This window comes from Episyrphus balteatus, chromosome 1 (assembly GCF_945859705.1).
Source record: "Episyrphus balteatus chromosome 1, idEpiBalt1.1, whole genome shotgun sequence".
NCBI classification, from domain to species: Eukaryota; Metazoa; Arthropoda; class Insecta; order Diptera; family Syrphidae; genus Episyrphus; species Episyrphus balteatus.
The window spans coordinates 54,120,857-54,262,857 of NC_079134.1; the positions used below are offsets into that span (position 1 = coordinate 54,120,857).

Sequence of the window (142,001 nt, forward strand, 5' to 3'; positions counted from 1 at the left end):
GTTTTGTTGGGGAAAATATTTTGTGTCTACTAGTGATATTCCTCTTGAAATAATTAAAATAAAAAACTAATTGGAAGAGAAGATGTAAATAAATACATTTTTTATTCGTCGTTTAAAAAATATTTCGTGTCTGCCAGTTATATTCCTGTTCGGCTAAAAAATGTGAATACATTATATTTGGAAATGAAGAATGAAAATAATCAAATATTTTATACATTATATAGGAGTGAAGTTAGTTGCGCTTGAAAAAATATTAATTCATTATCGTTTTATGTAGTCGCTCTTTGTCGCGACTATCGTTTGTCGTGGCTATGGTTGTTTTGCCGTTCGTTTCGTGTTATGTAATAGGCCCCTAGGTGATGATACTCATTATGTAGAAATGTAAGTATCTTGTGATTGATTTAGTTGGTCAGGTTTAGTTTTTTTCGTTTTGTGTAAAATTGTATTAAATTGATATTTAAGTGAAATTTGTTATAGGTACATATTAATGTTTTTTGAAAAATGTCACATCTTTAAAACCTTCCTATCGATTTTTTGCCTAACATTTGTTTTTCATTAATGCTCCTTAGGTCCTATATGATCACCATTTTTCAACCGTTACGGCTGTCGACCGGTAACAATAGCCAGATCAATATTAGCTTCGATATAATGCATCATCATCAGTATGTTCCCTCAGAATCTCCTCACACCTATTTTCACAATCGATATTGGAATTGGCTTCGGCTTTGGTCTAATCTATCTACGAGCCATTGTCAGTGTTACGATGTATTTTGAGAAATAATATCGATCTCTGGCAACCGGTATTGCTGTGTGCAGTTCTGGATTCGTCTTCTATGCTCAAAATATGCGGAATAGTCCTTAATTGCATAATTTTCGCTGCAATGTTTCGACCAATCGAACCACCTAAAATTGATTGAAGGAGAAAGTGCTGAAATGGCTGAACTTGCACCGCTTAATTCAAGAAAATCGGATCAGTTCCTACAAATACCCCGAAGTGATACGAATCTTTCACGACGGTATAGTGGTGGTCATGATTTTGGTTACGAATTCCATGTAAGTGCTTTTATTGATTTTTATTTGTCTTACTGTTCAATTCTATTTCAATCCCCATAAAAAATCCTCATCAATATAGACAACAAATCAAAATGGTAAATTATCCATTCCGACGATCAGTAGCAATAATAACATCCGTTCTGCAACTAGCCAACCACACCTTAATGATGAGGGCCAACAGGAACCGGTTCAAGGGTCCCAAAAGAAATTTGGCAAAGGGATGATGTATCGAAAAGATATCCTTTATCAGGTGAGTGTTTTTGAATACCTAAGCATGGAGTGAATGATAACTTTTTTTTTTTAATTTAATGTTTTTTTTTAGGGTTCCCTACGTGAATTGATATGGCTCGTTGAAACACAGCATACACAAAGTAGACTCAACTCAGGTAAGATAAAGAAATTTTGATGAAAAAATATGTAATCTGTAATATAAATCTTCTGAATATTTGCTTAGCTTATAACCTACTAATCGTGTTTAGTTTTTTTTTCAAAACTGTTTAACGTATGATAAAAAAAAATCTGGCATCAGTTGGATCCGGCTAGAGGTTGTTGACATTTTAGCACCTGAGAATTGAATGTTCAATGTTTACATAGACAACACGTTTCCTCGTATCTTATTAGGGAAATAAGATTTTTCACTAGCAGTGTTTACAAAATTTATAGGATTTGTAAAAGTCGTAAATTATTTTAAAAAACAGCTCTAAAGATTTTGAAAATATATTTTTATAAATTTCTTATTTTTTTTTTTGCTTGAATTTTATTTTTTTTCATATAAAATTTAAATAGGTATAAAAATTTCTATATAAAAACTCTTACGAATTTTAGACACTTGAACCCTAAGAGCAAGTGCGTTTTATTTATTGCATGTTTCTTTTTCGCAGTGAATTTCTTCATTTTCATCATATAAGTCATCATGCGATAGACATATATTGTGCATAATACATGCACTCATTATTATTTTTGTAACCACTTAAATCCGTTTGTTCTGTGAACTTTAAAAGTCTTCGGAATCGTCCTTTAATTAATCCAAATGTGTTTTCTACGACAATCCTCGTTGACGAATGGCTATAGTTGAATCGCCTTTGAGCATCGGTAAGATTTCCAGTATCTTTAAATGGTGGTACTAGCCAACTTTTTGAAGGGTACGCCGAATCACCCAAAAAAAAGTAACTGTTAGGAAACAGTTCAATATAATCTGTTTCTGCCCTTGAGTACAATTCAGATCTCCGTAAAACCCTGCTGTCGTGAAGGGAACCTGGTTCACCAACAGTTATGTCGATGAACTTTTTCTCAGCATCCACAACTGCTTGAATAACTAGGCTATAGTTTTGCTTTCTATCAAAATAGCAATGCTTATTGTAAGTAGGTGCTTTTATTGCAATATGGGTGCAGTCAATCGCACCAATTATATCTGGTATCTATTTTTTGCTTTCAAATTTCCGCTCTACTTCGTCTGAAAAAGAACCTTGTGGCCACTGGACGTACTCGCTTCCAATCGAAATTACAAAGCCAGCAACGCGGTTTACAGACAGCCATGTTGATAACTTTGCAATGCCGAACTGATTTCCAAGTTGCCGAAATGTGTCCGTGTTGCAAACATACCAGATATAGACATAAATTGCTTTCTTATTGCCAATTCTAGGTCTTCCACCTCCAATTTCATCTACCGAATAGCTTGATTGCGAAAATCTCGCTGCAAAATATATTATTCATGAAATTACCTATTACAATTTATACTTTTTCATTACAATATTACTGCTTACATATAAGATAATCGACCGTAGGTCGCTTAAGCCTCATATGAGATTTAAAATCATCTTCACTGAAAAGGTCAATTGTATCAGCAAAGTTGACACATTTCGGATGATCCTCCGTATCGAAATCGGAATCATCTGAACTTGAATCATTCTCATGATTTGATATTAAGGTCAGCATCGACAAAACATCATCAATTTCTTGATCTTGCTGTTGCCGGCGAAGGCTTTGCCGTGATGCGTCCTCCAACTATAATGCATAGACCTAAAAGTTCACCAAATTAAAAAGTTTTAAGTTTATTTGTATTGAAATTACTTCTCTTACTGAATTTTCCATTTTTTTTTTTAATTTATCAAATTTTGAATTTGTACGTTATTTTTGTATTTCAAGGACTACTTCGTTATACTTTTAAATTTAGTTTTTTTTTATTAACAATAAATTCAAATTGAAAAAAAGTACACTAGATGGTGAACTGATTTTTGACCTATCAAGTTCGTCGCTTGTGGATAGATTTCTTTTTGTTTTGAAAAAAAAAAAAAAATAAATAAATGGCAGAGCAAATTAAAAGGTAAGTCGATATTTATTTCACTTTTACCCAAAAATCCAAAAAAAAAAATTTGATAAACGATCGCAAAAAGTGGTCCAAAACAGAAGTTCTTGGGCTGCTTAGGATTTATGGTGCCAGAAAGGAGGAAATTAACAATTTTAGAAAACAAAACGAAGCATATAAGCATGTTCTGGAGGACATGATCTACCAAAATGTAAGTCAGTAAAATTAAAGTTTTTTTATAGGTAAAGGTAACTAGAAATTATTTTCCTTTTTTCAGGACTCTTCTACAACAGTAGAGGGAATCCCGAAACAAAATGAAGTCTTTTGAATGCTTACAAGACGGCTAAAGACAATCAGAGGAGGACGGGTGCTGCTCCAGTCGTGATCCCATACATGACGGAGTTGGAAGAATTATTTGGCGATAAACCCAATGTGTCCAACAACCATACTTTGCAATTAGGAGTGGCAGAAATAAACGAAACGGTAGAAGCAGATTATTTGGACATAGAGGTTTTGGACGAAGAGCTGCCAGCTTCAAATTCAAACCCAACAGTCACCGATAGACCCCAAGTTTTAGCAGCCGCACACTGGGGATTTTGCGGAAAAAAGTCCAAAATTTTAGGTACCTCGGAGAACATTTTCTATAGTATTTCTAAATTCTAGAATAAAATCTGAATCAAAATCAGAAAGAATTACTAAAATCGGACTTGTAGTTTACTTTTTAGAGCTTTATGAAGGGACAAGTTGTTGAAAGTATAAAAAACGAGGTGAAAATACCCTGAAATTAAAGCTGTGTATTTTTTTTTTGCTTGAGCCAAATCATAGACTTTTATTTTTCCGTAAAGATTCCATCATTTATCTATTGAAAATTGAAGATATTATTAATTTTAAAGATGTAAATTATTTTATATAATTATTTAAAGAAAAGAGAAAAAAATGGCTTAATTTTTTCATATTTTTGTATATATAATTTTAGCTACACTTGCCTACAGTTAGAGACTATTAAAAGCTTTTTCCTTATGAAATTACCTTTCGATGAAGACCAAATTTGGGTGCCACCAGGTGCCACTGCGTTTTTTATTGGCAATTGAAAACCTCATTTGGTCGCAAAAATCATTTTCTTAAAAATTACTTAAAATAACAAAAGAAATATTAAAAATCAATGGTAACACTTACAGTTATAAATTATACCTTTTTTAAAAGCCAAAATATTAGGCTTAATTTGAGTTTTTAAATAAAGTTCTTTAAGTGAATTGTTTTTGAAATAATAGATTTCAAAGTCAAAATTTTGAAAAAAAAAATTAAAAAAAACACATCCAATACTATTTTTGACAAGGCTGGTGATTCGAATTCAAATTAAATGATGAAGAAAAATGCCTAAATTAATTCCTTACCAAACACTGAAAACCATATGTTTCTATGCCTTCTAGTTTTCGAGAAAATTGAAAAGTAAAAAATCTCCTTTTTGTCAGATTTTTGTTTTTTTGGCTGCAAGCTTGAAATTCTTATCCGAAAAGACAAATAGAGAAAATAAAATTAATTCGTAACACATTTTTTTACAAATCTACTACAATAAAATTACATTTGATTTTTTGACCTTGGCTCAGAAAAATTAATTTTCGTTATATGTAACTGAAATGTATTTACATAATATATTGAAAACTATTCAAATTAAAAACGAGTGAAAAGGGATTATGCGTTTTATTATTATACATTTTATTAATAATGGGAATTTTAAGCATTTCATGCGAAGATCTAAGCAGAAAGCTAATGGAATGTCTCAAGATTTAAATTGAAATTATTATTGAAAAATACAGATCATCTGACCCCTTCCTTTATTAAGAAGAATCAGAGTCATTCAATTAAGGAAAAAATGGCTCTCTTAAAAGAATAAACTTTTGAAAAATTTGTATAAAATATGAAAAAAGTGTTTTTTTGTTTTTAATAATTTTTAACTGTAATTTGGGTTTTTTATTTTGCGTGGACGTGGACCTCGACAACAGTACCTACTATGAGTTATTCTTTTCCATTTAATGTATTTATAATCGGTAAGGTGGTTCCAATAATACAAAAAAATTTAAAAAAATGCTATAAGTACAAGTAAATTGAGAATCGGAATTCTTTATTACTCTCACAAATTTGTTTAAAAGGGCGTGGCAGTAGGCGGAAATGAAGAATAATAATTTGTTACGACGTAAACTGTCATTCCTGAAAATGTCATCCAAATCTATTCAGTGGTTCAGTTTTTATTGAATTTTTTCCGCACTCCCATACAAATTTCCCCAGTGTGAGCCGCCGAAGCTGGAACAAATTTATCAGGCACCAGAAAGAGGAAAACATTTAGGGAGAAGTACTTCGAAGAAAAATTAAATATTAAAAGACAAGCTATGGAAACAGAAAAAGGACAGAGGGCTGAATTTTTAAACTTTGTAAAGGAAGAGCTAAAAAATAAATTGAAAAAGCAAGAGGAAGAAAATAAAATCCGAATGGACCTGCTAAAAGATCAGCACAAAACTCTCTCTAAATAAATTACGATCCTGTCTTTGGACTTTTTTTATTTCTTTGTTAATTTTTGATTTTTTTTTCAACAAGAAGTTATTTATGTTATGTTTCATGTTTCTGTTATTTCTTTTTATGATTCTGTTATTTTTTTTTTTTTTTCAAAATACAATTATTATGTTATGTTTCATGTTTCTGTTATTTCTTTTTATGATTCTGTTTTTTTTTTTTCTTTTTTCAAAATACACATTAATAAAATTTATCATTCGTCCCAAGTGGGCCTTATTCGAATAAGCCTTAATCTCACTTTTCAGTACATTTTCTTGTGATCTACATATCTCAAGAAAATGAAATAGATCTCAAGAAAATGTACTAAAAAGTGAGAAGAGCTTGAGCTCATTTTTATTGCATACGACACAGTGTCTTAAAACTCATTGGTAAATGCTATTCAGAAATGATTGAGTAACAAATTGATATAGACATAGTGGTCCGGAAACTTTTTTCCTGAAAATGTTTAAGGCTGTGAAGTGAAAATTTTCTATCGATTTGGTGCACATTATTTTTGTTGAAACAAATAAAAAATAAGTAATATTAAGTCAAAGACGTTTTTTTGTATAGCAAACTCTTGCCATATTATTTTGTAAACTGTGCAAGTATTGGCTAACAAAATAAAATACTGTTGTAGTCCTTTAAATTATATACAATTATTATTATAATTTTAAGAAAGCATCATTCCATAAAAAAAATTTCCCAAGTCGAATAATAATTCTCAGTGAGAGGGGTTGTTTTCATTGTATTTCAAGGACTACTTCGTTATACTTTTAAATTTAGTTTTTTTTTATTAACAATAAATTCAAATTGAAAAAAAGTACACTAGATGGTGTACTGATTTTTGACCTATCAAATTCGTCGCTTGTGGATAGATTTCTTTTTGTTTTGAAAAAAAAAAAAAAATAAATAAATAAATAAATGGCAGAGCAAATTAAAAGGTAAGTCGATATTTATTTCACTTTTACCCAAAAATCCAAAAAAACAATTTGATAAACGATCGCAAAAAGTGGTCCAAAACAGAAGTTCTTGGGCTGCTTAGGATTTATGGTGCCAGAAAGGAGGAATTTAACAATTTTAGAAAACAAAACGAAGCATATAAGCATGTTCTGGAGGACATGATCTACCAAAATGTTAGTCAGTAAAATTAAAATTTTTTTATAGGTAAAGGTAACTAGAAATTATTTTCCTTTTTTCAGGACTCTTCTACAACAGTAGAGGGAATCCCGAAACAAAATGAAGACTCTTTTGAATGCTTACAAGACGGCTAAAGACAATCAGAGGAGGACGGGTGCTGCTCCAGTCGTGATCCCATACATGACGGAGTTGGAAGAATTATTTGGCGATAAACCCATTGTGTCAAACAACCATACTTTGCAATTAGGAGTGGCAGAAATAAACGAAACGGTAGAAGCAGATTATTTGGACATAGAGGTTTTGGACGAAGAGCTGCCAGCTACTTCGTCAGCTTCAAATTCAAACCCAACAGTCACCGATAGACCCCAAGTTTTAGCAGCCGCGCCGAAGCTGGAACAAATTTATCAGGCACCAGAAAGAGGAAAACATTTAGGGAGAAGTACTTCGAAGAAAAATTAAATATTAAAAGACAAGCTATGGAAACAGAAAAAGGACAGAGGGCTGAATTTTTAAACTTTGTAAAGGAAGAGCTAAAAAATAAATTGAAAAAGCAAGAGGAAGAAAATAAAATCCGAATGGACCTGCTAAAAGATCAGCACAAAACTCTCTCTAAATAAAGATAATTGGGTAGAACGGTGCTGCGGGCTTTCTGCATTACTGTGAGTAGATTATCCCCGAAAAGGCGCTCAATTTCGTTTGTTAAGTTATAATCTTTGAACAACAACAACATCTTGAAGGTGCTACCACCAAGTGTTTATGGCTAGAGTTCAGAGGCCAGTACACTACGCACTGCGCCACCTCACCACATGATTTAGCTTCACCCAATTGTAGTTTTTATCATTTTTCACTTTGAATGAATAGACTTAGCATTTTTACTAGCTCCTTCAAGTATGATTCGTCGATGGTGGTGTTGAAATTGGGCCTGGTCTTGTGAGCTTTGTTGGCCCTGTCTTCACTGGCATGGTTTTAGCTGGGGTCCTTGTTTGCTGTTGTTTTGGCTTCTGCTGGATCTGTTTTTTAGAGCCTGATGGTTTTGGTGCTGTTGTTGCTTTCGCCTTTTTTAAATCCTCGTCCTTTAACGGCTTTTACTGCATAGCTTATTGCTAGACAGGTCAGCTCACAGGCTGAATTAGAAGCAAACTCTTGCGGAGCCTTTTTCTTTCATGGTGTTTCTCCCTGTAAGCTTAACCTTTAGTGTTGGGCATCCCCTAAAGCTGGCTGGATGTCCTTCCTTTAGAAAATTCTGGTTATATTATGAATGCGGTTTTACTATGCGGCTTTACTTACATTTGGTATTGTTTTATTTTGATTTGGCTCCTTAAACTTCTGTAGGCAAACCTCTTTTTTGTGAAGTTTTAGGCACACGGTAGCGAATTTGGCTTCTACTTTTTCATTTCGCTACAGCTCTTTTGTCTCATATTTTATAGAGAATACGCTTATGAAATAGAATTTTGCGAGGAATTTTTATTTTTTTATATTTGTCGTGCCAAATTCGCACGAGAGATCATTAGTGATAAATGGCATTTAATTATCCTTTTTTTTAACTATTGTGACTTGGGAAATAGCTTTCCACGACATCTACCACTTGTAGCGACAACCCGAAAATGATATACATAGATTTTTTTTTCGATTTGCAGTTCAATGTAGTTTCCATAAGAAAAAAACAAAAAAGACCTCGAAAGACATTTATTTTACGAATTAATTTTATATGAACGAGTATAAATTTTATGATAGTAAAATGATAATATGTGTTTATATCTAAATCAGGTTTAAAATATATCAAAAAAAATAATAATTCCTATTTAATTTGTCTCCAAAAAGGCAAGCAAATCTCAGGAAAACAACAACAAATACTACAAAAATATAGAAACTATTTTGGTTTAATTTTCTTTCAAAATTGTTGGAAATAAAAAAAAAATGCTTACCTACTATTATTTGTGAAAAAGTAAAACAAATAAAAAAATAATTTAATAATGTCTATATTTTTTATAGTATTTTTTGTTGTTTTCAGGCAATTCGCTTGCACTTTTTAAATACAAATTACACAGGTATTATTATACTTTTTGATATATTTTAAACCTGATTTGGATATAAACACATATTATTATCATTTTACAATCATAATATTGATACTCGTACATATAAAATTAATTCGTAAAATAAATGTTTTTCGAGGACTTTTTTATTTTTTGCTTATGGAAATAACATTGAGCGGCAAATCGGAAAATAATCTATATAACTTTCGGGTTTTCGTCGCTATCCACCAGGTGCCGTGATGCCAAGTGTCAATAGCATCACTTAAAGAGTGCCTAGAGTTCTCCTCCTTATCTCTTTATCTTTTCTTAAAGTTCTTTCATACCCGAAAAGTGTTGCGGAGTCTCGGCCTAATAACAAGTTGTACAAAAACTAACAAAAACCACATATGCATAAATAAACATAACTTTATTACCTTTCCTTAATTCTTACATAATTCAATAAAGAAGCTTGTTTTTTATAAGGCACATACAATTCTTTTGTATGCCAAGACACTGGTATTTTTGGGCACCGGAATATATTCGTTCCTAATGGTACTGTACTGATTACCCTCGTTGGCAATAAAAATCCCAAAAATCTTCTTAACTCTTTGTGAGTTGAGTGTTCAGAGTACCTCACTGAAATCGAATTCACTTCGTGTCCAAATTCTGGATTTAAACTTTCCGAGCCTTTTGGTTTAATTGAAAGTACCATGTCAAATGTATCACTAAATTTACGAAAGTATTCATCTAATTGCTTGTATCCAGCCACAGCGTGAGATAAAACATGAAGGTCAGCCTCATTTGCATTTGATACAATTTTTTTTAGAATCTCTTTATTCCCGATTATTGACATGGCTTTTTTTCTTTTCCCATCCGACCACACTTTTAAGTCGAAAGCTTGTGCAATTGACCACCAGAAATTTTCTTTCCCTATAAGATCAGTGCAAACGACAAAAAGAATTTTTTTGTTTTTGTTGCATTTTTTTAATTCTCTAATACAATGTATGGCTTTGGTTATGCACTCCTCTTGAGAACCAATAATGTGTTTATCCGAAATGTGGGTTGTGTCTAAATATACAAGTTCGATTTTTTGTGTTTGATGGCTAAGATCAATTTCCATTTTGGGAGACCATCGAAAATCTCCTGTATGAAGAATACGTTTTCCACAGGGTAGTTGGAACAATATCATTATTGCTCCAGGACAATGATTCGCATCAATGGCAGTGACAAGAACACCGTCAATTTGCTGTGTCTTATTTAAAACTAGAATATTTAACAGCTTCTCATCTACCGAAATAAACCCGCGTATTAGGTTAATGGTTATCTCAGAGGCGTATATTGGCATCGAAAATTTTTTTGTAAGTCCAACATAGTGATCTGTATGAAAATGTGTCAGAAAGTAAACTGAAACATTTTTTATACAACCAAAATTAAAAGCATCTACAGCAAAAGATGTTCCTTCAATTACTTTGTATGGCGGGCATTGATTTTTTTCCGATTCAACTGTACCGGGTCTTTTTTTTCGACGCAGTGATTCTTCTTCAAATCTTTTTTTGTCATCATCCGAACAACTCTCTTCTGATTTCCTTTTTTTACTCGAATTTAGTTTATTTTGACTTGTATAACCCTCTGTTTTTTTTTAATTTAATTTATTTTTCGGTGTGTTTTGTGAAAATTCAAAATTCGAATTTTCAAAAATAGTTGATGAATCTAGGCACAGATCAACTACTTCTCGGTTCTTTGCAGAATGAGTTTTCTCTTTATTGCAATCTTTTAAGCTTTTAGTTAAACAATTTTTATCGGAATGTAAACATAAGTTAATCTCTTCTTCGTTCAACTGATGTTTTGGGTTTGTTTCCAACAGTTTGCACTTGATTTGTTTTTTATCTTTCCTTTTTGCACTTTTATTATTTTCCAAAACCGAATCAGTACATAAATCAATTTCTTGTTTCATGCGGGGCTTTTGTTCTTTTTCCTCGCAATCATTTTTAGAAATTGATTTTCGTCTACTTCTCGATAGCCTCTTGGAAGAAGTACAGACAAAATTTAAATGTGTTTGTTTTAATGTTTTTCTTAATTCTGTTGGACAACTTGAGGGATCATTTTGTGCCTTGGAAGTGAATACTTTATGTCTGTTGGTAGTAAGAGTTTTTCTTTGGATTTTGTCTTCTATGGGGGAATTATATTCATCTTTTGTGAGATCAATCAAACATTCTTGGTCAGTTTTAAAATTTAAAGGCGAACACAAAGAATTGAAATTTTCTTTTATAAAATTAGCAGGATACTTTAAGCCAGGATTTGATAACGATTGGAGTTCATTAGTACCATTGTTTTCAATTTTATTATATGAACTCATGACGTTAGTTCTACCTGAAAAAAAAGTAATATTTAACTATAAACACATGTATAGTCTTGAAAGGAGAATAGGGTATCCTAGTGATAATAATAATAATAAAAATGGTATTGAAGTCAGATCTGATTTAGAAATTGCGAACGAGTTTCACAAATTTTTCATTGAAAGTGTGAGGGTTATAAATAGAAGCATTCCCATTCTTCCATATTCTGACAACATACAAATATATGAAACAGAGTTTAATTTTCAGTTGATTGATATGGAACTGTTAGAAGAAACAATAAAATCAATAAATAAGAAAAATGATTGCTACGGTTTAAATTGTAAAATATTACTTGACTGTAAGGATATAATTTTAACTCCTATGCTTAAAATTATAAACCTATCTCTAACTGAAGGTGTTTTTCCTGATAGCTAGAAAAATTCTGATGTTATCCCGGTAGAGAAAGTTAAAAACGCCAAAAATGCAGAACAATGGAGACCCATCAATATGTTGCCAACATATGAAAAGATATTGGAGGTGATTGTTTGCAACCAACTTACTGGTTATGTGGAGCGAGAGAAAATAATTTGTATGGAACAATCCGGTTTTAGGCATGGTCACTCTTGTGAGACTTCTTTGAGTTGGGTCATAAATGAATGGAAGAAAGAACTTGAGACTGGAAATATCGTTTTAGCAGTTTTCTTGGACTTGCAACGAGCATTTGAGACCATAAATAGATCAATTTTAATTAGAAAACTCTATAAATATGGAATTCGAAGTAAAGAACTAGAATGGTTTGAAAGCTATCTTTCGCAAAGAACTCAAAGAGTTAAAATAAATGAAACTTTTTCCAGACCACTAGATGTGCGTATTGGTGTGCCGCAAGGATCAGTGTTGGGAGTTTTGCTTTTCTTACTCTATATAAACGATTGTGGAAAAGCCTTATCTATCTGCAAGATTTGCTTATTTGCTGATGACACCCTCATCTATGTCAGTGGCAAGGATATTCTTGCTCTTTAAACCCAGCTTCAAACAGACGTGAATTCAATATACGGATGGTTGTGCAAAAATAAATTAAAAATAAATACATCAAAAACGAAAAGTATGTGCATCAATGGTAATGATGCAAATATAAATATGTATATCGATAGATGGCAATCTCATTGAATGTGTGAAGGAAAGAAAATATCTTGGTGTCTACATTGACAATAAAATAAAGTTTGACTCCCATTTAAATAAACTCTGTGCAAAAATATCAAAAAAGTTAGGTTTTCTTAGAAGAATCAGAAGATGTGTTCCAATGAGTTGTGCGGTAACAATTTACAACACAACTGTACTGCCTCATTTTAATTACTGCTCTTCTATAATATATATGAGTACAATGGAAAATCAAACAAAGCTGCAAGTCCTACAAAATAGAGGGATGAGAATTATTTTAAAACGCGATAGGTATACTCCGATAGCAGATATGCTACACTCGTTAGGCTGGTTAAATGTAATCCAGCGTTTAAAATATAATGCATTAATCATGATATTCAAAATTTAACAAAATTTATATCCCGTTTATTTACAGAATAATGTGGAATACATTACAAATCAGCGATATGCATTAAGAAATGCTGGAGACTTTCGTTTACCTCTGTACAGGCGAGCACAAACTCAAAACCACCTGCTCTACAAAGGGCTTCAACTTTTCAACGGACTCCCGAATGAAGTGAAAAATTTAACAAACTTAAATTTATTCAAATCTAAAACTAACTTCATATTAAAAAACAATCTTTTGTAAATTTTTTGTTAAGATAAATAAGAGTTTTTTTAAACTAATAAAAACTATGAAAAAAAAAAAATAATACCGATACTAGTAAGTACTCAAATGAGTTTCAGTTCATTTCTTCACCTATGTAAATACTAGGTCCTAATACTGTCAATTTAGTACGATTACTACTTAGGACTCGGTCCCGGTTAGTTCCTCAAACTCAGCTAATACATGGTTTTTATACCAACCGTAAGTACTCAAATCGGTACCAAGTGATTTCTTCTCAATAAAACTAAGCCATAGTACCGTCAATTTGGTACCAAGTATTATTTAGAATTCGTTTATTAGCTAGAACCTAATTTTTAGCGACATTAAAGGTATGACCACACCGAAAAGTGGGGTTGGGGTTAAAAATCTGCCGGGGTCAAAATTCTTTTGTCAAAATTCTGCTTCTTAAAATTCTGTTTTTCAAAATTCTGCCTTTCATAATTCTGTTTTACAAAATTCTGCCAAAAATTAAAAAAGGGTTTGGAAATGTTAAAAAGCGCAAACTTGCTTCTTGAAAAATCATCTTCTAGCTAATTTTCCTGCCTGTTTGAGATTACTTACTTACAGTACTTTGTCGAATTTTTCGCAATATTCATATTTTTTTGATAAATCTATTGTAAAAATATTGAGAAAAGGTTTTTAATGATAAATATCTTCGAAAAATAATAATTGAACATTATTTAATTAGTTCAATAAAAATTGATATTGAAAACATTAAATAAGAAAAGGAATATACTTTATCACACAACATCGTTTCTATAATTAGTTTTCAACGGTATACTCGTATAAATGTGAGTTATAAGAAAGTCAGTACTCTACGCAATTTGAAAATTTATTTGTGATGGTTTAACAGCAAGCATTTAAGAAAATATACCAACCTAAAAAACAATAATGAGGTGTATTTTGGTATAGTAAACGCATATTATGCTATTAAAAAAAGCAGAATTGTAAGAATTTTTTTTGGTGGCAGAATTTTGAAAGACAATAGAAAAAAGCATAATTTTGAAAAACAGAATTTTCTTGAAAAAAGCAGAATTTTGTAAATCAGAATTTTGAAGTCAGAATTTTGAAGTCAGAATTTTGACCTGCTCCCCGAAAAGTGTATGTGGTAGCGGTAAGAGTGAAAGAAATTCCAAACCACTACTTCAAAATACAGATGTGGAACTTTTTTCATAAAATTACCCGTACCGCTACCGCGGTGTGGGAAGAGCTTGACTCAGAGCAATGGAACTCTTTATTTTTAAAATATAATGCATGTTGCATGATAATGTTTTTTCCCCCATTTCCAAGATTTGAACATTGTAACTCTATACACAAACCTCTTCCAAAATTTTAAATTAATTTATCAACCCGTTTTCAAAAAAATAATAAAAAAGATTTTTTATAAATATAAAAATGAATTATGCAAAATTTTAAAGGATTTAGTAAAATGCTAAAGGCATTTTAGTAATTTACTAAAAGTCAAAAGCAGACTAATTTTTAACTTAGTAAATAACTAAAATGGCTTTAGAATTTTAATAAATCGTTTAAAATTTTGCGCCAATGTTTTGAAAATGTTTAGACATTTTAATATTACGGCTACTTAGATGCTTTTATAAAAAAATTTCATTTTAAGCATTCCCTATCATCGTTACGATATTTTTGATTGTTATCTCGAGTTAAATTTTTTTACGAATCCTAAACTCTCTCTATAAACCTATATCGCAAGTAAAAAAATCTATAGTTGTACCCTATACAAGTCTAACGTTAACTTTCATCAATGAAGATCATGTTTCGGTATTTACGGACGGGTCCAAAACAGACTTAGTGGTAAGGCCAGGTATCTTTTCAGGCTACCTTCCCATTAACAGGTCAATAAAACTCCCGGACTTTTGTAGTGTCTTTCAGACAGAAATTTTTGCAGTTTGTGAATGCGCAAAATATAATATCTCCGCATGTGAATTCAATGAAAAGAATATTTATATTGGCAGCGCCAATTGAAGCTATTTTCTCGATTGTAACAAGTCCAAACTAGTTGATTGATGTCGCAATAAATTTAAAGATTTAAGCACAACGAACACAGTTACCCTTCGCTGGGTCCCAGGGCACCCTAAGAGGAATGAAAGGGCAAATGCACTGACAAATACCGATACACTCGAATCAAACCAAACTGTATCTTAGGTACTCATGCCACTGGAATACGAAAAAAGTAGACTACAACCAAATTTTTTGAAATGACATATATGGTAAGCACTTGAAATCTGTCGAAATTCAACGAATCTTTGGCCTCAGTTGTCCCTTTTGATTTGATTTGACGAAGACGTAGAAGAGAGCTCATATCCTGTCCGCTGGTCTTATTATAAACAGTTTTCATTACCTCGACACCGAAATCATAACAGTGTCCAGCGAAAATAATAATACGATCTATGAATATCTTAGATAAGATTTTAGTTTTGGAGTCAATAAATAAGAAAAGGAATTCTACATAAATATGTCACAAATCTATTTTATAAGCTTTTATTTACCTGCTTAAAAAATTAACTTATGAACAAACAAAAACAATATGTACATACTTTCATCAAAACAAACAGTACCATCATAAACCAAAAATACCAAGACTGGAAACCATAAACAAAAAATACCAAGACTGGAAACTCGGCGGTCAACTAACGTTTGCCTACAACCCTTCAAGCAAGAAAACGGAGTCCAGAAAAGACAGTCCGACCTCCGACCGAGAAAAGCGGGGTTGCACTCACACACTTGCAACTTTTTGTGTATGAACACAAAGTCTAAGAGAATCGTGGTGAAAACTGAGAAAAGGAAAAAAAGTAGACAGACATAGCCAACAAGAGCAAAAGCGTCATTTTGTTATTTTTTGTTGAAGTGTTTAGTCGCGTCGTGTCTCGTCTCGTTGTTAATAAAATATAAGTATAATTATAAACAATTATATCAAACTATTTACAATATGGAAACAAAAAAAAGGTATGTTGTATATATCGCTCAAAGTGTTTGGATTAAAGTGATGTGTTTCTGTTTGTGTTGTAGATGTAATCTCTAATGATGAAGAAAAAGGCAGAAGGTAAAACATGCGATTGGGCATCTAAAGAAACACCAACAACAGCAGCAACAACAAATAAAATAAAATGAAAAAAATGTATTCTATTTTATATTGTATATTTTGTGAAAATTTCGTTTGCCAAAATTAAATTAAAAAAAACAGTTTCAGTGAAAAAAAAAATCTACTTCTTTTTTTGGTCGCAAATGCGAAACGTCATCCCTTTTTTATTCCTCTTTCTGGCAGGTTTTCGCTGCTCCGACTCAGGTCCGCCTTCGGCTCCGTTTTCTCGGAATGGAGATTTTCACCACACCAATACATATGCAATCGACTTCGCGGTGATTATAATTTCCATACTAATTTGGCCGCCTTCGGACCAGTTTCTGATCCGAAGTCGGACTCAGCTCCGCCTCAGGCGGAGCGGATTCGGACCGAGGTCGGACCTGTTTGCTTGAAGGGAAGCTGCAAGGTGTGGTGAATGTCGTGAATGTGGTGGCTTTCACATATATTCACAGACAACATTGTTCACAAAAGGGTTTTGGGGGGTAAGACGTACGAAAGTTTCCAGTCTTGGTATTGTTTGTCGAGATTGGGTTCGATATCCCGCTTTTTATATTCCCGTTTTTTAAAATCCCGCTTTTAAAATCCCGTTTTTCAGTATCCCGCCTTTTATAATTCCGCTTTTTAAAATCCCGATTTTTATAATCCCGTTTTTTATCATCCCGATTTTGCAAGCAAAACTAGTTGTTTTAATTTAAAAAATCGCGCGATTTTTAAAAATAAAACAACTAGTTTTGCTTGCAAAATCGGAGATTGTTCTAAACGCATTTAATTAAACCCTTTAACAAAAAATATAATAATATATAAAAATATATAATAATATAATCATGCCTATTACCGAAGACGCAGATGCACTGCGGCGGGAGTGAGAGTCACTTTCACAAGATTTCTCATTACTGAAGCCGCCGGTGCGGAAGTGATAGAATGACATTTGGCTATGTAAGCCCTTCAAGCAAGAAAACGGAGTCCAGAAAAGACAGTCCGACCTCCGACCGAGAAAAGCGGGGTTGCACTCACACACTTGCAACTTTTTGTGTATGAACACAAAGTCTAAGAGAATCGTGGTGAAAACTGAGAAAAGGAAAAATAAGTAGACAGACATAAGCCGTTTTTTATTATCACTTGATCCATATAGATCATTACTTAAAATGCATTACAACAACTACATGAGATCTTGCTTTTCATCAGGATCACGAATCGTGATCTTGCTTTTCATCTGGATCACGAATCGAAATCTTGCAAGATCTCATTTAGTTGTTGTAATACATTTTAATTAATGATCTATATGGATCAAGTGATAATAAAAAACGGCTATAGCTAACAAGAGCAAAAGCGTCATTTTGTTATTTTTTGTTGAAGTGTTTAGTCGCGTCGTGTCGTTGTTAATAAAATATAAGTATAATTATAAACAATTATATCAAACTATTAACAATATGGAAACAAAAAAAGGTATGTTGTATATATCGCTCAAAGTGTTTGGATTAAAATGATGTGTTTCTGTTTGTGTTGTAGATGTAATCTCTAATTATGAAGAAAAAGGCAGAAGGTGAAACATGCGATTGGGCATCTAAAGAAACACCAACAACAGCAGCAACAACAAATAAAATAAAATGAAAAAATGTATTCTATTTTATATTGTATATATTGTGAAAATTTCGTTTGCCAAAATTAAATAAAAAAAAACAGTTTCAGTGAAAAAAAAAATCTAGTTCTTTTTTTGGTCGCAAATGCGAAACGTCATCCCTTTTTTATTCCTCTTTTTGGTAGGTTTTCGCTGCTCCGACTCAGGTCCGCCTTCGGCTCCATTTTCTCGGAATGAAGATTTTCACCACACCAATACATATGCAATCGACTTCGCGGTGATTATAATTTCCATACTAATTTGAGCCGCCTTCGGACCAGTTTCTGATCCGAAGTCGGACTCAAATCCGCCTCAGGCGGATCGGATTCGGACCGAGGTCGGACCTGTTTGCTTGAAGGGAGTGTCACCAATGACATATGTCGGTAAGCAGTTTAGTGTGTTTTCGTGGATCGATAATACAGTTCATCCCGGGGAGTTCACAGATTAAAATTTGATTCGGTTGCGGATCGAGAAGATTCCCGGGGACTGAGTCACTGCGTCTTCTGTAATAGGCATGAATATATAAAAAAAAAATAGGAGAAAGTAAGGAATGTGATACTTAAAAGAAATCAATTAACAAACTAATATTTACTTTAAAGTTTCAGAAGAACAATCAAATCGTGATAATCCCATAGATTAATAATAACATGAAATGATTACAACACCTCAAATTAAGTACACACTTACATAATCAAAAGAAATTTCATTTAAATATATTTCAACTTATATTTAAATGCATTTCAACAATTTTGATATTTACTTAAGTGAAATTTCTTTTACTAATGAACTCAATTTAAGGCTTTAACCATTTTATGTTTTTATAAAAGAAATTCATAATGTGTTGAAGGTACATATTGTGTGGGCTTTACAACGCAAAAAAAAAAACAGTTTTACTAATTTTTTGTCTATTTCTCATGATTTTTTTATTGATTTTAAAAAGCGGGATTCCGATACGCTCCCGTTTGTCGATGCCTACAAGCTGCGAGGTGTGGTGAATGTCGTCAATTTATCGTTGTGTTTGTGTTGGATGTGTGGTGAATGTCGTGATTTATAAAATAAATGTGTGCGTGTTAACGTCATTTACCAACGTGGTGGCTTTCACATATATTCACAGACAACACTGTACACAAAAGGGTTTTGGGGGGTAAGACGTACGAAAGTTTCCAGTCTTGGTATAGTTTATCGATGCTTACAGTCTTGGTATAGTTTGTCGATGGTAAATACCTACGAATATAGGTCTTTAAATTGAACAACATGTCAAACGTCAAAGTAAATTCATTTCAATAAACAAAAACTTTACAAATTGTTTTAAAAGTTAAACAATGGCGGGTGCTCCTGGAGTTGATGAAACCTTCGAGGCTGCAGATGTAATTTAAATCAAAACAAATTTATATACATACATATTGTCCCACAAGCACTATATTGAAAAATATTCATATTACAGTTTGATGAAGATGAATTGGGCGAAGAACAGTTCGTGACCACATCAGCCGGTCGAAAAAGATTATTTAGCAAGGAACTAAGATGCATGATGTATGGTTTCGGAGATGATAAAAATCCTTATACAGAAAGTGTAGATTTACTCGAAGACTTGGTCATAGAATTCATAACCGAAACAACACACAAGGCTATGGAAATTGGACGCACTGGTCGTGTTCAAGTTGAGGACATTATATTTTTAGTTCGTAAAGATCCACGAAAGTATGCACGAGTGAAAGATCTTCTCACAATGAATGAAGAACTGAAGAAGGCTCGAAAAGCTTTTGATGAAATCAAATATGTTGGTATGTATTTGGTATATTGGACAATGGCATTTATTTGATATTTTATATTTTTAGGGAACGAGGCTAAAATCAAGTAAAACGGTGATTAAAAGCTTGCAGAATATTATTTTTTTTTTTGTAATTGAATTCGCTAAATATAATAAACTTACATATTAACAAAAATGCTATTGCTGTCATATTTTCAAATTTGAAATCGCCGTTTGAATTCTTGTCTCCTTTACATAAATTCAATGAAGGAAATTTGACCATTTATGTTTCGTTTTTTGGGACCTGAATTTACTAATTACTTTTTGAGTTCGGGTCTTTACATGTCCAACTGCGATTTTAGTTTAATCTAATTAAATTCAATGACTTACAGCAATTGATCTAGTTTACAGTTCAGTCCTTAGAATTTTGCTAAAATTAAACGCGATAGACGTACTTACATTAGGCTTATGCAGAAAACTTAAAACCGATTTAAATTTTCAACAACTGCAACCAAATAATACTCCTTTAGGCCGAATGCTATTTTCCCCGTACAAATCCAGGGAAATCAAAAGCGTTAGCAATCTTTCGAAAAGTACTTGGTGTTTTAACAGTGCCTCCTGTGGTCCGTTCTTTTATTGAACAATGTTAACTATTGTTGTTATGTCAAAAAAATCGTTGTATTTGTTTTTGTTAGATTTTGTTACAAAATGTCAACTTTGATTTAGGAACGACTAAATGTTACATTTTGTTGATCTGTCAAAAGAAAAATTTTGAGATTAATTTTATGAATGAATAAACAAGAAAAAATTAATTTCGTACTGAAATAATTCTTTTTAATTGAATTCTAAGCAAATTGAAACAAAAATATGCATTCAATAATTTCAAATACGGAAACAAACAAGAAATTCTCTTCTCACATCATCCCCTCTCTTCCCCATTTAGTTGTGTTTGACAGACTAACATTGAAACTCAAGTCCAGGAGCTGAGTTGAAAAAAGTAACAAAATGTAACTATTTGACACTTCAACACTGGATTTAGGAACGATGTTGTGACGTCACGATGTTACACTTTGTAACTTTTTTCTCATTTAGGAACGATGAAAGTTAACTATTGTTAACAATAGTTAACATTGTCGAATAAAAGAACGCATCACTGTGGTTCTCGCACAAAATCCAAAAAAAAAAATGCATTAAAATATACTTTGTAACTTTTTTCTCATTTAGGAACGATGAAAGTTAACTATTGTTAACAATAGTTAACATTGTCGAATAAAAGAACGCATCACTGTGGTTCTCGCACAAAATCCAAAAAAAAAAATGCATTAAAATATTCTCGGCAGTTAAAAGGATTTCCTTAGATAGTACTCTAAAAACTGTAGGGCCCTGTGGTATTAATCACACCTATCAACCTGAATACCTTTATGAGAAGTTTTGGAATTATTGGTATTCTTTACCTTTTCTTAAAAAAATTGGAAACATGAATATCTTCAAAAAAAAAAAAACTTCATTCACTTTTGACTCTTTACGTCCTTCTTTTCTTTAATTATTTCATTTAGTTTTGCTTCGTTTAACTCGTAATAATATTTTATTTTGCTTCGTATTCTTTTTCAAAAGTTTCTCTTTCAAAGGATAATGGACACATTTGTATGGAACGTGAACATTTCGGAATGATTTTGTAATCTTTTTATTAAATTAGGGCTCAATTATAGCTATGTATCAGTAAAATCCATCAGTAAAAATTCTGTTTTTCTATTTTGAATACTTTGAGATTCTAATTGAAATATTGATAAAATAAATTAAAAACACATTTTCACTAACTTTTTGAAAAAGAAGAAATGTATTTGGTGTTATATTTTAGTCACAAATTCATTTTATAAATTTTACTGATGAAATTTCATTTTACTGAACAGAAAAATTTATAAAATGGAAAAATTTAATAAGCTCCTAACTTATTTTATCAATATTTTGCTCAAAACAAAAGTTTAAAGTATTCAAAATAGCGAAACAAAATTTTCACTGATGGATTTTACTGATAGCTATAACAGAGCCCTTAGGTCTACATATGAGTAAATGGTGCAGAAGTTTTATCTTTGTGACGTACTTTACAAACGGATAAAATGCATTAACACTTTATATAGATTTTTTGAAAATTATAACAGCTCAGTAAAATTTTACACGGTAAACAACAACAAAAGAAAATTGAAATTAGACAACTTTGAGTGAAGAAAAAAATCACAAGATGAAAAAAAAATCTTCAAGTTGAATTCGACTTATAGTGAAGAAAATAATTCTAAATTCGAACATTTATTTCAACTATTGAGTTGAAGTGGGGGTCTTCAACTTCAGAGCTTTCTCCAAGTTGAGCAATAGTGAACAAAATGGTCCTGAAAGGTTATTGGTTATTGCTATCTAGTTTAAAAATAAACGAAAACTTGAAAATGTTTGTTTGCCAACCATCAGTAAACAAAATATTTTATAGTTACGTCAACAAATTCATTTATTTTAAAATAAAAGTACAATATTGTTGAATCAGAAAGTCTGGTATGTAATTTGTACATTATATCTGTTATGTATCAAAATTCTATATGTATCTTAAAAGCATTCAGTAGTCATTAAAAAAAAAGAACAAATTAGTTATGATTTCCATAAATATACTAGCGTCGGAAGCCACCACCTCCACCACCACGTCCTCGGCCTCCTCCACCACCACCACCTCGTCCGAAACCACCACCTCCGCCACTGCGATTGAATCCACCTCCACCGCCTCCACGGCCACCCCCACCTCCGCGACCACCTCCGCCGCCGCCACCACCTCTTCCGAAACCACGACCGCCACCACCACCACCTCCTCTTCCACGACCGCCGCCGCCACCACGTCCGCCACCAAAGCCTCCACCGGCACCCTTTTTCTTTGCACCTTTTGGCTGAGGAGGTTGTGGCAGGAACCTTTTGATGGGCAGCAATTTTTGCGGGTCAATAAAGAGTTTCTCAAGAGGTTTGAAACTGCTTGCTCTCATGTTTTCGGAAAGTTTTACTGTAATTGAATAGTCTTTCACTGTTCCAAATATTTCATCTACTTTCCCAATTTGTTCTTTGTTTTCCAGGTATACAGGAGCATTGAAGTATGGCACATCATCTATGTCAACTTTACACACAAGATCATCCTGGCATGGATAACTGAAGTGTCCCAAAGCAGTCACATGATCTGGTGGGCCGGTGTCAAAATTTCCTCTTCCACCACCGAATCCACCACCACGCCCACCACGACCTCCGCGGAAGCCTCCTCCACCGCCGCCACCACCACCGCCGCCGCCTCCAAAGCCACCGCCACCTTGACAAGACAAATTCATTTACAACAAACTTTTATTTTAAATAATTTATATTTACCTCGTCGTCCACCACCTCCGCCACCGCCACGTCCTCGAAATGACATTTTTTTAACTTTATATTTGTTTTAAACAAATAAATATGATAAATTTAAAAATTTTTGAAACCGAACTTGAAAACGGTTCCTTTACGGAATTATCCACGAGGTTATTTTGGAAACAAACTACACATTTGACAAACACGTGCGTTTCTGTCAAAATATGACAACTTGCACTGTATTATCATGAGATATGCGTTCTTTTATGCACCAATAGCCGATTGCCTTGTTTATAAGAAGGTTTGAATCCGAATTGAATCAGGATTTCGGTCTATGTAAACTAGGATAAAATTTAATCGAATTACTATAATATAATAGGTGTGTTTTTTATTACAACCGGTCTTAACTGGACAAAAAAAACGCAGTCTGGGCTAAGCAATTTACATGTTAAATACAACAACACCTTAGCCCCTTGGGCTTAGTTGTTTAGCCCGGAGATTTCTCTGGGCTTAACTTTTTGAAGAGTTTTAAATCTGTGCTACCAAACAAATTTTTCATAAATTGTTTAGAATTTGTTTAAAAACGTAAAAACTCACGTTTGGAAGGACAAAATGTATTAAAATAGTTTTGCTAGCATACATTTTTGTATCTCTTTGTAAAACATACATAGAAAATACAAGAAAATGACGAAAGCGAAAGATATGACTACTCTAAATTTTTGTTGTGTCAGCTGTTTTCGGAACATTCAATATACAGTGCTGCCAAGATTTCAGGTTAAGCCCCGAGGCGTTTTTTTTGTCCAGTTAAGACCGGTGGTAATAAAAAACACACCTATTAGTTGTTCCATCCACTTCCATTTTTTTCGGGGAGTACTTCCACTTCCGCTGGGGGGAACATTTTTAATTTCTTTATAAAACTTGTCCCGTAGGGTCCTCTATCTATTCTTTAATTTTGTTGCTATCAAATTAAGAAAAACAATTATTTTAATTAATGGAAGCTGGAAGCTAAACACGTGCAAAGGAACTAGGTAGCGAAATTAAATCACACTAGTTATAAAGGAAAGCAAAAATATGGAAATGAAAGGTCAATTGAATGTTTTTATGTTTGCTATTGGATTGGAAAATGAAAAATTCTTATTAGCAAACGGAAACGGAATTTCGAAAACTGTTAAATTTAGAGACGAAACTTAAATTAATTTTGGATTAGAAATAAACTAGATTAGTTGGATTAGAAATAAATGGAAAACAAAAAGATACAAAATATGAATGAAAAGTCGTTTTGATTCAAACTCAAAAGAAAATCTCCCCGACACAGGGTAAAATATAAAAAAAAAAAACAATACACTAGAATTCCTCACAGCATTAACTGGTTTCAAAAAGAATCCTGGCAATCCGCTAATTTTAAAGCAGTCGAACTATGTAGCTTCGTCGAGAAATGAAGAAACATTTAATAGACCATCAGATTTTATAATATTTCTGCAAAAATAAAAGAATCGGAGGCAGATCAAATCACTGTAAAAAGACTAAAACAAATCATTACCTGGAATGTTCAGCTTTGAAGCCAGTTCTTCAAATTTTTTGTCCCTTAAAAATATATTTTTGTATGACGAATTCGTTTTATCATACAACATTTTATTTTGTTTTACAAATTCAAAACGAATAAGTTGTTCCTCCATTTTTTTAATTTTCAAACTAACGTTCAATTGATTTTTAAAATTTATTAGGTGTGTTTTTTATTACAACCGGTCTTAACTAGACAAAAAAAACGCAGTCTGGGCTAAGCAATTTACATGTTAAATACAACAACACCTTAGCCCCCTGGGCTTAGTTGTTTAGCCCGGAGATTTCTCTGGGCTTAACTTTTTGAAGAGTTTTAAATCTGTGCTACCAAACTAATTTTTTCATAAATTGTTTAGAATTTGTTTAAAAACGTGAAAACTCACGTTTGGAAGGACAAAATGTATTAAAATAGTTTTGCTAGCATACATTTTTGTATCTCTTTGTAAAACATACATAAAAAATACAAACAAATGACGAAAGCGAAAAATATGACAATTCTAAATTTTTGTTGTGTCTGCTGTTTTCGGAACATTCAATATACAGTGCTGCCAAGATATCAGGTTAAGCCCCGAGGCGTTTTTTTTGTCCAGTTAAGACCGGTGGTAATAAAAAACACACCTAATATTTTAAATTTTGTGATCGGAAAACTGTCACAAAATGATTTTGAAAATTTTCTCTTTTTGACTTTTTACAAAAAGTGGCCGTTGAAGTTATACCTTTATTCTAAATCTCGGATTGAAAGTAGGTGAAAATGTTAGGGTAGCTGAACCCAAATCTGAGATTTAGCGAAGTAGATTTAAAATAAATCTCGAGATTTATTCTAATACTATGTTTCCACCTACGCTTATCTCAGATTTAGGTTCAGTGACCCTAAATCTAAGATTTTCACATACTTTCAATCCGAGATTTAGAATAAAACTCGAGATTTATGCTAAATCTACTTAGCTAAATCTCGGATTTAGCTTAGGTGGAAACGTAGTATAATACTATGTTTCCACCTACGCTAAATCCGAGATTTAGCTAAGTAGATTTAGAATAAATCTCGAGATTTATTTTAAATCTACATCGCTAAATCTCAGATTTGGGTTCAGCTACGCTAAATCTAAGATATTCATCTACTTTCAATCCGAGATTTAGAATAAAACTCGAGATTTATGCTAAATCTACTTAGCTAAATCTCGGATTTAGCGTAGGTGGAAACGTAGTATAAATCTATTTAGCTAAATCTCGGATTTAGCACAGGTGGAAACATAGTATTAAATCTAGATTTAGGTGTAAGTGGAAATGGGGCATAAACCTCGCATCAGAAGGATAAAAGTTTTCAGATTTGTGATATTGAACGCACATAAATGGATCTACCTTACCGATGCTATGCTAATGCAGATTTCTTGACAACCGTTCGTAAAAATTATCTAACCTTATATTTCTCTTATTCAATAAAAAGGAAAAATTTGTATTAAGTTTTACAATGTTGTCTTTTTCAAGAAGTTTGTCATCAACTATTTCACAATTCTCTTTTAAAATTCAAAATCAAACACCATCATTAAACTATGGTCGACAATTTTCATTAACAATATTGCGTCATTGCACATCTAGTGAAAAACCTGCAGATGAACCCATCTCTCAATCGAGGGAAGACGTCGAATTGACTGCTGAAGAATTAAGAAAACAAAGTTTAGATCGCACTAAAGTGATCCCTGTGGAAACAAGCTTAAGATACTTAAAAAGTGCCGCTTATCAAGAATCGTATGGTAATTACTTGGTCTGGCAACAATACCGGTGAGTTGAATCATGTCGGTGTAAAAGTATTCAATGTTTTTAGGTTTCGCTTGCAATCAAAAGAATCGATATTAAATAATATCGTTTTTCATTTTCTTGGAAGATTGTGTAAAATATTCAAATATGGAACCTTATAAAACCTTATAGAAAAAAAATATTCAGACAAGTGTGAATCTGAAGATAGTGTGTGAAAGTGCGTGTGCATGGAGTTGTGAATCTTGAAGAAAAATCCAGAGTCATGTCGTTTTCTATTGACGAATAAGATTTGTGAATCTGACAACTGAAGGAGGGGGTGAAGATGGGAAAATATCAGATTTCATGATCCATTTGCGGCTTGAGATTCAAAAAAATGAATCCGAGATTCAAAAATCTGAATCTGGATTTTTATGAAGATTCACGCATGTGCGTGTGCTTGTATTTTCACACACACTCCTCTGTTTTACATTTCGTCGCCGTAAATCAAAATTGTTCTAAAGGCCCCAACCCATAGAATCCGTTGCGTCCGTTCCGTCAATCAGTCCGTTGAAGTTGAAGGATGGGACAGAAAGAGACGACCCATAGAATACGTCGTATGACGGATTACTTTTTGACAGTTCACTTCAAATTCTGGTGTGTTCGATATTTTATCGCTGAATGTGCACTAAGAAAGTTCTGATGCAAGAAATTGTTAACTATTTATCGTTGTTTTTTTTTTTAATAAAATAAAATGTGCGACTAGATTTCATGTAGGCACTTGCTCTTTAACGCAATTCACACACGGCTTAAAACAAAATATGATGGGACTTAGAACAATCAAAAATACTCGAGCTCATTTTCAAAAGGCTACTTTCATGTTTTTATTGTTCTATGTCCCATTAAATTACATTATCTGCGGAATAAATTTTTTTTTACTAAAGGGCCAATTTTTCAATAGTCAGTTAAACAGTCAGTTAGTGCTTATTCCCCTGATAGAGAAAAAATCATTTTTTTCAACAAGCAGATATAGCTTATTCCTAGGAATAAAACTATCTGCTTCTTTCAGAGACGAATAAAAATTATTCTAAGGAAAAATTTAAATAAAGATATTTTGTAAATTATCACAGCTGCTGAACACAAGAAAACAAAAACAATTATGAATAAAAATGACGTTTAATTTTGAATATTTTTGAATTTGACAATTTTTTTTTTTTATTCTGTAGAATAAATTATTCTTGATTGAAAAATTCAATGTTGTTATCTGATTGTTTATGAGCCTAATAACTTTACTCGTCGAACAGTTAACTGACTGTTTGTTAGAAGATTGAAAAATCGGCTCTAAAACAGTTTTCAAATTCGGAAAGAGCACCCTCAAATTAGTAAAACTGCATCATTAACTCATTAAAAGTGGATTAGAACAATTTTGCTTTACGCCGACGCCTGGACATTTGTTGTTGTTTTATTTTAAAATTAAATTTTTTTTTAAGGCACAGATTTCGCACACAATATGCAATTAATTTTAATTCTTTTTTTTACTATTCAATGCAGTGGTAACAAAAACACAAAGCCAACCAATGACATTCGCAATCATTAAAGGAACAAATTGATAGTAGAACTGCCTAGAAATCAAAATTTAAAAAAATATTTAATCGAAGAATTTTTCAATTGTTGGCTATTAATTTTTGAAAATTTATTGTGTCGCTCATTAGATTCAAAAATAAATTATATATTTTTGTTTTTTTTTTTTTTTTTCCAGCCGAAACCATAAAGGAATATTCGCTCCCAAAAAAACTCGCAAAACCTGCATACGACAAGGAAAAATATCATGCGGAAATCCATGTCCAATATGTCGCGATGAATACTTAGTCCTCGATCACAGAAATATTGAACTCTTGAAACAATTCATATCTCCACAAACCGGCCAAGTTTTGAGCTATTCCAAGACTGGGCTTTGCCAAAAGAGGCATTTTGAATTACTTGTGGCTGTTGAACGTGCCATGGACTATGGACTTTTAACTTTTGATGTTCCATTCAGACAATTCGATTATTCTGAATATTATTCACATCTTAAGGAAAAAACATTAAAAGCATAAATAAAAAAATTAACTTAAAAATGACAACTCAAAGCGCACAATTGGAGGCAGCAACTTTTATCATCGTAGGTGGCGGAATTGCCGGAGTAACATGTGCTGAAACCTTGTCATTTCTGTGTCCCACAGAGAGTATTGTCCTTCTGACAGAAACTTCTCTAATCAAAGCTGTCACAAATTTAGTACCACTAGCAAAACACATTCTTAAATTTGAAGTCGAAGAGAAAGAAGCATTTAATTCTGTAAAAGATCAAATCAACGTAATTGTAGATCAGTTAAAATTTATAAATTCGGAAGAGAAATATATAATAACGAACTCTAATCGTAAAATTTCATATAAACTACTTTGCTTATGTACCGGTGCTCGACCCAAACTTATAGAAAATCAAAACAAATATGTAATTGGCATACGAGACACAGACTCTATTTTAGATTTTCAAAAGCGAATAAAATCTTCAAGACGTTTAGTATTAGTTGGTAATGGAGGAATTGCTTCAGAAATTGCATATGAAGTGAAAAATATCGAAATCCATTGGGTAATCAAGGACTCTCATATATCGTCGACTTTTGTCGATCCAGGAGCGGCACACTTTTTTGAAATGAGTCGTCTCCAGGCTAGCGAAACAAGAAAATCGAGTATTGTTAAAAGAATGCGGTACTCCGAGGCAGATAATATCTGCTCTGAGAAAGGTCAACAAGGAGCAGCACTCGGTCCGGATTGGCATCAGAAGATCGATGTTAATGGTACGCAGTTAGATATTAAGGAACCCGTGAAGATCCACCAACAATCCGAGGTGTTATCTATCAAAGAAACTCCATCACTTGAATATCCTATCCTTGTCACTTTGACTAACGGTAAAGTCATAAGTGCTGATTTTGTGGTTTCCGCGACAGGGGTTGAACCTCGTAGGAACTTCGAGTCTGATGCCAACTTCAAACTTGGCGAGGAGGGAGGAATAACAGTCAATGATATGATGGAAACTAGTATTCCCTATATTTATGCCGCTGGAGATGTTTGTCATGCTGGCTGGAATCTCGCCGATCATTGGTTCCAAATGCGACTTTGGACGCAAGCACGACAAATGGGTGGTATGGCTGGACGAAGTATGGCCGCAAAAATGTGCGGTGATGAGGTCTATCAAGATTTTTGTTTTGAACTTTTTACCCACGTTACTTCATTATTTGGATATCAAATTGTACTTCTCGGCAAGTATAATGCTCAAGGCTTGGGTACAAATTATGAAATATTACTTAGAATGACACCTGGAAAGGAGTATATTAAATTTGTTTTGCAAAACGGGATATTGCAAGGAGCTATTTTGATTGGGGACACAGGGTTGGAAGAAACATGTGAAAATCTTATATTAAATCAAATTGATTTGACACCTTTCGGCGACGATATTTTAAATCCAGATATTGATATAGAAGATTATTTTGATTAATTGTATGCTGCAATCAATTGTGTTGTAAAATAAATGTAAAGGATATTATAAGCCAAGACATTGTATTTATTGAAATCGGTATTCTGTATCGACCATGCGACTCAACTGTTTAGTCAAGCCACGCAGTTCGAGATAAATTTTAGCTCCCAAAAATTTTAGCCGAGCTAAAATCGATCCCATACAAATTATCGATAACTTGTATGGGAATTTCACCTAGGCTAAAAATTAGCGAAACGAAAAGTTTTGAAGTCTCCAAAGTCAACAGCGCTCATGTTAACAAAAAAATACCATCGGGTATTATAGCAAAGTAAAAATTATGAAAATACAAATACAAAAATTCAAGAAAAAAAAATCAGAAAATAAGTTTAAAAGCAAAAACATGACAAATTTAATTTCGTTCAAGATTTCGTTAACGAAATTTTCTATGGAAAATTTCGTTTCGCATCAGCAGCGTACTAGGCCTTAAGGTTTAAAACTACATGTAGATGTAAGTAAATTTGAATAAAAAAAATATAAGTCCATAGTATTCACTACTTAAATCATAATATGTATTTTAATTAATGTCGTTTTCTTTCACTCTATTAATGAGTACTCTAAATTTTTACTCCTTTTTCTGGAGTGAAAGAACATAATAGGTCTGTTTGGGTACTGCCTAAAACAGAAATATTTCAACTTTTTTCAACATTTTCAGCCCAATTCCTGTTTGGGTACTCTGGGGCCCTATTTTGTAAAACGATTATCGTTGAAACTACTTCGTTTTCGTTGAAACGCGACTATGTATTACGATAATCGTTTTACTTCAACGATACTCGTTAATCTTTACGACTGCCATTTACCTATCGTTTAACTTTCGTTCTTGTTTATTTGTCATAATATTATTACGTTTGCTGGTAGAATTCATGTGAGACTAAAAAAAATATATTTTTCAGTTTAGTTTGGCCAAACGACTTTCTCGTTTTACATAGTCGCTCTTTGTCGTGACTATCGTTTACTTCACTATCGTTGACTTGCCGCTCGTTTCGTATTACGTAATAGACCCCCTGAAATTGTGCATTTTTTTCACAAAAAAGATGGCCGCGAGAGAGAAAAAAATTTCCCCTTGCGAATTTCTGCCCAAAAAATTTCTTCGGACAAAAATCTGAAATCTGTCAAAGGTAGTGCTTTAAAGCCTTAAGGCTTGGCCACACCGGAGGGTACGCGGTAGAGGTACAGGTAACGGTACGGGTATTTGTATGGAAAAAATTCCAAACTGACACATCAACGTTCGGGTGTGGAATTTTTTTAATACAAATATCGTTGCCGCTACCCGTACCGCTACCGCGTACCCTCCGGTGTGGCCAAGCCTTTAAGGCTTGGCCACACCGAAGGGTATATGCAGTAGCGGTACGGGTAATTGTATGAATAAATTTCCACAGCTGAATTTTGATGTTACAGTTTGGAATTTTTTTTCATACAATTACCAGTACCGCTACCGCATGTACCATTCGGTGTGACCAAGCCTTTATGCTTCTGATCGTTTTTTTCACCCTAATTGACACATACCCTTAGTTCGATTTTATAAATTGTAAATAAAAATATCCCATCAACGCAGAAAAAATGGGATTTTTTTGTTATATGGCACAGGATTTTTTTTTATTGATGAAGAACACTGGCTGAAAAGCGAAGAATTAACGAAAAATGGAAGAAATATATGTGGTGGAATATAATACAGTAGAAAATATATTCATAATGGTTGTTTTTTTAATAACAAAAGAGTTTGAAAGAAAAACTTTTCGCATTTTTCAATTTTCAAACAAAATTTTAAAATGTCAAACTTCAAATTCATAAGTGTGTGTGCAAGTCCGTGTGCAAATCGGTGTAAATCTGACTAAAAATGTGGAGTAAATCCGGGGTACTCCGTAGTACTAAAATTGCTCCGGAGTACCTAAACACTTTTGTGGCGTCAAAGAACACAAAACCTTCAAAAGTGCAAAAATAAGTACTAAAAGGGTACTCTCATTGGAGTGAAAGAAAACGACATAAGATAAATGAAAAAAATAATAATGAAATACATCCACAAAATGATATACCTAATCTAACGAAAATTGTTAAACCAACAAAAACGGGAAAATGAGAAAAACTGAAAAATAAAGTGAATAATATGGCCGTAAGCGAAGCGGACTTTTAAGACAAGTTAATAGAATACTCAAACGAAGATATTTATGTCGTTTTCGATTGGTCGTCCGGAATGCTTCCGGATGCTATGCTTCTAAAAGAAGAGAATTTCTCTTCTGATTTTGAAATCAGAATCCAGAATAAGATGTACTCACAAATTTAAACCTTTAAACGTCAAATTTGTCAAACTTATTTTTTTTTGTTTTTCATTCAATGGTTTTGCAAAATATAAAATTTAATTAAACAAACTCTTGAAAACTTCCACAAAATGAATATTAACTATTCCTCTTTCATTGGAGGTGGTAGTCTACAAGAAAAAAAAAAAACTATATATATTTTTTTCAGGAAAGTTTGATTGTCTTGGTTTTAGTTCCATGAGATGGAGAATCGAAAAATACCCTAAGATAATGTGCAATAAGCTGAGGTTGATTTTTAAATTACGTTTTCAGTTTAGTTTTTGTTAAAATGCACATGATATTGAATGGTTCTTTGATTTGGATGTACAAGATTCGAAATTCTTGAAAATCCTGGTGAAGCAACTCCAAAATGATGTTCATCAACAATGTAGTTTTTTAAATAATGATGATACCTAGAAAAAAACATTTCCACAGTATTGATTTTGACCAAAAACAATCTAAAGGCTTAACTACATACACCACTTTTTGAAAAAGTACAAAAGTGAAAAGATTTTTTTTTTTGGCTATCGCAATTGTTTTGTGATAAAGAGTATTCAAATTGTTTTTTAGACCAAAAAATAAGCTTTCTGCATCATTTGTTTTAATTGTTCATTCCAAAAAACTATACAAAAATGCGTTTGAAAATTTTCACTTTTGTACTTTTTCACTTTTTGAGCCAATGTAGTTAAGCCTTAACAATGTCATATCAACCCTAGCTTATGACACAATGATCTTAGGGTTTTTTTTTTAACTTAAACCAAGACATTCGGACATTCCTGAAAAAAGTTTTGGGTGAAAAGCACTTCATAATTTGAAAATGGTAAGTTCCGGGGACTGCTTATTTTTTATTCATATTTGTTATCTACTATTGATGCCCTTTCAAGCCATATCGCCATATACATAGGTCTCATTTGTATCGATTCTGGGGTTTTTTTTTGGGCAATCTCCTTTTTGAAAGAATTTTAAATGGGAGCTAAAATTTAGCTCGATCTAGGTTTTTGATGAAAATTGTCTGATCGTGTAAACGCAAAAAATCATACAACCAAATGACAGTCGGTCTGTCCGCTAAGTTTGTCAGTGTGAACTATTCAGCCCTATTCTGCTGTTCCCGTGAATCACAGATCCGATTCACACATTCGGTTCACTTTAACTCTACCTTGCCATCCTGCTATCCATCGGGTAAACTGCATTATCATCCCTCAATTTGACGTCCAGGTGAACGTCAAATTAAAAAAAAAATGGCGACGAAGTAAATTGAAAGGAAAAAAAAATTTTTTGTTTGTGTTTATTTGCATAGAAAAAATTAAAGCAGCCGATTAAATGTTAAGAAATAATTAAAAATTTATGAAAAGTGGCATTTTGCTTAATTTCAACGATGGTGAATTTATTTTTACAAACAAAAGTGACAGATCCGCAACATTTTTTATGCGGATTGCAAATGTATGGAGCAAGTTCATTCACGTGATTAGCATTGTATATATATTTCTATAGTACTATCATGAAGTCGAATTTAGTATTAGTTGATGTCGCCACTTTTTTGAGGTGGCGCTCAGTGTGGTTTTTTCATACAAATTCTGCTTTTTCAAGTCACCACTAGAGTTCCTAGGATCGTTTTACTTCATGATAGTACTATGGAAATATATATACAATGGTGATTAGTGGAATACTGAACAACATTACCGATATTACCGACGTGAGTTTGGATTCCCCCCGATGAATAGCAGAATGGTAATTGGTGAATATTTAGCCATTTTTACCCCCCGATGGATAGCAGAATAGGGCTGATTGTGTCAACTATTTTCCGCCAGAGTACATGTTTTAGTTGTCAGTCCGTAGTTTTTCACCCCTGAAGTCATACGTCAAAATCAACTGTCAATCCGAACTTGAGACAGAACGAGGGACATCCCCATTTAGATTACGTGTTGTTTGGTAAATTCGTGTACCTTGTTTTATCTCGGAAAAAATATTCTAGAATCCAGTTTAAAGCATTTTCGTGGCAATAAATTGCTTAATTAATTGAAAATACACAAAGAAACATTTTCACTCGTACCCAGCAGTATACAGAAATAATTCAATATGGAAGAACTACTCAATGATATCGTCTCCGCAGCTGAGTTAGAAGTAACATCATAATTTTTATTTTCTTGCCTTGCAGGAACTTTGACTATTTTTCTTTTTCTAGAAATTTGAAAAGAAATACACAGAGGCAGAAAACGCTTCCAACGAAAATACATTCGAGTACGCTTTTTGTCTTGTGCGCAGTGCATATACCAATGACATTCGCAAGGTAGAGTTTAGAAATCCCCCCCTAATATTAATATACCTAATTAATATTACTCATCCATTTATAGGGAATCCATTTGTTGGAACAATTAGCTAATAGTGATCCAGGTAACAAAAGGGACTACATTTATTATCTAGCACTGGGAAATACTAGAATTAAGCAATACATAGAAGGCATGAACTACTGCAAAGCCTTCCTTGAAATCGAACCAAATAATGAGCAAGTTCTCTCCCTAAAAGTGAGTCACAAAATTACTAAAATCGACATTTTAACAACTTAATATTTTTTTGTAGAAATACATTAAAGAGCAACAGGATAAAGACATGATGAAGGGAGTCGCAGTAGCTGGTGGAGCGGCGTTAGTCTTGGGTGGATTAGTTGGACTCGGAGTGGCCTTAGCAAAGAAGTAGAATCCTTTATTGTATATATTTAGTTTGAGCAATTTTTTAATGAATCTATTATTTAAACATTTGACATTTTCTTTTTTCTATAGTAGACGTACAACACACGACAAACAATAAACACTGCACAATTATTAGGCAATTATGTTTTCGTTGTGTAAATTGGTTAAGATTCGACCCTGTTGATGTAAATATATGATGAAATTTGGATTTGTAAAATGTAAATACTATTAAAATAATTATTATTTATGTATGTTTAATTTCTGTTTATTATAAATCTACATATCGTTGAAAGCAGAATAGAGGCATTTTCTTGTTTTTTGTTTCGAGATCAAGATCAATTTGTCGCAAGACAAATTGCACTCAGTTTTCCTGGCTCATTTTGACGTCTCTTTGTTGCTTTCACATCTTATAGAAAAAGAAATAGCAAAGGCAAACTATCTGGGTCTCAACTTAAGTCGCTGCCTGAAAATTAAAGGATTGTATATCTGCAGATTTAAAAGGAAAACAAAATACAACCTTTGATTCTCAACCAGCGGCGGTGTGTGTAATAAGATTCAATAGCCATTGCAAAGTTTCTAACATCTAGACCCTTGAAGCGATGTTCCACTTTGATATCGATGGATGAACAACTGCAGTATAGAGCTTCCTTTCAGTTTAGGGGGTATTTTTCGATCATAGAAGATGGCAGAGTTCTCTGGACACTTCATCCACCCAACACTTATGAATTGGTTGATCTTCATAAGAATGCTTCACTCATAGATCTTAAGGCCATTTATAATAGGCATATGCGCGCATGGGCTTATGTCAAAATGGCATGAGTGAGTTGTCGAACATACACAATTCTTATGGGATAGCCATAATGCGCATATGCGCGCTTCGTAAACTTTCGTTAAGCATATGCCGTGCGCTCTGAACCTAACGGCATGAGTAAATTTCTCCGAATAAAATGTAAACAACATGGATGCAAGGGGGATGGAAAAATTAAATTAATACTTAACAAAAATGTGATAAACGAATTGTGAATTGAATAAAAACAGTTTTAAAAATATTTTTGTGAATTCAACGGGTTTTTTTTTTACATGAGGCTACTCCTCATGTTTTCAGAAACAGGACGAAGCAGTTCGTTCGATTTTTACATAAGCCCATGCGCGCATATGCCTATTATAGTTGGGCCTTTAGACATTTGAATTTTTTGCAATTGGGAAGCACTACTTCATTCAAGTAAATGTCCGGAATAGGGTCTCCCGGGTCAGAAAATAGTCAGCCAGATATTTTCTTTTTCGCGCTAATACGGTAACCATTTCCCTCCACAATACCTACTTATATCAAGTGCTAGTTTTCATGGATGTGGGATTTTTACTAATGATGACTCCATCATAACTAAAGAATAACTGATTCACTTGCGGATCCGTCACTTTTCTTTCAAGCAGAACGCCAAGGACTGGGGCCCTATTTTGTTGAACGATTATCGTTGAAACTATTTCGTTATTGTTCAGACGCGATTACGTATTACGATAATCGTTTTATCTCAACGATACTCGTTAATCTTTACGACTGCCATTTGCCTTTCTTTGACTTTCGTTTTCGTTTAGTTGTAACAATATTGTTGCTTCTGCCGATGCCGTCAGAATGCATGTGAACCTCAAAAAAATATTTTTTTCGGTTTAGTTTGGCCATACGCCTTTCTCGTTCTACATAATCGCTCTTTGTCGTGACTATCGTTTACTTGCCGCTCGTTTCGTATTACGTAATAGACCCCCTGTGATGGACTCAAGGCGGAGGAGCTTTTCAATGACTCCTGCGGGGTAACTTACCTCCGTTAATACTCGCTTGTACATATCCATAATCATCTGAGGCTACATTTCCCGAACACCCCGCTATTGCTGGAAAACAAATGTTAGATCTTGTGGTTGTCCACCGAATACCGTTTCGAAATCAACTACCTTCAAGAATAACGCTGTTTTCCCATTAATTCCTAAACTCTGTATGGCATCTGTTCTTGATTTGCTCTAAACAAACCCGCAGTGCATCAGAGATCAAACAGCTGCATTATTTTTCGCATTAGGCCATCTAAAATCCGTCTTCATGGTGTGTGACATCAGCTTGATCGAACACAGTTTCGTGTTCCCGTTCATGTTCAAAATTCACATTGGCAAATATCTTTGTCGAAAGAGATATACTAAAACATATTTATAGATTCCATCCGTTTTTATCGCATCGTAAGATGAACGACACACGCAATACAGATTTTCTTCTTAACTAATTGTTTTTCCTTTCTTGGAGTTTTTCACCGCTACACAAAATTCTTCGACTGTGATGCTGGGTACTTCTCCTTAATTAGGTACATCCTAAAAAGCTGCTCTTCAAAATGTGAAGAATTTTGTCGGCGGATGCAAGTAGTATTATTTTAAAAGTTCCTAACAGTGGCTTCACTTTCATCAAGTCAATTTTTTGCAGAGATTTCCGCATACTTAGGACTTTGCAACCTTCTTTTTTAGGTCTGTTGGTGGTTTTGCTAAAGCAATTTTCATAACAGATATAAATGCTACGCCCTTTCCTTTTGTTGTATTACTTGATTTCCCCGAAAGCCTCTCTTTGTTTATTTGTCACCTTTGGATCTATAAAACATTCTTTTCCCATTATCCCATTAGTATCACTTTACAATGTTTTAATATCGGCCTCAACTATTCCATCTCATGTCGTCGTCCATTTGACAGATTTCTGAAACTAACAGCTCAGAAATAGGGGGTGAATAGGGGAAAAAACGGAAAAATCTCAGATTTTATGTATTATTTGCCACTTTAGACTTATGAAAATAGAATCGAGATTAAAAAATTTGAATTTCGATTTCACAATGCATGTACACTCCTCTGTTTGACATTTTTTGTTGTTGTTTTTTTATATAAACCAGATTTTGAAAAAAAGATTTCATCTTCCATTTGTCAGGAATAAATCTAGAAATTTTACACAAAAATCTCCAAAGCAAATGGAGAACGACATTAGTTTTGTAACGAACGCAAAATAAAATCACAAAATCAATTAAAAGCTAATACATCATAAGATATATTTTTTTTAGAATGTCTTCGATATTATTAAAAAAAAAACAATGCAACATTACAGAAAAAAATTTCCTTAAATTAAAAAAAAAAAAAACAATAACTAATCTAGTTTTTACGAAAACTTTGTAAAATAGGGTAAATTATCTCAAGACATTCCATAATCTCTCTCTTTGCCTTTGCCCCTGTGAAAACTATTTTTCCATTCACAAATATCAAAAGTACCATCCGAGGCTTCACCATTCGATAAATTAAACCAGGAAATAGTTCTGGTTCGTAAGAGCTAAATTGACCGTGTACTTGATTAAGGTTCTCCAAACGAATAGGAAACCGCAAATCCACAGTCGCCACAATGTTTTGCATTTTGAAGTCATTGAATTTCACAAAATAGCCAAGTTTTTGCAGTATTCGAGCAAACTTACGAGCCCCTAAATGTGCTTGAGCTTCGTTGCGAGCACCAGTGCAAATGATTTTTCCCGTGCGAAAAATCAAGGCCGTACATCGTGGTTCTCTCATACGCATGACGACACCGTGGAATCTTGATGGGTTGTATTCGGAATTTCGGGTTCTGAAGTTGATGTCCTGTAAATTTAGCTCGCATGCAACTGAAACAGTTGCAACTACATTTCTGTAAAAACGAAATGTGAGGTAATGCAGAGAATTTGTAATTATTTGAGGGACTTACTGTATTTTAACCTCATGGAGAGCGTCCTTGGGTCCTACTGCAAGTACGGGAGCTGATGGAGCTATTGACAGGTGCGGATTGGCCTAGGAATGTAGTTTATTTTAATTGTAGTTCATTGTAAGACCTCATTTGATTTTCTTTTACCCTGTTTATGTTTGGTGACAAGAGGCCTGGAGGTTTTGTAGTCATGATTTTATTTGGATAATTGAGGCCAGATGTATTCATTGTAACATTTTGTAATCGTCTAGTAATGAATTTAATAGATACCACGCCACGATACTTTTTCAATTAGTACCAAACCAGGTGATACGTCAACATAATTTGATAATTTGTTTTACTTCAAGCAACTCAAAATCTCACATCGCACAAGATTAAGATTAATGCAATTCATAGATAAATAATTATCAAGATACTAAACTTTTGTATCACAGTACTCACCCATGGTATAAAAAAAGAAGGTATGATCATTAGAAAAAACTCAGTATCGAGAACTGTCAAATGAAAGAAAAAAAGATGGCTACTTAGTGTTTTGACAGCCCAGCCCATTGAAATTGTTGTTGTAAACAAATTTGTCTTGGAAATTGTTGTTGCTTTTGACTTTGCCAAATGCCAGACGTCAAAACACTATTACCCCATTTTGTAAGATGGCGGCTCTAATGATCATACCCCTTCAAGCAAGAAAACGGAGTCCAGAAAAGACAGTCCGACCTCCGACCGAGAAAAGCGGGGTTGTACTCACACACTTGCAACTTTTTGTGTATGAACACAAAGTCGAACGAGAATCGTGGTGGAAAGTGAGAAATGGAATAAAAAGTGAAACAGACATAGCCAACAAGAACAAAAGCGTCATTTTGTTATGTTTCGTTGAAGTGTATAGTCGCGTCGCGTCGTGTCTCGTGTCGTTGTTATTATAATATTAGTATAATTATAAACAATATCAAATTATAAACAATATGGAAACAAAAAAAGGTATGTTGTATATATCGCTCAAAGTGTTTGGGTTAAAATGTTGTTTCTTCTTGTGTTGTAGATGTAATCTCTAATGATGAAGAAAAATCTAGAAGGTGAAACATGCGATTGGGTATCTAAAAAAAACACAAACAACAGCAGCAGCATCAAATGAAATAAAATGAAAAAAAATGTAATGTATATATTGTGAAAATTTCGTTTGCCAAAATAAAATAAAAAATAAAACAGTTTCAGTGAAAAAAAAAATAAATCTTGTTCTTTTTTTGGTCGCAAATGCGAAATGTCATCCCTTTCTTATTCCTCTTTCAGGTAGGTTTTCGCTGCTCCGGCTCAGGTCCGCCTTCGGCTCCATTTTCTCGGAATGGAGATTTTCACCACACCAATACATATGCAATCGACTTCGCGGTGATTATAATTTCCATACTAATTTGAGCCGCCTTCGGACCAGTTTCTGATCCGAAGTCGGACTCAGCTCCGCCTCAGGCGGAGCGGATTCGGACCGAGGTCGGACCTGTTTGCTTGAAGGGACCTTGTCTTTTTATACCATGGTACTCACCTGCTTTATATGACTTTGTTTATAAGACGACTTGAACTCGAGTTGAATCAGGATTTAGATCTATATAAACCAGGATCGAAGTGAATCCGGATTTCCAGATAATTCAATCCGATCTGACAAGCTGATATAGAGGAAGGAATACCTAGAGACCCCATGGTATAAAAAGACAAGGTATGATCATTAGAGCCGCCATCTTACAAAATGGGGTAATAAGGTTTTGACGTTTGGCTTTGACAAAGTCAAAAGCAACAACAATTTCCAAGACAAATTTGTTTACAACAACAATTTCAATGGGCTGGGCTGTCAAAACCTTAAGTAGCCATAAGTTTTGACAGTTCTCGATACTGAGATTTTTCTAATGATCATACCTTCTCTTTTTATACCATGTAGAGACCCGGCTTCGGGGGGTTTTTCTCTTCGACCCTACAAGCTGCAATAAGAGAAAAAACTACACAGTGCTTATGTGTGGTGCATTTTAAATGGCACCCACACATTCAACTGTGGAGTTTTGCTCAGTGCGCAATCGGGTTGAACAAAAAAAATTCCTTTACTTCAAAAATTGAAAAATGAAATTATTTTTCCGACAAAATTCTTTTTTTTTTGTAGCGCAAGTTCAAGAGTTCTCAACTTTTTGCTCTGCCGCCGGCAACTTTTATTGTTGTTTCCCTCAGTAAAATTTTGACAGTACTACAAGCTACAGCCACAGCTACACCATTGTATTCAGCCAGTTAAGCTTAGTACGCAGCTGAAGCGAAATGAAAAATTTTGAAGTCTCCAAAGTCAACAGCGAACATGTTAGCTGCGTTCCTTTGGAAATATTTATCTACTTTTTAGTACTTAAAACTACTTTGATCTACTTTGCTATACTGAAAAAGTAGTTAAAAGCAGCTTTAAGTACTAAGAAGTAGATAAATATTTTCAAAGGAACGCAGCTGTTAACGAAAAAATACCATCGTGTATTATAGCAAAGTAAAGCCTTAACTACATTGGCTTAAAAAGTAGTGAAAAAGTACAAAAGTGAAAATTTTCAAACGCATTTTTGTATAGTTTTTCGTGCTGGAAAATAAAAAGAAATGATGCAGAAAGCTTATTTTTTGGTCTAAAAAACAATTTATATACTCTTTTTTACAAAACAATTGCGCTAGCCAGAAAAAAAATATTTTCACTTTTGTACTTTTTCAAAAAGTGGTGTATGTAGTTAAGCCTTAAAAATAATAAAATTACAAACAAAAAAATTCAAGAAAAAACATCAGAAAATAAGTTTTAAAGCGAAAACGAATTTTGATTGGAAAATTTCGTTTTGCTCCAGCTGCGTACTAGGCTTTTAGGCATAAATACAACGGCCACTTTTTACAAAAAGTCAAAAAGTGAAAATTTTCAAACTCATTTTGTAATTGTTTTTCACCTCACTAATAAATATGCAAACGGCTCCGCGGTGATTATAATTTCTATACTATTTGAGCCACCCTTCAAGCAAACGAGTCCGACATCGGTCCGAATCGGCTTCGAAGTGAGTCCGAGTGGTACGGAAATTATAACCACCGCGGATCCGATTGCATATATATTGGTGTGGTGAAAATCTCCACTCCTAAAAACGGAGCCGAAGTCGTACCCGAGTCGGAGCAGCGAAAACCTACCAGAAAAAGGAACAAAAAAAGAATAAGATTTATTTTTTTTTCACTTCACAAATGTTTACAATTATTTTCTGAAGATACAGCATACAGGTCAGCGGCAGGAGTAATTGATTTAACAAATTTATAATTTATTGATTCTACAAATTTTATTTGTTGAACTTTGTTCGTGGGTGGTGGTGGTGTCAGGCTGCTTTCCTACAAAAAACATAAAAAAGATTAATTTTTGATTAGAAAATTGTTAAGCTACATTTCAGCAAGGCATACCTTTTTTTTATTCCAATTAATATTAATAATATTAGGTGTGTTTTTTATTACCACCGGTCTTAACTGGACAAAAAAAACGCAGTCGGGGCTAATCAATTTACATGTTAAATGCAACAACACTTTAGCCCCTTGGGCTTAGTTGTTTAGCCCGGAGAATTCTCTGGGCTAAACTTTTTCAACAGATTTAAATCTGTGCTACCAAATTAACTTGTTCGTAAATTGTTTAGAATTTGTTTAAAAACATCAAAACTGATGTTTGGAATGACAATTATTATTTTAAATATTTATTTAATAATTAGTCAAACTTTTTTTTTCAAAAACACACAAGAAACCCCAAAAGCGAAAAGTATGACAAATTTATATTTTTTTGTGTCAGGTGATTTCGAAACATTTAGTATGCAGTGCTGCCAATTTTTCTCGCTAAGCCCCGAGGCGTTTTTTTTAACCAGTTAAGACCGGTGGTAATAAAAAACACACCTATTATTATTAATATGTTTGACAAGTCACGAGCACGACACGCGAGGAACTGCAACAAATAACAAATAAATAACAAAATGGCGCTATGTCATTTTCTTGCCTTTGCCTTTCTTTCGTCAGATCCATAAACGAAAAATACCAATACTGGAAACTCGGCGGTCAACTGACGTTTGCCTACAAGCTGCGAGGTGTGGTGAATGTCGTAAACCTATCGTTGTGTTCGTGTCCGATGTGTGGTGAATCTCGGGAATCTATAAATGTGTGTTTATTAACGTATTAACCAACGTGGTGGCTTTCACATATATTCACAGACAGCACTGTACACAAAAGGGTTTTGGGGGGAAAGACGTACGAAAGTTTCCAGTCTTGGTATTTTTTGTTTATGGTCAGATCTCTTTTTCGCACTTTTCACCACGCTTCTCCGTCGACTCTAATTTGTGTTCATACACAAAAAGTTGCAAATGTGTGAGTGCAACCTCATTTTTCCTCGTATTTCGCCTTTTGAGGTCAGTGATCGGATCGGATAATCCGGATTCAATTCGATCCAGGGATATATACCCTTCAAGCAAACAGGTCCGACCTCGGTCCGAATCCGCTCCGCCTGAGGCGGAGCTGAGTCCGACTTCGGATCAGAATCTGGTCCGAAGGCGGCTCAAATTAGTATGGAAATTATAATCACCGCGAAGTCGATTGCATATGTATTGGTGTGGTGAAAATCTCCATTCCGAGAAAACGGAGCCGAAGGCGGACCTGAGCCGGAGCAGCGAAAACCTACCAGAAAGAGGAATAAGAAAGGGATGACATTTCGCATTTGCGATCTCTTCTCGCACTTTTCACCACGCTTCTCCGTCGACTCTAATTTGTGTTCATACACAAAAAGTTGCAAATGTGTGAGTGCAACCTCATTTTTCCTCGTATTTCGCCTTTTGAGGTCAGTGATCGGATCGGATAATCCGGATTCAATTCGATCCAGGGATATATACCCTTCAAGCAAACAGGTCCGACCTCGGTCCGAATCCGCTCCGCCTGAGGCGGAGCTGAGTCCGACTTCGGATCAGAATCTGGTCCGAAGGCGGCTCAAATTAGTATGGAAATTATAATCACCGCGAAGTCGATTGCATATGTATTGGTGTGGTGAAAATCTCCATTCCGAGAAAACGGAGCCGAAGGCGGACCTGAGCCGGAGCAGCGAAAACCTACCAGAAAGAGGAATAAGAAAGGGATGACATTTCGCATTTGCGACCAAAAAAAGAACAAGATTTATTTTTTTTTTCACTGAAACTGTTTTATTTTTTATTTTATTTTGGCAAACGAAATTTTCACAATAAATACAATATAAAATACAATACATTTTTTTTCATTTTATTTCATTTGATGCTGCTGCTGTTGTTGGTGTTTTTTTAGATACCCAATCGCATGTTTCACCTTCTAGATTTTTCTTCATCATTAGAGATTACATCTACAACACAAGAAGAAACAACATTTTAACCCAAACACTTTGAGCGATATAAAAAACATACCTTTTTTGTTTTCCATATTGTTTATAATTTAATAAAATTGTTTATAATTAATAAACTAACATTATACAAACAACGACACGAGACACGACGCGACCAAACACTTCAACAAAAAATAACAAAATGACGCTTTGGCTCTTGTTGGCCTTGTCTTTCTTTTCCTTTTCTCATTTTTCACCACGATTCTCGTTCGACTTTGTGTTCATACACAAAAAGTTGCAAGTGTGTGAGTGCAAGCCCGATTTTCGCGGTCTGAGGTCGGAGTTTCTTTGTTGAACTCAGTTTTCTTGCTTGAAGGGTAGAACCTAACCCTTCAAGCAAACGAGTCCGACCTCGGGCCGAATCCGCTCCGCCTGAGTTCGACCTCGACTACGAAACGGGTCCCACGGCGGCTCAATTTAGTATGGAAATTATAATCACCGCGGAGCCGATTTTATATGCATTGGTTTTTTTCACCACGATTTCTCATTCGACTTTGTGTTCATACACAAAAAGTTGCAAGTATGTGAGTGCAACCCAGTTTTTTTTTCGTTTTAAGGTCGGAGTGTCTTTTCTGAACTCATGTCGTTTTCTATTGACGAATCTCAGAATGAGATTTGTGAATTTGACAGCTGAAAGGGGGGGGTGAAGAGGGGAAATAGTGGAAAAATCTCAGATTTCATGATCTATTTGCGTCTTGAGATTCAAAAAAATGACAAAAAAATGAATCTGAGATTCAAGAATCTAGGTCTGTTTGGGTACTGCCTAAAACAGAAATATTTCAACTTTTTTCAACTTTTTTAACCCAATTCCTGTTTGGGTACTCAGAAATTGTACATTTTTTCACAAAAAAGATGGCCGCGAGAGAGAAAAAAATTTCCCCTTCTTGCGAATTTCTGCCCAAAAAATTTCATCGAACAAAAATCTGAAATCTGTCAAAAGGTAGTGCTTTCTCTGTTTTTCTTTATTTGTTCTTGTCGCACAACATAAAGAAAACAAACTACAAACATGGTGGCTTGGATTTTTTTCTTGTTTTTTTTTTATTTGTTTCGTTTTAGTGATGTAATGCTCAAAACAAATTAATATTTTATGGACAAAATAATAAAAAAAGTGTTTCAAAAATAAAACAAAGTGTTTTTAATGTTATTCATTCCTTTTTTTTTTAATTTGTGTTTACATTTTTTAATGAACAAAACAAAGTACGAACATGGCGATGTGGCTATGTTTTGTGTTTTTATTTTTATTTTTTGTGTTTTAATGGTTAAGAAGTGCTTTATTTTATAAATGATTTATGAAAAAATGAATAAAAAAAAGTGTTTGTAAAACAAAACAAAACAAAATGTTTTGATATTTTTCCTTTCTTTATTTTTTTTTCAATTGGTGTTGTTGTTTACATTTTTGTTGTTGTAGAAAAAGTAGCAGAAAATTTGTGCCAAAAGCGTTTGGGTACTTTTACACAATTTTTCTTTCTCTGAGAGAATTTCATCCCCACTCCTTAAAATTTGACAGGTTTCATATTTTTGTGCAAAAAGAACCCAAACAGACCTTCTGATTCTGGATTTTTATCAAGATTCACGCATACAAACACACGCACTTTCACACACACTCCTCTGTTTGACATTTGTCTGAACATTTGTTGTCGCACACAATTACAAAACTAGATTTCATATTCTATTTGCAGTGGAAAGTCTGAGAATTTTACACATAAATCTCAAAAGTCAATAGAAAACGACATCAGTTTTCTTGCTTGAGGGGAAATCCTGATTCAGTTCGCCTTATAAACAGCATAAAAGAAGATTTCAAAATCAAATTTTTATTCTGCATGTAAACGTAAAAAATTCGAACTCCCTTACCCCGTTTGTATGGCGATTTGAATCCGAATTTAATCAGGATTTAGGTCTATATATAGCTGAATCGAATTGAATCCGGATTTGTCGATCCGATCCAACTCGGAGAGCTGAATCGAATCGAAAATATGCATATATACCTAACGAATTGAATACTCGAGATATAATTTATGGTGGAAATTGTGTGTGATTGTCTTCTTATTTGCAAATTCACTGTATGTATGTATTATGATATCTAGTTTTACTTGCGCGTTGTTTTTGGTTAGATTTTTCTATTTTACTGTAAATATATTTAAAAGAAAAATTGTGTTTTCGATTCTATTTCAATTCGATTCCTCGATCTGGTACTTCCATATACCTGGATCGAAATTTCGATTCAGTTTCAATTCGATCTTTAAATCGGTCATACAAACGGGGTACCTGTGGTCCGTTCTTTTATTGAACAATGTTAACTATTGTTGTTATGTCAAAAAAATCGTTGTATTTGTTTTTGTTAGATTTTGTTACAAAATGTCAACTTTGATTTAGGAACGACTAAATGTTACATTTTGTTGATCTGTCAAAAGAAAAATTTTTGAGATTAATTTTATGGATGAATAAACAAGAAAAAATTAATTTCGTACTGAAATAATTCTTTTTAATTGAATTCTAAGCAAATTGAAACAAAAATATGCATTCAATAATTTCAAATACGGAAACAAACAAGAAATTCTCTTCTCACATCATCCCCTCTCTTCACCATTTAGTTGTGTTTGACAGATTAACATTGAAACTCAAGTCCAGGAGCTGAGTTGAAAAAAGTAACAAAATGTAACTATTTGACACTTCAACACTGGATTTAGGAACGATGTTGTGACGTCACGATGTTACACTTTGTAACTTTTTTCTCATTTAGGAACGATGAAAGTTAACTATTGTTAACAATAGTTAACATTGTCGAATAAAAGAACGCATCACTGTCAAATTGCGTTTGTCAGTTGTCATTGTCAGTAGTAAAAAAAAAAACAAAATAAAGGTAAACTCGTAAATTCTTTTATCATTTTGTGAAATAATAAATATTTTAAAACAGAAATCACACGATACCCAATATGATCGAGGAACCCGAAAATTGTCCAGGTGTTCAAAGTGCTAACGCTGGATTTGGCAACGCATGCCAGGGTTGTCCCAATCAGAAAATTTGCAGTGACCCAAACAGCAAAAACGAAGATCCTGGAAAAGCTCTTGTCGTCGAACGATTACAAGATGTGAAAAAGAAACTCATGATTCTCTCTGGAAAAGGTGGTGTTGGCAAGAGTTCTGTAGTAATGCTGCTATCGCGCTTCCTTGGAAAACAATTTCCCAATCAGAATTTTGGTGTCTTAGACATCGACATTTGTGGACCATCACAACCTCGCATCCTCGGAGTGGAAAACGAAAACGTCCATCAGTCAGGATCCGGATGGTCGCCAGTTAGTGTTGAAGACAATATATGTCTTATGTCGATTGGCTTCCTTCTGGGATCAACCGATGATGCAGTAATATGGCGCGGACCAAAGAAAAATGGAATGATTCGACAGTTTTTAAGTGAAGTTGATTGGGGCTTTCTTGATTTACTAATACTTGACACACCTCCTGGTACATCCGACGAACATTTATCTGTTGTTAGTTATTTGAAGGACGAAAAGTCGTCAAACCTCAAAGCCTTGATAATAACAACTCCTCAGGAAGTATCATTGTTGGATGTTCGTAAGGAAATATCATTTTGCAAAAAACAAAATATTCCTATATTGGGTGTTGTTGAAAATATGTGTCGCTTCGTTTGTGGACATTGTGGCAATTCGTCGGATATCTTTCCAGCTAAAACTGGTGGTGCGGTGGCAATGTGTGAAGAAATGGAAGTTAAATTTCTAGGATCACTTCCGATTGATCCGGCAATAGCAAAAGCCTGTGATTGTGGAGAAGATCTCAATAATCTAAATGAGACAACTATCGAGGCTTTGAAAAATATTTGTAATTCGATAGTTCAGAACTTGTAAATTAAAGAAAAAGATCCTTTATTAAATTATATATTTTTTTATGTAGGTACTTTATTTTATAAAATTATAAGATTTGAATTCCGTTTCAAATAAATTTCTATCTTTTCCAAATCGTTCAATTAAAAAAAAGAGGAGGGTCACGGTTATGACCCTTTAGAAAGATGATTTTCAAAATGTTGATGTTTTAGAACATGAAAGAAAATGAAGAGTGAATAAAATATTGATATTAAAACAACTAGGTACATATTTTACCATATTTTGGGGATGTACTCATATTTTTATCGAACGCTAGGCTGGATTAAGATAATTTTGATTCATTGGATAAAATTAGGCATTGAGAGACCCCAGGTTGAGCTCTGTTTTATAGTTTTGGATGGATTTAAAATCCGAACAAGGATTATAATCCTTATTATAAGACAAGTGCGCCGTTGACTGTTTCCCCCTATTTTGGACGATTTATCGGTACGACTTCGAACAAAATTTTTTCTGGAAGTTTTTTTCAATAATTTTAAACATTTTGCTTGGTTTAAAGTAATTTTTCTTGTTTATATTGCTATTTTTTCTGCTCAAACCTTATTTACTAACAGCATAAACTACTGGCTTTGTGAAAATGTATATCTTAGTAACGAATGTGTTGCCGTTGTGTTTTAATATATATTTTTTTTGCATTTGAAGCCGATTTGTAAGAAAATTGCTTCTACCGTCTAAACGATTTAATCTTATCCTTCACTCCCATACATTTTTTTTCTGTAAATAATCTAAATAATCCTTATACATCATTTCATACATATATGAAATTTAAAAAAAAAAGTTTAAAAAAAAAAATTATTTTTAGTTAAAAAAAAAAAAAACAAAAAAGCAACACCGGCAATTTTTAACACATAGATTTTAAAGTATTTTTCATTGCCGACGTTTAAGAACAGAAATTATCAAAATTGGATCTGTAATTTGCTTTAGTTACTCCACTAAAACATACTATACTAAAACGATAACAATGCAAAAAAAAAAATCCAAATTTTTTGAATTTTTTCAACAAAAACTTGCTAAATTGTTAACTAAATTGCATAAAATTGTTTATTTGTTTTATGCTGGTAGTAAATAATGTTTGAGTCGAATAAAAAACAATATAAACAAGAAAAATGACTTTAAACCAAGCAAAATGCTTAAAATTATTGAAAAAACTTCCGAAAAAATTTTTGTTGGAAGTCGTACCGATAAACCGAAAAACTAATGATGCCAATCGATTTCTCAGGTCCAAAATAGGGGGAAACAGTCAACAGCGCACTTGTCTCAAAAATTTTTTTGAAAAAACTTGCACAGTGTATTCAAAGCTTTTGAAAAGAAATTGAATAAGAAAAAAACATATCTTACGGTCAGGTCACACCCAGCTTGATTTGTCGCTTCTTTCTAACTGAATCGTTTATTTCAGAAAGAACATAAATCTATTTTTCCCAAAAAAATTTTTTTTTGGAAATTTCTCATTTATGCATATATTAAGTATGTCAGACTGTTAAATACATGATTTTTTACCAGTTTTTAAATTATTTTGGCAGCAATCTTGACACACATGCTCTTTTGTTATACATCTATAAAAATCTATTAAATTCATTAAAACTGAACTCAGGGTTCAAAAGTTATAGCCAGATTTCCCGCGTTGGCAGCGTTTCCAACTGCTGAATGTATGTGACATTTTAAATTATTTTGGCCGCCATCATAAAACGCAAGCCTTTAAGTCATACATCAATAAAAAGGTAAAGATTCTGCTATTTTATTCATTAAAATCAGAAGCAGGGTTCAAAAGCTATAGCTAGATACCAACAAAATTCGTTTATTTCAGAAACGGCATAAGTCAAGCGACTTTAAAGGCTTAAAAACCCCCTAAGACTTGAAAAAAGTGTATATTTTAAAGGTTTTTAAATGCTTCTTTAGCTAGATTATAACTCGGCATACTCTAAATTTGAAGTGTTGTGGAATTTTAACATTAAAATAGCGTACAATTTTAAACGATTTAGTAAAATGCTTAAGCCAAACTAGCCAAAAAGCATACGGATTTTTAATGGCTTTAGCAATTTACTTAATCGTTTAAAATGTATCATTATATTAAGAAAGTAGGTCTTAAATAAATCAAATATAACTTTATTTCTTAGTTCAGAGACTTTTGTTTTTTTTTTCTTTTTAAATTTTTTGATAAAAGTTTATATTACAGCCATACTTAGATAGGAAACTGATTTTACCCAAAAAGTGCAGAAATATTTGTGCAAGACCACATTATTTATTCAGATTCTAAGAGCGGAAATGACGTTTTGACCTTAATTTATTTTTATTTTTTATGTCACAAAGTGAAACGAAATATTTTTGAGATTATATTGTATGTAATGCGCTCGATTTTTGATCATATCAACATAAAAATAAAATTTTAATCTAAATATACCCCAAAACAAGCGTTCCCGGAATGACGGTTACTTGATATACGCTACTTATAAATGAAACTAAAACTAACTTTAAATTTGATATATTAATTGATAAAAATAGGTGTGGAATGATAAATCTATATAATATCAACTTAAAAAACAGCTTTTAGCACCATTTGTTCGTTAGATGATTAAAATATTGACACTAAGATATTTTGGTACCATGCGTCATTTTTCTTGGGACAACTTTTATTAGTTTATAAAAAATAACACAACTTAATTTTTTTGTAAGAGATGTATATATTATTGTGTATAATTGGTGTTAAGAAATAAATACTCAAAAAATAATTGACTTTAATCTGTTTTTAAGTCATTTGAATCTCAGTTTTTGAGTTTTGGACATGTCCGGGTATCGGTTAATGAGAAAAAACCTTTAATTAAATGTCGATAGAAGACTTTTTTCGTTAGTCGATCATCAAAAATGACTTTTTGTATTGTGAATCTCTATCGATAGTAGACTTTTGTCGAAAATCAATCATCGAAAATGAATTTTGGTGTTGGGAAATTCTTTTATCGAAATGTTTCGTTTTATCGTTCAATCTTTTTCGTTTACTATTTTAATGAAGTTCATAGTTCACACAATACCAAAACAGATATTTATCGATTCGATCGACTTTTATCGCATCGAAAGTTGAACGACACTCGCAATAAGGGCCTTAAGAAATGCCACCAATCAAATCAAATCAAGTTTTCCACCTCCATGATTTGAACCATATTGACTAACACTGTCTTCGCAAAATAAAAACAACTTTTAGTATTTAATTTTTTTTATAATTTTGTCGAAAAAATAAACGAAAAATAATAATAACACGTTTACCAGGGGTTTACAAAAGAACAAAAAATGTTAAGGTTATTTAAATCTATGTAAATGAACAGTTGAGAAAAAAGGGATAACTTAAAACATACAAGTCTTTGTACAGTAAAGAAATTAAACAAAATCAAATTCTTATTATTATTAAAAAAAAAATATTGTAGTTTTGAATAATTGATATTAAAAACACTAAACAGATGTTTGTGGCGGTGGCGGTTTGGGTTTTTTGAAAAATGAATCAGTAATACTGCTCGTTGCATTAAGTTCTATTGATGAAACTTGGGAAATTATTGTATGTTCATTATTCGTAATCAGCGTTTGAGATAAGGCGGTGCTTTCTGATTGGGGTACAGGCCCTCCTAATTCATTTGAAGTTTCATTCTGAGTCAACCTTATAGCATTTGTGACAATTTTATTGCGAATAGTGACAGCGTCTGTACAATCACGAACTTTAAATATACCAACGATAAAGTCGGAAAGCTCAAACATGTTCGAACGTAGCGAAATTATAATAAACTGCGCATTCTTTGTTCTTTCCTGTAAAAAAAAATTATGAAAACAATTTTACTCGTTATAGTTTATACCAAGCAAGGAAGCAACTTACCTTAATGTAATGCGCCACAATGGATATATTTTTAAAATCTAATGCCGCGTCAATTTCGTCCATAAAATACAGAGGTGATGGTTTATAGTAATGCAAAGCAAACACAAGAGCCAGCGATGAAAGCGTCTTCTCACCACCAGACAAATTCGATATATTCTTCCAGGTTTTCTTTGGAGGTCTAACACTGAATGATACCCCTTCTGTAAACGGATCCATTGAATCCACTAATTCTAGCTCAGCATCACCCCCTTGAGTTATCATTTGATACATTTCCTTGAGCTTTCTCGTAATAATATGGAAACCTTGCATAAACTCATTGTAGCGTTTTTTCCGCACATCATCGTACAATTGTCGCATCTCATTACGCTTGGTGGTTATGTCTTCTAGAACTTTAACTCGCTCCAGATACACTTCACGTTTATTAATATATTCTTGAATGCATGACAGATTTGGCTTCTTTGACTCCAACTTTTGTTCCTGCACCGAGTACATATACTGAATGTCTTGCAGTTTGTGAGTTGCAAGTTCTTCTTCGGTGAAAGTTTTCAATGGTTCAACGGGTTCGGTTTCGCCTGGTATTTCATGCAGCTTTAACGGTTTCAGTTTATTTCGCCAATGAGGCAGTTCTCGTTTAACATCGGCGATTTTCTTTTCGATTGTTTGTAAATTTTGCTCTATTTCGACCCGCTTCAATGTTAATGCATTTTCTTTCTTTTGAATTTCGCCGATTTCTTTACTCACATTTGATGATTCACTGTTAGCATTCTCTATTTCAGTTTTCGCTGCTTCAAATTTTTCCAACAATTCAGCAGCAAGCACATTTAATTTTTCCCTGTCCACACTGAGAGCACGAATTTCATCTTCTGCAGTTTTAATTTCGTTTTTTAAACTTTCAATTTTAGTTTCGGTTTTTTTCCAATTCCTCTCAGATGTAGTTATTTCGACATTGAGTTTTGACACATTATTGGTAAGTGTTTTAATTTGCTTGTTTAAATTGTTAATTTTGTTTTGAACTGATTTGACTTTCTCGCCGTGTATATTTTCAATTTTTTTCTTAATTTCGTCAATTTTAGTTGTTATTTTATTTGCTGCGTTGTCTGATTGCTCGAAAGATTTACGTTTAACTGCGATTTGAGCTTCGATCTGGCTTACTTTGGCTGCATCAGAAGTTGTTTTTTCCATGCGAATCTTCTGTGCTTGTAATTGATCTTTAATTCTAGGCAATTGTTCTTTTAAGCTGTTAATTGTGATGTTAAGTTTGTTTATTTCAGCTTCAAGACTTTGTTTTTTTCCATTGAGTTGATAGAGCTCACGTTCTAAGCGGCCTTGTTCTTCTTGACAAAAATTGATTCTGGACTGAATTTCTTCGGCCTGAACTTGCATGTCTTCAAGAGCTTTTTGCGATATTAGAGATGATTCGTTATCTGAAGGTTTGGTTTTAGTTTGAACTTTAGTTCCCATTTTGCCACGAATTTGTGTGCGACCGCCACCTGACATTGTTCCAGAAGTTTCAATTAAATCACCATTTAAAGTGACAACACGATAGCGCCTAGCCCCATATGCAATGCGGGAGCCTTGTTCTAAATCTGTTGCTACAAGAGTATTTCGAAGAGCGAAATAAAAAGCAGGCAGCACACGCTCATCCTCTACTTTGACTAGATCAAATAGTCGCGGCGCATTCTCAGGCCTGTTATTGAACCAATAAAATGTTATTATCTTAAAAATAAATAAATAGTTTGTATATGTTTTAAAACTTACGTGTTTATTCTCTGCATTTGATTTTGAAGATGGCATACTTTCTCCAAAGCAATGAATGAGGCTCTACCTACGTCATAACGCTTAAGATATTCAATACATTGCTGTGCTGTGTTTACACAATCAACAATTATGTTATCAAGTCGCCCACATGCTGTTGATATTGCTACATCGTATCTCGACTCAATAGCGCCCAAATCACCCTTTTATAAAAAAATATATAGGTTTTTCATTTTTGATTTAACTTAAATTTACTTACAAGCCTTCCCAATATACCAGGAATTTTCCCTTCGTTCTTTTGCTTCATCAGAAAATCTAGTACTCTATTGTTTGAACGTGTTGCTTGAAAGCTACTAACTTTTTCATTTATCTAAAATGAATTCAATGTTATAAATCGATAAAATTAAGTTTCAAGGTTAACTTACCTCGGCCTTGAGCGACAATAATCGAGCTTGCAATGCCTCTTCTTCTTTTCGATTGGTTTGCAATTCAATTGTTTTTTCAGACATTTGTTTTACAAGCTCGGGAATCGTTTGTTGTAACTCGTGCAATTTTTCTTGCTTCTGGTCAAGCCCTGTCTGTGAATCATCAAAAGAAGTTTTAAGCGATTCGTATTTTCGCTTCTCTTGAGTCTCGTCATGTTTTAAAATTTTAAGTTCTTGTTCGGAAAGTGCCAGATCGGCTTTAGCCTCATCAACATTTTTTTTTAGATCTATCAGCTCAGTTTCGAGAACTTCACGTTGTTCTATAAGTGGTTTCGTTTGCTCCTCAAGTTCGGTATAATTACGCTGGAGTTGTTCTTCCAAATCACCTTTTTGTTTAGAAAGCTTTTCACATTTCTTTTCACACTCTTCGATTTCTTTTTTATTTTTTTCTGGTACTTTATGCAGGTCGATCAATTCATTTTCCAATTTTTCTAATTGTGTCTTATTTTGTTTTCGTCGTTTATTTGTGGCTTGCATTGTTGTTTGAACTTCGGTTACATCACTTAAGGCTTTTTCGTGATTTTGTTTTAGCTGGTCTACGTTTTTTTGCAGCTTTTCAAATTGCCTAATTTAAAAATAAAATTATTTGTCTTTAAGCTATTTTAATTTGTTAAACATTAGTTTAAGTATACAAAAAAAAAACTAATATTTTAATTTTAGCATTTTAATATTCATTATTAATGTATACTTTTGTGCCTAATACAAATAAATATGAAATTTTTTAGATCAGTTTATTTATGATATGAACGCACCAAACATATCAGCTTAAAACTAAGATATCTCGGAAAAGAAAAGAGATAAAAGCAAAAAAAAAAGATCTTTCAAAAACCGTAACAAATTAATTTGAAAAGATTACCTTACTTCAAAATAATGCTTCGAAAAAAGAAACGGGTTTTCGTGGGAATATGAAAAATGCTCCCAATCAAAAAGTTTATGGAAATTATTAACGACAAGGGAACAAATTTAACACAAAGAGAATGATTTTCTTGGAATTTTCTGATTTGGAGCCATTCCTCCGAACACATTTCTCGGGAAGTTTTCATTCCTTTTATTGAAAGGAAGATTTCTTTGCAGGTTACTGTTATTTGTTCGGTATTTGTTTGCCAATTTTTTTTTTCTCTAAGTTTTGAATTTTAAAATAAATGTTTGAAAAACTATTTTTTAAAAACAGAAATAATAAAATTAACGAAAAAATTGTGCATGTCATTGAAAGTTTAACCATTGATATAGTATGTACTTTCAAGCTAATTGAAGTTTTTAGAAAATTCCTTCTCCCGGCTAAACGGAGGGGAATAGAAGACCCCATACAATTTTTTCTTGTATCAACCCAACCTACACACTCTATATTTTTGTACAATACTGGTGAATCACCTAGTATTGATGTATGCCGATGAAATCTCGTACGCAAAGGAGTTCATAACCCATAATATTGCAGCTATTATATCAATGGTCCCATGCAAAATAATACTAAGTGACTTTATGCTATTTGTCAGGAGAGACGTTTAAAGTTTTTTTGTGTATAACTTTTTTCAGTTTTAACCGATTTCGAAGCTGAAACCCCTAATATTCTTAAAATTTAAATCCAGATTTTTAAGTAAAATGGGATATATGTTATATTGCAGTTAGTATTATATTTGACTGTAAAATTCAAACTCTTCAACATACTATAGCCGTGTTTTATTGGTACCTACTCAGTATTTTACTGAGTAAACATTACTTTTATTCATGTATTAATGATCCTTATTGTTGAAGGATGAAAAATGTATAAGTTTAGAAAAAAAATTTCTCTATAAACCAACAAATACAAAACTTTTGTTTATCCTTAGCAATTTTTTGTTGTTGCTTCCCGTGTAAAATTTTACTGAGCTAAGTACTGAGTTACCAATAAAACGCGGCTTATGTGATGTTAGTTTTCTTCAACAGGAAATAAATCAAGTTCAAAAAATCGGAATCATAGTATTCCAAGATGCTCCTTGTTTTTTTTATCTTAGTCAGAAATTAGGGTAGTGGTGCTTAAAAAAGAAACACTGAAAGCTGAAACTTGCACAATCGACTTCCACTTTAACATCTAAATCTTGAAGTAGAGCAGAAGAACCGATTTCGCTCTGCAAAGAATTGTATGTAGTTTCATATGCACTTTGGTTTCTGAACCCCTATTCTTTAAACGTCCGTCGGTCTAAAAGGGTGCTGTCGGCGACAAAATTTAAAAATTCCCTATACATATGGGACTTCCTTTCACACAAAGAATACATAAACACTAATTATGGTCTGTCATGTCATATTACGACCACCCTAGGTTGCTGTTTATTTCGTTGAAAAAAATCTTCTTCGTTAATCGCGATCTAAATTGAACTAAGTAAGTGAACTTAGTTCATTAGTTCACCAAAATGAACTAGTTCGTTCGCAAAGTAAACAAGCCTATGTGAAGCAATTATGATTCAATTCTAAAGGTGCTTGTATGTGTGAATTTTGATAAAAATCGAGATTCAGATTTTTGAATCTCGGATTCATTTTTTTTAATCTCAAGTCGCAAATAGAACATGAAATCTGAGATTTTTTCCACTTTTTCCCCGCTTAACCTCCTCTTTCAGCTGTCAGATTAACAAATCTGATTCTGAATCTGAAAATAAACAAAACTTACGCCATTTCTTCTTTCATCGCTTTTTCCTTTGCCAATCTCTCCGTTTTCAGAGATACTACCTCAGCGTCATGCTCTTTTAACTCTGTTGCAATTCCCTCCTGCTCCTTAGTGTATTCTTCGAGTTTTTTATTCTTCTCGCTTAAATACTTTTGAATTTGTAGATTTGTTGTCCTAGTTAGCTGGTTCTCCAATTTAAGATACTCTACAGCCTCATTGTACGGTTGTTCCAAATCTTTCATTTCACGTTCGGCCAGCTTACATCGATTGTGCTTCTCAGTACGCTCTTCAGTGAGTTGTTCAACACGGCTGTTGATTTTAACAAGTGGTTCTTTGTAGCGAGTTGTTCCAACAATGTCTTCCAAATACTCCAGCATACCACATTCGTTTTCAGTCTGACCTTTCGGTTTCATCATTGCAATGGATTCTACTTCTCCCTATTGAAATCAACATTCTAACAAATGCTTAACAAATTATGGTATAGACAAACCTGTAAGATGAGAAATCGATTGTGGTCCAGATCGATATTGTGTTGCTTTAAGAGCTTTGCGACTTCTTTAAACTGCACTCGACGACCGTTTATGGTGTAATATGAGGTGTTATCACGAAATGCAGTTCGTTCGACAACAATATCAGTATTGGCAATCTCTTCGCAGCTACCGTCTTCCTTGTCCACTACCTGGATAAAATGGACAGCGACAGAGCAGCGCTGCATATTGGGATATCGAGCAGAATTGTGGAGCAACACTGATAGTTTCTTGCAACGAATTTTTTGGGCACGATAACCAAACACAAATAACATAGAATCAATGACATTACTTTTGCCGCTGCCGTTGGGTCCGATAATGGCTGTGAAGCACTTGGCGGGAAGTACAATACAATGAGCTTTGGATTTGATAAGAAAAGATGCATTTTGAGGAACTTACGTGGTGGAATGGTCCAAGGACAACTTTGCCAGCATAACTCTTGAAATTGACATTTTCTATTTGTTTGATTATAAGTCGCGGTCCTTTGCTCTCCGTGGAACAGTATGGCTTTATTGGCGGGGGAATGTAAATGTCACCAATGCGGGTTCCTCCCTCTTCATCATCCGACAGATTTGCAGCGTCTAAATTATTGTCTTCGGTTTCTGAGTCGGGATTATCTTGATTTTTGGGATTTTGTGTAGTTTTTTGGTGTCCACTAGCAAAGGGTTTGCCCAAAGATTTGCGCTTGGATGCCATTGTCAAGATGCAAAAAGTGTTATCTTTGTTTTTGTTTATAATTGCATATGTTTGATTTGTAGATATTTAATCTTTATCTAAGTATCCATTAGTCATTCATGCATAAAGTTGGTAAATAAACGCAATGATTTAATGCTAATTAAAGACAATTTTAAGAAAATAAATACAATTAAAGTGGAGGAATTACATTTGTTAGAAAATAACGCTTGATGCTTAGCAATTTTTTGAAAGTTTGACAATAATTCAGGTATGACAAAATAGAGAATGAAAAAACAAGTTTTTTTACTAGCGACATCTGTAAGAAAAGCTAAAACTAAATAAGGAGGTGGTTACACTTAAAGTAAAAATTAAATATGTTTTTCATGAAGAGTTTTCACGAGTCGATTTTTGTCGTGCTGTGACGCTATACGGGGCTCAACATTCCTTAAAGCTTTAAGCCTTAAGCCTGGTACGCTGTTCGCACTAAATTTTAGCCAAGATAAAATTTCCATACAAGTTATCGATAGTTTGTATGGGACTCATTCTAGCCCAGCTAAAATTTTTCAATTTTACAACGGTCTTGCACTTTTGCTATACCCTAGACCTATTGCAAAATAAAAATACAATAGAGTAAAATTATTTTTGACAGATGGCAGCTCACCGTCGCGTCGCCCATGATAAACACTTTGTCTTTTTTATTCTTTTTATTATGGTTGTCGGCTTGTCGGTACTCATGTCCCGTTATTTAGTTTCTTTTGATGTAAAATAATTTGTGAAAATTAATAAACCCGAACAAAACAAAGAATTAAATTATAAAAAATGAAAAAAAAGAAGAAGCAACAGTGGAGGAACTGTTAAAAAAAACATCGTGGATTTCATTCATGCTTCAATATTTACTATAGATAAGAAAAGGGGCGTTCACGATCTATTGTAAAAAAATAAAATTTTACATTTTTACAAGGCCTGTTGCACCAGATCGTGAATATCCCTAATGATATAAAAGCTTATTTTTTTGCTTAAGCCTGGTACGCTGTTCGCGCTAAATTTTAGCCAAGATAAAATTCCCATACAAGTTATCGATAATTTGTATGGGATCCATAGCTCGTCTAAATTTTTTCGATAATTTGTATGGGAGCTAAAATTTAGCGCGAGCAGCGTACCAGGCTTTAAAAAACAATTTTTGGAGTTTTTTCCAAAAACCAATAGCTCTAGAAAGAAAGAAATTTTTTTACTTTTGTAAATTTCCCACTTTTTCACTTTTTATGTCATTGTAGTTACGGCTTTATACTACGTTTCCACCTACCCTGAATCCGAAATTTAGCTAAGTAGATTTAGTATAAATCTCGAGATTTATTCTAAATCCAGTTCAGATTATAGGAAATCGGGTGTAGATTATAGTAAAGACCAGGGGCGTACACTCCCTTGGGGCAAGCGGGGCGACGCCCCGGGGCCCCCGACCGACCTCAGGCCCCCCACTGAAGACAATGCAGAGAAGGAAACTGTTAGCATAAATTTAGTTACGAAGTAAATTAAAATAAGTTTGAATCACTTCGGATACAAGGGAGACAAATTATGTCATTCAGTGTAATGTATAATGTAGCCACATAATATATATTGATTTGATAAAAAGGTTACCCCAGGGGCTCCAAAAGGAAATAAACTGCTTTTTTAAAAGAAAAATTACAATTTTATCTTAGGGCCCCAAAAAATATTACTTGAAAAATCTTTGCAACCACAAATAATACATTAGGGGCCCCCAAAAAAAAAAAAACAACTTCAAGCCAGGGCCCTGCAGGGACCCCAAATGCCTTTACTTCAGTACTTAAAAAAAAATTAAGTTAAAAAAAAATTGTTTTTTTTGCCCCAACATAAATACATCAGGGCACAAACTAAAAACATTACGTTATTGGTTGCATTCCGAATATTACATCAGAACAGAGGCTTCAATACCTATTAATTCTTGGCTCCAAAAAAATTATATTATATTTTAGGGGCCTCTAAGCACTTAATTTTGATAATTTTGAGACCCCAAAAATTATTTTTCAGGGGCCCCAAAAGAAATAAACTATGTTTGATGATGGAAAATCAAATGTGTACACATTACTTTAGAACAGAGACCCCAAGAACTATCAATTCTAAGCTAAAAAAATTTTATTTAAGGGGTCTCTTAATATTTAATTTTAGTTTTTCCGGGGCCCCAAAATAAAAAAAATATGTCTGATGATGGAAACTCAAATATGTATTTATTACTTCAGAACAGAGGCTCCAAGAACTATCAATTCTAAGCTTCAAAAATTTTTATATTAGGGGCCGCTAAATATTTAATTTTGAGGGCCCCAAAATGAATTTTTCAGGGGCCCAACAATAAAAAAAATTATTTTTGATGATGGAAAATCAAATATGTACATGTACATATTACTTCAGAACAGGGGCCCCAAGAACTATCAATTCTAAGCTAAAAAAAAAATTATTATAGGGGTCTCTAAATATATCATTTTAGGCAAAGTGCATTACGAACATATTAAAACATTAAAATAAACCTAAAAATATATAAGCCATAGAAAAAAAATGTATGGCGTATACATACTTTTTTTTTGTATCTAAAGGGCCCCCAAATATGAAAGGGACCCCAAAATTTAGTCTTGCCCCGGGGCCCCGACGACTCAACGTACGCCACTGGTAAAGACCAACATGTTCGTCTATGTTATAGGAACTTTATCTGGATTTTAATAAAATTTAGATTGGCTCTTAAGAAAAGTTACATGTGCGCCAAGTTCCTATAATTTTTAACGAAAAAAAAAATAATTGAAATTAAAATAACACATCCCAACTAACATTTTAGCTTCGGTTAAGGTACTACAAAAGCTACATTTCAGCTTCTTTTAAACTTTAGTAAAGTTGTTGGGCATGGAAAAAGGAGAACGTTATACAAATTTGACCCTCTATAAGGATCTTAAACGAAGCTTTACCGAAGCTCTGCCGAAGCTTTGAGATTTGACAGATAGCTTCGGAAGAGCCTGTATATCTCTTTAATACATGTCTTATCGAAATAAAAAAAAAAAACTACAAAAACAAAAAAGAATTCTTTTTTAACTGGTTTTAAATCATGAATTTTAGCTTTTGATCTGATAATTATACATTCCATTAGTTTTTAGTATATCTATTAATAATAATTTTAAAAGTAGGTATATAATTTTTTTTCCACACCCAGGAATCGAACTTCATATCTGCTTGGTGGTAGTCCACCACTCTACCCACTCGGCCATCCTAGTATATTCATTAATGAAATCAAAAACTTACCCCCCTATTCTGGCAAACCTCACAAGTCACAAAAAGCTCACAAGGTGATCATAACTCGATTTTATGACGATTTATTTCTCACAAACTTCTTACTAGCAAAAATCCAACTTGTGAGTTGTGACCTCCTTCAGAGCAGATCACAAATTCGAAAGTTTTTGTGACGCAAAAACCTCACAAAATCAAATTAAGCTCACCTTGTTAGGTCGTCATAACTTGTGAGGTTCGCCAGAATAGGGCTGTTAATCAGTTCAAATAGCAAAAAAAATGTCCGAGCTAAATTATTCAATGTCAAAACCAAAAAGTGTCCGAGCTAGATTATTTAATATCAAAACCAAAAATCAAATACAAAACTTGGTAATTTCTATAAAGCTTCTATAAATTCATTAAGCAGGCTTTTCCGAAAACAAGTTTTTTTCGTTTAAGTTTCTTTAATAGTATTTAAACAACTTATTAGAAGTTGTTAAACAAGTCTGAACTTCTATAAGCAGTTAAATTCTGAAGCAAGCTCAATACAAGCTGTATACAAAGTAGAACCTACGAGATTTCAATTTATAGAAGCTGTTGTGCTAGTTGGGATTTTTACAAGGTTTTTGGTGCCGAGACTAGGATATACTTTTCTATAGGTTTTCGGTGTTTTGAACTCAGAAATATCCTACCCAAGTAACAATTTAGCATAAGGGTCAATGCAAGCTATTTTTTGGTTTCATAACAAGAATGTGAATCATTTTGGGGCATTTTACCGAAATTGAATAGGACTTTCCTTCACAGGTAATCCACAAGCTAATAGCTCGTGACAAACAGTTTAAAATGGCCTTACGGAGGTCTTCCTGCAGAGAGTTTATCTAAGGCAGAAAGCGGACTACTTGCGTAGGATGTTATAATAAGGCCTTATAGAAGTTGTTGAAGGTGTTGAAGAAAATGTTGAATTTATGCGTAAAAAAAAAAGGATTTATTGAATTTTATTTCATTTTTGTTTTATTTTCTTTTTCTTTTTTTATTTTCTTTTTCTTTTTTTTTTTCTGTTTTGCATTTTCTACATATTATTTTATTTATTTTAATTTGTTCCTATTTTGTTTCTTTTCCTTTTTTGGAAATTCCATCGCTTTTTCTGTTGTTCTGAAATGATGAGAATATTATTTTAATTGATAAAGAACACATTTTTTTTATTTTCATTACATGCCCCGGACAGGAATCGATCCCACGTACCTCTGCATACCAAGCCAGCACCTCACCAGTAGACCATGCTCGAATATGAAAGGGAGCTAATTGAAACCTCACAATAAAATGCAATGTTTTTTTCTAATGCGTTACAAACATTGCATATCTGCAGGATAAAAACTTTGCATACCTACAGGTGAAAACATTGCATACTTACAAGCACCTCTTGGAACAGGTCTTATAGAGGCCTTCTGTCACTTGAAAATACAAGAACGATTCAAACAGGTCTTATAAAGGTCTTCTTTAACTGATATTTACAAGGCTTCTTCTTAACTCTTCTAGATAGCCTCAAGGAGACCTCCTTTTTTTTCCAAAATGGATGATTTGCATAAGTAAGCCTTAAACTCAACGTATACAAACTATAGCTTGCCGAATCGAATAAAATGGACCTTATGCAAGTAAAATTGTTACTTGGGTAGTATCGTGCGTTGAATTAAAAAAGCAAATCCAACAATCCAAAAGCAAATCCAACAATCCAAAAGCAAATCCAGCAACCCAAAATCAAATCCTAAACCGCTTAAACATATAGATAAAAGTTTACCTTTTTCAAAAAGTGGAGATAGCCTAGAGGATAAGGTGAATGTCTGGTAACTTTACCTGCCTAGGTTCGAATCTGACGGGAAATTGAAATTGTTTTTTTTTTTTACATTACTAGAATAAAAATTAATTAAATTTGTCAAAAAATATCTCCGCAAAAAAAAAACAATTTCAATTTTTACCGGTATTCGAACCTAGGCCAGTAGGAGTAAAAGGCATCGTCCTTGTTCTCTAGACTAATATGACTTTTCAATATTGGAAAACTTATATCAATATAAATATCGTTGAAATGTATAATATAATCACTTCTATTTGTAATTATTCAATGGTTTCATTCTGTCTGCCACAGATTGTGTGGCAGATCGATCATAGGAGGATGTACTTCGCTTAATAAAGAAATAACAACAACAATGCCATGGCGCGTCTGTGGTGTTCTTGTGTGTTTCAGGAGCAAATTTTTCGTGAATTGCTTTTCAGGAATCGTTAGGCCCCATTGATTTTGAACAAGCTCTCCCATAGGGCCTGTATTGCCAATTTTTATCGGACAGAGTATAGTTGGGTAGCAGCGCCTGTTTTTGAAATATAACCGTAAAAAAAGTACTTTTGAGGTTACGCTTTCATGTGAAGACATTTTTTTAAATATAAATTATAACGGTTTCTATAAGAACTATTTTCCTTCTTTCAAGATCTTTTTAAATCTTTTCGTTATCTTTTTTATTGTTCGAGATATCGTCAGTTTTTTGGCTTATTGTAATGTATCAAACAGATATCACGTTTTCATCTCCTTTTTGATAAAAACACACTTACTCGATTTTAAGATATCTCGGGCAGTAAAAAAGATATTGAACGTTAATTCATTTATAAAGAAAAAAAACAATAAAATCAGTAAAAAAAAGTTCAGTCTCTCACGAATACAATATGGGGGAAAAAAACTTTTTTTCAAAACGTCGCGTATTTCTTTGAGCAATCGCAGCTTTTCCTGGTAGGACTGTTCCTTTTTTGGAAATGTTCTTTGAGCCAAACAAGAACGTCATAATATGAAATCATAAACCCTTTTTTTTTTTTTTTATTATGTCTTATTCATTGATAGAATTCTTTGAAAATACGTGTGAACCAATCGGCAGCGTATGTTGTTAGTTGCAGCTGATGTTGCTTCAAAAGATAAACTTGACGGCCTATTTGTCGTGACTTGATATTGTGGATATGTTTTATTTTATATTTTTCTTAAGCGCAAGTCAAATGCTGTTTACAGCGAATTCTTTATTGCGGAAATAGGCCAGTCATTATGTCGGAAAAAACGGCTTAGAAATGCAAAATGACCGAGAAAGCTAAATTTTGGATATGTTGTAGAGGATGTTTAAAAAAGCTTAACTTGAAGTTTTCGACCAAGATTTCCTATGAGCTTTTTCCGCCATTTTGAAAAAAAGGATAAATTTGGTTTTTTGACAATAACTCGGCTATCTGACGAGATGCGAAAATTTTACAAGGAGCTTTTTTGTAGCTTTTAACGAGTTCTACAATTCATGCATACACATTTTTTGTGTATCATGAACCGTTTTCGAGATATCGATTAAAAAAGTCAAAAATTTAGGACATGCCATTTGTTTTTTGACATAATCTATTTTTGGGTGATGAATATCGAAAAAATTATTAACATAAAATTTGTAGAACACATTCAGACCTACAATGTCGTATTTTTATATTTTTTTTTTGACAAAAATTACGACTTCCAGCGGGCCGCAAAGTCGTTTAGTCCGCTCCCACCGCCAAGCAAGCCGCCGCGCCCGTTCGGTTGTAAAAAAACAATAATTCATGTTTTTTTTTAATGTTTATATCATTATATCAGTAACACATACATACAAATGTATGTATTTATTTAATAAATAATGAGAAGAAGATGGTAATGGTTTTTTTGTTACCCCAATTTTATTAACCCAAATTTTGTAAATACAGTATACCGGCTTTTTGTGTTGATTGTGCATTTTGTAATTTGCTTCAATCTCTATATTATTTAGTTCATCAAAATTGCAATTAGATCAGTGCCAATAATTTTTGAAAATAAAAAAATTATTAGCAGCATATGGGTGGTTGGAAAATTTAGGATAAATGGTATATGAAAGCGGAAAAATAAATTGCCCACAAACTAATTGGTGGAAAAGGGTGGGTGGGCGAAAAAGTGTTGGTGTCGAAAATCTTGGTTTTTTACGATTTCTGTCAAAAGTAGACCTCCTATCAAAAAAAGTTAAATGCAAAAGTTGAGGGTAATAAAAGTGTCATAACTTTTACTAAAACCATTTTATTTATATAATCTCAAAAATATTGAAAAAATGCAAAAAAAAGATTTTTTTATTTTTAGCTTTTACCAAAATGGTTTGATTTTAACAAATCTTGGTTAAAAATTACTTTGTTATGTTTTCTATGTATTTTCAATGTTTTTTGAGCAAAAAGTTAATTTTTGGATTTTTGACGAATTTAATTTGATAAAATAGCCTATTTGTCAATCCAAAAAGTTTTTGATTTTTGAAAAGCTTGGAATGTAGTTACTTAGATTAAAACCTTTTATTTAAGATTGTATGGAAAAACTATACTTTTGATTTCGAAAATATTGAGAAAAATTGAAATGACATAATATTGGCGAGAAATAATTTTCCATAGAAACCAAATTATACTTTTCTAATGGCCTTTGACCTTCTTAAATTCAATCTAGCATTAGAATAGCTCTAACGTGCAAAGTTTTTGAGATATTGAATTTTGAACGTTCAAAACACTATTTTTGTGATGTATTGGCATGGTTATATCTCAACGTTATAGAATTTTTCTGACTAAAGATTCCAGGTCAGTATACAAAAAATCATTAGAAAAATATACTTTGATTTCTATAAAAAAAATATTTTGACTAGTGAAATCGAACAAGGCATTCACCCGCCCCCTTTCCACCAATTAGTTTGTGGGCAATTTATTTTTCCGCTTTCATATACCATTTATCCAAAATTTTCCAACCACCCATATGCTGCTAATAATTTTTTTATTTTCAAAAATTATTGGCACTGATCTAATTGCAATTTTGATGAACTAAATAATATAGAGATTGAAGCAAATTACAAAATGCACAATCAACACAAAAAGCCGGTATACTGTATTTACAAAATTTGGGTTAATAAAATTGGGGTAACAAAAAAACCATTACCATCTTCTTCTCATTATTTATTAAATAAATACATACATTTGTATGTATGTGTTACTGATATAATGATATAACATTTACAACCGAACGGGCGGCTTGCTTGGCGGTGGGAGCGGACTAAACGACTTTGCGGCCGGCTGGAAGTCGTAATTTTTGTCCAAAAAAAAATATAAAAATACGACATTGTAGGTCTGAATGTGGTCTACAAATTTTATGTTAATAATTTTTTCGATATTCATCACCCAAAAATAGATTATGTCAAAAAACAAATGGCATGTCCTAAATTTTTGACTTTTTTAATCGATATCTCGAAAACGGTTCATGATACACAAAAAATGTGTATGCATGAATTGTAGAACTCGTTAAAAGCTACAAAAAAGCTCCTTGTAAAATTTTCGCATCTCGTCAGATGGCCGAGTTATTGTCAAAAAACCAAATTTATCCTTTTTTTCAAAATGGCGGAAAAAGCTCATAGGAAATCTTGGTCGAAAACTTCAAGTTAAGCTTTTTTAAGCATCCTCTACAACATATCCAAAATTTAGCTTTCTCGGTCATTTTGCATTTCCAAATGTATATAATGACTGGCCTAAAAATAATTCCCCTAGTTTTATTTTCATCGGAATAATTTGAAAACTTTATTAAGGTTTTTTATTTGTCATATATCTACTAGTGTTGCCAGAATATTTTAGAGGCAAGGAACCGATTTTGGGAAATCTTGAAGCCAAAAATAGCCGCTCTCAAAAAAAGTACCTAAACACGCAAACAATTTTTTGTGGTATGAGATTTTTGATTTTTTTTTTAATTCGGCAATTCTTTTTTCTTGAAACTTGTAAGGTCTTAAGGGCTCATGATAAAGTTGATGTTCTAGAAGTTTTAAGAAAAACTAACAAAACGTAGCCAAATTATTCACAGATAAAGCGGTAACGTTACCGTCTTTGCCTAGTAATAATTCAGCTATTTTGAATTAGTTTTTCTTGAAACTTCTAGAAATTTAACTTTATATTGAGCCCTTAAGACCTACCAAGTTTCAAGAAAAAAGATTGCTTCTTCAACGATATACACTGGATAATAAGTGTGAAAATGTCCTAAAAATGCAAATGGAATGGCCGAATTTTCAGATAAATTTTGCTTATCAGACTTTAAGCATAACACTGGCCAACACACACAAATTTCCCAGAGCGTTGTTTATCATTTCTTACTAAAAGGGTACTGATTCCGAAAACAACATTAGTATTTTTCTAGCAGCTCTAGTTCTTAAGTTATTCATACATGAAAAGGTTCATAAAAATTTTTTTTGCTATATTTTTTTTGTATTTTTATTTTACTTATTGAACCAAAATACAATACATTCAAAATGAATTTTTCCAGCAAAACTTTAAAAACGCTTGTAATAATAAAATTTAAAAAAAATATATGAAAAATTAAATTATCTTAGAAACTAGAGCTCCTAGAAAGTAACCAGTGTGATTTTTAGGCTTAGTGAACCCAAATTCAATAAGTTTGACAAATTTTCTGGAAAATGTTAACAAACATTTAAAATAAGCATAACATTAAAATTAGTACGAAATTATCCCCAAAATGTGGAAAACTTATATATTTCGGTTTACTGACCCTTAGGGCCGGTTTGTTCACACTCGATTATGTTTTAATCAAGTATTTTTCTATGGAATTATCCTTGATTTAAAGATAATTGACTGTGAACAAACTGGCCCTTAATACATTAAGTTTAATATAATTTTTTCTTGAAAATTCGAATAATCGTTCAAAATAAGGTAAAACTGAAAAATTTGTATGAATATTCGCCAAATACGAAAAATTAAATATTTCAAAAACTAGAGCTGCCAGAAAGAAACCAATATGATTTTTGAGCTTACTGAACCCAAATCTATAAAATTAGATATAAAAAGTTGAAAATTGTTGGCCAGTGTAACTATTTGTTTTTAATTCTGCTCATAATTCTGGTTTTCAGGCTCATTTACGGGGGTTAAATTAAATTTTTAATACGTAAAAAACAAAGTGTATGCAAATTAGTTGTCTCTGTTCACATCTTTAGTAGATTTCTGCTGCAAGAAGATGTGATTTCAAAGGAGCATTAAATCTCCATATTCAAAATAAAGAGCCAAATTCCGATAAATCAGAAATTAAAATTTTACGGAGCGAGTGAAATGTTCTAGGAGAGTGTTTGGCGATAAATAGCCGGCTCTGGCAACACTTCCTACATGTAGCAAAAAATGGCAATCTACATACATGAGAAAGTGCTATTAGGTCAATGTAACAATTTTTGATCCTCAAAACAAACGGTGTTTTATTGATACCTTAGTACCTAATTAGCTCAGTAAACATTTTACACTTTACACAGCAACGAACGATTGCTTTTATTTATTTTAAGGAGGTTTAGCAAAACATTTGCTCTGTAAACCACAACAATCAATCCATAGTTGTTGTTTGCCGTGTAAAATTTTACTTACATTATCAGTTCGCAATACCTACATGGGTGCAAAAAGGAAAAAGTCAACAAAAGGATCTTTAAAGATTATCTTTTTTTTTGCAATACCTACCTACTATAATTTTAAACGCAACTTCAAGTTAATATATACGTTCATATTTTTCTATTACTTGCTGATAGTGCTTTAAAAAATGTCCTTTACCTTCAGTGAAGGGCACATGCCCTTTTTGAGTGATCTTGTTTTGATGTCTTTAACATTCAAACTAAACTCATGTTATATTCATTTCACAGAATGATATAAATAACAACCCCAATATGCCCCTTGCTTGCTCTCCGACATCTATAAAAATGACCTATTAGATGAACCCCACTTGAAGTTCACAATCTATCCACATATTGATAAGAAATATAATATTTTTATTTGCGTTCTGCTGCTTTTCATTTATTCAGAACGTTTTATACACGGTCTTATAATAAAAACAATTCACTGTTGATCAACTTTCAAAGATTAAATTGATTGTTTAAAGTCAACGCACAAGTTAGTTTCTACTCAGATTTCAACGAAGTTGGTTTCTTTATAGGTTGCTGATTCAGCAACCCAAAGCCGGTCTCAAGCAGAGGCTTATTAAGCTTATAAACTACTTTATAAATAAAAAAAAACTTGAATTTCTTTCTTCTTTTCAAAGTCAAAACTTGAATTTAATTAAAAGAAGCGTACTAATTTTAAACAAAAACAAGATGAGTAAAAAGGAATCCCTGGTTAGCGGAATAGCTAACAAATTTCCAACATACCGTAGATCAAAATTTATCACTGCATACAGGTATGAATGAAGAACAACAATAAATAACAATAAGATAATAAATTAATCATTGTTTTCATGTCATGAGTCGTAATTTACAGTGGTTTTATATTACAATTAAACTTTAGACAGGGTAATCATAATAATTGTCTATACTCATATAAATTGTTCTTATTAAGTATACCTTTATGTAATTTTGCAACAGAGCCAATATAAGTTCATTTTAAATGTATTTATTTATAAGTATATGCACAATTAACTAAAAAAAGAATTGTATTAATTTTTGGAAGATTGCGACTGAGGTTTTTTTCTTGTTTTGTTATCAACTAAAATTTTATATTGACAAATTAACCGAGAAACTCAAAAGAATGAGCCTTGAAATTAAATAATAAAAGGTGAAAGTTATAACGCTATCAGAAGATGCTAAATTATTTTTCGAATAGGAGCAAAAGTTAAATCTAATTTGCCAGTTATGAAGTAAATATATACGAAAAAATATGTTCACATGTCGATATACTCCAATTGCACGCGAAATAAAAAAATAATCTTTCGTTCTGATAACTGGTACAATCCGGTTCGATTGTTCGATTTTACCCGCCCAATATATTTTTTCTAAGTGTATGTCTATGTCAACAATCTTCATGAAAATTTCCAGTGGTGGGAAATTTTTTAGATCGGGATTAAATGGTACTTTAGTGGCGGTCGATATTAATTTCTCGATTTAATGGGGAGAAATGAAAACAATTTTTTAAAAACAATAAAAATACTCCATCAACAAATCTGCAAAGAGGGGTGCTAAATGTAAACCCATAGTAACCTCAAGCACCTGTTACGGCCATATTATTCACTAGTTTAAAAAATACATCTGGGTGTAAAATTGTCAAATGTCAAAAATAAATCCAAATCCAAAATAGTTATCCCGATTTTAACTATGAAAATAGTTAAAAAATAGTTAAAAATGACTATTTTTTTCTCTGTGTGATAGTGAATATTAAGGATTTGGATTTATTTTTGACATTTCAATTTCCTTACATCCAGATGTATTTTTTAAACTAATGAATAATATGGCCGTTAAAAAGAACTTTTATATGAAACAAAAATAAGCTGAGGATAGACAGAACTTTATTAGCGTCATGTAGTTGTTGTTGATGCTGAAGTTGGTAAACGCTCTAATAATAGTCAGCACCCGGTGCGAATCTGTGGCCACACTCAATAACCGCTTAAGTGAGTAAAGAAAAAAAATATTTGAGTGGTCTTATGATGCTTTGCATTTTTAAGTCTACATTTTTGTTTAATTTTTAACTATGAAAAAACGATACATAAAAACCATCTAGATCGAGTGAAACCCCCAACCCCGAATTTTGTTGTTTATAAGAAAAAGGACATTAGTTTGGTACTAAAATTCCCAAATTGAAGCCATTTTTTACTAACAATATACCTACAAAATGTATGTATATTGTTTCGCTAACAGTGATCAGCCAATTTTTCGCTTTATGAGAAATCTAAAGTCATTTTAGAAAAAAAAGGATGCGATCTTAGCTATTAGATGTATGAGTGAAATTAAGATAAATATTATTTATTTGTTATGTTTAACAAATTTTCTGTGCGACAAGTCGTTCTCGAGATATTGTAATTTATACTCAGAAGAAACCCCTCTTCAATGCTGCAAATTAACTAAGTTGACGTCACAACTTTTTCAGTTTTTTTCCCCCATTGACTGAACTGCATTAGGAAGAATGATTTTTAAGCATATTTGCTGCAGTTATGAAAATTGCTAATAAGATGGAATTGAAATTGGTATGAAGGTGGTCCGGAAAAATATTTTTTCCGGTCGGTCTATGTTCCGTTTTTGGACCATTTATACAGTTAAAAAATTGACAAAGCTTGGTTTGTTGGTTGAGTCGTTCTGGTGGTTGAGTTCCATGTCAACCCCCCACTATCTTAAGGCTCGCACTTGTTCCGAATTAAGTTGGCAACTGTCACTTTGCTTTTCAAGCGATGATATGCTCCCCGAAAAACATTTTCAGCCCCCGGAAAAATTAAATATCAATTTTCCACTATTTTGAGTTGAGGGCGACAAGTTGTTCGCTTCCCGAAAACTCCTGGTAATTTGAACTTTTTTTCGAGGTAAGAGCTCACTTAAATTTTGGTGATAAAACAAAAAAAAAAACAGTTTAACGGAAAATGCTAAATTCCTTCCGATAAAACTCTCCAGAGGGGTTTTTTGAATTAATTTTTTTTGACCAAAAATAGCGGTACTTGTTATATACCGATTTTAGTAAAGTTGAAATAGCTCAAAAACAGTTCTGACGATTTTGTTAAAAAAATTCGAATGTAATTTTTAAAGCGAGGTCTATCTTTTAATGAAATTTTTTTTTTTTTTTGAAATCATTATAATGATATATGTATAACGGTTCTATGGCAGGTACGGTTAATAATTATTAACCGTACCTGCCATAGAACCGTTTTTTGTAAAAACGGGACATTCTATTTTTTTGAAATTTTGTTTTTAGATGTTGATTAGTGATTTCTACAAAATGGCATGCCAATTTTATTTAAAAACTTTTTTCCAAAAAATTATTTATAAAAAATTAGTTTTTAAAAAAACGGCTCTCACGATTTTGAAAATTTTTTTTCTAAAAATGCATCTTAATTTATATCAATCCAAACTGCATACTTGTTTTGGAGGGCAATTTGATTTCTGATATTGTTTTATTAAAAAAAAAAACGAATTTAATGTTTTTTTTTTGTGCCTATATGCAATACATATTTCCCAAAATTCTATATAAAAAGTCTTAAACATTGAAGCAACTTGAACTCTAAGAGCAAGTTTATGCGACCCAGTCGTGCATTTTATTTGAACAGTTTTATTCACACAAATTTTAAAAACGTTTATAACAATTTGTATAATGTCATATAAATCGATGAACACTGGCTGCATGCAAAAAAAGTGTGACACTGCCTATTAGTAGTGGGTATAGATGGCAATTTCATCTTACAGGCCAATTTATATAACATCAAGTCCAACTTAAGGGAGCCAAAATACATTATTTTTTAAATGACCCTGTTTGCACATGATAGACTTAGGACCCTTAGCATTTTGAGGATATGGGTGATAACATGAAATGTTTGGTACCCTGATTGCTTAACAAATTTAGAAGCACAACAATATAAATTTAAAAGCTATCAGTTGTTTCTCGCATGAATGTTTATCATTTATAAATTGAATTGTATATATTTTTTAACAACGTATAGTTAGTAAAGATTCATATTTATGATCCTATTTATGATGAAAAACCCTTTAAGATGTAAAAATATCTATTTCAAATATTTTTTAGTTGGCAAATTGGAAAAATTGAAGATGATCGAACTGAAGGTCTATGGCGAATCCATGACAACTTATACGATTTTACCGAGTTTATAGATCGACATCCTGGGGGATCGTTTTGGATCAAAGAATCACAGGTAATATAACATGTTTGGAGTCCAAAACATACAATTTTATACATTTTTAGGGTACTGATATAACTGAGGCTTTTGAGGCTCATCACATTTCCTTGGGTCCTGAAAAAATGCTCGCAAAGTATAAGGTTCGGGAGGCAAAAGAGCCTAGAATTTACACTTTAACCATCAAAGATGGAGGTTTCTACAAAACACTAAAGTCACGTGTCAGAGAAAAATTAAAAGAAATCGACTATAAGCCTACCAAAAGAACTGATGTAAGTTTTTTTTCTGAATTCAAAATAATTATATTAAATAATAGAAATGTCTAAAACTAAAACCACTTTTCCATTCTAGCTCATTCATTCTGGACTTTTGGCAGCAACATTTGCTTTTGCGATCGCAAGTGCATATTTTCAAAATATTACCTTGGGTATTTTGGGTGGAATATTTCTTTGTTGGAATACTATTGCTGCTCACAATTACTTCCACCGAAAGGATAATTGGCGAATGTACACATTTAATTTGTCTTTGATGAATTTCCATTCGTGGCGGATATCGCATGCTCTTTCTCATCACATTTATCCCAATTCATTGCTTGATCTTGAGCTGTCAATGTTCGAACCGTTCCTGTGTTGGTTACCAAGCACACATTTTAAAACAAATTTCCAGCGATATTTCTCAATTTTAGTTGGACCTATTGTTTACATGCTAACATTTTTAAGCCAAATAGTAATGAGGTAATTTTAACAAAAATTACAAAATATTTCTAATGTCTGTATTCTTTAAGCACTCATAAGTCATAACATTATTTACCACATCATAAAAAGTATGGTGAATAGTGTGATGTATAATCTTATAAGCGCTCTTATACTATAGGTGCTTAAAGAAAACTAGCCTAAAACTAATTATTATGTACCTTATTCATGGATCTGTTCCTGTTTTTAGAATAGCATATTCTTTGAAACGAAGCAACGTGATGCACTGGCATGATATAATTGGTCTTAGCATTCCCTTAACAATGATAATCTGTTCTGAACTGTCGCTTTGGGAAGTGTTGCAGAGGTGGATGTTTTTAAACTTGGTTGCAAGTTTTTGTTTTGCAGCAATTGGATTGAATGCGGCTCATCATGAGCCAGAAATCTATCATGATGGCGATGCATATCGAGAAGACAGAGATTGGGGTTTGTTCCAAGTTGACACCATTACCGATCGAAGTGATTTAAAAGGATCTCAGTTTTTGACTTTGACACATTTCGGTGATCATGCCCTTCATCATTTGTTTCCAACTTTGGATCATGGAATTCTGCCTCAGCTTTACCCTGCTTTCTACGAGACATTAAATGAGTTCAAAGGACATTTGCGAGAGTTACGATATGTAGAACATATTATTGGACAGCATAAGCAGTTGCTCAGAAATAAGCCAAATAAGATACCGCCAGGGTCTAGGATATGAGAACTGTATAATATTAAGAACTTGAATAAAAAAATATAACACAAGAATTTATAGTTCAAAATTTCGCCTAAAAGAAAAATGCATATGATGTATTCATTCAATGATTGTAATTTTCCATTATTTTCAGCAAAAATGCAGCTACATTCAGATGTCATTAAAAAATTTCCCTCCATTGATTCTTATAAAGTAAAAATTATACAGTGCTATATCATTGAATAATAAATTATTATTTTTAGAAGTTACACCCGGAAATAAATCCGATGTAAATGAGGTTTGGCGTAACAGAATTTTCAATTATGTATCGGAGAGCCAAAACGTCTCTGAAAAGGAGTTTTTGACTACTAAGTAACTATTTGACTGAAAATGAACATTTTGTTCAGTTAATGAGTGAAAGTGTTTTGATTAGGGTGTGTTAGCATCTAGGCCAAACTTGTAATTCCCGTTATTTGCACGTTGTCCTCGTGCACTGTGGCGTATATGTGCTTTTTTTTATTGTTTTTTTTTACCGCATATGCAATAGCAGGCGAGGAGAAGACTGTTGATCAAACCAAAAAATTTAGGTTCATGCAAACTTGTTGAATTCTGACTGGAATGAGACCCAAAATGACTATTATAAAAAAGTTTATAATCCTTTTTATGAAAGATGAATATTTTTCGAGAAGGAGTGATCGGGATTAGAAGTAACAGGGGGAAGAAGTAATACTTACAACAAAAAATCTTAGAACTAAGATTTATTGCTTGCATTGGTGAAACCTTGCAGGAACGTGAATCTGGCAAGACCGAAGAAGTTGTCTTCAGACAAATGAGCGTATTGAGCAAGTACGTTAAGGACTGGACCAATGTGGTCGTTGCCTATGAGCCAGTGTGGGCTATTGGCACTGGCAAGACTGCCACCCCAGAACAGGCTCAAGCTGTTCATTCTGTCCTCCGCAAATGGTTGGTTGACAATGTTTCCCAAGCTGTCTCTGATTCACTCCGCATTCAATATGGAGGTTCAGTGACTGCTGCCAATGCCCAGGAACTTGCCTCCCAGAAAGATATCGATGGTTTCTTGGTTGGAGGTGCTTCTCTTAAACCTGAATTCGTTCAAATTGTGAACTCTAGGCAATAAGTTCATCATCTTGCCGGCATCAGCAAAATCATCATTTGAAATCAGGAATTTCAGCTTATATTTATCATCTATTTTAGAGTAGCGAAAGTAAATTTAGATTTCTATAAGAAAAAAAAAAACAAGTTGAGAAGCAACAAAGTTTTGTATAATTTTGTTGGGAAGTATTTTTTGTTCTTTGATCAGTCACATCTCAATGTTAAATGAGGTATTTTTGTTACTTTGTGATTTCGTTGTTTTTCTTTTGAAGTAAAAAGCAAGACCAACCACAAAGTAATAAGAATATTTTGAATGTTAAAATTGTTTATAAAAAAATAAAGTAAAAAAAAAATATATTTAAGAATAGAAAAATATTCGTTCTTTCCATAGCTTTCTTGACGATAGTAAAGGAAGTTCTAGGGGTGATGGCAAGAAAGAAAGGTGATTGTCAACTAGTTTTGCTGGTCTGGACTCATTTCCCAAGGGAAATTGTAGTTTCGTTTTGTTAAATTAGCTGAATAAAAATTTTAGCTTTTATAATTGCCTAAAAATTTTAAAACGATTAAAAAAAAGAAAAAATGTTGACAAAAACTCAACTTCCTCATTTCTTCTTCTCACAATAGGTATTGTTAATCATGCAATATTGTAATGAGGGAATTTATTTTAAACTGAAATTTTTGCACACCCTAGTGTGTGAATTCTAAGATAAAGTGAATTAACAATGCAATATTTTAAGTAAGGATGACACCTAGAATCTTCCCAAAACAACGTCCCAAGTTGGTTCCTGTCAATAAGGGAGCAATGCCAAAGTTGCTAGATAAATTGTTTCGAAATAGAAGTCAAATAAGAAAAAAAAATTGTTTTTTACTGAATTGGATATAAAGTACAACCAAACCCAAGTGCCAAATAAAAGCAAACAACAGCGATTTTTTTTTATTGATTTACATTTATTTTGTTCCTTTTTTGTATATTTTTATTTTTATAAATTAAATAAAGTATTTTCGATAAATTAAAAATAATAATGTAACATAAGCTCCATAGTGTTTGTGTGTGTTTTTGTTGTTTCTTTTACATATAAATTAAAATAAGAAATAAAAAAATATGTTGATGTATGCTCTCCCATCGACGACGACTCCTAGTTTTTTTTTTGCTTTTTTTTTGAAGGTGACATGTTATTGTATAAAAATAATAAATACATAGGTAGGTAAAATAACCTCTTTTGTCAACGAAAACGTTTTATTTTTTGATTTGTAAATGTCGTTTGCTTTAAGTGCATACAAAATTGTTAGTTTTTGTTTTGGTTTTCCCGTCGTTCGAAGTTACTTTATTCAAAAACAAAATAAAATTAAAATTGAAAAATACTAGAAAAAAAAAATAATCATACAAATATTTTTCTTTTTGTTAAAATTAACATAATTAATTAATTATAAATAAATTAAATGGCATTTAAAATTCGTTTTCAGGAGCAAGGTCGAATCTGGGTGGGAAAGCCAATCCGTCGAGTTGTGGCCTAACGGACGCTCGGGGCTGTAAATGAGAAAATAATTTATTAAATATACATTTATTAACAAGTAGCGAAGTCTGTAACGAAACCAAATCTAATAAAACATGCAAACAAATTTGTAGAACAAATAATGTGAATGTGAAGGTATATTTTTTAACACTAGTGTGTAAAAGGACAAACAATATAAATATTGGTTTTTTGATTTCTGTAACAGAAAATGCACGTTTTGTGGTGCTTCAGTTATAATAAATGAGAATAAAAAATACTGTAGGATCTGTGTTTTTATGTCACTGTTAATAAGTTGCTCTAGAATAGTCCTTGGTGATATTTTCCAATGGGACTATTTCTATTATTTTTTAAGAGCGTTGTGAACAAACAAAAATTATTGTTTAAAAAGCTTAAAAAATGTAATCGAACGAAACAAGAAATGTATAAACAAAACAAAAAATCAATGAAACGTCACTTGAACATCCATCACACAAGACGGCATTATCAAACAACAGTAGCGTCCCATTTAATCGAACTTACAAATGTAATGAAAGAGAAAGAGTGTTGAATGATTTTTTGAGTGAGTTATTTATAGTTCCAGCGCACTCTTGCGGCCACTCTTAGGCGTTGTTAGCTGAGATAAGAAAGTAGAGAATTTTTTGGTTTTTATTTTTTGTTTGAGAATCTATTCATTTTGTACAGTTTTTTTTTTTTTTTAGATTGAATGATGATTTATTGAGCTACTGATATTTTTGGTACTCTGAATTTTGGATTTTGGGATTGGTGAAAGTAGTAATAGTTGTTGTAGATCTAGTAGAAGATTTTAGTGCTAGTTGGAAGATGATCTACAATTCTCTTTGCAATAAATTCTCAATTTTTAATTTCATTGCCGATTGTTGTGCCTATAAATTTTGATGGAATTTTGTTTGTCATTCAAATTTTGTAAGCATTAAATTATTTTTGTAAAAGATTAAGAAAAATAAGATGTGAATATAAAAAAAAAGTTTTAAAAGCTTACCGCTGGGCTTCCTCCACGACCGACTGAACCAGCACGTCCCTTTGCACGGAATTTGCTGATTGCTTGTTCGGCCAAATCGGCACGTTCTTCGGCTTCTTCCAATTCTTGTTGGGCTTTACGGAATTTGGCCAAGTTCAAGGCGGCAATCTCTTCGGCTTCTTCGATCTGCCTCTTGTATGTCTTAATCTTCTGTTGCAATTTGTCTACCAAGTCTTGCATGCGTTCGTGGTTCTTGCGGTCCTCTTCGGACTGGAAGGACAATTCCTTAATGCGACGCTCTGATTTGCGGAGGTTCTTTTGGGCATCAGCGTGTCTCCTTTGTTCACCATCTAATTCATTCTCCAATTCGCGGACACGTTGTTCCAATTTTTGAATGGCCTTCTTGCCACCCTTAAGGGCATTAGCTTCAGCTTCATCTAATCGGACTTGCAATTCCTTGATTTGTTGTTCAAGTGCTTTCCTGAGTTTCTCTTGTGTTTGTGCGTGATCTTGTTCAGCGCGGAGTTCATCAGCAAGGCGGGCAGCATCAACCATGGCCTTCTTGGCCTTCTCTTCGGAGTTCTTGGCTTCATTCAAAAGTTCATCCAAATCGGAGTGGAGTGTCTGGAGTTCGGATTCCAACTTCCTCTTGGCAGCGGAAATGGATGCGTTTTGAGCTGAAATTTCATTGAGTTGTTCATGAGCATCGGCCAATTCTTGTTCGGCTTGTCTGCGGCCGCGGTCGGCTTGTTCGAGCAATGTACGAGATTCTTCGAGCTCGTTTTGGAGGGCGTTTGCGCGACGTTCGGAGATTCCAAGTTGTTCGCGGGCATCATCACGTGCACGTTGTTCTTCCTCGAGGGCAGTTTGGATGTCCTTGAGTTGTTGTTGGTAGCGTTTGATGTTCTTTTGGGCCTCGGCGTTAGCCTAAAATAGAAAATAAAAGGCAAGTGTTATGACTCTAGCTGTTTTAAAAGTATTAAAAAAAGAAATTTACCTTGTTGGCATGATCCAAAGCAATTTCGAGTTCGTTGATGTCAGCTTCCAACTTCTTCTTCATGCGAAGCGCCTCAGCCTTACCCTTGGCTTCAGCTTCAAGGGAAGCTTGCATGGAGTCAAGTGCGCGTTGGTGGTTCTTGCGGGTGTTTTCGAATTCTTCCTCCTTCTCTTGGATGCGGCGGTCAATTTCTTGACGTACTTGAGACAATTCAAGTTGAGCACGGAGAACCTTGTTTTCTTCTTGTTCCAAAGCGGCTTCAGCTTCTTCAAGAGCTGCTTGGAGTTCATCCTTTTCAGCTTCAAGACGTTTGCGTGCCTTTTCAATTTCATGGATGTTGCGGCCACCCTCACCAATTTGGTCCAAGAGGTCCTTGACTTCATCGGCGAGATTCTTGTTTTCACGACGGACGGCTTCAAGTTGTTCCTGGCCTTCTTCGTAGGCACCCTTGAGACGGAACAATTCGGTGGAGTAGTTGCGGCATTCCTTTTGTGAAGCATCCAATTCGGCGGCCAAATCGTCGACCTTGAGTTTCCATTCTCCAATGATCTTGTCGAATGCCTTCTGTTTCTTCTCAGCAGCATTAGCAATAGCGCTGGCACGGTCAACTTCCAATTGCAAGTCTTCGACTTCGGTGGACAGGCGTTGTTTGGTCTTCTCGAGAGCAACACATTTCTGGTTGAGTGATTCGATAGTTTCCTCGGCTTCGGCCAAACGAGCTTGGAGCTTCCTCTTGGCTTCTTCCAATTCTTCAGAGCGGGCAACACCATCGGATTCGTATTTGCTGCGCCAGATTTGTGATTCGGCGTTGGCCTTGCTGAGTTGACGTTGCAAATCAGCCTTGCCTTCAGCTTCCTCTTCAACTTGCTCGCGGAGGTTATCCAAATCGTGTTCCAAGTTACGGAATTTACCCAAAAGTGTAGCGCGTTCACGTCCTTCCTCATCGGCCAATCTCTTGGTATCTTCGAGTTGTGTGGTGAGAGAAATCTTGATCTTGGACAATTGTGATACTTGTGATTCGGCTTCTTCCAATTGGCGCAACAAGTCGGAGTTCTCGATGGAGAGCTTCTTCTTTGAGGCATCGAAATCGTTGAGGGTCCTGTTGGTTTCATCCAATTTCGATTGAACTTCGTTGAGAGTGTGTTGCAATTGCTTGGCAATCTTTTCTTGGGCAGCCTATACATAGCATAAAAGAAACATTAATATCGGATTCGGAAAAAGTTGATATTTTTTTAAGATTGTGTGTAGTGTTTATTTATTTTCTTAATAAGCAAGCAATGCAATTAGGTGTTAGCAATCAAAGGTTTTGGAAGATTTAATAATTTAAGGAAATGTTAGATATACAATGGAAGAGTGTATTTGGGAAAAAAGCTGGGATATTGAAATCTTTTTTTTTTTTTGTAGAGCTGAAGTGCTGGAGTTTGCATCCTGTACGCAACATTTTTTTCTTTTTTTTTTCATGTAATCGGCAGTAAACTAGGCGAATTTTTAACAGCGAATTTAGCAAAATATTTACAGCGAAATGAAATTATTACAATAACTGCACCAAATTTGCAAATAATTCAAAACTTTTTGTTTTCTACTTTTTAATACCTTCTCGTTTGCAAGGTGATCAACACCGGCGCGGAGGTCATTCAATTCACCGTAGTATTGGGCCTTCTCCTTTTCAGCCCTAAGGAAATAAATTTTTTTGTTTGTTGAGGTTAAAAGTGTTAAACACAAAACACAATGCTTATAGAAAAAAAGTTGGTTTAATAGTGTTAAATACTCATTTCGATGCTTGTTTTTGGGGGTTTAAAAATGTCCATTGTCATTCCGAAGATCGATCTTAATGTTGATGTTTGTTTTATTGTGTGGTTCCTCTTAGGTCAAGAATAAGAGGATGTGTTTTTTTAAGGGAATAATATTATAGGGAAAAGATACATAAAAGTGGTTTATCCTTTTTTTTGAGCACAAGACGGACTCATGCGACAGAATTCGAATGCATTACTTTGTTTTTTTTTTAGTTCTTGTAGTTGTTGTGATATTTTAAACGAGAAACAAATTAATTGCTTTTGTTCTTTTGTAGTTTTTTTGTTTGTCAAGTTTACCTTTTCGCGAGCAAGTTGATCACAAGCGGCACGAGTTTGGTTCAACTCATTATGGCAGGTCTGGCGATCGTGTTCAGCCCTATATTATCAATTTGAAGTGTTTAAATTAATAAGAAATAAAAAATATTGTGGGACACATATTATTGAACAGATAGAAACCATAGTGACATACATTCACATACAATGGGACAAAAAACAATTTAAAATAACTAACTGAGTTCTATTGAATCCAGTATAACTGGATAGACTCTAAGTTTGTCTGTAATTTTTGTAAAATTAAAAAAAAAAAGTTATCGCAATAACAAAAAATGTTTTTTAAGTGTCCATATGTGAAATGAAGAAACATAAGCCGTAGATTGAAATATTAAATTACGACTTAATAGAAAATTAAGTAATCATTAGAAATTTTTCAGAAATTTGATCAGAATATACTGATTTCAGGTGTATTATTTTTTGCTTGAGTACCATTTTTAACTAATTTAAGTCTCAAATAGTTCCATAACTTTGAATATCAAAGTCATATGAAGTCTACATTTCTTCTTTTATACGAGTATAAACAAGACAAGATCACGAGTATAACACTTATCGCCTGCAAGTATAAGAAAAGACGAAATAATTTCAACAAAACGAATACTTACTTAGCCTTCAATTTGTTCAATTGGTCAACTTGTTCAGCCATTTCAGCAACAGAGTCGTTGTGCTTCTTGCGCAAGTTAGCCAATGTCGATTCGTGTTGAATGTTAGCTTCTTCCAAGTCACGACGCAATTTGCTCAATTCAGCTTCACGTTTCTTGTTCAATTCAATTTGAGCTGATGTAGCACCACCGGCTTCCTCAAGACGTTCGCCCAATTCCTCCAATTCGCGAGCCAAATCAGCACGTTGTTTCTCGGCCTTAGCACGAGCTTGACGCTCAGCTTCGACTTCTTCTTCCAATTCTTCGATGCGTGCTTGCAATTCCTTGATTTGCCTTTGCAATTTACCAACAACTGATTGTTCATCTTCCAATTTAGCTGTCAATGATGAGAGTTCCTTGTCCTTGCGTTGAATAGTTTGTTCCAATTCCTTCTTGTTGCGTTCCAAGTCTGATACGGCTTCTTGTGTCAATTTCAAGTCACCTTCAACCTTACGCTTGGATTTCTCAACATCACCACGCAATTTCTTCTCACGTTCCAATGAATCTTCGAGTTCGTCCAAAGTTTGTTCCAACTTAGCCTTAACCTTGTTCAAATGGTTGATCTTGTCTTCGGCAGCTTGGAGTTCTTCACCAGTCTTTTGGTTTGTCTCTCCTTGCATTTTCTTTTCTTTGTTCAACTTGTTGATGAGTTCATCTTGGTGAGCGATTTCATCGTTCAAGCTGCGGATTTGATGATCCTTGGTGGCCTTGTCTTGTTCTCCCTTTTGGGTGGACAATTCCAAATCTTCAATATCCTTCTTCAAGCCGGAGATCTCTTGATCTGCCTTCTTCTTTTGTTGGAAAAGTTGGTTGCGGGCATCTTCCTCTTGAGACAAACGTTCTTGAATGTCCTAAAAAAAATAATTCAAAATGGTTGGTTCTATATTTAGACGCTCAAGTGGGCATGATTTTTTTTGCTTTGCATGATTGATAATTAATAATTTAATATGCATAGATATATAGCTGCCAAATTTCTTTCAAAATTAATTAAATGAAATTAATAATTCAATTTCATATAAGACACATATTTATGAATATATGGAAAATTCTAGATAATACTCATTTCAACTATATAACTTTGCACTTTACAAAAATTAACTATAATTGATTTGGAATTTACGCCTTATTATCACTATTTTATGCTTTAAATTATTATATACTTACGCGCAATTGGTTTTCGAGGTCGTTCTTTTGGGCAGTGAGCTTGGCACACCTTTCTTGGAAATCTGAAAGGGCTCCCTTTTCACCTGACAAGGAATCCAAAAGAGCAGTCTTTTCAGCCAACAACTTAGCGTTGAGGCCTTCCAACTCCTTGCGGACCTTAACTTCAGCTCCCAAAGCTTCTTCAGCCTTCTTTGCCTTCTCTTCGAGTCTCTGTAATTTTATGTCATTATTATCGATTGGAACTGAATTCGAAACTTCATCTTTTGCTGATGGTGGTTGCGATTCACTTTCGTCGGCCATTTTCTTTTAATTTTTCAAATTCCGTTTCCTTTTAAAACTCGTTTAATTTATTTTTGAAATCACTATCCTACTAAAAAAAATACTGGTTCGTTTTATCGCTAGACCGTTGAAAGTATTTCCTTTTTCGCATTTAAAAATTCGCACTTATTTTAAAATTAATTATCACGTTGTTGATCTTATTTTATTTTTTTTTATTATTAATTAAATTGAAATTATAAGAAAATACTAAACATTAATACTTTTCAATTCTCAACTAACTAGATCCGATTAGCTAGATGCTCAACAACTGGAATGTTGCTGCTTCGTAGATTTCACTTCGATGTGTGCCCTGTACTCGAGGCAAAGATAGATTAACACTCTCACGGAGTAGTTCAGGTAAGTTTTTGAAAAAAGAAAACTTAATTTTTTTCCGTTTTACCAAAAATACTGCAAATTACTCATCTGATGGTGAAGAGGTGCTTGTGCTATGCAAATGTATCTATTTATCTACCTAGGTACTTTTTGTGAGTGTATCTACCACAAAGATACAATTATTTATCCCCACCACACCGTACTTCTGCGTAAAAAACATATTAATTTCAAATTTATTGAATATGATTGCTCCTGGGGAAAGCAAGTGCAGAAAAACAAAAAAAATTGATTCTATGTGGTAGTCATAGTTATAATTAAGTGATTATGGGTGGGGTAGGTACCATTTAAACATTATGGCAAGTTCTCTTCATCATATTCATCATTTCACAACTAAATCATTGCCTGATAGCCAATAGGAAACAAGCAATGAAGGCTTAAAAAATAAAAATTATTGCACTTTTCACTGTGTGAATATGAATTTATTTAAATTAGTTTTTAGGGGTATGTGTTTAATTTAAAGAGAACTATTAATTTTATTTTATTGGCGTTGCAAAAAAAGAATATTTGCGTATATATGTACATTTCTACCTAGAATATTTATAAGGAAACATGTGTAGTTCATAACAAGCAGGTATATGTATAATTACTATAATATTTTTAACCACAATGTGTGGAGAGGATGATAAATCGTTTTTCAAGAATATTTCTAAATTTAATTGAATAAGTCAGAGAAGTTTTGATCAAGTATAGGAGATTTATCATATGCTTTCAGAAATTTTGCATCGTTCCAGATATTTTTAAACTAAATATTCAAAAGAACAAAGTTTGCGTAGGCAGAATTTTGCTAGAATTTTTCAAAAGGTACTATAAGTACTTTTGTTCAGAATTTTATAAACTAAACCAACCAACAGATGTTGTACTTAATTTGGTTTTCTTCTTTAAACATATCATAATCCACAAAAGATGAAAGCTGTGAAACAAGAAAGAATGCTGGAATCATAAATAATTTGTCTAAAAATAATTTTGTATCTATGAAAATTAACGCGTTCCTCGAGTGCGTATAATTTATAGTTATGGTATAAACACCTTTGCACATTAAAGACTTCCGTCTACATTTCCTTACAATCCTATCTACAAACATTTGTATATATTTGATTTCTATTTTTAAAAATACAAAAATTGAATCGAACAAAAACCATTTGGGGATGGATTAGAAATCGTTTATAGAAAGAATACACATATCTATCCTATAAATATTTTGACCCAGTCAGGTTGGAATGGTTTAACATTTTCGCTTGGTTACAGTACTCGATGGGTAATGGTTTTTTCTTCTTTTTTATTTTCTAAAAATAAATTTAATTTAGCTGTGTGATTTTTGAATAAGATTTCAAATTATTCAATTCACAGTCTTTGGAATGTGTCATAAGAATATTTTAATATTTTTTTTTTTATTTTTCAAACTTTGTCATAATGTGACTAATTGGACAGGTGGAAATTGTTTTCTACTTAAATACATGCAAGATATAACACTTTATTTTTGAAAATGTTTTATTTGTATATGATGCAGATTTAAGAAGTAGATATGTATATAAAAGAGTAAATTTGGTTTGTGGTCGGGATTTTTTTTTGGTATGTTGACAAAAAAGAAATACTAATTAATTCATTATCTTTATAGGTAAATGGTAGTGTTCTACATAAACAGTTCCATCAGAATTCCTGCTAGTATATTGTGTTACGTATTTTTTCATTTTTCGTAAACAAAATTGCAATGAACAAAATTGTTATAAAATTAATCTAATTCGTTTTTCTTTTCAATTTCTAAATAGATCTCTCTTGTTGCGATTTGCAACTATCAATTGATAATTGATAAAAATTAAACTTCCATATCATATTACTTGAAGATGCCTACCATTATTAATTGAAAAATTCCATTTAAAATTCGACTAGTTTTCCCATAAATAAGGATTTATCAACAAGTATTTATCAACAACTATCAATTGATAATTATTGACAGTCTAAATATCGATGGATAGTTCTGGAACGATTTGTTTTTGAAAATAAATACTTTTGTCCATATTTTTGTAGTATGACATCAAATAAGGTAATTAATTTTTTGCTTCAAATATTTAACAAAATTGTGTATACATATATGTACTTCGGATCTCAGATCTCATCGCAAATCAAATTAAGAAGTTTTTGAAAAAAAAAATAGTGTGCGTACCGGTTCACATGTATACTTCTCAAAATTCTTCTCATATTAATTAGGTTCATGCAATAATAATTCGATGTAGTAGCAGGGTTAGTTAATCTATGTCGGTAAATGTCATTTTGACATTTATCAAAGAGTGATACAAACGCAGCCCACCGGAAAAAAGTATAACTTCCAAAAGAAAAACTAGAACTCAACCCCAAAAATCGTTTTCGAAAAGTTCGTACCACCATCATGAAGCTTATAAAAATAAATACTTACAGCAATTTCATCTTCAACGCGGCTGACGTTAAGGAGGGGCTTGACCTTCTGCCACAATTTGTACCATGGCCATGTGCGCAATTGCAAGTATTTACGCAAGTTACGTTGGACAACCTTAAGGGCAATACGTTGCTCTTGTAGTTTCTTGAAGCCCTTACGAGCCAAGTAACCACGGGCCCAACCTTGCATCCAGGACATGATCTTGCCAAGACGTTCATCACGGAACTCTTCCATTTGACCCAGGACACCAGCACGGAAGAACACCTATATTTTTATTGAACAGTTTTGTTTTGCAATTAGCGGATGCAAAAGTTTCAATTTTTTTTCTGAAGATTATATGATGGGTAGTTGGTCCATTAAGACTAACTTGCCAGTATATTTTCTTCTGATGCACATTTAGTAGATTTCAAACTTTTTTTTTTTTGGGGAATATTTTAAGCATTAGATATTTGCATGCATATGCGGTTCACTAAGGGTAAACTATAGGGGGTAACAATAAGTTAATGTGAATGAAAATGGGTTAAAATGATGATGTTGTGTTCTTTTTTCTAGTGTGTATTTTGTAGCACATTTATATGTATTGTGTATATGTGTGTTTGTGTGTACCTTCGTATTACCCAAGCGATATTGATCTTCAGGCAAATCAATATATTTAATGATGATATCAGTAGCCTTTTTCTCCTTAGGTTCGTTCTTTATTAACTTGGGGCACATGATTTGGTAACTAATGATGATTTAAATATGATTAGTATATAAAAAAAGTCCAACCAAAAAAACTATTTCTTAGCTAAAATACTTATGTTAAATACTACATAGTGGATTGTCTTTATCAAGGTTTAAGCTCTACTATGTGAATAAAAAAAAAAAAAACATACAAATATGAATAAGGCTGTGTCTGGTCAAACAATGGATGTTGGTTCTTATTGGTGAATAATGTAGGTAATGTAACTATGATTTTTTTGATTCAAAATTTCTTTTCAAAGAAGTTCTGTTTTTGATTCAAAAAAAGGATAAAAAAAAATGTGAACAATGAGACCGTTGCATTTTTGAAGTAGGTATCTGTATAAGGGCAACTCGTAAAGCAATATGTTGCAGGCTATCCAAGAAATTGTATAGTTTATGGGGTTTCACCTTTTTAAATTTTTTTGTGAACTAATTTTGAAGTATTTATGTTTTGTTGCACAAAAAAAAATATAATAAATAATAGGTGATTCTTGGATAGCGAAAATTCATTAAAAGAAAGGCAAATCAGAAGAAAAGTGTGCAATGTTTTATGGCAAACAATTGAAAAAAAGGAATCATGCCTTGGTGTGTCCAAGACGGTAAAAATCAGCATCGAGTTCAGTTGACTCAAGAATGATCTTAGCGGCCTTTTTAGGATCAGGTGTATCTTTAATTTGTGCAGGGCAAAGGATTTGGTACCTGTAAAATGAGAGAGATTGGAGAGAAATGGAAAAATGAACACAACAATAAAACAAAAAACAAAAATAATAATGTAAAGTGCTTCAAATGAAGGATATAATAGTGCAAAGATATCTACATAAATAAATGGTAGGTCAACAAAATAAACTATTAAGGAATGAAAGAAAAAAACTCAAATTGTAGGATCAATCCCAATCTATAGTTATAAACGAAGAAAATGTGTGACGTGTGTTTCAAATCAGAAATATTTTTTCCAATTTGTACATTTTTGTACAGGTGTTGTCATCAATCAATGAAGTTTCCAGCTTGCATGAATACCCTGTAGCTATTCAGTGAATGGTTCTTTTGTTTGGGAAAGAAGGTTTCAAAGTATGTTTTCATGCTCAATGCTAAAACTGGGTACTGTTTTTGAAAAGTGTATATAGTGTGCGTAGTTTTGCACAAAATAGTGTTGTTGGAATATATATAAGCTTAGAGAGTATTTTGTAAAAAAATAACAAATATTTTCGAGTGGATACAGATAGTTTTAAAAAAAGTTTTAAAATTAACCTAATGGATGAAATTTGAAAAAGAACACTATACAAAATAATGATCATTTGGAATGGAGCTTACACATAAATTATATTAAAGGATTCAACATAAATCTACTACAAATTGTTTTTGGGAACTAAAGGTACACTCAATCAAGTGTTTCACTTAGGTAAAAATATTTTAAAACTAAAGGTAAACTTCACTACAGATGGATTTGGATTTAAAAAAATCAACAAATAAATATATTTTAAGTTCATTTATCGCCTGCCTTAGTGTGACCAATACGGTACATATCAGGATCCAATCCGACACTTTCCAAACATTTGGCGGCAGCATTCTTTGGTTGTTTTTCAGCTACCATAAGTGCTGGTGCCAAAATCATGTAGCTATATCAAGTTGAAAAGTACAATTTAATATGAGCAAGAAATAACTAAAATGTTCTAAGCCCTGAACAACTTAATTTGATTCTGTATGTGAGTCTATTTATGTATGGTATGAAAATTAACTTACCGCATTTTGAAATCAGGGTAGTTCATCCTGTTGGGGAAACCTTTACGACAAATACGGATACCTTCAAGTACACCGTTACATGTCAATTGATGCATAACCAAATGAGCATCTACAACACCAGGTTGTTTCATTTCATTGGGAATAATACAACGCACAAAGTGAGGTTGTGTTGAGCGCAATGTTGTCATCAAGCTGTTCAACTGTTCTTTGTAGGCTGAAGAGACAGTAGCGAAACCACCACCCTTCTTACCACGACCTCCCTTGGCTTGTTCACCGCCACCAGATTGACCTGGATGATCAGCGAAGATTTCAATCAACAACTTGTTGCCAGATTTCTTGAACTGGTCAACAACGGTGTCGTTCAAGGGATCCTTGTTCTTCTCCAACCAACCGGTGATGTTGTATGATACACAACCAGCATAATGGCCAATAGCGAAGTGAGCAGCTTGTTGACCGGGCTTTGGTGGTTTTGGTTTCTGGAATGGAGCTGACTTACCCAAATGGGTGTTGGTCAACTTTTCAGCGAATGTTTGATCGGTGGCCTTGGGGAACATAGATTCTTCTTCAAGGATGGACAAGATACCCATAGGCTATTTATTTTGGTTGATAGAAAATAGAAAAGAATACAAACATTAATAAAATTTCGAATTTTGTGTTTTTAACAACTAGAAGCTTTAAAGCCATATTAGTTTATTATCAAGCAAAATGATCATTTTCTTACCTTAAAATTGTAAACCCATAAATAATGTATTTAGCGCTTTTTAGCATGTGTTTTTTTGTTTTATTTTTATTGTTGAGCAAGCTTATTTTTAGTTGAACAAATACGAATTAGTAATTTTTTCATATTTTTTTTAAATGAAAAATACAAAGAATGTTATGAAGTTAGAATTATGCTTTTGGTAAGGACGGAAACCCACTTTTTTAGGCTTTGTACCTTCTCAATTAAATCAATACATTGTTGTAAATCCATTCCAAAGTCAATAAATGTCCATTCAATACCTTCGCGTTGATATTCTTCTTGTTCAAGTACAAACATGTGATGATTGAAGAATTGTTGAAGTTTTTCATTAGTAAAATTGATGCATAATTGTTCGAATCCATTGTACTTTATTGGAACGAAGCAATTTCATCATCGAAATTAAGAAAAATTCAAGCAAAAAATTATTGTTATAGATGTTAAAATGAAGATTTTGATATTTTTTTTCATTAATGAGGTTGATATTAAGGAAATTAGAGGTAAAAGGATATGAAATGAACATGAATGAATTTTATCTTTAACAAAAGAGTTCTTTTTTCACAAAATCATACACAAAATGGGCACAAATAAAAATGAAATTTAGAAAATGTTTTCCTATTAAAATATACAAATAGCAAAAACGTAGTTTATGACCTCAATGTTTTTCAAAACATTTTTGTTGAGGTTTTTTTAGTATTAGTAGATTTATTTTTTTCGGCGCGCTTTTTGTTTGCAATTTGTTGTTCTTATGTACCTTCTCAATCAAATCAATACAGGCGAGAAGATCCATACCGAAATCAATGAAGGCCCAATCGATACCTTCCCTCTTGTATTCTTCTTGTTCCAAAACGAACATGTGATGGTTGAAGAATTGTTGCAATTTTTCGTTGGTGAAGTTAATACACAATTGTTCGAAACCGTTGTACTAAACATAAAATTGATTTTTTTTGTGATTTGTGCATCTTTTAAAAAATATATATATATTTTTTTAAATTCCAAAAGTGCTAAATAAAAATTATATATCTGTTCAAATAGTGAGAAATATTGTGTGTGGAGATTTGTATCATGCAAAACAGTGACGGTGCAGCACATATAAACTTATCTGAATTTTTGCCGACGAAGACTCCTGTATTCATTTGTTCACGACTAAATTACTCAAGGAATGTAAATTAAAATTACACGTATTTAATTGTTATTAACGAAAAAAAAATGTATCTTAATTGAGGAACAGATATACACCTTTTCAATGAGATCAATACAGGCCAGCAAATCCATACCAAAATCGATAAACGCCCAGTTGATACCTTCTCTCTTGTATTCTTCTTGTTCCAAGACGAACATGTGATGGTTGAAAAATTGTTGCAATTTTTCATTGGTGAAATTGATACACAATTGTTCGAAACCGTTGTACTATTGATATTCGTATATAGTTTAATTTTAGGATTAATTTCTTGACAAATTATGTTGTTTTTTTTTTAGGAAAAGTGACTTCGGGATGTTTTCTGTTATTGTAAAGTGCTTTTAATTAAACAAATTAATAACCCAAATTTTATACCGGAAAATAATACAAAAAAAAGTTCGTCCTTCGGTGCTAAAACTTGTGTACCAAAAGATCAACATTATCTAGATTAATGATTGATAACAAAACACACGTATATGTATTTTGGTCGGAAAAAAATTTAACCTTTCCGGTTTTAAGGAATATTTTATTCCACGTATCATTCTCTTTGTTTTATCGTTAGAAATGTAAGAACCAATTGAATTGACTATAATTTTTAGCACTTTCATGTATAGATTTTGTGTGTTTCTTTGTTTCTATGAAGAATTCAAATCGATTCAAACTTTTTTCTCCTCGAAAATCTAAGAGAAAAAACTTTTAATCAATCGCAGTGAGATGTACAATAAACCAAAATCTATCAATCATAGAAAAATATTTGGTTAAAGTGCAATCCCAAAGTTTTCTTCGTTATATGTTTTTTTTTTATTTTATTTTAATACTTACGTCGAAAATTTCGAAACCAGCAATATCCAGTACACCAATGAAGTGCTGGCGTTTTTGTTTTGTGTCCAAAGTTTCGTTACACTTCTTGACCAACCATTTGAAGAGACGATCGAAAACACCCTTACACAAGGCACCAATGGAGTTGGTTACTTGTTGGACGTTACGACCTTGGGTGACGAATTCGTTACCGACCTTAATACGTGGTTTCAACAAGTTCTTGTACAAATCAGTCACATCACAACCCAACAGCTTAGCAACACGTTCACCTTCTTCTTGACCATCTTGCTCAGCCTGTTCTTCGCGACCCCTTTGCTTGAATTTCATGCCACCCATATGCATGACAGCGGCGGTAATCCTGTAGACATCTTCCTTTTCTTGTTTGGTGAAACCCAAGATATCGAAGGCTTGCTATATTTTTTTTTGTAAAGAAAATTAAGAATTAGTTTAGGAAATTCGTGTGTTTTCTTGTAGAGATAGGTTTCACAGCATAGAGTTTCTTTAAGCGGAAACGAAGACTTTTCATGCAAAATACGACAAAAACACAAGCACTTACAAACTATAAAGACAAATACATAATTTTACAAAACACAAATCATATAGGTAAAACATAAGAAAATTATATTATATATCTATGTATAGTTTCTATTTTTGAATGCAAGCGCTACCTATCAAAACATTTCTTTCCAATCTGTTGGATTTTATTGTTTTTTATTTTTTTTTTTTTTACAATTCAAGCAAACTAAAATACTTCGTCTAATTTAAAATAATATAAACTTACAGCAAAAGAAAATTTCAAATTTTCGTACTTTTATTTTGCTTATTCCGGAATTCAAAAGAAAGATAATTAAAATAAAATGCATTCATATATAATAATTCTAACATAACAGGAACAAAAATTACACATTCCAAAAATGGGTGTGGTACTAGACATTCAATGGATTTTGTTTTTGTTTTTTAACTGACTATTTTTCATATAGCAGTTGACCAATCTTATTCCCAAGACTGGTTGAAAATAAAGGAAGGGGGAAATAAAAGTGCATTTTTATAATAAATTTATAAATACAAATATTCTTGAATATTTTGATTGCTTGGAATTCTCCTTTTTGTTGTTTTTTTGCTCCAAACATCTTTATCACAATGCATGAAACACGAAATTAAAGTAATAATAATAGTAATACAAAAAAATCAACATAACATTATAAAAGGATAACAAAGTGCGAAGTGGAGGATATTTTTATATAAATGAAATTTCTAATTTTCATTTATATGTTTCGTGGTGTATAACAAAGAACAAATATAACAAAAAAAAATATACAGAAAAACTGTATATTTTTTTTAAACAGGCACGTCGGAGTTGTAAACTTACATCTGTCAATGAGAATTCCTCACCGTCATCCATGTTTGGTACAGTGATTTTACCTTGCGATACGTTATAGTAATCGTAAATATTGTCTGACAGGAAGCACATGGCTAAATAAAATATTGCAATTTAGGTTTAAAATAAATTTCGTTACATTTAAAAATTTTCTAAAAAAAAAAATACTTTTATGGATCGTTTACTCTGATTTCAGTTTCTTAAATTTGTATATTTAATTTTTCTAGTGTATGATACAGTGAATCTTCATTCAGTATCTACAAGTTTTGTTTTTTTTTCTCTGATATGTTTTAAGAAATGAAATGATTATTTAACCAAAACAAAAAATCTTGATCAGATGTTGGTGCCGTTTTAAAATTTCCAAAGAGTGTGTACTGGAAATTACCTATCCCCTAAACCTGATTTATAACATATCTTAAGAGTGAATTGCGATTGTCTTGTTTTTATATTTGAAAAAAATTGTTTCCTTTTGTTTTTAGATTTTTATAGTTTGAATCGTAATATCTTACAGCTATAAAATTCCTAAAACTATAGGTATTGATATTGTTATGTTTATGTAAGAAATGTAATATGATATGTCATTTTTGTGTTTATATACAAAACTTATAAGAATTAACAAATTTAAGCCAGGAGCGGGCTTTGGTAGGTAATTTAAATTTATATTCATTCAAAAAATCCTTAAATTTAAATTGAGGAAACAAAATTTCATTATTTAATTCTTGTTTTTTCGAAAGATATCCCAGTGTCATCTTGATAGCCAATTTTTGTCTTATTAAATATGTTATGTGGAGACCTGCTCCTAGCTAGATTTTTTTATTCCGCTGAAAAAAATTATATAAAAACAAGCCTTTTTAAACGTATAAGCTTATTTACACAATTTTTTTGGTTTCTTTACATTATGTATATTGTATAGTCAAATTTTCATTTTTACATCAGAAAAATTCCGGAATATCAGAAAAGATATAGGTATAAGATGGGCATAAATAATATCACCTATATACAAAAGATATTTCAAGAAGAATATTGGAAATATATATAATATATAAAAATAGTTTAAGGTTTTTTGGCGGAAAGTAGAAAGAAGGTATGAAATAGTAAAAAAAAAAATAAAAACAAAGAAATTTTTGTTTTTAATTTTTTTTTTGTTTTGTTCAAATTCTAATACCGACTTACATCAGTTAATTCAAATTCTTCACCATCGTTGACACCAGGAATCCTTGTTTTACCCTGACATATTCCAGGATAATCGCCAATTCGTGGCGTTAAAAATGTCATTTCTAATTATATGTAACAATAACAATATAGTATATTGAAATAATGTTTTTATATTGTTAAAAAATACAAAAGTTGTTTCCTCAATTTCAATTCTATTCAATAAAAATAGCTCTTAACCACTATACTACTTGACTGTGTTTTCAAATGTATTTTTGTTTATTAGAAACGAAAGCTTATAATATAATAATGCTGTAGCAAGCACAATGTTTTTGCGAAAGCGTTTTTAGTATTTTATTAATTTAAGAAAAATATTTTTAACATCCTAAAGCTTAACTATAAGGCTTTAAGCTTATTTAAAGCAGGTAGAGTGTTGGTACAATATGTTGTAAGGAAGATTAAAAAATTAAAAACTTCAGTAAGATAATGTAAATTTAGAGGTTTGTCTAATTTTAAAACAAAAAATATTGTCAAAAACTTCTTAATCTTCCTTATTGGTACATTGAAGAGAGAACATTTACAATAATAAATTATTTTTGTAAATAGAGTTTTGTGTGCAGTATACATGTTTTGTTTTTTAGAAAAGCACATTTATGAAAAATACGACATTTATCTTAAGCCGATTCTTACGTCGGTAATCATAGCTTCTTCACTGTCATCAATGCTTTCAACAGAAACTTTTCCTTGGGATACTATACGATAATCATAGATGTTGTTGGACAGCAAACACATGGCTATGTTTTGTTAAGCACAGGATATTGTGTGTGGAAATGTTTATATTGTATAATATAAGCCAAAAACAAGCAAAAATTTAAAAATATTTATCCTTATTCTAATAAAGGTTTTCAATTGACAAAAGTTTAAAGGAGGAGGTGGGAAAGAGATACAAAATAAATTGAATTGAAAATAACTGATCTGGATTTGTTCGGTCTCGAAAATGTGGACATATTTATTTATTTGATAAAAGTAAAATATAGACTTGTATTTATAAGATACTTTAAACTGATGTCAATTTTCATGGAACTGCAATAACTAAGATCAACTACAGTTTGTGTATTTTTTGTTAGTATTATTATTTTTTTTGTGTTTTTGTAGACACATCCCTCTGTCAACTCAGAGATGATCTACACTTCTACTAAAACAAGCTATGGGGTATTCAATTTAAATCCGTTCTTTTGGACTTTAATAATTTTTTTTTGTTGAAATGCACTCCAAAATAAAAAAAAAAAAAACACTAAACAGCTGTTAAATCGAAATATAAAAGTATGTTGTGTTCCCTAATTGTTTGTTATAAAAGATCTGCGGCTTAAAAAAAAAAATCATTGCTCAGAAAAGAAAAAAAAAATGAATAATTTGGAAATTACATCTGTAAGTTGGAATTCTTCACCATCATCGATACTGGCGACAGTGATTTTTCCTTGAGATACGACATGGTAATCGTAAATGTTATTTGACAGGAGACAACTTTCTAAAGAATTGAGTGTATAATAATAAAATTTCAAATTAATTTATGAAAAAAAAAAAATTAAAATTTGGTTTATAAAAATTTTCCTGCATTGTTTTACAAAACAGACTGTTATCCTATCAATTATTATCAAGTGCATTATACTGTAAAATTGATGAATATAGTGAGAGTAAAAAAAATATAAAATTATTTTCAAAATGAAAGAAATGATTTGTATACCTTTTACACCGGCTACGGAACCAGACATGATCTGGTAGAAAATATGGTAAGAACGTTCCAAAGATTGTTGAGAGATGACACGAGCCTTTTCCAATAGATCTTTGATATAAATATAAATATTGTATATTGCATTATCATATTTCGAATAAAATAATATTATTTAAACTTACAAGTCTCAATATCAGCACCAGCAAGTTTACCAGTTGGTCCAAAATGAATACGGATGAACTTACCCTATTTAATTTAGTAAACACAATTATTTCGGATTCTTTTGTTGAATAATTATATGTTTATAACTTACGAAACGAGAAGAGTTATCGTTACGGACGGTCTTAGCGTTACCAAAGGCTTCAAGCACAGGGTTAGTTTGGACAACTTGATCTTCAAGTGAACCCTTGTTCTTTTGAGATTCATCCTTCTTTGAGGCACCAACAGTGGCGAAGTAGGCAATTACCTTCTTCGTGTTTTCAGTCTTTCCGGCACCAGACTCTCCAGTAATCAACATAGATTGATTGACGTGGTCGGTTAACATGGCGACGTAGGCACCATCAGAAATGGCGAAAATATGGGGTGGCACTTCATTACGACGCTTGCCACGGTACATTTTGGCACAACGGTTGGTATATACGGGGTAACGCTTGTAAGGATTGATGGCAACACAGAAAAGACCTGAGTATGTCTGTTGTATTTTTGTTTGTTTTGTGTGGAGAAAATTGAAAGGATTAGAATATATTTTTGTGCATTTTCTGTACAAATAAAATTAAATCAAAATTTAATGTAAAATCGATCACCAGGATAGGTTCAAATATCTTTTTGGTTGATGATTTTTAAACCCTGAAAGCTCCCTTGTCTTAATTTTTTAAGGATTTTAATTTTTCTTTTGTCAATTTTTTCATTTTACTGAACTTATTGAATATTAAAGGGAACTTTCAAGTGTAATGATTTTGAAGGGAAAAACAAGCAAAAGATCCATTATTTTATAGGAAAAGGTTTCGTCGCTCATGTGAATCCATTTGGTCGGTATTATTTTACCGATTTGTTTAGGTTCCAGTCGCTTCTACCATTTAAGAAATTTGTCTGCATGAACAAGAAGCCAATTTAAGCAAAGTTAATAAATGTATTGTTCACACCTGATATATTTTACGAGCTGCATTTTAAACAATATTTAAATTATGTTAGCGGGTTTTTTATGACAGTTATATTTTAACATAAATAAGGGAAAGGTTTTTGTTTAATAGCTTTGAGGCCTTATTGCGCTTTTTTATAATTGACTTTTTTATGAGTGAACATTTTTAAGAATGCGGTACAAACATAGAAAGCATACTTACGTAAATCAACTTATGGTAGTATCTCTGCCTCAAGTTATGCAAAACAGAGGCATCGTTAAGGTATGTCAAATTTGACATATCTTCGGCTTTTTCGTATTTTGGTGGATTCACTTGTTGGAGCAGATCTTTCTTAAGATCCCTTGTCTTTTGTTTTCATAAAATATATAAAAAAAAAAGAAAATTAGTGATTTGTTATCTTTGGAACTTACATAAATTAATTTAGCATAATATCGTTGTCGTAAATTGTGTAACACACATGCTTCGTTTAAAATTGTCAAGTCTGCCATATCTTCGACTTTTTCGAATTTTGGTGGATTTGTTTTATGAACTTGTGCAGCTTTGAATTCTCTAATCTGTGATTATGTTTATGATTAATGAATGAAAATGTCTCATAAAAGAAAAATGTTTGATGAATATTGTTCGTGTTTTTTTGTTTGTTTTGTTTTGAAGTTGTGTTGTAACTTGTTGAAAATAAACAAAAACAATTAATTTTTACCTCTCCACCGGGCAAACCAACGCTGACAATGTCACCCTTGGTAGCCTTGATTTCTCCCAAGAGATAACCCTCTTTCTCATCGGGAATCCAGCAATTCTTCTTCGAGTCATATGGTTTCGATTGATCGATACGTCTTTGTTCCAATGAAACAAACAAGTATGGGGTTGGATCATCATCCTCCTGGCTGGCTACTGGTTTCGGCATTTTTCTTTAAGTTTTTTAAAGTTTTACTTCAAGAAAATAATCAAAAGCACTTGAGAGAGCTTGGGGCTAGAATTTGCAATTCGGGTTTGGTATTAAGTCAAGTTAATTTTTGTTCTCAGCCCAAATGCTTCCCTAAAAATGTAAATAAATAAAATATTGTTAGTTTTCAATTTTGTGGTTTCAATCATCAATTGATAAATGAATAATGATTGATTTGTGTGATTGCGTTATATTGTATCTATTCTGTTATCCTTGACATATTTACATTGAATATGCACAACATAATTGAAGCGCTTAAAAGATAAATGTGCGAAGTGACATTTATTGTTTCCCGGGGATAAAAGACTTAATTTATTACTGAGTTTTTTGTACGCTCAAAATAAAATCGGAAAAATAACCACGATTTGGTTAGTTTTGAAAATAAGTCATAACATTTGTTCGGGTATGAACGTAAATATTCTGTACTATTTTTCTCTCTAAAGCGTTGTACGCAGCTGAAGCGAAACGAAAAATTACCATCGAATATTATGTCAAAGTCAAAATAATAAAATTGTTTTAAAACAAAAACAAAAACGAAAACAAATTAAACTTCGTTCAAGATTTCGTTGTGCTTTTTTTGTATGGAAAATTTCGCTTCACCTCAGCTGGGTACTAGTCTTAACTACTAAACAGAAGAACTCAAGCTATAGTTAAATTCTGTTTTTTTTTTTTTTATTTATTAAGAGCTTTTATGAGAATAATTTATGTTTTGAGAATAATTTTAAGCCCATGCATACGATGTGTTTGTAATTTTTAACTGCCGAACTTAGAATGCATATACAAGTTGAATCAAAGACCATTGATCAAGAGGGGGGCAAGTCCATATTTTTTATTGAGGCAGATCCAAATTTTTAAAAATCGCAAAATATATTTTTTATTTAACCTTAAAGTTGATTAAATAAATGTGAAAAATGCAAATGACTTCGAACTCGAGTTGACAAGCCTTTATGTTTGAACTTGCAGAGATCGAATAACAAATATGAACAAATTGATTGGTTTATAAAATTTGCAATACTTATTTCAAATTAATTTTTGTCTATTTTGTCTATAGATTTTGGTTTATTTAGAAATTATTGAGAAAAATGCAATCTCTCTATTTTCAAATTCATTTTATATTTAAGGATAGAGGCAAATTTATCAAAATATTATAAAAAAATCCTGATTGAATAATACCTATATATTATTATGTGTATGATTTATTCCTACAGTTTTTTTAATTTAAATTATTTTTCAACCAATTTAAATTCAACAAATGGATCTTAGTTTATAAATGGAAAATTAAAAAAAAAATATTCGTTTGATAAATAAATAGAAAACCTCAAGAGGAAATCCAATTAATTTCCAAATATGTGTTTCTCGCGTATGCTTCTGTTGTAATCCGATAGTATCTTTTCTCAAAAATGTTCAATTTTAGAATTTATTTCAACACACATAAAATGTGTCTCGCAATAATGAGGTAATACGCTTGCGTGAAAAACTGTTCGGTATATTTGCCTTTTTCTTCTTCTTACTACAAATTATTTTGAATGCAAGTTTTTTATTTTATAAATGTGAATCTATTTTATAAATGTGTAGGTACTGTATAGATATTTGTGAATGTTTATATATTTAAAAGCCATTACGTAATCAATGCGAAATTTCTAGTCTATCAACGATATTTTTATAAAAATAAATTTCAAAAATGAGTTTATGGTCGGTTGCTTTAAAGAAATATTTAATTTTGAATTTATGTTTGCAGACACAGAGAAAAATTATTATTGTTTCTTCAAATGCCCGTATTCTTATTTGACAGTTGAAATTGATTGAAGAGTAAATTATATAATAAAACCAGGATAAAAATTACGTTTTAAATTTATTTAATTTTAATTAATGAAATTGATACAGGTAATTGAAGAACAAAAAAAAATTCAATTGCATTGCACTTGTTTGAGAGAAATTTAAAAGAAATATTGAAATACTCGTCCATTAATAAAATATTAAGCTTTTCATTTTGTTCGATTGTCATTCAATTATAAATTAAAAAAAAAAAAAAAAATTCCCGACCATCACTCAAAACTTACTTCAACTTCAGAAACACTTTTGTTTTCAACAACTTTCAAAAATAATAGTTCGTATCGTTTCAAAGGATATATTTCCGATATCCTTTTGTATTCAAAAAAATCTTAACCAAAAATTCGAAGATACCACGACGGAGCGTACAAAATAAATTCTAAATCGTATTTGAATTAAAAGAGAGAACTAGTGATCTAAGACGACCGAGTTGCGAGATCGCAATGAATTTCTATCGAAGCTTTTTTTTACGACACACAAAATAAATGTTTGTTCTCATCAACAAAAACGCGTTTATTTTTAAATATTTTTGTACCAAAAGAAAAAAAAAAGTCGAGAAGAAAAAAAAGATACCGAAACTATAAGTATGTTTCCTCTTTCTATTTTGATCACGATCGCGATTTTTCGAATAAACAGGTATACGTACGTAACGTAATTCGATGTGTATCTAGTATATGTATTTGTGATAAGATATCTTTTCCCCTATCCCCTGCTCCGAATTTTGTGGAACTTTTCTCCTACAGATATATTTTTTTTGACATACAAAATCAAAAAAACCAAAAAAATCTTATTATAATGTTTTTTCCATTCCATTGGCGGGGAGATATGCCATGATCCAATTTTTGAAAATATGTATGTGTTCTATTTCTGCTTGATCAGGAAAAATGAAAATTAAGCTATTTGCGTAACACTCCATATTTTTTTTTTAGTTATTTTTTTTTTTTAAGCAAATGTCATATTTTACTATCACAGGTTTATATCACAGAGTTTATCAATTTATCACTTGAAAAGTTTTTTTCAATTATGTGTTCTCATAATTTTGTTTTAATAAACCCACTTGTTGACTTTACAAAATAAGGGTTGTCTATTACACAAGTGTTACTTCATCACAGATGTTTAATTTTTTGCACTTGTAGCGGTTTTTAAAGCCACTTTTAGTGATTGTTTTAAAAAAAACTAGCCTGGATTTAAAAAAATTTCACTTTTTTTCACTTTTATTGTAATGTTTAACTGTTTTAGATTTTAACCTAGTTATAATCCTTTTTGTTGTGTCGTAAGGTATCCAATATGTAGGTAATAATATTTCAGCAACACAGCAATTTTTTTTTAAATGCCTGCTCAAGAAGTTTTTTTTTTTAATTAAATTGTAACAAGGATATACAGAAAGAAATTAAAATTTTAAATTAATTAAAATTCAGGGTACCAGCAGTAGAAGTAAGAGAGAATAAAAAAATCTTATGTATGAATGAGCAAAAAACAAAAATCCTAGAGTCAATGTTGCACTTACGCGTTCGAAAGCCGTTCTGACCAATATAGCCGGTAGTGTTCCTTTTTATATGAGGCAATTTGACACCACATTCACTTGTACGAAATTGGCATCGAAAATCGTATCGACAGACACCCGTTCCCGGGTTTGGCTCCCTTTTTAGTACACACAATGAAATTTTTTCAAAAAATCTATGTAGAGGTGTGTACCAATACTATTAAATCGCATGATGAATAAAAAAAGTATCTTTTCCTCTGCACAACATTATTCTCTCCACAGATCACACACAGTCATAAAAAAAATTTCCAAACATCAATATCGTTTGAGGTTTCTCTTTGGATGTGTGGGCTTTTTCCAATTTTTGAAGTTCGGAAAATATTTTTTGAATCTATACCCAAAGTTGAAAAAAAAAATAAATCAAAAATGTATCAAAATCATTTGTGTGTGTGTGTACATGTTCGTGTTCATATTGTTTGAAATAAGTTTTGCGTGAGATGGGGGCTAGTCTAGTCACCCCTAAATCAATGATACAGAATCTCTTTAGCAGCAAGGTGGTATGATGATCATTTTGTGGTTTGTCATTTTGGCAACACTGAACGGATATCAGCTCTCTCTCTGAAATTCGAGGTCGCGATGGTTGCTGTCGCCGGCTGTTATAATCTTCGTGAAGCATCGTCTTGTTGTGGTCATTTATATTCACACCGTATTGCAATAGTTTTTTTTTACTGTATTTTGCAATTAATGTTTATTTATTTTTTTTATTTTAAAGAACCCAGAACTATTAATTTTTCTACTAAAACATAAAAATAAAAAAATATAGTTTATTTTCTTCATTATTTGAAATCATAAAATAAGAAAAAGAGATGAGTGACATATCTACATAAATATTTAAAATTCTTATTTTTAAAGAACGAAAAATAATACCGTCATTCAAAAGCTATGTCTAGAAAAATCACAAATTATAACAATAATCACAATTTGCTGTCATTAATACTACAATTAATACTCTGGGTGTCTAAAAAATACTCACCGGCAATGACTTTAGAGGGCCATATTAACAGCACTAAAATGCCTTTTTTACACATACATTGTCACATTTGGCCAATGTCTGTTTAGAGTTATAGCATTTTTTAAAATAAAAAATAATGAAATTAGACATAGGTCTTAAAAAATTATATTTCTATATTATTCATTTCACCATTTCTTGAGTTTTCTACTCAAAGATATCTAACCTGTATGTACTCTAGTTTGTTTTGCTTATTCCTACATTCAGATGTAGAACAAAAAAAGTTAAATTTAGAATTATGTGCGTGAATTTGTTTTTATTACAAACATTTTATTTCAGATTTTCTTAGAGTGTGGTCAAATGGAAAAATTGACTTATATATATTGTTTAAAAGACCTCTGTATGTCAATTTGTTCTATGCTGTGTGTTATCTGTTCTTTAAAAACATTTTCTTTTCTATGTTTAATTTATAGGAATGTATATGAAATTAAATTTTGTATCTAGTTGCGTTGTAGATATACTTATCCTGCTTTTTTGTTTGGATATTATATGGCAGTTGAAAATGCATAAAAACTCAACATTTAAAGTCATAATTAACATGAAGATAATTTTTTAAATACATTTCTGTTAGTCTGTTCGTCTATCTGTATAAGGAGCTACATCTTAGACGGATGATGGTTCGAATCAATTCTTACTTGGTATGTAGAGTTTATTGAAGACTATACAGTGGGGCTTTTGGAATTAATTTTTAGGACAAAAAATAACGGTGCCTCCCATATACCAATTTTGGAGAAGTTTAGTTTTCTTAAAAACCACCTTAAAGAATTTATATTACAGAACTCAAATGTTTGCCTATATTCTAACTGATGAATATAGGACATATCTGAGCCTACATATCAATTGACCCAGTTTGTAAAGGTTTCACTATTTACTTTTAGTATGCCGATATGGAACATAAGTTGGACATGTTGATCAACCTAGTGTGTCATCAATATCATGTACTTCCCGTCTCAATAAATAGGTACTTTCAGTTTTCCGTAAAAAAATGTTTGAAAAGCTGTCGTCCAGAGGGATTTCCCCATTAATTAATTACCACGTCTCGTCTGTACCAATTCTTATTTTTCTAAAAATAGCGTATTCCCTGGACTATACATATAGGGTTGGGTTCAAAATCCCGAAAATCCAAAATCCGCAAAACCCAGAATCCTGAAAATCCAGAATCCCGAAAACCCAGAATCCCGAATGGAATCCTGATAAATTATATAGGTAAAATAAAAAATTTGAGCAAATTTTTCATTTTATATAATTTTTCGAAATTCGATTTCGAAAAATAATCCTAAGTGTGAAGTTAAAAAGTAAACACGTAAGAAACAATATAACTGTATAAATCCGTAAATATCTCTTTGAACATGATTAAGAGTTTTGGCATTTCTGGATTTTGGGTTTTCGGGATTCTGGATTTTCGGGATTCTGGTTTGTGGATTCAAAATTTCTGGATTGTGTCCGTCTCTCGTTTTTATCTTGTTTTACGAAAAAAAAAACTGGTAGAATCTGGTTTGAAAAAGAATTTCGCTTTGATTTTTTATCTAAGAGTGACTTAATGTAATAATAACGACCTTGTCTCGGCACTATCCCATATTTTGAAAACTAAAGAGTTGTAGGAATATTAGAAAGTTTTCGGAAAAACTTTTATTTGGAGAATACAATCATGCCTATTACCGAAGACGCAGATGCATTGCGGCGGGAGTAAGAGTCACTTTCACAAGATTTCGTATTACCGAAGCCGCCGCAGCGGAAGTGGTAGAATGACATTTGGCTATGTAAGTGTCAACAATGACATATGTCGGTAAGTAGTTTAGTGTGTTTTCGTGGATTGATAATACAGTTCATCGCGGGGAGTTCACAGATTGAAATTTGATTCGGTTGCTCATCGAGTAGATTCCCGGGGACTTGGTCACTGCGTCTTCGGTAATAGGCATGAATATATTAATTTATTTATTTATTTATTTTTTTTTCATCAATCAGAGATATAAACTCTTACAGACTAATATATACATATTAACAAATATTTTGGTAGGTGGGTTATAAAAAAAATTAATAATGCTATACTTTATTTAACAATTATAACAGTTTTTTGTAACAAGCAAAACAAAAAAGAAACATAGGAATTTATACAAATTAAAATTGAATATACATAAATAACAAAGTAAAACAGGTAAAAAATATAAATAACATTAAATAAGAGATATTACAATTGATTTAAAAGTATCTCTTGTACAAATCATAAAAAAATCTACACTTGAGCATATAGTATTAGCCTCTCTGATGCAACGGGAAATAGGTTCATTGCGCCCATAGTTCCTGCGATGATACTGTTCATATATTACAAAACGTTCACGTGTTAATCTAGATGGTACATTTCCTTCAAAAAATAGGTTTTTTAAAGGAGAGCATTGTATATGACCGGTTAAAATATCTCTAACAAACATGACTGAAAAATATTTCCGTCTTGTTTCCAGAGTTTTTATTCCAAATAATAAGCATCTGGTTTCGTAAGAAGGTTTAGGAATTCTCCAATTTAACTTAAAAAAAGCAAACCTCGTAAAATGTCTTTGAACTCTTTCGATTCTTACCGAAGAATTAGAATAATATGGATTCCAAACTGTACAGCAGTACTCAAGCACAGATCTCACTAATGAATTGAATAAAGTTACCAATGTAAAAGTATCATTGAATTCCCTAGTGTTTCTTTAAAGAAAACCTAGCATTTGGTTTGCCTTATTAACCATATAGTCATAATGCGGATTAAATGACAAACTTACATCAAAGATAACTCCTAGATCTTTTTTCTGCATTACTCTTTCTAGCTCAGTGTTATTAACATTATATTCAAAAGTAATTGGACTACGATTTCTGTAACATGATAAAACTTGACATTTGGCCACATTGAGATCAAGGCAATTTGTCTTGCACCACTTGACCAAACATTCCAAGTCAGCTAACAAAAGATTGCAATCATCTTTGTTTGAAATTCTACGATAAAGTTTCAGATCATCGGCAAAAAGAAGACACTGCGAACTAAGAAAAAAATTGGGGATATCATTAATGAAAATAAGGAAAAGTAATGGTCCCAAGTGACTTCCTTGTGGAACGCCAGATGGAACATATATATTATCAGATTGGTAATTTAAAATTTTAACAACTTGCACTCGTTCAGTGAGATAAGACTCTAACCACATTAACAAAGATGAGTGAATGCCAAAGCATTTGAGTTTAAACAGAAGAATTTTATGATTTACCCTGTCAAAGGCTTTAGCAAAATCTGTAAAGATAATATCTGTTTGAAAACCTTTTTCCATATTTGTTAATATGGCATTCGTCATAATCGTTAAATTCGTTGCAGTTGATTTGCCCACAACAAAACCATGCTGGTAAACTGATATTTTTTCTTGAATTGTTCCCGATATTCTTTTATAAACTATTTTTTCAAATATTTTTGGTATAGCTGAGATTTTACAAATTGGTCTATAGTTAGTTATGTCTTGCTTAGATCCAGACTTAAAGATCGGAGACAAGAAAGACATTTTCCACGCATCTAAAAAAATTCCTTTTGACAAAGATAAATTGAATATCATTGTTAGTGGTTGAGCTATCGCCACAGCACATTTTTTTAAAAGAATAGGAGGAATGTTATCAGGCCCATCACTTTTATTAAGATCTAGACTTAATAAAGCTTCTTCTACTTCATCTTTGCTAAATATAAGTGATCCAATATCAACACATTGACTAACCCTAGGCAAATCTTGATTTGTCAGCGATTCTGAAGAATACACTGATTGAAAATATTTCGCAAACAAATTGCAAATATCCGATACTTCACTAGATGTAGTGCTTAAGTACTTCATACAACTAGGTAATCCATATGATTTTCGTTTAAGATTAATAAAACTCCAGAAACGCTTACTGTTAGTTTTAAGATCACTTTCAACTGAAAGTATATAGTTTTGATACAAAAATTTATTCAAGTAATTAAAATTACGTTGGCAGTTCAAATAAATTGCACGAAGACTTAGATTTTCTTTATTTTTTTTGTAAGCTTTATATGCTTTGTTTTTTTGGTTCTTCAAATTACTTAACCTTCTATTAAACCAGATAGGATTAGAATTCTTTTTAATATTTTTTTTTGGAACATATTTTTCAATCGCGGTTTTTAAAATTGATATAAAGATAGCGTAATCATTTTTTAAATCAGAAACGGTTAAAACATTTTGCCATGAAATACATGACAGATAATCTACCATTGCATCAAAGTTAGCATTTTTATAATTGTATTCAGTTATATCACTAGTATTTTTGATTTTTAAATATTTATAAAACAATAACTCTCCTTCAATTGCAAAATGATGAACCGAATTATTTACTACAGGAAATTCAGATTTTTCTATACAAAAATGAAATTCTTTATCCACAAATATTAAATCAAGAATGCGACTTAAATCATTTTTTAGAGAGTTAATTTGTATTAAATCGTATTGACTCAAGAAATCAACAATAGATGATTCAATTTCGGTTGTAACATCAAAAGGAATTAAATATTTTTCCTCGGAGTCTAAAATCCATTTAACATTTCCAATATTAAAATCACCAGCGAAAACAATGTGCTGGGAGTTATTTAAATTATCTAAAATTATTTTAGAATTGAGCAAATGTAAATTATAAAACTCTAATGAGCTCTTAGGCGGTATATAGCTTGCTAGAACATAAAGTTCAGATTCATTTAAATTTACACAAATAATTAGTTGATCAATATCTATGATTCTAATTTTATTTCTTTGCATGACAAAGAATTTCGAATCGCAACCAACACTCCTCCCCCCCTTTCCATTCCTGTTTTTATTTTGCATCTATCTTTTCTGAATACAGTATAGTTATTAGAAAATAATTAATACACAGTCTATGGAAAAACATTATATAGATCGGAAGAAAATTGTCAAATATCCAGCGTATTAAATTTTCAAAGTGAGTCACTGTGGTGTATGTGTAACATTTTTACTTGCTCTATAGGGCAAGTATTGGTTTCGCGTCGAAAAAAAAAAATTGAGGTTTTAATCAAAACCAACATTACGATGATGGAGAATTCCGAAAAAGTGGGTCCCGCAATTCCGTCCGTGCGTCTGTGCGTCCATCTGTACACATTTCCACAGCCTAAACGGGTGGATGGATTTTCTTTAAATTTGGTACAGATGATTTGTATGGAATTCTGAAAGTTGGTTTTTTTTTTTTTTATATCTCGTTTAGAACGTATACCTCCCATACAAAAAAATACGATATTACGAATTTCTCGAAAACGGCTCTAACGATTTTGATTAAATTTTGTATACGTAATATTTAAAGCAGTGGCAATAAAACTGCATTTTTATTTTTTCTCAAAAAAGTCAAATAACAAAAAAAATTTTTTTCATTTAACAAAATTTCGCCCTTAATGTCGGCTCTTCCCCAATATCAATTTTTTTAAATTTAGATCCAGCTTTTAAAATCTACAAGTAGACTTACATAAAAGTGCTTTGAACTGCAAGAGCAAGTACGTGCGACCCCAGTCGTGCATTTTATTTTCTTTTCAATTGTAGTCATTCATAAAACCTATATCCCTGACCGATTGATTTAATATACACAGTATTTCGTCGGCTTACAAGCAAAACTGACAAACTGAGAAATAAACTTAGTTTGCGTTTCCAAAAGTTTTCGGTTTGAACAATTTTTGACCAGTCAATAACATTCACAACATAACCCTCCTTGAATTATTCAATATTATTTATTTTCTAGGTCAGTTCTCACAGATTTGTTATTTTTACATAAAACAGCATAAAGGGGGCAAGTTCCGTCAATGTCTGAAATACCAGAAAAGGTTCACTTTTTATTTGATTAATAAAAGTGATCTACCCTCACAAATGTGTCACTCATTGCAGCTGCTTAAGTTTCTTTTGCAGACAAAATTCTTGTTTTCTGACAGTACCCAAAAATTATACTAATATTCTGTTGTCAAAAGGCAGACAACAACATTTACTATGTGCATTCATAATTCAGTCATAATGTATTTCTTCAAAGTTTTATTTAAAATGCACCCGAAAATAAACATATTTGAAATCTCGCCACGTTAGGTTAATTAATAAAAATGAAAATTATTATTATTTGCCTCAACAAATCACAAATAAATATCTTGAATGTTTTCCGAGTGTGAAATAATTCAATTAAGGTTAAAATTTTCTTCCAAATGTTTTCGAATAAAGTTTATTAACAGTGGCCACGTCCGTATTGGCTTAAATCTGGCAGATACATGAGTTTATATGTGTTGCAAAGGTGATAATGTAAACGAAATGATGTATTATAATTTCATGTATATTGGTTAAGTGTGCGATTGTAAAAAATTCGAACAATCTGCCAAAAATGTATCCGCATTAAAAACAAAAAAATAAAACTATTATTTCAATTTGACTTGTGAGAGAATATTATTTTCAAAAATATACTAGTGCGGTCGGTTAGCAGAGCACCAGCAGCTTGGCTCACTCTGTATCTGTGTATGCGAAAACGAAGTCAACATTGTCTTTAGTGCCAAAAAATTTATTGTATACATTTTAAAAATGTGAGACATAAATGTTTGAATTTGAAATACAATATTCACCTTGTTGACGCAAAAGGAATTTCTTTTTGAGTTAAAATTGTGCAATTTTATCTAATATGTAAAAAGATTCTTTTGTACTGTCGAATTAAATGTCTTAAAAGCACAGTGAAATATGGTTTTGATCCGGAATATTTAAAAGAATTTTCCATGTCCAATAAATCCGGTTTGAGTATTGGCCCCCACCTTGAAAAACTGATGGAGTATAATTGCCCTAAAAGGTTTGGAAATATCCTTGACAGGTCACTTCATCTAGTGAGCATGAAAATTCTTTGAATGAAAAGGTGTTTTATGCAGGGTTAAAGAACTCTGTGCAACATGTATCAAAATAACCCTTTCAAAAATGGAATCCAAACAAAAGTTTCTATTGTTTTTTAAGGTCTTATTTTTTTTAACTAAATGTAAAGTGTTAAGAAGATTATAACTTTTCCCCGTACTTATATTATATACTTTACACTGATGATCTGCCTGTGGGGTTTGCGGCATGATCTCTTAAAGCTGCGACAAGCACCCGATTTTGTACTACATAGATATTAGATTTCTGAGACCACCTCTTTGCTGATGTTTTTCCATTTACCAGTAGGTACCTACTTTTAAGGCCTACTTTTTTACTTAGTTGTGGGTCGTATTGGAATGTTATATAGTCGTATTAGAGCAGAACAAGCCCTAGTCCAAATTTTCTTTTTTTTTATGAGAGGAAATCCAGTTGCATTCAGCACGTGTCTGTGTAGTTAGTAGCTACGTGCAGCTATGAATGAAGTGTACACTGTACAGTGCCGAAAAGCACTCTTTGACCCTTAACATTTGTATAAACTCTTTTGTTTCTTGATGTATCATATCAACTGGAATACTTGCACTGAATTTCACAAATGTTGCATTTTATTCACAGGGTGTTTTGGTACAAGTTGCAAGTTGCAAAACAAAAAAAAGTACGTTTACGCCACAGTGCATTTGAACAATGTGCCAATAATATGAATTGCAACTTTGGTCTAAATGCAAACACACCTTTACAGAAATTAAATAAACGCTTTCGCTCGATAATTGAACAAATAGCTCATCTTCTTATTACATGTGTTAATCTAGAACTACATCGAAATAGTGGGGCAGCTTAGCAACAAAATCGTGCACTTTGTGATAAAAGAATAAAATTGACATCATTGGTAGTACTCAATATAAGTGTTATTGGACTTTTTATGAATAATCTTTTACAAGCAAGAGTCAGAATATTTATCAATTACAAATAAGTGGTAGGCTCATTAAATTTTGTAGCGACGTTTCATATATCATAGACAAAAATAATAAAATAAGTGCATCAAAATATTTTGGGTTAAACACTGAAAATAATAAGTTTCGTAAAATTACGAAAATCGTTTCATACACTACATTTTCGTTGGCCCAACGAAACTTTCGTTGGCTCAACGAAAATATGTAATTTTTCGTAATATGAAAATCTCCATCAATTAATGAAAACGTTTCATACACTTTTTCTCCCTTTTTAGTGCCAAAAAATCCAATTTAATGAAAAGATTCATCACTTAACGAAAAATTTCATACTCATTTTAAAGAATAAAAATAACAATTTTTTCCTTACTTTATTAAAATTTTAATTAAGTAATGAAAAATTTCATCAACTTATGAAATTCAACATTAACTAACGAAAATCTTCATCGATCTATGAAAATAAATTATTGGGTTATGAAATTCTTCATAGACTTATGAAATTTTACATCGGCTTATGAAAAAATACATAAGGCAGACTAACGAAAAAATGCATACAGAGCACACTTTATTTTCGTTTTTTGTGTGCATTCATATTCAACCCCGCAAGTGCGCAGTGAAGTGAAAAAGTTCAAAATAAAGTAGTAAAGGTAAGATTGATAAATTATTTACAATAATTATAACTATAAACTAGCTCGCTATAATTTTGATTATGATTCATCTTTTCAAAGGGAACAAAAGGTGTGTCAACGTTTACAAAATTATGGAAAAGGTACATTTTCACCCGTAGATACTACAACACTATCCCCAACGGAGATAACATCGAATGTATGCTGAAAAAATGGAGAGAATCGGAATTTATATAGAAAAAGGCCAGTTATTGAACTTCAAAAACAGACATTCTTCAAGATCTGTTCAAAGTCCCACCACGAGCAATATATCGTCACCATTACCAAAATATCCAAATTTAAGTCTTGGAAGAGTGGATGACCAATTAGTTTCTGGAAAGTAAGTAAAATTCGATTTAATTGATTCCCATATAATTATATAAAAAAAATATTTTTGTTATTGTAAATATTCTAAATTTTTTGTTTTGTTTTTCTATTTCTGTTTCCTTTCAGATTCCAAAGATGTCATCCTAATGTACCATATGGATGGGTACTTAATCCCGACCCAAAGAACAAAAAAGGAATTCTGTGAAGAAGAAGATACATATAATGTATTATTGAAATTTTTCTGTGTATTTACATAATTTAATTTTTTTATTTCATGATTCTCCAAAAATTCAAGTTCAAAATACCAAATGTTTTTGTTTTTAATTAGAAAAAAATTTTCGCTCCGCTCCATTTTTTTTTTTTTGAATTTCAGGTTTTTATTCCAAATTTAAGGGAAGAAAAATGAACGAAAAATTTCGTTGGCTTACGAAAAAATTCGTAGGCTTACGAAAATAAAGTAAGTATAATCTACTAAAAAAATAAATAATACAACGAAAAGTTTCGTTAGCTAACGAATATTTTTTCGTAATTTAATTAAAATATTCAAAAAATTTACGAAAAAATTCGTTAGCTTACGAAAGTTCCTTGCATAAATTAATGAAAAAATACATTGAAAAATACAACGAAAAATATCACCGTGTTTAATTAAATTTTACGTTAATTGATGAAAAAGTTTCGTAAAGTGATGTAAAAATTCATTAATATTTCATCAAAAATGTTTATGAAAGAATTTCATTAAAATACGAAAGTTTTCGTTAATTGATGAAATTCTTCATTAACGTATGAAAGCCATTTCGTTGAGCCAATTAAATTTTTCACCGGCTGAAAATTAATTAAATTTTCGTTGGCTCAACGAATTTTTTCGTTGTATTTACGTAAGGATTTGGTTCCGTGAAGTATGTTTTTTTACTGAGAAAGAACACTTTTGAAATTGTAACATTGCACCACATGTAAAATTTATACAATTTGTTGAACTGCATACAACTGTTATACCTACATACTATGAAGATCAAAAATTAAAAATAAATTAATTATATTTACCATGGAATATTTGATTTTCATGAAAAACTTAAAGAGCATGCTTTTATTTTTCCTTAAATTTTCATACAAATCATAGTTTTGAAGAAGTAAGGTGCAAAAGTCAATGTATGAAAAATAATTGTGCAACTTGTGATAGTGGAATCGAATTGATAGGATTGTCAGTTCAATAATCCTCATTTTAAGATATTGGGCCACTCAATATTTTACTTTAAAGGGTGTTTAAAACGATGCACAGAAAACTAATTAAATGAATTTATGTGAAATTTATTAGAAGGCTCATATACATCCTCCTAGGTAAAATCATTAAGTGGCCCAATATCTTTAAATGAGGGTAACATATTTTACTAACAATCCTATCAATTGATTCCACTATCACAAGTTGCACAATTATTTTTCATACTTTGACTTTTTGCACCTAACTCCTTCAAAACTATAATTTGTATGAAAATTTAATGAAAAATAAAAGCAAGCTCTTTAAGTTTGTCATGAAAATCAAATATTCAATTTTAAGCTGTTATCACAAAGTGCACGATTTTATTGCTAAGCCGCACCACTAATTCGATGTAGTTCTAGCTTAACACAGACAATAAGAAGTAGGGATGCAAACGATACATCGATGTTTTCAAAACATCGATGTTTTTGTTAAAAACATCGATGTATACATCGATGTTTCTTAAGCCGATACATCGCCGATACATCGACGTTAAATCTGCAAAACATCGACATCGTTCATTTTGTTACTCGTTTTTCTTTTTTTGCATAATAACAGAACTTGAACTCTCAAACTCAATCTTTTTTGTCTAGTGTTCAAAGCTTTAAATTTTTTTTTTAATGTTTTCATTCAAAAGACTGTTTCTGTGTGTTCAGAAATCAGAACGCGACCATCAGAGGCGTACGTTGCCGGGGCTCCGGGACAATATTAATTTTAAGGGGCCATTTCGACATTTTTTTAAAAAGGATATGTATACGCCTTTTTCTTTTTTTGGGGGCCCCAGAAGTATTATTTGTTGGTCGCTTAGATTATTTTAGTAGCATTTTTTGAGGTCCCTGAGGTAATATTTTTTCTACTTTATTTATAATAACAGTTTCCTTCTCTGCATTGTCTCCGGTCAGGGCCCTAGCGTCAGTTGGGGCCTCGGGGCACCGCCCCGCTTGGCCCAATGGTGTGTACGCCTATGGCGACCATTATTGACATGCTTGTGAGTTACGTTCAGAGCTCTGAACGTTAAAAAAAAAGAGTATGTGTACATGTAAATGAATTTCATTTGATATTTTAAATATTTTTGTTTTATATTTTTATTAAAATAATCAAACAGCGTATTTTTTTAACAATCTCAGTTTATGGTATTCTCTGGAAAATTTTGTATGCTATCTCCGTACCTTAACCCAAGACAATCTGACTTCCCTGAACATAGTTATGCATGAAAAAATCTTTATAATTGGAAATTAAGAATCTTCATACCAATTTCCGTTGCTAAATTTTTGAGCAAAAAAAAATTAAATTTTATCTACGATTGATGGCCTTTATATCAATACAAGTTTAGTTTTAGTCTATGTTGTTTTCTTCTCCTTTTATTTATGAGTATTTACCTTTTTGTTTTTTTGTGTTAAGTTGCATATATGGCAAGTTGCCACAAAAAACAAAGCATGTGGCAAGTTGCCACTTGCCACACGCAACTTGCCACATGCAACTTGCCACATGCAACTTGCCACATGCAACTTGCCACGTGCAACTTGCCACATGCAACTTGCCACATGCTACTTGCCACATGCAACTTGCCACATGCAACTTGCGACATGAATTCTGCCACATGATACTTGCCAAACGCAACTTCCCACATAGAACTTGCCACATTTTACGTATTGAATGCCACATGCCTCGTGCTACTTGCCACATGCCACATGCAACTTGCGACATGAAATATGCAACTTGCCACGTATTGTGTTTTTTTTTATCGTACTGCGGCGTACTGCATTTTTTAATACTAAAGTACTATCAACTCTAAAGGTAAAACGACAGCCCTGCTGCCCAAGTGTCTCGGAGATGGCGATCGCGTCATAATCCCTTTGACATTCTTGTCAAAAAAACAAATTTTCATACCCACCGTCCCATAAAAAGTATAACTTCAAAAATTGATTCCATTTGATTAGAATTGATGGTATTTATATATAAATAAAAACGAAAATCGTATTAAGAAAATATGTTTCATTTTGTTGATAAATTTGTTTGTTTTGTGGTACCTAATAATTGAATTAAACTTAGGTTTTTGGGTTTTAAACAGATAAGACATAAATATATTGTTCTTTAGATACAGTAGAACGTATTTATGTCCAACAAAAATACATCGGCAAAACATCGATGTATCGAAGATAGAACCGATGTTTTCTTAACATCGATGTTGTAAATAAAACATCGATGTATTCAAACATCGATGTTTTTTTTAACGATGTTGCATCCCTAATAAGAAGATGAATTATTTGTTCAATTATCGAGCGAAAGTGTTTATTTAATTTCTGTAAGGGTGTGTTTGCATTTAGACCAAAGTTGCAATTCATATTATTGGCACATTGTTCAAATGCACTGTGGCGTATACGTACTCTTTTTTTTCTTGTTATTTTTTTTGCAAGACTAGGATTTGCAACTTGTACCAAAACACCCTGTGAATAAAATGCAACATCAGTGAAATTCAGTGCAAGTATTCCAGTTGATATGGTAAATCAAGAAACAAAAGAGTTATACAAATGTTCAGTGTTTTTCGGCTGATATCAAAGGTTAGATTTTATAGTTTTAATTGATTCTTGGAATAATCAATAATGGCATTACGTTATGCATGATTTAATGCTGAGATATTATTACAACTCGTTCTATTTTTTTGAATCAGATTTTGTTTTATTTAGATGATAAAACACGCTTAAAGCCTTAAGGTACTATATGTATAATACTTGCATTGCTCCGAAATAAAATTTATGTCATAAAACTCAATTTTCATTTTTCTCAAAAGAACACCCTTGGAAAATCAAATAATCTTTTTGGTTCCATTTATTGACAAGAGTAAACCTGTTTTCAAGTTTAAAAACAGCTCTCATGAAAATTTATTTAAATAGGGACTTAGGCTAGTTTTAATAATAATAATAAAATAAAAAATAATTAAAAAAAAAAACAAATAATAAGACTTCATTAAATTCATTATGTATGCAATAAAAATATATGTATTTTAGAGATAATATATTTTAGGTACGCATTTATTTGAATATGAACTCGAATAAATATTGATATAAAAGTAAAATAATAGTAATATAAAAAAATAAATCACAAAATAAAATCCAGTTGTTCTTTTTAAATAAAACATTCTTATAACCTAGTCTGCTGTTATAGATATTTCACGATGAACAAGTAGAGCAGTCAAACCATTCAAACGATCCTGGAAATAAGTAGTTAACATCCAAAGCTTATCAGATTTTTTGCGACATAGTATTTTTAACATGTAGGTTTTCTTGGATATTCAGACCTTAATCTTCTTCATCTCTTCAACTGTTTTCTTTTTCCCTTGTATTCTGTAGATTGTTCAGCATTGTTAACCGTATGTAGATGCACAACCGCGTAGTAAAGGCTTCCTTTCAACTAAGGGGCATTTTTTGATCACAGAAGATAGTAAAATTTTCGCACCACTTCTTATATACGCTATAAGCTTACTCGATAATTTATATCGTCATCACGTATCAATAACTTCAGTTATGATCATAGATAGCAGATATTTGTATGTATCAAGTTTGAGAATTTTTCATGATTAGATTATCTACAGTTTTACAGAATTTCTAAGTAAAAAACTATACATGTATTTTTCCATGCAAAGACTTGAATGCATGGTCCTAGGTAGAACGGTTTACTGTTAACGGATTTCGCTATAACGCATATTACAAATATTTTTCTTAATTTTTAAAGATAACAAAACATTCTTAAAAATTGTAATAAATATCTGAAAATCCAAAAATATAAGTCAAATTTTTTTTTTAGAAAAACTAATACATATTGGGCCTTACTAATAATCAAATTTAAAGCTCAGTTAAATATTTAACTGAGCTTTAAATATTTCTCCATACCAATAACCAATTTAATAGTCAGGTTAAGGGTTAACGCCACGTTAATTTTATAGTTGGGAAACTCAACTATAAACGCACGGTTAAATTAAAACGCACGATTTGCACTGTCATTTGACGGCAAAAAAAAAAAACATTTGTCAAGTCAACAAATTGTTGAGAAAAATTAATAATATTGGCGGTAAATTATTAAATAAGCTAATGGAAAAATTTACTTGTTTATTAATATTTCTCTTTTTTATTAATAAATATTCATTACTTTCAGAAAAGGCTGAAAAAGAAAACTTAAAAAGAAATAGATCTGCAAATTTTCATCGTCATACTTCACGATAGGTGAAGTTTTTTTTTATGCACTTTTGGCCTTCTTGCTAAGGCTCCATTTTTTAACTTTTACAACCAAAATAAAAATATATGAAGGTATGTAGGTATTTTGTGGTTATGTTTTTGTTCATTTTTACATTACATGCAAAAAATGTCACTTCAATGGTGTCATTTTGACAACAAATGTAATAGATCTGGTAATAGAAGCACAATTAGTTAAACGCGTGTTTATTTTGATGTTTCCATAATTCTTGCCCATGCTTAATTTTTTTTTAACTTTACCTGCAGACGGTTTTCTTAAATACCATACAATCTTTTGTTTTCCACAAACTTTTGTTTTTAATATTGTTAAATTCATAAAAATAAATCGTTAAACGGTATAATTATTACGCCATTTTGACTTCGAAATAAAAATTTAGCATGGGCAAGAAAATAGTATAGGCAAGAATTATGGAAACACCTAAATGTCAAATATCTAAGGATTGAACTAAGATATCGACATAAATTAAACGCAGTTACAAAGGTTAGTGTTATATATAAAAATTAAATTTATTAACGAAGTTTTTAAGTGTAATATTAGAGTTTAAAATTCTATTGAAATGGGTCAGGGGATGTCAAAGTAGCATTTTCTTAAATCCCCCATAAACGACGTCAATATTACAGAAAAGTTCTCAGTTTGAGTGCTCCATAGCTTATAAGGTTCAATGAGGTTCTCACAAATATAGCAAATACAAACAAGTTGTAAAAGAAATTTGTTCTGGGTGGGATTTTATACAATTTAAAAAATCTGAATTTTTGCGAAAATGTGCATTTTTCGGAGCCTTCCCGATTTCGTTTTTTCCATTAACCACTCAAAATAGGGGTTCAGATCTGGTACTAGAGATCACTCAGCATAAGTTATGAGCAGTTGGTAGTGAAATGAAAAAGATTAAGTCAATTCAGATGGGTTCTAACGCCTCATAAAATATCGATTTTCGTGAAATACGAGCAATCTTCAGAGGCTTCCCGATTTTTATTTTTCCATTGTCGAATAAAAAAAAAGTATCAGAACATGATCAGAAGAGCACAAGGCATAAACCATGAGTTGCACGCAGTGATCTGAAAGAAAAGTCCAAAAACGCTCCACTCTACTATATACATTCCGAATTCATTTGTACCAAATTTGAAGGAAAACCGTCTACCCATGAAAATGTGAACATATGGACTCACAAACCGAAGGAAGGTATGACGAAAACTTTTTTTGTATGTAGAAAAATTACCTCTTACACTTTCAAGTTACCTACTCATGATCCCTACTTTTTAAGAAATCAAGAAAATCTTAGAAAACGGTGCATTTTAACGAACATTCTAATAAAAGTTTGAAATTATATTTTTTTCTTTTTGGTGATTTCTCGCAGAATTTCAAGAACATAGTTCATTTGATAATTTGACACTCTTTTTTTTATGCGGAATTTCACAATGTTTTGCAAGCAATATCATTTATTTTTGTATTAATAAATTCAGAGTAGTTTGTGATTTTGTTGTTTTATTTTTTTTTTATTTTTTAGGTTTTTATGCAAATTATTTAAAAAAAATAGGATTATTTTTTCATAAATTTCACAAATTATAGTCGAGAAAATACTTAAGTTTATCTATTTGATTTGCATAAAGAGATAATAAATTTGTCAAAATGTCAGAGCTTTTGTTTAAATTACATACATACATATGTATATCATAATATATATTGGAATTTTCTTTACCGAACGTAAAAATAAAACGGAGAGGCACGTGTGTCATAGCACAAAGTATTCCCGAGCGATTTTCTACCTATGCTTCTTGGTGCTTTTTTCTTGGTTTAAAAAAAATGTATTCAATAAAAAACATCATTTTGGAGTACGTGAGTATCCATCATTTGACAGGAAGAAGAGATTCAATTTGCTCTAAAACTGGAATACAAGTAAATAAATAGAACACTATAAAGTTTTTTATTGAGTTATTATTTACTGTGCAAATCTAATAGAAGTGACCACAATAAACTAATAGGTAACAAATTGAAGTAGAAATCTCTGATCTGCAGGCTACCAGGTAGTGAAATTTTCTTATACACACAGCTTCTGATGAACCACTAATCTTTCAGTCATTCTAACTGATAAGGGAGTTTATATCATTTCAATCGTGAATGGTAATTTGTTTATTACTTTTCAAACATTTTGATCCTTTATGGAGAAAGAATTGTTCAATTAGTTCAAATTGCACTAATCTAAAATTGATAAGTGGTGTACAAAAACTCAAGTAAATATTACAAACTAATGTATTATAGAAGAATAAAGTTTTTGAATTCTAGGAATCGGCCTGAATGTTTCCAATTTTTTATAACAAAGGTTGAAAAGAAACCTGAAATGCATATCAAATCAGGAATCAGAATTTTACCAATTGCTGATAAAATTTTGTATGGACGTTTCATGTGACATAGAAAAAAATAATAAAATATGTTTTTAGCGAGAAAGAACACTTTTGAAATGGTTCCATTGCACCACATGGAAAATGTATGCATTTTTTTGAACTGCATATAAATGTCAAACATGTATGAGAACCAAAAATAAAAAAGGCTTAATTATATTTACCATGGAATATTCAATTTCAATGACAAACTCAAAGAGCTTGTTTTTATTTTTCATTTAATTTTCATATAAATTAAAATTTTGGAAAAGTGAAGTGCATAAGTAAAGGTATGAAAATTTGATTTTACATTGTTTTGTTTTCTCTGTGTACAACTTTTTTTTAGAATAGGTGGCGCCGTGTTGCAAAGTTATAAAGGAACTTTGCCTCTAAAAGCGTTCAGAATTAATGAGGCTGATACCATATAAATAGTAGAAATTTGTTTGAAATATCATGTTTGGGAATTTTTAGACATTCACTTGTGAAGTGTATAATGCAGCTTGATTTTTCATAAGCAGTCTAAAATACACACCCATCAATGTGGTGTGGTTGTAAAACACACAAATAATGACAACTTTCACTTGATTACAAATCATTCTTTAGACAAAATAACAAACATTGCAAATTATCCTATAATGAGTCAGAAAGAAATCAATGCCATTCTGCAATCTATAGGGAGGGGCAGGACAACATCTGATGGGTCAACTAACATTCAAAGAAAACGTTCTAAAAGAAAAAGACATATTACTTAAAAAAAAACACTTTTTATGTACCTATGTATTAATTCTTCTTCTGCTTTCTATTCAGTTAAAATAGTATAATAGTGTTCAGAGGCGGCGCTAGACCAAAATGAGGCGTGTGCTAGAGTAAATTTTCGGGGCCCCTGAGAAAATGAATTTGGACTATTATTTTGAAAAAAAGTATCAAATCTTCCGTCCAAGTTCAAGTTCAAAATTCTAATAACAAACTTAAGGGGTTATCTAGTTGTAAGTGCAAAAAAAACTTTTTTTGTGAAGAGGCATTTAATTATATAAACATAAAGAATACATATCCATATAGAAAAGGAGAATGGGCAAATTTCTATGGAACGTGGACGTTACACGGCCATTAATGAATTTGTTATTTTATGATGTTATTAAGTCTTACATATGTTTTGCAGAAGTTTTATCCTTGTGACGTACTTCAGAAACGGATAAAATGCATTTTTGCATTTAACACTTTATGCAGATTGCCTCAATGTTGTAACTTTAATATGTACGTTAAGTGCATATTATGAAACTCTGTCATTTTCCCTGACTGTGAAGACCTTAATCTTGAATATCCATCCACTAGAACCCAAACTATTAGCTTTTTTAAACAACAATTTCAAGCCTATTTTGAGAGTTACTATGTTCAATTTTTTGTTAGTTTGAATCGATTGAAAAACTGTCGAACAAAAACAAAAATGGTTGGCTTAAAAATCTTGTATTATGAGTTCTAATGGTCGGATTTTCAAGATCAATGTCTTCAGGGTCAGGGAAAATGACAGAGCTTCATATTATATATTTAAAATAAAAATATCATTCAATTTTTCCTTTACACATTAAAGGATGCAATAACAATACTAATATTGCAATATCTTGCATTCTTAAAGCAATACAGTGAAACTTATAAAAGTTTTTCCTAAGCTATAGCTCTTTCATTTGATACCAATTTCATCAATGGCCGCTCAACGTCCAAAATGCCCATTCTCCTTTAATGTATTAAAAGAATTCAATGTGTATTTAAAAAAATATTGGGTTCCGTTACTTTTGTAGAAGATCTCCTAGACGACCTCCAAAAAAAGGTGTCTGGCGGTGAGCAAACTTTCTCCCAAACGGCTGAAGTAATCGGCTTTAAATTTTTACACAATTTTCTAAGATACATTTGTCAGGTAATGAAGGAAGGAAAAAGGTTTTTGACAATAATTCGATTTTTAAAGCCACTTTAAAGTGTAAATTTTCGTAAAAAAACGATTTTTTTCTTTGGGAAGCCGCCATTTTGTCAAAAATCAAAATTTTGGCTATTTCTTCGTTCATTACCTGCATTCGTCTATCCTGAAAATGAATCTTTTGGTTTTTTTAATTTTAAGTGACTTGGATCAGAGATACATATCTTGCTCACCACCAGATACCTTTTTTTTGGAGGTCGTCTAGGAGATCTACTACAAAAACAACGGAACCCAATATTTTTTTAAATACATAGCGAATTCTTTTAATACATTTAATTTGCTATGTGGATATGTATTCTTTATGTTTATATAATTAAATGCCTCTTCCCCAAAAATCCACAAAAAAGAAGGATTTTTTGCCCCTTAAGACAAAACGTTTCATTTCAGTGTAAGCCCTGTTCCTTTGGGAGGCGGCAAAGTACTACTAGTAGTTTACTAGCGATTCCCAAGACAGTAGATGATAGTCCTAGATTAACCAAAACATCTACTATTAGAAGACTACCACTTCCAATGGAACAGGGCTGTAGATGAAAAACAAAATGCACGACTCGATCTCACGAACTTTTTCTTAAGTTTCAGATATCAGATTGCTTTAATTTTTAAATTTTTTTATATAAATAAGATTTTTCTGTAAATGTTCTAAAACGTACATATCAAAAAAAAAAAAATAATTCGTTCTTCGAATCAAACAAAATCGACATCTAGAATGAATTTCAGCAAATTGATTTCTTTTATTAGGGCGCGTTTTTAGAAAAAATCAAAATCATTAGAAATCGCTATAAACATTTTTCGGAAAAAAACTATTTTAAGTAAAATTGATATGAAATTTTGTAGAAATTTTTAATCTACATTCCAAATTTCAGAAAAATTAAATGCAAAATTTTCTAAAATTTGACTATTCAAATAAACTTTCTTCATCAAAATAAAAACTAACACTTGATTGCTTTTTTGATTAAATTGTAATTTTCTAAAATTGGTATAGTATAATATAGCTATTTATTTTAATGTAGAAATTCTTGTTTTCGTCAGTTTCTCGGTTTCTTTTTTAGAATATAAAAATATCAATTGAATTACAAATTGGAAAAGGGGAATAAGTCCATCTCATCTTATTGTTGGCAAAACGCAAATAACTGCACAACTTCATTATTTGATGGTTCTAAGAATGTGGTTAGGCTAGTCTCACGTTATTCTTAAAATTTGAAAATTTACACTTTTCAAACAACCTGTAATATAGCTGAGTGCCATTGCTATATTAAAATAAAAAAGTTAAAATTTATCAGTAGGAAGAAGGAAATAAGGCCGGGATTTGTTTCTTTTTTTAAACTATTGTTTTTTTTTAAATCACTTGTATATGTATATGATTTCTATTAGAAAATCGTTTTTTTTTTTTCTTTCTTTTGTATAGAGACAAGATTAACATCAAAATGTAATTTTAGGAATATTGAGGACTTATTGCCTCTTAATTGGTGATTCAATTTTGCTTTTGAGTTGAAGAAGAAGAGACCGGAAAAAACCAAGGGACTCCCCCTGCTAAATACAGGAAGATATATAAAAAATTGATTGATACTTATCAATCATTTAATTTTTTTTTTTACGAAATAACTGATAAAAACATAAATTATTCGCATGTTTGTTTGAGCAAAATCTTTGGTTTAAAACAGGTTTTTAAAGTTTGGTGGATTGTTAATCCGTCCGTATTTTGAAACATCAATGAATCCGCAAAATGTGTTCGAGTATACGAAATTTCGAACAGCGAAAATTCGAAAATTCCACTGAATAAAATGGTCCTTTTTAATCATTAAATTGGCGGCGGAAAACAGAAATGTTCTTAAGTCCTACGTTTAAAGTGTTTAAATTGCTAAAAAGTGTAAAAAATTAGTTTATATAAATTGCGAGCGTAAGCGAGCAAAGAATTTTTTTTAAGGGAAATAAAGTTTACCCATTCTTAACCTTTACAAAAACTTATTTCAAACAATTTTAAATACCTATACAAAATTGAAAAATAGAAAAAAGAAAAAAAAAATGTTTTTATCACTGAGATTTTGTATTTTATTAAATTAAATTTAATTGGGAATTTTAAAAGCAAAATTTTAGATAATCCAAGTTGCTTGGCAAACTAATTATCTGCTTCACTCGAGAAAAAAAAAACAAACAATAATCTTAAATTGTTTGATTTATTTTTTATTTCCTACTTTTGCAAAAAGTGGTCAATGTATGCTTCGACTCATCTCGATGGAATTATGGAAATCGAGTGGAAACAAGCCAATTTCAATTATTTGATTGTTTTGAATAAAGAGAAGAGACATGGTTTTTCGGATTTTATTATTTCTGAGACATTTTCATTTAGCGACCGCGGGGCCCCTCTAAGCGCGGGGCCGTGTGCGGGGGCACACTCCGCACACCCCTTCCGCCGCCTCTGATAGTGTTACTTTGTTATAACAACACGAAAACCCTATAATTATAAATGCAAATGTTTAAAATTAAAGTCAACTACTGATTAGATTGCGTGGTAAAAATGTTTGTAAATATCAACATTTCTGTTTCTAACATAGTTATAAAACTAGTTTTTTTTTTAATTCTTGATACAGTGTGCCATCCGTAATAAAAATTATTCGTATTTCCGTGACCTTTTAAAGTCGAAATTATGATCTTCTAAGCAGCCTCTAAGGATAGGCCTAAAAAAGGTCAAGGAAATAAGAATACATAATTACGAACATTATATTTAATCAAAGTTTCTTAACTAAAATCCTATCTTTCGATAAATAACACTAAAATTTATTTGATTGCAATTTTTTGCATAAAATTAGACTGCTAAAGTTGATAAATGACGCAAAATACTCTCGACATATCTTACACAAAATACCAGCTATAAACAAATTTATATCCGAAAGAGGTCTAGGATTGAAATTCTCAAATGTGGTAATTGAAAAAATCGAGATGCCTGTTCAAAAAGTCAAACGTACTATGCCCAGAAAGCATCAGCGAGTAGATCAAGAACTATTGGCAGCATACAGAAACAGATATTTGTAAGAAACATTATGAATCAGTCTATTTTTAGTGACGTGTTGTTGTTATTGGTGTGTTTTTGAAAGCTCTGAACACCCCTGATTAGTTGTCTAATGCATTGGATACAATCCAAGTAGATATTTTAAAAATACACGCTATTGTATATACAAAAACGCCGTGTTACTAACTTACGGTGCTTTTTTTTTTGTTTTTCTGGCTCTTTCATTGTCTGCTCTTAATTGTGAAAGAATGTCAAAGTGCTTCTCGAATTTGATTAATACTATTAGTAAAAGAAGTAAATGCAAATCTAACATGATGAAATTCGAAAAGAGTGAATGGTATTATTTAAACCAAATACTCAAGCTTGTAAAAGCTTTTATAAATCATTCAGGCAACATATTTATTTATTTGGCCTTTTCTATCTATTGAGCTCAGATCAATTGAACAAGCGAAATGCAGTTTTGCCTTTTGTACTCGTATTACTTTTCCATACACATGGGTTATACCTTATACACCTAGTATATTCAATGTTATTAAAATAGGATAAGCTCATATTTTTTTCTTAGCAATGGCTTAGACAATTTAGCGTAACGGTTACAATGGTTGGCATTGGCACCTCTAAGCATTTTTTCACTTTGAACTGCGAATTGCTATCAAATTAGGAGTAGGAGCACCGCTGAAATTTAAAGAAATACAAGGGTTTTTCGTGATAGTTTTTATCAAAGTTTAGTTAAAAAATCAGTTTATTATAACAAAATATTTTCATTGAACGTAATTAAAAAAAAATTGTTTCAGCCTTTGACGAAATATACGAGATTAACTAAAAAATACATAAACTATTTTCGCAAAAAAGGAATATCTACACCATATTTCCGCTATCCATTTGTTTTCGAAAAACACTAAAAACTTATTTTTGTTGTTGTCTCTATAGGATCATTGCTTACACCAAATTCAATCGAAATTCGGTGGCATACCTTTATCCGATGGTCCATATTTTCAATGACTCTGAGACATAATTGAGGTTCTATGTCGTTAATGTTCTTACTTTATTGGCGTACACTTGTTCTTTTAAATAACCCCAAGTCTAACGGTGTCAAATCACATGATCGTGGCTACTTATTAATATCGCCACGCGACGTGAGATAACACGGCCATTGAAATTCAGGTGCAAAAGAGCAATTGTTTCATTGGCTGTGTGGCAAGTTTTAACATCCTGTTGGAATCACATATCATCCAGGCTCATATTATATTCGTTATTTTCTCACGATAAAGAACACCATTCACGGTAACTGCTAGGCCAACCTCATTTTCGAAGAAGTACGGCTTGATTACGTCGCAAGTGGCGTGTATTTGTCCGTTATTTATTTTTCACACTTAATTGCTATAGATATTTTAACAAATATCAATTACTTGAAGACTTTTTGTTTTATTTACAATAAGCATAGTGCGTTTTCGTTTTACCAACCATTATTAGGTTTTTTCCGTACATTATTTTCCACCTCAGCTGCTCCATTTTTATGCACGCTCTTGATACTTATTCACTAAAACATGCCTCCTTTGAGACAAATTAATTTTAGCCCTCCCCTTAAACCTCTACCTGTACTTAGCAAAAGCACTTCATATAGCACCTACTATACTTTTAGTAGGTACACTAGTTTTTTTTTTCTATTTCAATCCGACTTCTCTTATCCATGGTACCCAGCAGAAATCAAAAAACATAGGTAGGAAATAAACATACTTAAAAGATCTACTAAGAACCCAGGAAACAAAATTAATATATAAAAATTCAGCTAAATTTGATCTGGAATGAGTTTGCCCCTCCCTGATCAAAATCCAGCGTACGCGCTTGAGCATAGCACCCTCTTCAACATACTACTATACATATAGGTACTTAAGAGTCAAAATTTAAACATAAGAAACTCAAGTTCTCTTCCATTGACAACTGTTTCTCGTTGGTTTTTCTTGAGCCGTTCAAAACTATCATACACTTGATTTGTAAACAATTTTAATTATCTTAAGTACATTGTACATGTTATAAGTATACATATAGCCTGTGTAAAAACATATTTAAAAAAATTAAGTTTATTCTGGTCGAAAATATAAATGCATTTATTTGTGTCTCAAATTCAATGTATTTGTTTTTTTATTCTTCAGACTATTCTAGAACATCCAAGCATAAAAACAAATTGATTGCGAGCATTTGCGAAAGGTGTTTTGCGAAGAAAAAACTTATTTTAGAAAAGAATGACAAGAACTAAAAATAGACTGGTACAGTTGATTTGCTTTGAGAGCCAATCTTGAACAGGGTAAATATAATTTAGCAGTTTTGAATTTAAGTTTAAAAAGTTCAAGTTATTTGAGGTGTTGAAATGGCACACGTACATAAAACCGGTGTCAAATCATAGAGAAAAAAACAAAAACTACAGCTGAGATAGGTGCGTTCATAATACATGTAGATATAAGGTAAGGACTATAAAATGACAACTACGTTTAATATCTTTGCCATTCATTGAAGTCTCGGTAATTTTATTATGCTATGGAATACTTTTTAAAAGTATATTGTTTATTATTCCAAGCCGCGTAGTCGTCTTCTCCGTTACCGTATGTGTCTGTGAATAATTTAGTTACTTTTAATTAGTTTTTCGTGAATCTTCTAGAACATCAACTTTATCATAAGCTCTTAAGTTTCAAGAAAAAAGAGTGCTTCTTCAACGAGATAAACTGAATAACTAGTTTCAAAATGTCCTCTAAGTTAATTTAAAATAAACTGTCGTTATGTTAAACCCTTAACTAGAAAGTTTGAAAAAATCGCCTCGCATTTTCCATCCTCATAAAAATGCCCTATCTTAAGGCCCAACTGTAATAGGCATGGGCTCGCTTGGGCTTATGTCAAAATGGGTGCGCTGGCATATGCAACTTGGATGCAATGTGGGTTGAAGAATTTATTTAATTTGCACTTACGGCCATATTATTCACTAGTTTAAAAAATACATCTGGTCATAAAGAAATTGAAATCAAAAATAAATACAAATCCATGATATTCACTATCACAAAGACAAAAAATAGTAATTTTTAACTATTTTTTAACTATTTTTATAGTTAAAATCGGGATTACTATTTTGGATTTGGATTTATTTTTGTCATTTGACAATTTTACATCCAGATGTATTTTTCAAACTAGTGAATAATATGGGCGTCAATAAAAATTCAGTAAAAGAAGTGTGGATTAAAGAAAAACTATTTTAAAAATATTTTTTTTGTACTTCAACGTGTTTTTTTAATGATGGAAAATAAAAATGTTACTTGTGACAGAAAGCTATGCGTGCATGTGTTCATTATGGTTACTCCTCATGGTTTAGAAACATGACTAAGCAGTTCGTTAGAGCCCATGCGAGCTCTTGCCTATTATAGCCTGTACATTGAAATAAGTTGAGTCGTTAACGAGGAAGTCCAAAATTTTATATGTAGGTACAATGGACCTTTAAAACGGTTTAAAAAATATTTTTTTAATTTAAAAAATTGAATTCTATTTGATGTTATTTCGTTTTTGAGAAAAAATATGTTTTTCCATTTTATTAACATAATGGGTGTTAACCGTAATTTTGACGTTGCGGGACCACGCATTTAATTGAAGCATGCAAAGTAAACCGCAGCCTTAGGCGTAGATCTTTAAAGTTACACTCTTTTCATTTATGCTATGAGCCCTTATAATAACTCAAAAATTGTTTCCCTCAGAAATAAACTTTGATTTATTCCTGAACAAATATAGTTTCTACAACTTAATTTATTCTTTAAAATTGCATCAAATGATGGCGGTGAGGCATGATATTGGCATCCGAAATCAAGTGATATCTCGATCATAGACAATTTTCAATTAAAATATCATAAATCAACAAGTCAATCGAATGAATATAATGCACGTAATGTGTATTGGAAATGATACATGAAGAATATAAGTATATGAGGCGTCAAACGAAAAGCCAAACTGCAGAAAGCATATGCAAATCGCTTAATATTTGGTGTGATTATTTTGTCATTTATTGATATAGGTGCTGCTTTTATGTTTGGCGAACGTTGTCTGCGAGTCCATTAATTTGACTTGAAACAGCATTCATCAATATTGGAAGGCGTTAATGATACGTTGTGGTTGAACTGATTGTAATTCTTGAATGGATGCAAGGATGACAGATTTTATTTATTAAGATGACTCATTAATTGAGGAATTATGATTTACTTCAAGCACCGAGTTTCTTGAAATAATGTTTAGCTTTTTTTCTTACTTAATGAGCACTGGGACTTTAAATGACAAAACAAAAAATTGAATCAAAAGCTGAGATTTACTCGGCAGCTACCCGCATTCTTGATCTTAAATAGTAAACTAAATGAAAATTTACAAGTAAGTGTACAATTGCGTATTGTAATAAAGCCTATTACATTCCCGGAAAAAAAATAAAAATTCAATGTTTATATTTGTGTCCTATGCATTGAACTGATTTTGAAAGTATATCTACAACTCAATTAAAAAGTTTAAAAGACCTTAACTCCATACGCCTTTTTTCCAGGTATGACAGTAGGCTCATCAATTAGATGATGTCATACCCTTACTAAGATGTAAAATTTTGGTCCACGAATACAGACACTTATAAAAATCACAACCAAAATTTTGCGTCTTATTAAGGGTATGACAGCATCTAACTGATGAGCCCACTGTCATACCTGGGTGAAACGCGTATGGAGTTGAGGTCGTTTGAACTTTTTAATTGAATTATATCATTGAATAATTACAAATAGAAGTGGACACCCAGGGAAACTTCCGCTGTAAAATTGTCGGCGCTAGTATCGTGCGTTGAATTAAAAAAGCAAATCCAACAATCCAAAAGCAAATCCAGCAACCAAAATCAAATCCTGAACCAATTGTACATATAGATAAAAGTTAACCTATTTCAAAAAGTGGAGATAGCCTAGAGGATAAGGTGAATGTCTGGAAAGTTTACCTGCCTAGGTTCGAATCTGACGGGAAATTGAGATTGTTTTTTTTTTTACATTACTAGAATAAAAATTAATTAAATTTGTCAAAAAAAATCTCCGCAAAAATAAAAAAAAACAACAAATTTCAATTTTTACCGGTATTCGAACCTAGGCCAGTAGGAGTAAAGGCATCGTCCTTGTTCTCTAGACTAATATGACTTTTCAATATACGAAAACTTATATCAATATAAGCTCTTTGAAATGTATAATAATAATTATTAATTTTTTTATGAAGGTTTAAAAAAACTATTAGTTAAGACTCAACTCGAAAATACATGATAGTTGAGGCGCAAACATGTAGTTCATCTATCTTCCGGTACTCTTATAGTCGCATGAGTAATCTGCGGTGTCACTTCTATTTGTAATTATTCAATGATTATATTCAATAACTCCGCTTAAAAATAAAAATAATTTTCATTTTTTTTTTTCCTTTGTAAATTTGCAACGCTAAAAATAGAGCAGAGGGTTAAAATGAAATAAAATTTTTTTTTGGTATGCAAATGAACTTTTCTGCCAAACAATAATTTAATTACATTTTTAGCCCTTTACATAATTAAGTAATGATAACAAAAATACGTGTTCTTTGTGATAAGTAAAAGAACATCAACTGTGGTTTGTGGAATATAATAAAAAACTAAGACATGAATGTGGGAAAATAGTTTTGTAAATTTATTTTGTTCCTACACAGAGAAAAATAGACCACATAAAATAGAACAAAAACAATAAGATTTCTCTATGGTTTTCATCCAAGAAGGAAACCTTATTAAAACAATCGGGTTTTCCTTATTGTTTTAAAATCTGCAAAAAAAAAATAAAAAAAACGATGACCAAGCTGGGAATCGAACTGGAGACTTCAAATCATTAGTCGCCTATCTTACCACCTGAACCAACCTGCCATATGAAAATATTGATCGCGATTTTTGTTCTAGTGCTAAGTTGCAAAAAAAATCAACTTTTCAGTTAAATTTTAATAAGATTTTCTCTATCAAAATAATAAGAAATCTCCTTAAAAAAACCTTAATAATCGTTGCTTTTAATAAGATTTCCTTATGAAATGTATGGACGGTAAAACAATATGTCAATCTGTTAGTTTTTAGCGATTTTTCTCTGTGTACACGCTGAACTGTAAACTAGCATTAAAAAGCAAAAATGATGTATAAAAAACTATACGTCCAATTTTAGATTTTTAGTAGAATTAGTACCATAATTAAGATAAAGAAATTAAGTTAAAAAAAAATCGGTGTATACATACGTGAATCAAATAAAAAAAAACTTATATTTAGTTTACAGAAATGCACCCAACCTGGACAAAAGATGCAACATCATTTTTGGTGGGGAAAATTACTGACAGAAATGCCTTCACTCAACGAATAAAAGTCCCAACTAATCCCAAAGTGGATTTTTTGGGACTATCCCTAAAGAGCAATATCGCGTTTTTGTGTATATAAAGTAAACCATGCTGATTTGAATGTTAAATCTAATGTGCAACTCTTTTTATAAGTTTTTTTTTTTTTTGGTGAGGATATACATATAAAATATAATAGTTTCTTTATTTAAGTGCAGTAATTAAATTATAATATATGTATTTGGTATGAATATTTCATTGACCAAACCGAGAATTAGTTCTTGTATTGGGATCTTCGTATGTACATATATTGGATTAAAATATATCTTGCGAAATTTCACTAAAAACAGAAAGGAAGTCACGAATCGAACATTTTGCAGGTCACTGTGGTGTATGCGTAACCTTTTTCTGCACTAAAACAATTAATATATCATTTAATGCAATATGTATTGGATGCTTTCATTGAATGCATGGGTGAGCAGTCTGACAAATAAAAGGCATCGAATGATCTAACATCCAAATGTCAGGTTTTCGTAAATCTAAAATGCAAATATTTCCACCGCAAATGTGCATATAATAAATTTCACATGAATTTTGAATTTATGCTTACAAAAAGGGATAGTATATTGCTAATGATAATATTTTAATTTTATTTGAACATTTAAAATTCAAATAAAAAAATTATGTTTAACATTCAGAAAATTGTTTAGAAAAAAATGGAATTGGATGTTTTGAGAGCACAAATATATACATATGTATTTATAAAAAAAAAACAAAATGATTTAAGCATTTGTATTTTAAAAAAACCACGCCTCCCGTTCATGATGCAAAGTAATAGTCCAAGAACCTTAAACTATTTTTTGGGTTATTATTCCTACACTCAAAAAAATTAGTTCTCTTATTTTCTTCGAGAGGCTTAAAGGAAACTTATAAATTAAATATTAAATCAGGGTTGGAAATCGCGCTAGCCGATTTTGCTCCATAATTTAATTGACTATCAACTATTGCGTTAGCCGATTCCAGCCATGTTGTGTATTAAAAAATGTCGTTGTTGATGTATAAAACATTTTGTAACGTAACAGTCTATTTTCCATATACCTACATATGTTTAGATATGCAACAAAAATAGTTTAGATTTAGATTCACTTGAGATTATATAACATCGCTGAAAAATTTCTTAAAGGTGCAATCGGTTGAAGCCCATTTTAATGTTATCTATAACTATACAAAATATATAGTTATTTTTAACCTTTTTCGGTGTCATGTGACTATTTTAATAGTAATTTCTAACTATATGCGTGTTAGTAAAAAATGACAATTGTAATAGTTATGTACGTAATTACTACGGGATAGTTAATTTTAACTTTTCAAAATATTTTGTTGTGGCATATGACTTTTATAATAGTAGTTTTTAACAATTTTGTAACTATTTTCTCTAAAAATATAGTTATTCGCAAAATTTCATTTAATTCTAGCAAGTGACTAAGAAAATGCTTACGAAATAATGTTATCTATAATATCAACGCCACCCATTTGGTGGTTATATTCGCCGACAATACTTGGTCTTGAGATATTGTTACGCCTCGCGTTTTTTTTTATCATATCTGCGAACTTCAGATAAGAGATTTTACCATAAAACGTGGACGATAAAGTTACCAACTTGTTTCCTTTCCAAAACCACTGTCGGCCCAGCGACATAAGCTACAAGTCTAGGAGTTGTCTCGATTTTTCTTCATAATTGTTTTTTTTCGAAGACATTTTACGGTCGGATATTTTATTCCTTCTGTAAGTACTAAGAGAAGGAACAAAATAATTATCAAAATAAATTCTGAAGTTTTGATGGCGCCGAATCATTCTCCACAGCTTAGTGACGTTGGAGGACGCTCCTAAGTCTGGTTTATTGACTCCGACAACATTTTCCTTTCCATGTTTTACCAATAAAAGCTAACTGCTGTGCGTGCAATTCTAAGTTCGTCTTTTTTCATCGCAATGTAAGCTGTTCAAGCTTGATCCATATCAATGTCAACCTCCATCAAAGATTCTTCAGTTAAATCGGGATCTGACAAACTATCGTCTTCATAATCAAATCGCACATCATGTAATGTTACAGTCTTTTCAAGTTATGTAACAGTCCGAATTATTTTCCTCTCAACAGGTTTAAAATTAAAATTTTTACTGCAATACAAATATTGCTTAATATTATGTAATTTCATTAATTTTTAATACACTTAAGTTATGGTGAACTATGCGTTACAAGTAAAATGCAAAGAAGGTACGCTAGTCATGCAAAGTGTGGTAATGAAAATGTTATCTATTTGCTTTACGTATTTCTCCAGAGAGACAACAGAGAGGTTTGTTTTATGAACAAAGAAGAAGGACAATACAAATATTTGGAATGTTGCCTTCCTTATGCATTTAAAATCTACTATCTTCCATAATAGATACTTACCCACAGTTTATGATAATATTTTTGACTATTCTGTAGCCTGAATTTATAAGAACCAATCTTTGAACTAGGTACATACTATTAGTTCACCGTATACTCCAATAATAATTTTATATGTAATATACCTACCTTTTTGTCTGTTGCTGTAATTTATCAATCACTAAGCTTATTCAAATATTTTTGCATTCTTTCTCTTTGAATAAAGATAATTTATTTAAGAACTATTTTGCTGGCACATATAGTTTAAAAAAAAACTGCTGAAAGTGCTTCCGTGAAAATTTCAATCCACATGTGTCAGTTTTCTATTCTATTTTGGGTGCCATATGTTAATGGTGACTAACACTTTTATGGTTTTTTGTTGGCATTCGCTTTTGACTATAATATATCATAAAATATAAATCATTTTTAGGTTTATATATCAATAGAAATGATTTCAATGTTTGTATTCCACAGCGATAGATAAGTTAAATTTACCCTACTTAAATTGTGTTTCGTAATTTTTTGTTGTTCCAAAATGCATACACATATGTAGATACAAACGTCTTACGTACTACTTTTACTTTTATATGAACTTAAAACGTTCAAAAAACATTAATGCCAATCAGATAAAAGCTTATTTCTTTTAAATACAAATATTATTTTTTTAAAGATTCATATTTTTCATGAGTTATAACGCTTTTTATAGCTCACATAGCTTAATTATTGCATTCGTCACTATACTAACAAAGAAGTGGCTAAGACATATCTAGGAATGCAGATTAATTGTTTTTTTTTCTACCTTAGAGGTGATGTTAAACGTGCTCATTTTAGTTAGACTAATCTATTATGTAAAAATGCATCTAAAGGAGGAAATGAGATGGACTCGCTAGCATTCTTGTATAGATTTGTTTCTTAAAATAAAACAACGCAATGTTATTCTGCATATGTGGCAACGTAAAAATAGCTATCTTATATGGTCGGTAAATAATAAAAGTGCCAAAGAATCGTTGTTTATAGTACTGAAATCGAATCCGAAAGACAAATTAATTGATTTAAGTTTTAGTTTCGTTTGAAGGTCAATTTAAGCTTTTTATAATAAAATGAAAAAAAAAAAACTGAGATTCAATTGAAAATGTGAAAAATGTAGCACACTGCATTCAGTAACAAAAGTGCCAATACCTTTTGTATATAAACATGAGAACCTTGGATTCTAATAATTGCTCTGATGAAATGCACATTTTGTGAAATCTTTTTTAAATGGTTATATCAGTTCCCTGTGGCGCGATGTTTAGTGCGATGAACTATGGCGCCAATTTCCAGCCTCCAAAGTGTAAATTGCCTGCGAAAAAGATACAAAAAAACTCACTCTTGCAGAATAGGGCCCCTGGGGACTAAATCTTACGATTAATTGACAGGCCACCAAGAGTATCATCGTCATGAAAAAGTGCATTTTTGCTTAGCCGTTCGGATTCGGACTCTACGATATATTGTAGGTCCCTCCCATTCTTGCAAATTACATAATTAAACGAACACAATAATAGTTGAGAGTTGTTAGTCTCTAATGGTTGCACCACATATAATTTATGCTGTTGTTTCTCATTTAATTTGCATATCAAGAGTAAATCTTAATGTACGGCTGTCATTAATATACAATACAATTAATACAAATACAAAAGAGGATGTCACATATATAGATCACGTTCTCTTGGGCTTAGGATTATTTTCTTTTGAGAACCCATTCTGTTGAGGATTGGAGGAATTTATTTCTTTTGCAAAAAGTTCGAGGCTTTGAATCAAGGCTAATATGAGGCTATGAGAGCAATAGTGGCGTAACCGGTTTTTTTTCAAAAATGAGTTTTTCATAAAAACTTGGTCTCTTAATATATCTACTTTATTACAAAAATAGATTTATGCAGCTAGATACACTCAGAACTAGATGGCACTCAAAAAAGTGTTGTTTTGAAAAACCCTGTATCTTAAATCACTCGTAGCTCAAAACTTCCTCTTTGTGGCTTACGCCACTATTGTTCTCATAGCCTCATATAACGATGATAGAGAAGTTAGGATTAGGACATTTCTAATTTGGTGCAGAGTATTTCTCATCAGTAGAAGTTGTTTATGTTTTTCTCTAGAAATGGTAAATGATTCCTTTTCAACAAAAGCTTGATAAATTATAGTGTTTTTGATAAAAGTAGTAATTGTACAAACACAAGGTTTTTTGTTTTTTTTTTCACTCGGAGAATGATGTTATAATAGATTATTTTGATTTTGCTTCCTTACGCGCCCTATAGAGCAAGTTAAAAAATTGAAGATATATTTTTAGCACTTAAAAAAAGATAAGGTAAGACATTGAAAGTGTTTTTAATGCCACGTTTCTACCAAACCTTAATCTAGATTTAGGACAGGAGACAAAAATGGTGTTTCCACTAGAACTAGAAGATTTATAAGAATTTTTTTTGCAGCTCTTCAAAAATCAGATTGGAATTTCAATATTTCTGGATAAAAAAAATCCTACTTATTATGAATTTTCAGAAGGGTAAACTGATTCTTACACTGCCTTTTAGTCTTTATATTAGATATTTATTTTATTGAAAAAGTTTTCAATATATTGCGTAACCGCGAAAACTTTTCTTTTTTTTTGTGATTTTACGAAATGCGTCCATTCCAAAACTCGTAGGTCGTAGGTACTTATAATGTATCATAAGTCAACCCGTGACTTAAAAATAATAGAAAATATCATACATTTCGATAGAAAATAACGTCCAAGACGGAATCCTTGTCATAAATTTAGGAATATTCCTTTTTGAAAAAATAAATAAGGACAGGCATGATAATGCTGCGGGAATGAATTCGTTAAATAACGTCTTTTGGAGCTTATCCCCTTTTGTACGTTTTTACTATAAAAATGTATGAATTTAATTTTAACCCGTTCCTTTATGATAAGTACCTACCTATACAGTATATACAGTACTGCCGTGGTAAGCAATTACCACGGTTTTGAGATACCTAAATGCATTTTACTTACAAGAGACAGAGTTGAGAATTGTAGATGTGCTCAGTTTCAAAAGTGATTTTCAACAACTTCTAGTACGAAACTTGTATTTATTAGTTCAACTCAATTTTGGAGTTTTGGCGTTTACGCCTTTATTTCTAAGGATGTCAGAGTATGTTTATGTTTATGTTGCAAAGGTTTTGCCAAACTAGCTTACATTCTGTTTGGTCTCATTTGCTTATACTTATCATGTTAATACGGATTGATTTAAAGAATTTAACAAAATTCATAGATTTCATCTTGGATTAAGGTAAAACACGTTTTAGTGAATTACTCAGCCATTTTTGATTTTTGACAAAAATAATATAGGTACAACTTGTAGAAAATTTTATTTCCTATAACTTTTTCTATATGACCCATATTTTTCGAGTTAATTTAAAAAAAATATACCCCTATTCAGCTTAAACTTTATATCCGCTTTGAGTATAGATTTTAAGATCAACGCAATATGGGAGTGTTTTTATATGTTTTTGGGGATGAGAAATTTAGCTGAAATGTTAGTTTTTGCAAATTCCTGAAATTTTATAAACAAAGAGAACTATCTCAAAATCGGTAAGTGTCATTTTAAACAAAATGAGTAAATATTATAATTGATGTCTAGCAAGACAATTAGTTCTTTGAATTTTTCAAATCGGTTCATTAATACCTGAGATATGACCAATTGTTTATAACTCACTCTCTCGTTTAATCTTTTATTATAAGCAATTGGTCATATCTCAGGCATTAATGAACCGATTTGAAAAATTCAAAGATTTAATTGTCTTGCTAGACATAAATTATAATATTTACTCATTTTGTTTAAAATGACATTTACCGATTTTGAGATAGTTCTTTTTGTTTATAAATTTTAAGGAATTTGCAAAAACTAACATTGCAGCTAAATTTCTCATCCCCAAAAGCATATAAAAACACTCCCATATTGCGTTGATCTTAAAATCTATACTCAAAGCGGATAAACAATTTAAGCTGAGTAATGGTATAGTTTCTTCAAATTAAATCGAAAAATATTGTTCATATTGAAAAATTTATTTAAATAAAAGTTATAGAAAATAAAATTTTCTACAAGTTGTACCTATATAATTTTTGTCAAAAATCAAAAATGGCCGAGTAATTCACTAAAACGTGTTTTACCTTTAAACCAAGATGGCGGTTTTGGCTCAAGGTCGATTTTCTCGAAAAACTGGTTTTAAGCTCTCAGTTTACCGTCCTATGAAAAAAAATTGCACGATCTAATTTTTTCCATTTCAGTTTAATTTTTTGTACATCCCGACTGGGCTAATAATAATAATAATGGGATGTTTGATTTTATTGGAACAACGTATTTCATATAGCTCTGTGCTCATCTGGCCTTCTAAAGAAAAAAGTACTCAAAATCTAAGAACTACACGAACCCTTCCTTAATTAAGAGACGGTTGGATTGGCACAAGTCCATTCAAACTCATTCCGAGAAAAACGTAATTTATAATTTTGTGCTCCATGCAACTTAGTAGGTATACAAAAGGCATCATTTATTCTTTTTTTTAAGAATGATTTGTTTTCTTAAGGGGTTATATTTAGTTGTAAGTGCGAAAAAAACGTGTTTTTTTGTGATTCGTTTAATTAGGTATAGGTATAAACATAAAAAACACATGTACATATAGCAAATTGTATGTATTAAAAGAATTCGATGTGTATTTAAAAAAATATTGGGTTCCGTTATTTTTGTAGTAGATCTCCTAGACGACCTCCAAAAAAAAGTGTCTGGCGGTGAGCAAGATATCTCTGAACCAAATCACTTACCTAAATAAAAAAAAAAAACAAAAGATTAATTTCCAGGTTAGACGAATGCTGGTAATGAACGAAGGAATGGCAAAATTTTGATTTTGTCAAAAATCAAAATTTTGCCTATTCCTTTGCCTAATGGCGGCTTCCCAAAGAAAAAGTGGCTTAAAAAATCGAATTAGTGTCAAAAACCTTATTCCTTCGTTCAATACCTGACAAAAGTAGATATCTAAGAAAATTGTGTAAAAATTTCAAGCCGATCACTCTAACCGTATCGGAGAAATTTTGATCACCGATTCACACAGTTTCGAGAAAAACGCGTTTAAAAATTTTGGGAACCGTGTAGACTTAGTTAAAAAGTCTACACAAATAAGTATTTTCTCGGAAACTAATTGCTGTATCAATGTGAAATTTTCGGACAACATTCTTATAAAAGCCCTGTTCCATTGGAGGTGGTAGTTTACTCGTGAGTAGAAATCTTGTACAACAACTACACATTCCTATCTCCTCGAGTGGAAGATCGAGTGTTAATTATAGTACTAGATCTACTCTTGAGTAAACTACCAACTCCAATGGAACGGGGCTAATACATTTAAAATATGCAAAAAAAATTTTTGATTTTTTTCAAAATTACAACTAGGTATAACCCCTTAAAGTAAGGATACCATCAGATAGTGCTCAGTAAATACTACAAGATCTTATTATCATTAGTTTATTTTTAAATAAAAATGGCCATGTGCCGTTTTTCCTCTAGAGGACCTTTCATTTCATTCAGTTTACCTGATTTTAATTTTACAGTTAGAATAAACTTCTGGCTTTTTAAAATGTATACTTAACCATTTCAGGTGTTGCCGTGCGTCGGTTCAAATATTTTTTTAATGAGAAAATTGCTTCTACCGCTTAAACGATGGTAAACTGTCCCTTAACAATCTACACACAATCTTTTGATATAGGTAATTTAAATTATAAAATAATAAAATATCACAAAAATATTTATTATTTACCTATGTTTGAAAAAAAAAAGTTATCGAAATCGGAGCTGTACGGCCAGGTTCCCTAATAATCCAATTTTTAGAGATTTAGTTACTCCTCTAAATGTAGTAGAAAAAAGAAATTCCCATTTTTAAACGTTTTATTTAACTTTGGTTTGGTGTTTTTGTTTTTTATTTGGATTAGCGCCTTAGTTTAGTCAACGACAGATACAATCCTATTTTAAAATCACTAGACCTTATATTAACTCCGAACACTCATCCTAATTCTATTATTAGTAGAAATGAGTAATCAAATTTGTCTAATGGGAATCTCAATCATATATACATTATAACTTTACACTTAATTATAACTTGTAAAATATCCTTCTAAAAAAAAAAAACTACATAATTTAAAACATTCACTTTATTTTGTTCAATTCTGATAACAATTTCGCATTAATTTGAAATTTTCCTTGCATAATAACTAACACCCGTCCAGTCGAAACACTCAGAACTTGATAATGGGGAAAGAAAAACCATGCATCCGCGTTTATATGTATGTATGTTTGTATAAGTAGTCCCATCTAAAATTATAACAATTAAACGCAACTTTTTATTCTTACCCATACACAAACGTATATTGTTGTTGAAGGTAGAGATTTTAATAAGATTTTATTTGTTTTTGTTTAAAGTTGCCGAAGCTGTTTTTCATGTAGAATTGGAACATTCATTTTGTCTAGGCTTCTTCTATTCAATGTATGGGTGTTCAATCAAATTATTAAGTTTTTTTTTTCGTTTTCAGAGCTTAGAATAGGTGTGAAGAGTTGGTATGCATACAGTCGAATATAGATAGAAATTATTTTAAGAACAGTTTTTTTTAGACAATCATCAAAGTTTTGGGTGAGAACCGTGACGTCACGTAGAAGGAATTTCACTTTTTTTCCTATTCAAAATATTGGATGTATTTAGCTCAGAGAAATGCTATAGGAGGACAGCAGGTTTGTATTCTTATTACTGTGAACAAAATATTTATGGAAAATTAGTGTGACTTGTGTGCTTGTATGGAGCTTGGTCAGGTAGAAAATTATTTAAAAATGGAATCGAGTTCATTGTTTTGATACATTATTGTACTTGATTCAGGTTTTTTTTCTTTTTCAATAGATCTCTCAGTAAATAATTTGTGTGTATTGCTTGAAAATTATTTTCTTTAGAGTTTGGCAGCACTGTTTTTTGTCAAGTAGAAAAAAGCCATGCATCAAAAGATCATCTAACGAATCTAGATAAAGTTAACAGATAATAGATATTGGTCGTACATTTATAGAACATGTATTTAAGCATTTATATACGTAATAATAAATATACATAAAGATGTACATACATATATTATAGACAAAACAGGTATAGGGTGCATCGAATTAAGTATTTCTAACAAATAATTCTAATTCAAAGTTTCGAAAATAAGCCACTTATTTTTTTTCCACACTGTGTTAATTTTAGATGTAGTTTCTGTTAAACTTAACTTACTCCAATCTTAGTTTTAGTTACTGAAGCCTAGTTTTTGGAGTTAGTTAATTTTTTAGCAATGAAGCTCACTTTTCGACCCTATATGATAAATTATTATTATCATCAGGATGAACGTGAGAAATTAAAATGTTGGGAAATCAATTCAATTCAATTTTGTTTTATTGAACATACTATATACAATTGACTTAAGCTTAACTTATTTCTAATAAGATACATTGATCGATATAAAATTTGTTGGCACATATGGGGCCTAACCTTATACAATGGAAAAAGATAAAATATAAATAAATATAGTATATGAATAGGCTTAATTTTACAAGTCTGCTGACTAGGTTATCCTCGGGATGTTCCGTCCCGGTTGTCCAGTTGTGGTATTGATTATGATGGGTTGGGTGGTATGGCATTTAGCCGCGGTAGTAGTCCGACTGCGTATCGGCGTAAAAGTAAACTACTTTCTCGTTGTCGGTTGTAGGGATGGGCCGATATTTCAGTAACAGGTATTGAATAACAGGTATTGGAAAGTAGCAATAACAACTTGCTACTCATCAGGGAAAATACCTGTTACTGAAATAACAGTTAATATTTTCAGTATTTAAAATAAATTTAAATTAAATTATTTTTTTTTTGCAATCCAAGAAAATTTTCGGTAATAAGAAGGTTAATAAAATGAAAAATACCTACTAATTATCTAAACAACTTTCTCTTATCCTACACAAAAAATTATTTTTATCGGTAATAACCTGTAATACCTGTTACTCGGATCAAAATTATCTGCTTAGTCAAAATTATCAAGGAATTTATAATACCTGTCACTTTTGATAAAATTCATCTTTGATACTTTCAGTTCAGGCAAATAATCTGTTAAAAACACAAACGCTTCTATAATACCTGTTATTGGGATCAAAATTATCTCCTTACTCAAAATTATCAAGGTATTTATAATACCTGTTATTGGAAAGTAGCAATAACAGGTAGTAACAGTTATCCAAAAGTAGCAGTTAAGCCCATCCCTAGTCGGTTGGGATTATGTGCTCATCCAGAATATCCAGAGCACTAAGGTATCTGGGTTCGGGATTTCGTTGTTGGGTTCTCATGCTTCTCATCAGCTGATTGGGGTGGTTGCCGATGCTTTCGACAAGTTTCTTTGCAGATTGCAGCAGATACTTTTCCAAAGTCATGATGTTTGCTTCCTCGTAGAGTCGGCCGTTGCTGTAGTATTTTTGTCGCTGTCGATCGAAGTAAAGTGCGGTGCAGATCCTCAGAATTTTCCTCTCAAAAATTTGAAGTTCCTTCATTTCTGTCTTGGAGATGAATGTTGGGAAATCGTGTTACAAGGTTTGTAATTGTCAAAGAAAGGAAAAAATTTGTAACAGGCTGATTTTTGGTATACAGCTTGGTGTTAGGGTGGTTTACAATCTGTGAAAAGTCCTGTAGTTTCCTCTGTCCGCTAGTCCCATTATTAGGGATCAAAGGTCACAACATTTTTATTTTAAAAACGGTAGGTTTTAGACAAAAATTATATTCTACAAAATTGTAGCTGAGGTCATTTTACAAAAAAATATCATATAAACTTTGTTTGTATCACTTACCGTTTAGACATTATAATATTTCGAACTATCCCATGTAGTCTAAGAGCACACAGCAAAATTTGAGAGTGGAGGTATAACCAAAATGTGAGTATGCAGTTTTATAGCCTTATGCATTCTAGTAAGGAATTTAAAAGTCTGTCAGCTTTAAATCGCGGCTTTATATGCTTTCCGAGGGGTTAAACATCGCGAGTTTTCCAATCGATGTGAGTACGCTAAATTAACACAAAATCACATTCTGAATATAAGGACTTATACTCTGTCATTTCCCCTAAGCCTGAAGACATCAATCTTGAAGATGCGATCAATACAACTCAAGATATAAGCTTTTTAAACTAACCATAAGGGCTCTGTTTTCGGAGGGTTCTGAATTCAAAATAACAAACAAAAAATTAAACATCAAAGTCTCCAAAACATAGCCGTTTAAACAGCTTATATCTTGAGTTCTTTTCATCGCATCATGCATAAGGCTATTAAACTGTATACTCACATTTTGGTTATACCTCCACTCCCAAAATTTGCTGTGGGCTCTCGGTCTAATGTAATTTGATTAACAAATATAAAAATATCAAGAAAAACATTATGCGAGTTTGAAGTGATATAATTTCTAAACTAAGCATGATACAAGAAAACTTTGTAGGACAATTTTTTGTAAAATAGCCTCGGGTACAATTTTGTAAAACATAATTTTTTTCTTAAACCTACCGTTTTTAGAATAAAAAATGTTGTGACCTTTGACCCCTTATAATGAGACTAGCGGACAGAGGAAACTACAGAACTTTTCACAGATTGTAAACCACCCTAACACCAAGCTGTATACCAAAAATCAGCCTGTTACAAATTTTTTCCTTGCAAAGATCTATTTTTC

At 32.0% G+C, this 142,001-nt stretch overlaps 13 protein-coding genes and 2 long non-coding RNA genes across 52 annotated transcripts; 9 read left to right on the plus strand and 6 right to left on the minus strand.

The window, feature by feature from the left end:
- The first annotated feature begins 262 nt into the window (after nucleotides 1-262).
- On the plus strand, nucleotides 263-4,192 carry LOC129920920 (uncharacterized). Of its 3 annotated transcripts, none has more exons than XR_008773436.1 (5): nucleotides 263-381; nucleotides 570-1,053; nucleotides 1,133-1,303; nucleotides 1,376-3,569; nucleotides 3,636-4,192. XR_008773436.1 is itself a non-coding variant. In XM_056002442.1 (5 exons), exons 2-5 carry the CDS (start codon nucleotides 934-936, stop codon nucleotides 3,674-3,676), a joined length of 396 nt encoding a protein of 131 aa, XP_055858417.1. In that variant the 5' UTR covers nucleotides 266-381; nucleotides 570-933; the 3' UTR covers nucleotides 3,677-4,192. The 3 variants fall into 3 exon arrangements, 2 of the variants coding, with proteins under 2 accessions (XP_055858417.1, XP_055858418.1); XM_056002442.1 differs by having other exon boundaries at nucleotides 266-381; nucleotides 1,376-1,439; XM_056002443.1 differs by lacking the exon at nucleotides 263-381 and adding an exon at nucleotides 386-477 and having other exon boundaries at nucleotides 1,376-1,439.
- A 4,969-nt stretch (nucleotides 4,193-9,161) lies between these two features.
- On the minus strand, nucleotides 9,162-15,796 carry LOC129920919 (DNA cross-link repair 1A protein-like). 4 transcript variants are annotated; one of them, XM_056002438.1, is made up of 3 exons: nucleotides 15,702-15,796; nucleotides 9,492-11,427; nucleotides 9,162-9,426 (listed from the first exon to the last, which is right to left on the minus strand). In XM_056002438.1, exons 2-3 carry the CDS (start codon nucleotides 10,400-10,402, stop codon nucleotides 9,396-9,398), a joined length of 942 nt encoding a protein of 313 aa, XP_055858413.1. In that variant the 5' UTR covers nucleotides 10,403-11,427; nucleotides 15,702-15,796; the 3' UTR covers nucleotides 9,162-9,395. The 4 variants fall into 4 exon arrangements, with proteins under 4 accessions (XP_055858413.1, XP_055858416.1, XP_055858415.1 ...); XM_056002441.1 differs by having other exon boundaries at nucleotides 15,750-15,768; XM_056002440.1 differs by lacking the exon at nucleotides 15,702-15,796 and adding an exon at nucleotides 15,554-15,667.
- Nucleotides 15,797-19,136: 3,340 nt separating this feature from the next.
- LOC129920922 (transcription initiation factor TFIID subunit 13) lies at nucleotides 19,137-19,877 on the plus strand. Its single transcript, XM_056002444.1, has 3 exons — nucleotides 19,137-19,279; nucleotides 19,357-19,696; nucleotides 19,751-19,877. Exons 1-3 carry the CDS (start codon nucleotides 19,235-19,237, stop codon nucleotides 19,771-19,773), a joined length of 408 nt encoding a protein of 135 aa, XP_055858419.1. The 5' UTR covers nucleotides 19,137-19,234; the 3' UTR covers nucleotides 19,774-19,877.
- Nucleotides 19,878-22,133: 2,256 nt separating this feature from the next.
- On the minus strand, nucleotides 22,134-23,303 carry LOC129920923 (probable H/ACA ribonucleoprotein complex subunit 1). The gene is made up of 2 exons (XM_056002445.1): nucleotides 23,050-23,303; nucleotides 22,134-22,993 (listed from the first exon to the last, which is right to left on the minus strand). Exons 1-2 carry the CDS (start codon nucleotides 23,093-23,095, stop codon nucleotides 22,317-22,319), a joined length of 723 nt encoding a protein of 240 aa, XP_055858420.1. The 5' UTR covers nucleotides 23,096-23,303; the 3' UTR covers nucleotides 22,134-22,316.
- Nucleotides 23,304-25,956: 2,653 nt separating this feature from the next.
- LOC129920925 (28S ribosomal protein S18b, mitochondrial) lies at nucleotides 25,957-28,412 on the plus strand. Its single transcript, XM_056002448.1, has 2 exons — nucleotides 25,957-26,364; nucleotides 28,076-28,412. The coding sequence occupies exons 1-2, from the start codon at nucleotides 26,054-26,056 to the stop codon at nucleotides 28,410-28,412; spliced, it is 648 nt and encodes a 215-aa protein (XP_055858423.1). The 5' UTR covers nucleotides 25,957-26,053.
- A 20-nt stretch (nucleotides 28,413-28,432) lies between these two features.
- Nucleotides 28,433-29,907, plus strand: LOC129920924 (pyridine nucleotide-disulfide oxidoreductase domain-containing protein 1). Its single transcript, XM_056002447.1, has one exon. The coding sequence runs from the start codon at nucleotides 28,433-28,435 to the stop codon at nucleotides 29,849-29,851; it is 1,419 nt and encodes a 472-aa protein (XP_055858422.1). The 3' UTR covers nucleotides 29,852-29,907.
- A 4,139-nt stretch (nucleotides 29,908-34,046) lies between these two features.
- LOC129920927 (mitochondrial fission 1 protein) lies at nucleotides 34,047-35,126 on the plus strand. 4 transcript variants are annotated; one of them, XM_056002451.1, is made up of 5 exons: nucleotides 34,047-34,302; nucleotides 34,364-34,468; nucleotides 34,533-34,703; nucleotides 34,759-34,871; nucleotides 34,962-35,126. In XM_056002451.1, exons 1-5 carry the CDS (start codon nucleotides 34,258-34,260, stop codon nucleotides 34,984-34,986), a joined length of 459 nt encoding a protein of 152 aa, XP_055858426.1. In that variant the 5' UTR covers nucleotides 34,047-34,257; the 3' UTR covers nucleotides 34,987-35,126. The 4 variants fall into 4 exon arrangements, with proteins under 4 accessions (XP_055858426.1, XP_055858428.1, XP_055858427.1 ...); XM_056002453.1 differs by having other exon boundaries at nucleotides 34,048-34,302; nucleotides 34,759-34,886; XM_056002452.1 differs by having other exon boundaries at nucleotides 34,049-34,302; nucleotides 34,759-34,886; nucleotides 34,959-35,126.
- On the minus strand, nucleotides 34,959-38,980 carry LOC129920926 (TBP-related factor). Of its 3 annotated transcripts, none has more exons than XR_008773438.1 (4): nucleotides 38,755-38,980; nucleotides 38,611-38,693; nucleotides 36,813-38,553; nucleotides 34,959-36,752 (listed from the first exon to the last, which is right to left on the minus strand). XR_008773438.1 is itself a non-coding variant. In XM_056002449.1 (3 exons), exons 1-3 carry the CDS (start codon nucleotides 38,833-38,835, stop codon nucleotides 38,034-38,036), a joined length of 684 nt encoding a protein of 227 aa, XP_055858424.1. In that variant the 5' UTR covers nucleotides 38,836-38,980; the 3' UTR covers nucleotides 34,959-38,033. The 3 variants fall into 3 exon arrangements, 1 of the variants encoding a protein (XP_055858424.1); XR_008773437.1 differs by having other exon boundaries at nucleotides 34,959-35,331; nucleotides 35,386-38,553; XM_056002449.1 differs by having other exon boundaries at nucleotides 34,959-38,553.
- Nucleotides 38,981-46,469: 7,489 nt separating this feature from the next.
- LOC129920936 (cytosolic Fe-S cluster assembly factor NUBP1 homolog) lies at nucleotides 46,470-47,909 on the plus strand. The gene is made up of 2 exons (XM_056002487.1): nucleotides 46,470-46,868; nucleotides 46,923-47,909. Exon 2 carries the CDS (start codon nucleotides 46,942-46,944, stop codon nucleotides 47,866-47,868), a length of 927 nt encoding a protein of 308 aa, XP_055858462.1. The 5' UTR covers nucleotides 46,470-46,868; nucleotides 46,923-46,941; the 3' UTR covers nucleotides 47,869-47,909.
- Nucleotides 47,910-51,104: 3,195 nt separating this feature from the next.
- Nucleotides 51,105-58,076, minus strand: LOC129920931 (structural maintenance of chromosomes protein 4). The gene is made up of 8 exons (XM_056002483.1): nucleotides 57,559-58,076; nucleotides 57,123-57,491; nucleotides 56,636-57,069; nucleotides 53,935-54,559; nucleotides 53,769-53,879; nucleotides 53,513-53,712; nucleotides 51,755-53,441; nucleotides 51,105-51,687 (listed from the first exon to the last, which is right to left on the minus strand). Exons 1-8 carry the CDS (start codon nucleotides 57,853-57,855, stop codon nucleotides 51,340-51,342), a joined length of 4,071 nt encoding a protein of 1,356 aa, XP_055858458.1. The 5' UTR covers nucleotides 57,856-58,076; the 3' UTR covers nucleotides 51,105-51,339.
- A 4,100-nt stretch (nucleotides 58,077-62,176) lies between these two features.
- On the minus strand, nucleotides 62,177-63,023 carry LOC129920938 (uncharacterized). The gene is made up of 3 exons (XR_008773441.1): nucleotides 62,510-63,023; nucleotides 62,311-62,458; nucleotides 62,177-62,250 (listed from the first exon to the last, which is right to left on the minus strand). It is a non-coding gene; the product is annotated as an uncharacterized LOC129920938 (long non-coding RNA).
- A 6,047-nt stretch (nucleotides 63,024-69,070) lies between these two features.
- LOC129920934 (cytochrome b5-related protein) lies at nucleotides 69,071-74,263 on the plus strand. Its single transcript, XM_056002485.1, has 5 exons — nucleotides 69,071-69,340; nucleotides 72,658-72,784; nucleotides 72,835-73,038; nucleotides 73,118-73,500; nucleotides 73,709-74,263. The coding sequence occupies exons 1-5, from the start codon at nucleotides 69,258-69,260 to the stop codon at nucleotides 74,214-74,216; spliced, it is 1,305 nt and encodes a 434-aa protein (XP_055858460.1). The 5' UTR covers nucleotides 69,071-69,257; the 3' UTR covers nucleotides 74,217-74,263.
- A 656-nt stretch (nucleotides 74,264-74,919) lies between these two features.
- On the plus strand, nucleotides 74,920-76,681 carry LOC129921032 (triosephosphate isomerase-like; the record flags this gene model as incomplete). The annotated part of the gene is made up of 1 exon (XM_056002655.1): nucleotides 74,920-76,681. A coding segment is annotated over one exon (408 nt), but the record flags the coding sequence as incomplete, so codon positions are not given.
- Nucleotides 76,505-100,733, minus strand: LOC129920929 (myosin heavy chain, muscle). 27 transcript variants are annotated; one of them, XM_056002482.1, is made up of 19 exons: nucleotides 99,438-99,648; nucleotides 97,135-97,470; nucleotides 96,639-96,782; nucleotides 95,612-95,989; nucleotides 95,481-95,544; nucleotides 95,311-95,409; nucleotides 92,406-92,509; nucleotides 91,040-91,447; nucleotides 90,277-90,447; nucleotides 88,302-88,891; nucleotides 88,060-88,177; nucleotides 85,839-86,102; nucleotides 82,718-82,927; nucleotides 81,518-82,404; nucleotides 80,880-80,958; nucleotides 78,790-79,965; nucleotides 77,814-78,719; nucleotides 77,336-77,429; nucleotides 76,505-76,830 (listed from the first exon to the last, which is right to left on the minus strand). In XM_056002482.1, the coding sequence occupies exons 2-18, from the start codon at nucleotides 97,336-97,338 to the stop codon at nucleotides 77,385-77,387; spliced, it is 5,847 nt and encodes a 1,948-aa protein (XP_055858457.1). In that variant the 5' UTR covers nucleotides 97,339-97,470; nucleotides 99,438-99,648; the 3' UTR covers nucleotides 76,505-76,830; nucleotides 77,336-77,384. The 27 variants fall into 27 exon arrangements, with proteins under 27 accessions (XP_055858457.1, XP_055858449.1, XP_055858451.1 ...); XM_056002474.1 differs by lacking the exons at nucleotides 77,336-77,429; nucleotides 99,438-99,648 and adding an exon at nucleotides 100,715-100,733; XM_056002476.1 differs by lacking the exons at nucleotides 77,336-77,429; nucleotides 99,438-99,648 and adding an exon at nucleotides 100,631-100,649.
- Nucleotides 77,622-110,835, plus strand: LOC129920937 (uncharacterized). 2 transcript variants are annotated; one of them, XR_008773440.1, is made up of 5 exons: nucleotides 77,622-77,737; nucleotides 83,279-83,392; nucleotides 109,875-110,243; nucleotides 110,325-110,601; nucleotides 110,715-110,835. It is a non-coding gene; the product is annotated as an uncharacterized LOC129920937 (long non-coding RNA). The 2 variants fall into 2 exon arrangements; XR_008773439.1 differs by having other exon boundaries at nucleotides 109,875-110,601.
- The last annotated feature ends 31,166 nt before the right edge of the window (nucleotides 110,836-142,001 follow it).

Excerpts from the sequence above, each read along its gene's own strand:
- LOC129920934 (XM_056002485.1), top strand. The coding sequence starts at position 69,258 with ATGAGTAAAAAGGAATCCCTGGTTAGCGGAATAGCTAACAAATTTCCA. Across the intron at positions 72,785-72,834 it reads TTTGGATCAAAGAATCACAG|GGTACTGATATAACTGAGGC; the intron begins GTAATATAACAT and ends ATACATTTTTAG. Across the intron at positions 73,501-73,708 it reads TTAAGCCAAATAGTAATGAG|AATAGCATATTCTTTGAAAC; the intron begins GTAATTTTAACA and ends TCCTGTTTTTAG.
- LOC129920931 (XM_056002483.1), bottom strand. The coding sequence starts at position 57,855 with ATGGCATCCAAGCGCAAATCTTTGGGCAAACCCTTTGCTAGTGGACAC. Across the intron at positions 57,492-57,558 it reads TCCTTGGACCATTCCACCAC|TGCTTCACAGCCATTATCGG; the intron begins GTAAGTTCCTCA and ends CTTCCCGCCAAG. Across the intron at positions 53,442-53,512 it reads CAAATGCAGAGAATAAACAC|GCCTGAGAATGCGCCGCGAC; the intron begins GTAAGTTTTAAA and ends GTTCAATAACAG.
- LOC129920925 (XM_056002448.1), top strand. The coding sequence starts at position 26,054 with ATGTTGTCTTTTTCAAGAAGTTTGTCATCAACTATTTCACAATTCTCT. Across the intron at positions 26,365-28,075 it reads TTGGTCTGGCAACAATACCG|CCGAAACCATAAAGGAATAT; the intron begins GTGAGTTGAATC and ends TTTTTTTTCCAG.
- LOC129920922 (XM_056002444.1), top strand. The coding sequence starts at position 19,235 with ATGGCGGGTGCTCCTGGAGTTGATGAAACCTTCGAGGCTGCAGAT. Across the intron at positions 19,280-19,356 it reads AAACCTTCGAGGCTGCAGAT|TTTGATGAAGATGAATTGGG; the intron begins GTAATTTAAATC and ends TTCATATTACAG. Across the intron at positions 19,697-19,750 it reads TGATGAAATCAAATATGTTG|GGAACGAGGCTAAAATCAAG; the intron begins GTATGTATTTGG and ends TTATATTTTTAG.
- LOC129920926 (XM_056002449.1), bottom strand. The coding sequence starts at position 38,835 with ATGAATACATCTGGCCTCAATTATCCAAATAAAATCATGACTACAAAA. Across the intron at positions 38,694-38,754 it reads TGTCACCAAACATAAACAGG|GCCAATCCGCACCTGTCAAT; the intron begins GTAAAAGAAAAT and ends CTACATTCCTAG. Across the intron at positions 38,554-38,610 it reads CTCCATGAGGTTAAAATACA|AAATGTAGTTGCAACTGTTT; the intron begins GTAAGTCCCTCA and ends TCGTTTTTACAG.
- LOC129920919 (XM_056002438.1), bottom strand. The coding sequence starts at position 10,402 with ATGCCAATATACGCCTCTGAGATAACCATTAACCTAATACGCGGGTTT. Across the intron at positions 9,427-9,491 it reads TATGTAAGAATTAAGGAAAG|GCCGAGACTCCGCAACACTT; the intron begins GTAATAAAGTTA and ends ACTTGTTATTAG.
- LOC129920924 (XM_056002447.1), top strand. The coding sequence starts at position 28,433 with ATGACAACTCAAAGCGCACAATTGGAGGCAGCAACTTTTATCATCGTA.
- LOC129920936 (XM_056002487.1), top strand. The coding sequence starts at position 46,942 with ATGATCGAGGAACCCGAAAATTGTCCAGGTGTTCAAAGTGCTAACGCT.
- LOC129920920 (XM_056002442.1), top strand. The coding sequence starts at position 934 with ATGGCTGAACTTGCACCGCTTAATTCAAGAAAATCGGATCAGTTCCTA. Across the intron at positions 1,054-1,132 it reads ATTTTGGTTACGAATTCCAT|ACAACAAATCAAAATGGTAA; the intron begins GTAAGTGCTTTT and ends TCATCAATATAG. Across the intron at positions 1,440-3,635 it reads ACAAAGTAGACTCAACTCAG|GACTCTTCTACAACAGTAGA; the intron begins GTAAGATAAAGA and ends TCCTTTTTTCAG.
- LOC129920929 (XM_056002474.1), bottom strand. The coding sequence starts at position 97,338 with ATGCCGAAACCAGTAGCCAGCCAGGAGGATGATGATCCAACCCCATAC. Across the intron at positions 90,448-91,039 it reads CTGGTTTCGAAATTTTCGAC|TACAACGGTTTCGAACAATT; the intron begins GTAAGTATTAAA and ends GAATATCAATAG. Across the intron at positions 78,720-78,789 it reads CTTTGGATCATGCCAACAAG|GCTAACGCCGAGGCCCAAAA; the intron begins GTAAATTTCTTT and ends TTTCTATTTTAG.
- LOC129920927 (XM_056002450.1), top strand. The coding sequence starts at position 34,258 with ATGGAAGAACTACTCAATGATATCGTCTCCGCAGCTGAGTTAGAA. Across the intron at positions 34,704-34,758 it reads AGCAAGTTCTCTCCCTAAAA|AAATACATTAAAGAGCAACA; the intron begins GTGAGTCACAAA and ends ATTTTTTTGTAG. Across the intron at positions 34,872-34,958 it reads GGAGTGGCCTTAGCAAAGAA|TAGACGTACAACACACGACA; the intron begins GTAGAATCCTTT and ends TTTTTTCTATAG.
- LOC129920923 (XM_056002445.1), bottom strand. The coding sequence starts at position 23,095 with ATGTCATTTCGAGGACGTGGCGGTGGCGGAGGTGGTGGACGACGAG. Across the intron at positions 22,994-23,049 it reads CGGAGGTGGTGGACGACGAG|GTGGCGGTGGCTTTGGAGGC; the intron begins GTAAATATAAAT and ends TGTCTTGTCAAG.